The 127,699-nt window shown below is 52.6% G+C and overlaps 9 protein-coding genes across 14 annotated transcripts; 5 read left to right on the top strand and 4 right to left on the bottom strand.

Moving 5' to 3' along the window:
* The first annotated feature begins 27,925 nt into the window (after positions 1–27,925).
* Ctdsp2 (CTD small phosphatase 2) lies at positions 27,926–50,293 on the top strand. Its single transcript, XM_052753527.1, has 8 exons — positions 27,926–28,109; positions 40,797–40,942; positions 42,945–42,983; positions 43,340–43,441; positions 44,067–44,123; positions 46,154–46,246; positions 46,344–46,529; positions 46,640–50,293. The coding sequence occupies exons 1-8, from the start codon at positions 28,046–28,048 to the stop codon at positions 46,763–46,765; spliced, it is 813 nt and encodes a 270-aa protein (XP_052609487.1). The 5' UTR covers positions 27,926–28,045; the 3' UTR covers positions 46,766–50,293.
* Positions 41,965–80,748, bottom strand: Tsfm (Ts translation elongation factor, mitochondrial). 3 transcript variants are annotated; one of them, XM_052753524.1, is made up of 6 exons: positions 80,621–80,748; positions 80,230–80,406; positions 79,170–79,298; positions 78,062–78,184; positions 75,312–75,399; positions 41,965–42,354 (listed from the first exon to the last, which is right to left on the bottom strand). In XM_052753524.1, exons 1-6 carry the CDS (start codon positions 80,672–80,674, stop codon positions 42,281–42,283), a joined length of 645 nt encoding a protein of 214 aa, XP_052609484.1. In that variant the 5' UTR covers positions 80,675–80,748; the 3' UTR covers positions 41,965–42,280. The 3 variants fall into 3 exon arrangements, with proteins under 3 accessions (XP_052609484.1, XP_052609483.1, XP_052609482.1); XM_052753523.1 differs by lacking the exon at positions 41,965–42,354 and adding an exon at positions 58,559–58,883; XM_052753522.1 differs by lacking the exon at positions 41,965–42,354 and adding an exon at positions 72,813–73,402.
* Avil (advillin) lies at positions 53,569–72,690 on the top strand. The gene is made up of 19 exons (XM_052753529.1): positions 53,569–53,866; positions 55,240–55,314; positions 56,794–56,990; positions 57,902–58,010; positions 58,103–58,213; positions 58,447–58,649; positions 59,080–59,158; positions 59,281–59,379; positions 60,371–60,524; positions 60,622–60,722; positions 61,184–61,321; positions 61,406–61,564; positions 62,269–62,448; positions 65,088–65,233; positions 65,896–66,040; positions 67,122–67,310; positions 67,815–67,883; positions 69,280–69,405; positions 71,220–72,690. The coding sequence occupies exons 1-19, from the start codon at positions 53,801–53,803 to the stop codon at positions 71,331–71,333; spliced, it is 2,460 nt and encodes an 819-aa protein (XP_052609489.1). The 5' UTR covers positions 53,569–53,800; the 3' UTR covers positions 71,334–72,690.
* A 204-nt stretch (positions 80,749–80,952) lies between the features above and the next one.
* On the bottom strand, positions 80,953–91,592 carry Eef1akmt3 (EEF1A lysine methyltransferase 3). 2 transcript variants are annotated; one of them, XM_052753525.1, is made up of 4 exons: positions 91,095–91,592; positions 90,868–90,979; positions 84,060–84,194; positions 80,953–83,051 (listed from the first exon to the last, which is right to left on the bottom strand). In XM_052753525.1, the coding sequence occupies exons 1-4, from the start codon at positions 91,269–91,271 to the stop codon at positions 82,642–82,644; spliced, it is 834 nt and encodes a 277-aa protein (XP_052609485.1). In that variant the 5' UTR covers positions 91,272–91,592; the 3' UTR covers positions 80,953–82,641. The 2 variants fall into 2 exon arrangements, with proteins under 2 accessions (XP_052609485.1, XP_052609486.1); XM_052753526.1 differs by lacking the exon at positions 84,060–84,194.
* A 240-nt stretch (positions 91,593–91,832) lies between these two features.
* On the top strand, positions 91,833–96,248 carry Mettl1 (methyltransferase 1, tRNA methylguanosine). Its single transcript, XM_052753528.1, has 6 exons — positions 91,833–91,973; positions 92,830–92,993; positions 94,247–94,431; positions 94,534–94,647; positions 94,799–94,900; positions 95,060–96,248. Exons 1-6 carry the CDS (start codon positions 91,885–91,887, stop codon positions 95,213–95,215), a joined length of 810 nt encoding a protein of 269 aa, XP_052609488.1. The 5' UTR covers positions 91,833–91,884; the 3' UTR covers positions 95,216–96,248.
* A 109-nt stretch (positions 96,249–96,357) lies between these two features.
* LOC128119857 (25-hydroxyvitamin D-1 alpha hydroxylase, mitochondrial) lies at positions 96,358–102,131 on the top strand. Its single transcript, XM_052753521.1, has 9 exons — positions 96,358–97,847; positions 98,416–98,606; positions 99,048–99,250; positions 99,337–99,537; positions 99,653–99,825; positions 100,028–100,200; positions 100,382–100,460; positions 100,846–101,043; positions 101,534–102,131. The coding sequence occupies exons 1-9, from the start codon at positions 97,644–97,646 to the stop codon at positions 101,642–101,644; spliced, it is 1,533 nt and encodes a 510-aa protein (XP_052609481.1). The 5' UTR covers positions 96,358–97,643; the 3' UTR covers positions 101,645–102,131.
* A 3,343-nt stretch (positions 102,132–105,474) lies between these two features.
* Positions 105,475–108,841, bottom strand: Marchf9 (membrane associated ring-CH-type finger 9). Its single transcript, XM_052753534.1, has 4 exons — positions 108,469–108,841; positions 107,275–107,430; positions 106,567–106,759; positions 105,475–106,337 (listed from the first exon to the last, which is right to left on the bottom strand). The coding sequence occupies exons 1-4, from the start codon at positions 108,829–108,831 to the stop codon at positions 106,003–106,005; spliced, it is 1,047 nt and encodes a 348-aa protein (XP_052609494.1). The 5' UTR covers positions 108,832–108,841; the 3' UTR covers positions 105,475–106,002.
* A 4,877-nt stretch (positions 108,842–113,718) lies between these two features.
* Positions 113,719–117,343, top strand: Cdk4 (cyclin dependent kinase 4). Of its 2 annotated transcripts, none has more exons than XM_052753536.1 (8): positions 113,719–113,930; positions 114,396–114,632; positions 114,767–114,902; positions 115,016–115,183; positions 115,341–115,450; positions 116,143–116,193; positions 116,330–116,465; positions 116,990–117,343. In XM_052753536.1, exons 2-8 carry the CDS (start codon positions 114,412–114,414, stop codon positions 117,080–117,082), a joined length of 915 nt encoding a protein of 304 aa, XP_052609496.1. In that variant the 5' UTR covers positions 113,719–113,930; positions 114,396–114,411; the 3' UTR covers positions 117,083–117,343. The 2 variants fall into 2 exon arrangements, with proteins under 2 accessions (XP_052609496.1, XP_052609495.1); XM_052753535.1 differs by having other exon boundaries at positions 113,720–113,930; positions 114,393–114,632.
* Positions 117,338–120,339, bottom strand: Tspan31 (tetraspanin 31). Of its 2 annotated transcripts, none has more exons than XM_052753538.1 (6): positions 120,150–120,339; positions 119,428–119,595; positions 118,994–119,074; positions 118,579–118,710; positions 118,225–118,335; positions 117,338–118,144 (listed from the first exon to the last, which is right to left on the bottom strand). In XM_052753538.1, exons 1-6 carry the CDS (start codon positions 120,210–120,212, stop codon positions 118,070–118,072), a joined length of 630 nt encoding a protein of 209 aa, XP_052609498.1. In that variant the 5' UTR covers positions 120,213–120,339; the 3' UTR covers positions 117,338–118,069. The 2 variants fall into 2 exon arrangements, with proteins under 2 accessions (XP_052609498.1, XP_052609497.1); XM_052753537.1 differs by lacking the exon at positions 120,150–120,339 and adding an exon at positions 119,758–119,943.
* Positions 120,340–127,699: the final 7,360 nt, after the last annotated feature.

Here is a 127,699-nt window from a genome sequence, read left to right on the forward strand (position 1 = left end):
ATAGCAGTTTACTAACAGTAACAAGAAACAGCCAATCCAGTCCAACGGTCTCGGAGTGGCTGTTGCTACAGCCAGCAGGCAGAGGACCTGCATCCCAAGAAGTAAGAGAGGAGCCTGGGAGCCCGAGTGACCAGCTCTGATCAACCGCGGTCTCCCAGTTCCAGATGCAGGGCCTCACAGTCCTCCATCCTGACCCTTCTAACGGAGCCAGTTCCACTTTTAGGGCCCTAGCTCTATTCATGAACTAGTTTCTCTATCAGTTGGGAATATTTAGGCTAGAATAAACAAAACTCCAATTCAGCTGGCTTAAGCAATGCAAAACACTCACCACCTCATGTTTCTGTGGAGTAGAGGGGAAGAGGTGACTTCAAGCTTGATCGGAGAGCTCAGAGTGTGTCCCAAAAGACTCAGACCCTTCTTCCCTCCCCACACGGTCTCAATGGCTTCTTCACCAGTGCGGTGGTTCGAATAAGAATGTCCCCCATAGGTTCATATACTTGGATGCTTAGTCTTTAGTGAGTGGCACTACTTAAGGATTAGGAGGTGTGGCCTTGTTGGAGGAAGTGTGTCACTTAACACCAGACAAGGAGGCTATCTCAAGTGTCTTCCAGATAGGACCACATAAGCTGGGACGGATGAGCGGAAGCATTTAGAATGATTTCTGTGCTCCCGGCCTGGACAATAGAGGGATACTCAGTGTTTAGATCCTAGGATACACATGACAAGTCTTGTTGAGCCTATCTATAATTCCAGCACTTGAAAGACAGAGGCAGGAGGATGGTTGCAAATTTGAAGGTAGCCTGGCCTACATACTGAGTTCCGGTTCAGCCAGGGGCATGTAGGGAGTCCCCATCTCAAAACGAAACACTGTGAGAGTCCTGTATTCGCCGTCTTCACCCACCACTGAGCCACATGCAGCCGTAAGGCGGCCCACATCACCACTAGCACCACGCGGTCAGCAGCCCTCTTTCGTGGATGCCACACGACCAGACCGCAACCTTGGATATAGCCTGGGAAACCATCCAGCCTGCACACAGGACGATGTAGTCACAACTGTGCTCAGCATCGTCCTAAGAAATGGCGTAAGGAATCACAGGCTAGGCTCCCGAGCCTCCTGCTCTTCAGAATTAGCTGAGACGGTGCTTCCTCACAGTCCATCCAGCTAAGCCCCAGCTGCCCAGAACTCAGCGCCACAACCCTCCTGCTTGGCCCCCTGCCTGCTCACCCTTACACCCTCATGTGGCCGAGGGGGCGCTTCCGTGGTCACCTGTCCTTATCACAAGCCTCCGCAGCAAGATGGCAGAGAGGTGAGGCCTTTCCTCAAACTACAGAACCTCCGGCCTCCATCCGCCCCTGTTGACCCCTCTCCCTTAGACATCCTTTATTGACACAATACTTCCCTGGGTTTCCTCCCACATCCTGGCTACTATTTTCAGTTTCCTTTGTAAAATACAGTGGGTGGTACCGAAGCCGGGTGATGGGAACATAGGAGGCTGGAGCCATGCTCTATCCTTCTGTGTGTTTTAGACTTTCCAAAATAGTTTTTAAGAATAGCTTTTTGCACGGAGCAGCTCTTCCCTTCTCCGTCTACCTCGTGGCTCTCCAATGTACAGAGGCTTACATAATCACCACCCGGCGATCTTATTAAACTCCCTGCCCTGCTTGACCAGGTCCCTGCTATTTTTCTGACTTTATCTCCAACCACATTCCTTCGCTCTCACATTGCCCCGGCCACGCTGGCCTTCTTTTTCTTCCTTAAACGAACATGTTAGGAAGTCCCCTACACTTCTGTGACTTCCACTCTTGCACGGCAATGATTGACGCACGCCACGACGTGACCTCTGTTCACACGTCACCTCCCCGAACAGTCATTCCAATAACTTGCGCGTATGCACACACTCTGTCACACTGACCTGCTTCTTGCCTTCATATACTTCCCACTCTCTAAAAATATCTGGCTTATTTGTTTCCCTGGCTCTTGTCCCCTGGCTCCAAGTTGGCTAGCACTCACAGGAGGCGAACGCCTGTTTTCTCTATCCCCAACCCTGGCATATTCCTCAATCAAGATATGTTGGATGGAGAGATAAGTAAGTAGGTAGATAGGCAAATAGATAGGTAGATAGATAGATGATAAATGATAATAGGTGATGATAGATAAATAGATATATGACAGAAGATAGATAGATAGATAGATAGATAGATAGATAGATAGATAGATAGATAGACGATAGGTACATAGAAATGATGATGATAGATAAATAGAGATGATAGACAGATGAATAGATGATAGATTGATAGACAGACAGACAGACAGGATGATAGCACACAGGGTTCAGGAGAGAGCTAGGACTGAGGAGGAGGAACAGTTTCGTGGAGTGGTCTGCCCAGGGAGAGTGGGTAGCAGTGAGGAAGACTAGAACAGAATCCAAGAGCTCGTCACCGAGAGTCTCGGAAAGCAGACTGGGAAGGAAACCAGGAATGAGTGGACAGACAGCAGGACAAGTCCGGGAGGGAGAAGCGGCCGAGAAACAGGAGAGGTGAGTGTGTGAAAGCAGGGTGCCACGGGCAGGTCCAGCAAGGACAGAATTAGGCAGAGAAACACCCACTGGGTTCCTGTCACTCGGAAGCCACCAGTGAAGAGCCAGTTCCAGCAAACTGAGGTTTGGCAGGCACCCAGTGAAAGTCGTGGGGTAAATGTTCCACCTTCTGCCATTTGGAGGGACAATTCAGATGTCCCTGGGAGGAAATGACAAGATCCGAAGTCCGCCCTGTCTTGGTTTTCCCTCTGTCCTCCCTCGTTCTTTCCTATCCCCGTCCCCCGCTCTGTCTCCCCTGCTTCCTGGCTCTTTCCCATACAGAAGCTACGCATGACTCCTGTCTCAGACTTGACGGCCAGGAAATCGAAACATGATCAAAATATATTGTATGGGGGGAGGGGAGTTAAATTTAAAAGGAAAAAAATGGCTGACTATGTTTCTCATCTCTTACTCTTTTGTACTGGGGGGAGGAGGGGGAGGAGGAGGGGGCATTTAGGAAGCTTGCCCAGAGTTGGCTGGTATACCCAGATCTAATGTGATTACAGCCACAGGGGGGAAGAGTTATGAGTGGCTTAGAGGGTCAGGCTTCACCGCTGGGGTGAGGCTGCCGTCCACCGAAGGGAACATCCTGGGTGCCGACTCCACCCCCAAGGCCCATCATCACCAGGACTAAAGAGTGTAGGAGCTTCTGGCAAGAAGGGAATGTGTTTTTTTGGACTGAAGAGATGGCTCAGCAGTTAAGAGCACTGGCTGCTCTTGCAGAGGACCTGAGCGTGGTTCCTAGCACTCACATGGCAGCTCACAACCACCTTAACTCCCGTTCCAGGGGATTTGACTCCCTCTCCTGGCCTCTGCAGGTGCTGCACGCACATGCACGTACCCACATACAGACAAACACATCTACACATAATTAAAAAGAAAATTTCAACCCCATGCACATAACCATAAGGCTTAGGACACATACAGTTTGTATTTCCATCTATCTGGCACCACAAATGGGGCTGGAGCCTGGGCACAGAATGAAAGAATACGATATGCCTATCCTAAGCTGAAGGAGGCATCATCTAGGCACAGTGTTTTGTTTTGGTTTGGTTTGGGTTTTCTTGGTTTTTCAAGACAGAGTTTCTCTGTGTAGCTTTGCGCCTTTCCTGGAACTCCCTCTGTAATCCAGGCTGGCCTTGAACTCACAGAGATCCGCCTGCCTCTGCCTCCCAAGTGCTGGGATGAAAGGCGTGCACCACCACTGCCCGGCTAGGCACAGTTGATACCCATGTAAAAGAACAGAGGCTAGCCTGCTCTGTTCCAACTCCAAGGAAGACTTAGTTAAGACAGATTAGATTATGCTAGAGAAACAATGACCCAGATTGGTTTACCCCATGCAACCCAGCCTGCGCAGAGGCCCAGGAGGTCCGACTGGCACCCGTACTCCCTCCAGAACCCAGCCTGATGGAACCGTCTCTATCTGCACATGGCCCACCGCTGAGTCAGAGGAAAAGAGAGCTCGGAAGCATTTTTGAATTAGCAATTGAATTCCTGGCCCAGAAGCGATATGCATGTCTTCCACTTACAACCCACTGGTTAAAGCCGGCCAGATGGCTCCATCCAACAACAGAGGGCCAGAAAGACAGATCCTACCATATGTCAGAAAGCGAGGAAGCCGGGATGTTTGGTTAACAGTGCAAAACCTTCTGAGACCATCATGGAGGACTGACCTTTGACAAATATTTTAGTCTTCAATAGATGAGGTGAAGGGCCAGGAGGAGGGCCTACTGGACGGAACCGTGTGAGGGAAGAGTCACCAAGGCTTCACAATACCTGGCAAACCCAGCCAAAGTTTCTTCGCGAGGAGTTGGGGGCTGGGCTGGAGTTCGGAACCAGACAGGAAAGGTGAGCTTAGATGGGAAAGGACTTTGAATTACATAGGAAGCATTTTATACTCTAAATAGATTCCTGGCAACAGGAAAGCCACCGGAGGAGCTTGAAGCAGGAAAATAATATAATCTAACTTGTATTTTAGGAAGATAATTTTGGCAGCACAATGGGAAGGTTAGCAGGGGAGAGACCAAGGGCTGGGAGACGACAGCTGTTGTAGTAGTCCAGGCGAGCAGGGAGGAGACAGACAGGAGGGCCCTTCCCACCCGAAGAGGACTGCTCTCCCACACGCCTTTCCACCTTTGTGGAAATATTCGAACAGGAACAAGGGCAGAGAGATAGTTTAGCAAACCCCAGTATCACGGCAGCCAGCCTTGAGGCACATGTGACTAATACCGCCTCATCTGCGCGTCCGCTTACACCACCACCCCACGAGATCCTCACAAAGCACGTATCTGTCACCTCAGACTGTAGTTTCTTCAGTACGTGTCTAAATCATAAAGTGTCTACTATCATCTCACATTAAAAACTGACCCCAAGCCAGGCACACACCTCTGATCCCAGCACTGGGGAGACAGAGGCAGATGAATCTCTGAGCGTTTGAGAGGCCAGCCAGAGTTATCGAAAACATTCCATTAATATAAAATTCCCCGTGGTCTTTTTAATGGTCACAGTTGGTTTGTTGAACTAGCATGCACACAAATTTTCACATTTCGTTGCAGCCCCCAGGATTAGAGGTCATTTGTCCTATAGAATTCCCCAAATTCAAAATCTTACTGATTGAATCCCCTGGTATCAGTTAGCATGCTCACCTTCTTCCAATATTTTCTGTAAACTGGTAACCGGACCTAAGACTTCCCTCTTTAAAAAAAAAAGATTTATTTATTCATGTATTTTATTTGTATGAGTGCTCTGTCTTCATGCACAGCAGAAGAGGGAAACTGATCCCATTACAGATGGTTGTGAGCCATCATGTGGTTGCTAGGAATTGAACCTGGGTCCTCTGGAAGAACAGTCAAGTGTTCTTAACCACTGAGGCATCTCTCCAGCCCCCAAACTTCCCTCTTTAAAAAATAAAAATTCTACACCTGTTTTGTGTGTGTGGAAGGCAGGGGACAACCAACCTCAGCTGTTGTTCCTCAAGTGGCATCCACTTTATTTTTTGAAATTGCATCTCTCACTGGCCTGGAACTTACCAAGCAGGCTGGGCTGGCTGGCTAGTGAGTTCCAGGGACCTTCTTGTCTCTGCCTTCTCAGCTCTGGAATCACAAGTGCAGGCATGATTACTGCCAGAGATTCATACACACACACACACACACACACACACACACACACACACACACACACACACACACACACAGTGGAGACTGAACTCAAGGTTCTCAAGCTTTCCAGGCAAACACTTTACCAACTGATTCATCTTCCTAGCCCCTCAGGAACAATTATTTATAAATCTTTTTTTTTAATTTTCATTTGCTTATTATTACTGTGTATATGTGTACAAGCATTCCTCATTGCATGTACAGGGGCCGGAGGATGGACTTGGTTCCATCCCTCCACCTTTTTTTTCAATGTGTGTGTGTGTTTTGCTTGCATGCACGCACACCTGTGCATCATGCATTCTGTCATGCCTGGTGTCCTCAGAGGCCAGAAGAAGGCGTGGGATCCCTTAGAACTGGAATTACAGAGCAGCCATGTAGATGCTGGGAGCTGAACCCAGGTCCCCTGGAAGGGCAGCCTCTTAACCTCCGAGTCATCTCTCCAGCTCTCTGCTTAATTAAGACAGTGTCTCTTCTGAACCTAGAACTCACTGATCTGGCTGGAACTGGCTGGCCAGAGTTCCGGGGATCCCCAGTCTCTTCCTCCCAGAAGTGTGGTTAGCGCACACTCAGTTTTTCACATAGGTGCTGGAGACCTGAGCTCAGACCTCCATCCTTGTACAACACACGCTTTCTCCGGTGAGCCCTCCCATGCAGCCCTTCATGTGGGTTGTTTATAAACATTGATTCGATCCTCCCTACACCCTTCAAGGGAAGCATGTATCACAAATGAAGAAACTGAGGCTTGGTGATGTGACACAACCCACCCATCTCACAAAACCAAGAGACAACAGAGTGGAACCTGGTCTTTCTGAGGCCCTCCGCTGGTCCAGAACAAGTGCCACAGGAAGGAAGCCCTAGCTCTCCTGAGTTCCCGGATAACTTCAATTTTCATCATGATTTTATGTGTGTCATGTACCTCACACCTGACCTAAACAAGGGGCCTGCTACTGCCCTCCCTTTCAGGAGAGAACACCGAGGTCCAGAAAGGGAAAGCAGCCTGTCCCCACGCCCTGCGGCTGGTGAGCAGCGCCGCCGACCTCACTTGGACCCAGGTGACTCTAGCGGTGGAGCCCATGCTTTGCCCCACTGCCCTTGTGTAGCCCTTTCCCACGAATGGCACCAACCGCCAGCAGCCATAGATGGGGCGGCACAAGGAGATGGGAACCAGCAAGCTGTCTTTCCTCACTGGGGTACAGGAGAGAGCTTGCAACAGACCCAGGGTGGCCTACCCCTTTCTGCCATCTGGTCCAACCAAGCTCAACTCTTATCATACACACACACACACACACACACACACACACACACACACACACACACACGAGAGAGAGAGAGAGAGAGAGAGAGAGAGAGAGAGAGAGAGAGAGAGAGAGAGAGGAGAGACAGACAGAGACAGAGAGACAGAGAGACAGAGACAGAGACAGAGGCCATGAGGGGGTGGCATGTTCTCTCAGGAAGCCCCTTGTCCCCCTGCAGCAGTGTGACCAGCCTCCAGGAGCCCACTCAAAGGGGAGACAGAGGCAACTGCTCCCCATGAGCAAGCGGTTCCTCCCTAGAGCCGCAGGGACAATCGAGAGGAAAACGGGGACATTTTCCCCCACTGGGATGTCTTGTGTGCTCCGCGCTGGCTGCTGCGTCCCCTTCATCTAAAAAGCTCTAACATCTCAAATAAAAGAAGGGCGCAAAAAATGAAAGCAGCATCGGCGGCGGCGGCGGCGGCGGCGGCGGCGGCGGGGATAAATAAGCCACAGTGATCCGAGCCGCGGCCCCCCAAGCTTTATTCATAGCTTTTAGAAGAGCTCGCGCGACGCTCCTAGTAGCAGCTGCAAACACAAAGCTTCACACTTTAATTTCTGAGGCTTCCAGAAATAGGTCTGTCAGGCCCGAAATATCACCACATTCCATTACTCTTAACTGAGCATTACCATCATGCCTTCATTTACCAGCTGGGGGTTGGGGAGGGGGGTGGGACGGACCCTCCCCACACCCCACCCCCGGGGAGGGGAGCAGTCAACTGCCTGTGTGTCAGAAGCTTGTGAAGGACAGGGGGTTGAGATGGGGCTATAGCCTAGGAGGCCTAGTGGGCAGACTTAGTCGCCCTTGCAAGAGGCTGATGTCACCGACTGGCGTGCTGGGGTGGGTCACGACCACGGTCTTGCTCCACCAAGAACTAGGGCCCAAAGACTCGCTGGGGAGAGGGAGCCCAGGCCTAGCGCCTAGCAGCAGCCAGCAGCAGCCACTCCAAAGGCAAATCGGACCACGGAGCCCCCAGGAAATCACAGGGACAAAGCCGCGCGACTCCTGGAGGGAGGTCCCCGGCTCCTGGGTGGGAAGTTTGGGACCTGGAGCGATCTGCATGTTCGTAATAAAAAAAAAAAAAAAAAAAAAAAAAAAACTGGCGGGGAGGGCAGTCCTGAATAATGCAGCAGGCGCTGTGATGTCCTCGCACCGCGTGTCCCCGGGGTACAAAGGGAAACGGGGGGTGGGGGTGGGGGCTGGCTCATCATCATCCCGGGCCCGCGGCGGTTGCCCGGCGGGATGAAAGGGCGTGACAGATGGGCCGACGCTGGCCACCACCCAGTCACGCTTCGCGCGCTGATTGGCTTTCAAAGGAGGACAGGGTTTGTGAATGGGGCCAGCTTGTTGCTCGCCCGCCTTCAAATGGATGCTGCTGGTCTGTGGGGCCGGCCAGGCTCCCTCGTGAATGGGTTATCAGGAAGGGAGGGGGCTGGGGAGGGAGTGTCCTGCTGACCCTTCTCTCTGCTGGTGGCTTTAACCCCCCCACACACATACAACCTCATCCATTTCCCCCCCTGCTTTGATTTAGCTCTGCATCAGCTAGGATTAAGTTCTGATGTGCATAGTTTTGTTTTGTTTTGGTTTTTTGGTTTTTCGAGACAGGGTTTCTCTGTGTAGTTTTGGTGCTTGTCCTGGATCTCGCTCTGTAGCCCAGGCTGGCCTTGAACTCACAGAGATCCGCCTGGCTCTGCCTCCTGAATGCTGGGATTAAAGGCATGGGCCACGGCTACCTGGCCTGATGTGCATAAATTTTAAAACTTGAAATAAGATGGAATTTTTTCTGTCATGAAAAGAAGCCCAGAGGTTACCAGTACCTAACTGGTATACTAGCTGGTCACTCCCACCACCATCAGATACCTAGGCCACCTGCTGCTCCTCTGCCATTCTTAGTTCTGGGCGTTATTACCCTTGACCCAACATAGCTGCTAAAGCTCCAACATCGTATCTGCATTCCAGGCGTGGACACAGCCATTGAGATTTCCCCGAAGCTTCTGTGTAAGAAAAGGCTAAGAGGCGGTGGCTTAATTACGCCCCTACACCTAGCTGCAGTAAGGGTAGGGGAATGTGAGGTTGGTTCTCTACGACCGTATTTTTTTTTTGGGGGGGGAGACAATTTCCCATGGTTCTCTGCCATTCTTCCACCTCCTCCGAGTGTCTTTTGTTCCAGACGACCATTTCCAAGACATAACACATAGCAGGTCTTGAAATGTCTAAAGATGGCATCATGGGCCCGCTCACCTCCTCGACTCTCAGAGTCCCCGTGGAAATCCCATGATTTTCCCTGTCTACATCCAGGCTAGAGAAGGATACCGGATTCCGCTGACTCCTGCACCTCAACTGATCTAATTCATGCCTCCTCTTGATTCCCTGGGGCCAAACTATGCCTTTTTCTCCGTCTTCAACCCCAGTCACTCCCAGATGCCTCTTCCCTGGATGCGCCATCCCACCCCCTCCAGGATCTCAGGAACAAAAGCCAGGTTGCTTCTCCCTCACTACCCTGGGACCAACCCCCTTTGGAAGTGAAGGTAGGGCCCAGCGACCAGCCCAGTCTCTCCACAACTCATTTGCATACCCACTCAAGATGCTCTTCTGGGTGTTGGAGGAAGACCACGCCACCCATTCCGCTTCTCCTTCGGTCTCTTTTCTTCTCCAGGCAAGCAGAATTTTGAAATCACTAGACTCCTCCTTTCAGCCTCCCCTCCCCCCCCCCCCCGCCCCCAACCCATTCTCTAAGCTCTACCCTCTACATTCCCTGGTCTGTCCCCCACACCCAACCCTACTGCTCTGGCCCAGGTCACTCTGTTTCTTAGATTCCCATGCAGATGCCCACCAGCTGTCCCCAGCCTCCAGTCCACGACCCACAGGGCTTCCCAAAGAGCCAAGAATTCCATGGCTCGTGACCCTTGGTGGCTTCTGGCCGCCACTGACCATTGTTCTCTTAAAGACAGGACTGCAGCCGGGCGGTGGTGGCGCACACCTTTAATCCCGGCACTTGGAAAGGCAGAGGCAGGCGGATCTCTGTGAGTTCGAAGCCAGCCTGGTCTACAGAGTGAGTTCCAGGACGGGCACCAAAACTACATGGAGAAACTCTGTCTCGAACCGCCCCCCCCCAAAAAAGACAGGACTGCAGCTCTTCTCCCCACATCCCTGCTTCCCCCATGCAGTTCTCAAAGGCCCCTGCACCTTGCACCTGCTAATGATGCTGCCTGGGGTGGCTTTCTTTCCTGTCTCTCCAACAATCATTCTTTAAGTCCCAAGTCCAGCATGACTTCATCTGAGAAGCTGTCCCAGCCGCCCCTCACCGTCCCAGCCTCCGGCTCTGTCTCTGAGCTGTCTGCCACACATGTGCGTGCGTATACTGCATCCGCACATACATTCGCTCCGACAGGGCCCGTCCCACAAGGCACACACAATCATTCATTCTCATCACTTGTCACTGGCGCTGTGACGTGAGCTCCTGGAGAGCAGGGACCCTAGCTGTGTGCATCTTTGCGACGGACTGGACTGTCTTTCATTCATCTGTAGTTTCGAGGCTAACTCCCTGGGGAGCTGGGACCACCCAGAAACTGTCCCCCTGAGGCCCCGGGGTCAGAAGATGATCTCAGGACCAAGGAAAGGAGGAGCGAAGCTGAGAAGGTGTGGATGGGGGCTTGCCCCTCGTGGGGACCGAAGAAGGAACCAGGAGTCAGATGAAGCAGCACAGATGAACCGGGTCCAGGGAAAATGGCGGCAAGCTGGAACAGCGGCTCCGTCCTCTTTCAGGTGTGTATCTATTCGAAGGAAGGAGACAGGGAGACCCTGGGAACCTGGATTTGTACGAGGGGCTCTCAGAGCCAGCATCCTTTAATAGCACCAGCAGGAAATCCTGGGCTCGAGGTGTTTCCTAGGCCTCAGGACAGGGGAGCTCAGTCTGTGCCAATGACTCGGCTTCCTGCCTCATCCCCAGGGACAATGCCCCGCCACACAGGGAGAGTGGATTACACAGTGAAAGGCTTAGCTCCCTGAGGCAAGATGGTATCTCTGAAGGGATCCTGACACACGTGGACACGGATGGGCAAATGCGAAATCCAAATAAGATCTGCAGTTCGGCTAGGAGTGTGGTAGGTCGCTACATCAACGTTCTCCATTTCGACAAATGTACCACGGCTGCGTGGAGATGTTCACTTTGAGGAAACGGGCTTAAAAGCTTGCATGAAATCTGTATACGACCTTCGCTACACAAGCTAAAGGTTGTTCGTTGAAACGAGAGGTTTGGATATAGTTTTGTTGGCAGAGTGCTTGCTTAGCATGTACAGAGAGCCCTGTGTTTGATTCTTAGCACCACATAAGCCCAGGGTGGTGATCCAGGCCTATAATCCCAGTGCACAGACCAGAGAGGGTGGAAGCCCGAGGTGGTGATGCAGGCCTATAATCCCAGTGCACAGACCGGAGGGGGTGGAAGCAGAGGACCAACCAGAAGGTGAAGGTCATCCTCACCTCCATCGCCAGTCTGAAGCCCAGCCTAAGCTACATGACAGTATCTCAAAATAACAATAACAAAAATTAATCAATCATCTTTAAATAACACTTCAGGGGCTGGAGGGGGTTAAGAGCACTGGCTGCTCTCCCAGAGGACTCAGGTTTGATTCCCAGCACCCACGCGGAGGCTCACAACTGTTGGTTAACTCCAGTTCCAGGGGATCTGATGCCCTCTTCAGGTCTCCAGATGCACAGTGTGCAGGTAGTGGCATAGACATGCATGCAGGCAAAACACTCACACACACATAAAAATAAAAATAAAAATTTTTTAAAGAGTCATGACAAACTAGTGAGTTGTAGCTCACGTCTTTAATCCCAGCACTCAGGAGTTCAAGGCCAGCCTGGTCTACAGAGCGAGTTCCAGGACAGCCAAGGCTACACAAAGAAATCCTGTCTTGAAAAACCAAAAAAAAAAAAAAAAAAAAAAAATGGAGGCAGAGGCAGGCAGATCTCTGTGAGGCCAGCCTGGTCTACAGAGTGAGTTCCAGCACAGCCAGAGCTGTTACACAGAGAAACCCTGTCTCGAAAAAAAACCAAAATGAATCAATAAATAAATAATTAAAATAAAAGGTCACTGGGCAGTGGTGGCGCCCATCTTTAATCCCAGCACTCAGGAGGCAGAGGCGAGCCAATCTCTAAGTTCAAACCAGCTGGTCCACAGAGTAAAACAGAAAAACCTTGTCTCAAAAATAAATAAATAAATAAATAAACAAATAGGTAAATAAAAGGTCAAGAACAAGAAGGAGATTATAGACCTAATTCTTTTCCTTTTAAAATATTTATTTTTATTTCATATGCCTGCATGTCTGTATGTCTACCACATGCATGCCTGGTACCGATGGGGGCCAGAAGAGGGTGTCAGATCCCCTGGGACTGGAGTTACCAATGGCTGTGAACCAACATTGGGGTGCTGAGAACCAAACCTAGACCCTCGTAAGAGCAGCAACTGCTCTGAACCTCGGAGCCATCTCTCCAGCCCCAAGGGTTGCATTCTTACGAATCTGAAGATCCCTTTATAACCATTCATCCTCTCAACAGCTCCCTGTTGAACCCCGACTAGGTACCAAGCATTGTTTCCGGGGCCTTGGATACAGCAGTGACCCAGCCAAACAGTCTCCACTTTAACAGCTTATCTAACCCGGTTCCACCCCACAGACTCCACAGCCCGGCTTCTGGAGCTGAAAGTGGGGCCAGGAAGGGAAGCCGGAGGCTGGAGGGGGCTCCAGAACTTGCAAAGAGTGTGCCTCGGAGTTCCCAGGGCTCTGTGCGTCTGAGAGGGCTCATTGACAAAGAAAGCAACTAGAAGCCAACATTCTTCCAGAGATAGGCTGAAGTTCTGTGGACCTGAGAGCGTGCTCAAAGGACAACATGGTTGTAGTCATGTGACTGGAACGAACGGTTAGATTCGGAACCAAGGACTGAGCTGGCAGCCCCCCTTTGGCGTTACTACAAACCTTCCTCAGTTGTCTGTCAGAGAGGACTGGAGTCAAAAATTGAGACAAATACACATTCTGGGCTCACCCAGCACCCCAGTATGGGCGGGCTTTGGCCTGATAGTCAATTTAGAACAACTCCACAGTCAAGGTCAGGGTCAGACCCACACACCAACTGGTCTGGGCAGCCATCCTACCAAAGCCACAGGAAGGAGAGGATGTCATTTGTCCTCACCCCCCTACCCCCTACGGTCCCCCAAACACACAGGAACTCTGTGCCTAGAACACAGGCAGGCTTTGGCTGGGGAGGGCTGGGTGACTGCGCTCTCCTGCCCAAGCATCCTGAGAGAGGCCCAGCACAAGGCTCGCCTGGCCTCGGCCTAGAGCCTTGGGAGGGAAAGTTGCTCAACCTTGAGGAATGCGGAGTCAAAGCTGAGACCAGAGGAAGCCAGGGAGATGACAGGTAGGCCTCAGAAGGGACTGCTCAGAGGCAGGGGGCTCCAGACCTCCTCAGTTAATGGCAGTCAAGGGGGCACACGCAGAAGATGTACTGCTGCTGCCACCAGACCAGGACTTGGCTCCTGCTTCAGGCCCAGGAACCCAAGCAGGAACCTCCCTCCCACTGAGAACTCCAAGGCAGCAGAGATTGATATTGATCTCTCACACCTGGAGCGTTCTGAACATGGTAGGTGGCACCATAAACCTTTCTGAGTGACCTAATGGTTCTCGGCCTCAGTTTCTTCCTGTGTACAGGAAGGGTTTGATCTCTGGGCTCCTAGCAACTCTGAAATTATGGGATGCCGCGATTAAATTCATGTGTAAGGCTGTGGCTTTGCTTTCAGTTTTTCAGGGACATTTTTAGTGCTACCCTTTATGATATGCCAGGAGTGAATCTGACACCAGATGGCTTTTTTTTTTTTTTAAATAAGAAAGAAGACAAAGAGAGGGAGAAGAATATTTTCCAACTGGCAGCGCTGACAGCATTTTGGAAGAAAATCCAGAGAGGCAAAGAGGAGCTGTTTTAGCTTGGTTCTTCCTCTTCCTGCACGCTGCTTCCTTGGCCTTCACCAGAAAGATGATAGCTCACGCTGGAGCTTTTTATGGCTGAGGCCCAGGGAACTCCACCCCAACCATGTCCTCTGTGAGAGGCTGGCCTCCAAGTGCAGGGCCACGGATTCCAGCCACAGGCTGACTCTGCTGATCATCCCAACGACCAACACCAGGCGCTCTGACTGAGGAGCCTTCAAGGAAAGCAGCCCAAGCGGCAGTGTCTCTCCTGGAATTCCTCCCTCTCGAGGTGGGGAGCAGGGGTTGGTCCTTGCTCAAAATGGCCCCCAGCTCAGTTATTAATGTGTTGAAGCACAGAGAAGGGAAATTCCTGGAATAAGCCATTTGGCGTGTGCGCGGTGGACAGACAGGATGCAGCAGTCATTCCGCTCTGGTTCCATCTGATCTCGGCTCCGACACTTACTGGTTTGTTTGAGTAGGGCAAGAGTTTTTTTTTTTTTTTTTTTTAACCTCTACATGCCTGTCTGGGAGGGGGCGGTGCGGTGCAGGGGTTCTATTACTGTGATGAAACATCATGACCAAAAGCAAGTTGGGAAAGAAAGAGTTTGTTCTGCTGACAATTCCACATCACTTCATCACTGAAGGATGTCGGGGCAGGAATCTGACAGCAAGAGCGGATGCAGAGGCTGTGGGTGGGTGCCACTCACTGGCTTGTTTTACAGTTTCAGAGGGTTAGTCCCTATCACGGTGGGGAGCACGGTGACAGGCAGGCAGGCGTGGCGCGGGAGCAGCAGCTGAGAACTTACATCCCGGCAGCAGGCAGACAGAGCATGACCGGGCCTGGTGTGGGCTTCTGAAACCTCAAAGCCCACCCCCAGTGACTCACCTCCGCCATGTTCTTCCTAAACATACAGTCCACCAATTGAGAACCAAACATTCAAATATATGAACCCATGGGGTCCATCCTCATTCAAACCACCCCAGTTCCTTAGCTGCCTCAACTATAAACTGAAACAATTAAAAGATCCCACCACAGAACACTGGTATGTGAACCGAATGGGATAACACAAGTGTGGGTGCTCTCTACCTTCTGCGGGCCCAGCACAAGAAAGACACTCTTCCTGTCTGTTCAGCTACAGGAACATCCAAAATTTGGGCCTTGTGCTGGGAAGATCCTCAAACCGTGTGACTCTGATGAAGCCCACTGTGACACTATCACCTCTGAGGGAAAGAGTCCAGCCTGGTTGACTGGTCCCTCCCCATCCCTAGGAAACCAGAGGGAGGACACACAGGATGAGAGAAGTCACGTGCCAGGCTTTGCCATTCCACCAAAGGGATCTGGCCGAAGAAAGGAGTGGTGGGTGAGGAGGGAAGGGCTGTGGGCAGCTGGCTGGAAGGTTGTACCAATGCAGTAGACAGCAGACGTATACGATACGCAATGTGTGATGGCCACCCACGGTCTACAACTCTGCACAGGGTTTGTATACCCTCGGACATATGTAGATGGGGATAATCTTGAACTGCTGACTCTCCTGCCTCTGCCTCTTAAATGCTGGGATTACAGGTGGACACCAGCGCACAAGGGTGACAAACTTCTGTTCCTGGTGTAGTGTCTTAGGATCTTGAGTAGAAGGCTCATTTGTGTGTGTGTGTGTGTGTGTGTGTGTGTGTGTGTGTGTGTATACACGTGTGTGTGTGTGTGTGTGTGTACGTGTGTGATAGCATGTGGAAATCAGAGGACAACTTGCAGGGCTCAGTCCTCTATTTCTACCATGAGGGTCATGGGGAATGGAACTCAGGTCATCTGCCTTGGCCGAAGTCACCTCTACCCACTGAAGTCATCTCTCCAGCCCTACAAAGAGCCCTGAAGGCAGCTCTTGGCTCTGAGTCATGGTGCCTGCCCCACACAAACACCAGCAAAAGTAGAAACATTTCAGAAGCGCTGTGTGACCAGGTGGATGTGACGGTGAGGAGGACAGGGGGCAGCTGGGTGCTTGGGTCCCAGAGACACGGGTCATCTGCTAACCCCAAGGCTCCTCCTCCTCCTCCTCATATTCCATTCAGACTTTTCCAGCCTCCAGAAAGTTATTGACACTTGGGTCCCCAGCTTGACCTATGTCGGGGGGGGGGGGGGGTGATGTTTACGCAGGTCTGGGACTAGAGTTTCCAGTTGCTATCACCCCTGCCTGCAGGAGCCTCCATGGCAGACCCCCCTACATCTCTTCCCCGTCCTTGAACGACTGCTGGACTTCAACTGCCCTAGGCAGGACGGAGCCAGCGGCTTCCTGACATGTCTTTCTGCAGTCTTTGTGTGGTTCCTGGTGGGCTAGCGACTTCCATCTTTTGGGTCTCCTTAGAGGGGCTTTCACCAGATGAACCACCCAGGGCTGGGGCGATGGTTCTGTTGGTACAGCGCTTGCTTCGCCCTCAGGAAGCCCTGGGTTTGATCCCAACCACTGAATCAAGCTGGATGTGGTAGCTCGCGCCCATAATCCCAGCGCTCAGTGAGCAGAGGCAAAGGGAGCTACGTCACCCTAAAACGCACAGCAAGTTTGAGGCTGGCCGAGGCGATGGGAGACCCTGTTTCAAAAACAAGCTAGCAAATTAATGATACCATAACGTATGGGAAACTGAATCAGGACGGTCATGAGTTCAAGACCAGCCTGGGCTACATAGCCAAACCCTGTCTGAAATAAAATAGAATGGGAAGGGACGATAAGAAAGGAGAGGGAATAAATGAAGAAAGAGCCGCCTCCTAAAATCGCCTTCTGGTGTCTTCTCCTGTTTATTTCATGTTTACCGCTCCACCCGGGCCGAGCGTTCCTCATCGTCCACCACTGTGTCCTAGTCTACTTCAGGGTGTCCACACAGCGGTGTTTGCTTGCTGAGTGACACTTCCTTCTCCCTGGGTTAGTTGTCCCTTCTCTCTGGCCCTTTTCAGACCGTTCTCTTCCAGATGGGGTGACGCTCAAAGATGGGGAACTTCCTGAAGATCTGTTTAAAGAGTAGCTGGAGTGTCAGGAAACCCAGTCATATCCAGCACGATCGGGGGACCTCCTGTGTCCCTGTTCCCGGTCAATATTCATACAGGAGACAGGATGGGCGATCCGTCGGAGATGTGGAACCAGAGAAAAAGGAGTGGGACCAAAAACTGAAAGCCAGCATCCTGAACCAGACCGTCAGTCCCAGATACACACAATAAGCCTATCACTCACATCCCAGCCCTAGGACTCTGAGCAAGGGTATGCACGTGTTCGTGCGTGTGTGTGTGTGTGTGTGTGTGTGTGTGTGTGTGTGTGTGTGTGTTTCGGGATGAAACCCAGGGCCTTGAGCATGTTGGGTAGTGCTCTACCATCGATTCCCTAAGCAGGGCAGGATACTGACAGGTCTTCTGGGAAAAGCAACTGCACCAGAGAAATGACTACTGATAGGGCTTCCCAGGAAGAGGAGTCCTCAAGCACTGGGCTGTTGGGCCATGAACCTGCATGGGTCATTTCCACCTGGCTCTAGGTCTCCTCTCAGAGATTAACGGGCAGCAAAGAGGTACCCGACTGCTGGACTATCATGTCGTCCACATGATAGAAATCGGAGAAGCAGAAAACATGAAATCACAGGAAAGAGGAACACTGACCAAAGGAAAAAAATGTCAAAGTCATAGCCTCAGAGAGAGAGAGAGGAATGGATGTATCCAAAGAAAGTGAAACCATTTAAAAAAAAGAGAGAGAGGCCAGGCGGTGGTGGCGCACGCCTTTAATCCCAGCACTCGGGAGGCAGAGCCAGGCGGATCTCTGTGAGTTCGAGGCCAGCCTGGGCTACCAAGTGAGCTCCAGGAAAGGCACAAAGCTACACAGAGAAACCCTGTCTCGAAAAACCAAAATAAATAAATAAATAAATAAATAAATAAATAAATAGGATTTAAAAGTTAAGGAACGAACAGAGGAAAACAGTAATGGAGGTATTTAAATAAATAAGTTCTTGGGATCAAGGAGCATAAACCGTAGACTAGAGGGGCTTACATGTCAGTGTGGGTCAGGCGGGCTTATTGGAGCACAGATTGCAGAGGCCAAACGCTGGAGTTTCTTTCCAGTAGGTACGGGCTTTGGGCCAGAGTTTTGTTTTCACAAGCTGCATTAGGGGAGGGGTTTGGGGAAGCTCACATGTGGAGATCAGAGAATCTCCTTCTGCCCTGTGCGTCCCCGGCGACCAGCGCAGGTCATCAGGCCTTTGGTAGTAAGGGCCTCTACCTGCTGAGCCAGATCGGTGGCCCTAGAATCTGCATTTCTAACATGTTCCCACAGTCCATCTTGATGCTGCCGTCCTGAAAAGCACAGTTTGAGGCACAGTTTTGGATGGACGAAAGCCACCAAATGTCAAGACAGGTGAATGAAAAACTGGGCTGTGTCAATGACTTTTCAATATATTATAGATGAAAAGACAAAAATTCCCGTGTATGGGTATGGTGGCACATTCATATCTCAGCACTCAGAAGGCAGAGGCGGGTGGATCTCTATGAGTTTGAGGCCAGCCTGGTCTACCAAGCAGGTTCTAGGACAATCAGGGATACATAGTGAAATCCCGCCTCAATTTAAAAAAAAAAAAAAGAAATCTTAAAAGAAAGGGGGAATAAAAGTAAGGGAACAAGCTGGGTGGTGGCGGTGCACGCCTTTAATCCCAACACTTGGGAAGCAGAGGCAGCGGATATCTGTGAGTTCAAGACCAGCCTGATCTACAGAGCAAGATCCAGGACAGGCTCCAAAACTACACAGAGAAACCCTGTCTCGAAAAAAACAAAATAAATAAGTAAAAGGAGGAAAATTGATGAATTCAAAGTCTCAAAAATAAGGAAATAGCAAGAACTCAACTGCCAGAAGCTGAAAAAATAAAGGAACAATGTCTTCAAAATTCTGAAGGAAAGTAATTTTCAACTTAAAATTCCTTACCCAGCCAAAACTATCACTCAAGTACAAGAATGGAATTTTAAATATGCAAAAATAATATTTAAATATTTAAAATATTCAGAAGTCTTATTAAAAAAAATGTTACCTCTTAGGCAGTCTTTCTCAGGGAGCAGCTGGAGGATGTGTAAAACAAGAGAGTAAAACCAGCAAGAAGAAAACACGGAGTCCAAGAAAGGGGAAAAGAGATGCGTTTGTGAGGTCACTCGGCACAGCGAGGTGGCTCACATCAGCCTAGTATGTGTGAGGCCTTGCAGTCCGTCCACAGCAAGAGGAGGAGAGAACACGGAATTGTTCAGTCACGGCAATGAGAAGCCTAGAAAGACAGGTGAGCCACAGGCCTACTAAGCAAGCCTAGAATAAAATTGCCAGGATGCAGTGTCCCGGGACACATGTCTGTGAGGGGAGGAAAACACGGTAAAATTCTGACAGCTTTGGCCATATGTGGAATTGTACTGAGGGCGTGTTTTTTTTTTTTCAGAGCTGTTGAAGGGTGTGGGAAGACAGAGCCAGATAGTCAAAGAAACCAAGCAAAAACAAAATAAGACAACCGACTTAAAAAAAAAAATGAAAACAGTTGTAATGGGAAGGAGATGTAAACACGGCGGATAACTAAAAGTCACATTAGAAAGGGAAATGTAACGGGAACACTTGCATCGAGAGCTAACAATATTTAACAAAGTTGATGGAGCAATGCCCGGGAAGTCATAAAGGGGATGGACACAGAGAAGGAAGCCAGCAGAGAGCCAAAGCCCCCCCCACCACCACCACCCAAACAAGAAGGTAACAAATTAGAGGCGAATCCGGAGTGGCAGTACATAGAGTATTCAAAAACAGCGAGGGAAACAGCTCAGAAATGAAAGGGGTGGTCCCCGGGGACGAGGATCAGGGCTAGGAGAAACGCCAGGGGGATTTCTGATCCTGTCGGAAGCCTTTTGGCACTGTTTGATTTTTAAGCTGCGCGCATGCTATTTTGATAAGATAAATATTAATTTTGCAAAGCAGCTACAGTGCTGAAATCACAGTCCCCCTGCCGCATGCCTGCAGAATTCAGTGGAGCTGGGAGGGCGGGGATGTCCCTCTCATCCTCCAGGGCGGGCACCATTCCTCAACTTACCCTTCTCTCTCCAATGCCATTTTCCCATCTCCTCCCATTCCAGGGGTGGCCATCCGCTGCTGCCGCCGGCTGAACCATTTAAGTCCCCATGCCCCTGGGCTTCTTAAGAACCGCCTCCCTCTTTATCTTCCCCCATCCACTCTCACCCCAGCGGATGGGCTCTGGCTTCCCTTTCACGCCTCAGGTAACACTTCCTTCCCAACCATCGCCTTTTCCCCCCCAGTCTCCTCTTCTCTTCCCTGCCTCCAGCTGTGGCCTTTAGCAGACAGGATAATAATCGCCCTCGATTTCCATCTACCGCAGGACTCTGAAGTGCGAAGGGGCAAGATCCCTTAGAGGCCTGCTGCTCGGTGGAGTCCTGGATGAACGCATGTCTCCTTGTTTTTTTTTTTTTTTTTTTACTAAGGGCTCCATAAACATTCGAATGAGTGAATTAATGATTCTCGAAGAGACTACTCCCCTCTCCCCATGAGAGCCCTGGTTTCCCCTCCGCATTCCGCTGTCTACCCTCCCTCCTTCCTGCAAGGTCGTGCATCCCAGGCAAGCTGGCCGTAGGCTGTGGTCCACTCCCGAGCCATTCCTGTCTAGCCTCGAGCCCCCGAGAGGAAGCCGGGGCCCCTTCCCGCGACCGGGGTCAACTCCAGGGCAGGGTTTTTCTAAGTTTACATCCGAATCGGTGGCTTGGGAGTTAGCTGTCGGCCCATTCTGGAGGGAAACCGATCGATCCTCTCGGATTCCTCGGTCCCCCCGTCCCAAAAAGACAGCTTTCAGAAAACCTCCAACCAGACTTAAAAACAGACGGTACCGATTTAGACCTTGCTTGACAAGGACAGATCGTGGCCTCGGCTAAGCGGCGGGCTCTGTCCGGTGTTCTCACTTTCCCTGCCCATTTGGCAGGCCGAGGGCCTCGAGGCCAGCCCCTCCGGTGGGTGGGCGCACCCTCCTGACTCCCACCGAGGTCCTGGAACGGGAAAGGGACGCAGACCCCGAGGACCCGCCGCAGGCGCCAGGGAGGGTTAAAAACCCAATCTGCCTCCCTGGACGCGCCAGAGGCCAGACCGAAGCTGACCCCTGGGGAGGTCGGGGTGGGGTGTGGGGGGGTGATGGTGGTGAGGGACCAGATTCTGCATCACCGTGCGGCGTCAAGGCTGCCTGCCAGGTCAGGGGCGTCCTGCCTTCCCAACCCCACCCCACCCCACCCCATTGCACCACGTGGCCTCAAAGAGCCGCCGGCCGGAGCTTTGGAATGCAGCGACAGAGCAGTGTTCCCAGAGAGGCCAGCGAGCCGCAAGGAGGGAGGAGGGAGGGGGTGGGCGCAGAAGGGGCCCCTGCTATTCTTTACCCACTGGGCAAGCCCGGAGCCGCTAAGGAGAAGGAGGATTGGTCTGGACCGGGGAACCTGTAAATACTGGACTCCGGGAAACTTGATCTGCCATCTCTGGCTTCCTTATTTAGGATCAGGCTAGGTCCCCCATTGCTGGGGGCCCAGCTCACGTGGGCCTCCCAGAATCTGGGAGGGGAAGACAGATGAGCCTTTGCTTCCCGATGGGTGGATGGGTGCAGATCAGGGGAGGGGAGTTGGGTGCTGCCCCCCCACACACACACCACCACCACCACCCAAAAGTCCAGCATTTAGCTCACACTGACTCCCTCTGCCCCCATACTGAATGAAGTGTGCCAGGGTGGCATGTCTGTCCCGCCCTGGCTTTCCCCGGCCTACGTGCCCTTTCTGAATGCTTGGGCAAAGCCTCAGTTGGTTTGAGTCTAGATACAGAAATTCGATGTAGACCCGATTCTGGGGCCACTGGCACCTGCCTAGGTGGCAGGCAGGGTTGTTGTCGGCATGCTCAGATCTGGGGCTCTGGGTTCTTCTGGTCCCGGGTGGGAAAGCAGCCTCCCCGCCAGTCTGAAGGGAGCATAGGAAACAAGGTAGCTCTTGAGCTTCGGCTGCTGTGGGCCAGTACCTAAGTCACACAGCGACCTGCGAGGATTTGGAGGGCTGGCATTTGAACCTTATCTACAGTGAGCGGGTACCACGAAGAGACGAGGGCCTCCAGGCAGACAGACATTCCCTCGCTAAAGTATGGAGGCACAGGGTGCCCCAGGTCCCGGGTGCTTCCAGGAATGTAAGAAAGTGGAGGGGATGAGGTGGGGAAGCCACGTGGGTGAGGGGGGGGGCTCGTGTGCCAGGCCAAGCCTTTGAGCAGCTTCATCCCGGAAGCCTTGGGTGAACTGCTGCATCACTCCATGTAGACAGCATCAGATTTGCATCCGGGAGAGCAGGATGGATTTGGATTTGGGACTCGAGAGTGAAAACGGCTGATGAGGCACCTGCTGCCAGCCTCCCCTGACAGAAGAGCAGCTTGAAATGGAGGAGGAGGGGCCACCGGTGTTGGGGACTCACTGTAGGTGGATGTGAGCTGAGAGGGGCGGACTTGCTGTGAACTGGGTGACTTAGGTCTCCGGTGTGAGGGCCGATGAACAGGTTGATGAAGTGGTTTTATTTATTTTTGTTTTTGTTTTTGTTTTTCGAGACAGGGTTTCTCTGTGTAGCATTTGCGCCTTTTCGGGATCTCGCCCTGTAGCCCAGGCTGGCCTCGAACTCACAAAGATCCGCCTGGCTCTGCCTCCCGAGTGCTGGGATTAAGAAGTGGTTTTATTAGTGGTGTTTCAGCCCCCCCCCACACACACACACACACACTTCACCTGTTCTCTGACTAAATCCTCACAACCAGCCATGAGGGAGGCTGTGTTATCTTTCCTGGAATATGAGGAAAGGGGGAGGAGGGGCTGGGTGATGAGCCTCCAGCTTGGCGCAGAAGGCACCATCCAGAATCAGAAGGCCCTGGGCGCTTTCCCAGGCAGCACCGCAGGGGAGCCATGCTCTCTTCACCAGCCCCACCCCCCACCCCCCACCCCCTCCCGTGTGTCTGATTTCCCCGACCTCTGGTCTCCCTCCCTCTACCCCACTTTGGCACAAGCCTTAGGACTAGAGGACACAGGGCTGTGCATCCCTGGTGTTGAGGACTCACCAACAACACAAAACAGAATGGAGACTTGGGGACAATCAGATGACCCACACAACCACACACACACACACACACACACACACACACACACACACACACACACAAACCTAAACGAACAGCGAGCTCCGAGGACTGTGGACTGTTACTGTTGTTACCAGTCCTGGTGATCTTTAACCCCAGCACTAGGAGGCAGAGGCAGGTGGATCTTTGTGAGTTCCAGGTTGGCCAGGGCTACACAGTGAGACCTTGTCTCCAAAACAAACAAACAAACAAAAAACAAACAATAAAAATGAATAATAAGTAAATGAGCAAAATAACAAAAAAAAAAAAAATGGGGCTAAGGTATAGGTCAGTTGGTTAAGTGCTTGCCCAAGCATGGGCCAAGTCCTGGGTGTGATCCCTGGCAACACATAAACTGGCTGTGTTGGTATGCATTTGGAATTCCAGAATTCGGGAGATGGAAGAAGACTCAGGGTCATCCATGGCTGGAGAGATGGTAAAGGACCTACTGTACGAGTGTGAGGACCTGAGATCCTACCTCCAGTGTTCACAGACACGTTAGACGTGCTGTGCTGGCAGGGAGAAGGGGGGCAGAGGCAGGGTGACTCACCCTGGAGCTCAGTGGACGCCACCCTACCCGAACTGATTTGCTCCGCGTTCAATACTAGACAACAGCCCCACCCCCTCTCAAAAATAAGATGATTGAGTGATTGAGAAAGACACCTACCTGGGATTCTTTTTTCTGGTCTACACACACACACACACACACACACACACACACGAACAAAGTTCAAGGTCATCTTGAGCCACCCTTGTGAGTTTGAGGACAACCTGGATACATGAGAGACTGTCTCCTAATATAATATTTCTGGGCTAGATTGGACTGGGCTCAGCAGTTAAGAGCTCTTGGCTGCTCTTCCAGAGGTCCTGAGTTCAATTTCCAGCTCTTTAAAATAAGCAAATAAAACATTTCAGTGACTTCAGAGAGGGCCATGGAAGGCCTCTGTTGGCCTTCCTGCTCACGTTTTATAGAAGGGCATCATAAGCATGTAGGTCCGGAGGAAGCTCTCGGCCCCTTCCAGCTCTGCCTCCCTTGGTTCAGTCTTGGCCCAAGAACACCTACAGGATCTCAATCGCTTTAGGAGACAAGACAGCCGCTCCACCTAAGCCCCCCCCCCCCGCCCCCATCCCTCTGTTCCAGTACTGGGGGAAGTACCGCTGTTCCAAGCTGCTTCTCAACAACATGCGGGTTCCAGAGTCAGGGCAGGAAAATGGAGCAGGTAGGTGACCAGGGGAGAGTCCACAGGCCCCCTCTTGAGAGGGTATTTGGGGCTAGAGAGTCCAGCTTCACTTCTCACCGTGTGTGTGTGTGGGGGGGGGGGGGGTTGCCTGCATATATGTCTGTGCATCACTCGCATGCAGTGCCCCGGAGACCAGAAGAGGAGGCCATTGGAGCCCCTGGCTCTGGAGTTACGGATGGTTATGAACACCCCACATGTGCTGGGAATCAAACCCTGGTCCTCTGCAAGAACAAGGGCTCATACCGCTGAGCCATCTCTCCAGCCCCCACCCGTCACTCTTGAACTAAGTGAAAGTTATACCCTGGGCATCTGGTCCAGGATTTGAGGGCGGAGATTATTTGTAAGGCTGTTAAACAAAAACTAGAAAGCCCACGTGCCTCCCACCTCCCCCACCATGGTAATTGAGAAAAGAGGCCCGTCACTGAAACCCTGGAGGGCTTTCTGGAGTGGAAATATATGAACAGAAGGGTACCCAAACTTTCTCTGTCTGGGTTTGGGGGTTCCAGTGAGGCTACCACTACCTTTCTAGACTCATGGGCAGATGAGTCCCGACAGACAGGTCTCTCAGGGACCTTCCCTCATCCACCTCCTCCCTCCCTGCTCTGTGCACACTCTGTGCCTGCCCGGCTTTGTTTTGGTTCGTTTCACTAGTCATCCATGAACTTTCCTTAACTTCCGAGGAAGGAGTGCTCGAGGCCCCCTCCTCTGCTTCTTTCAGAGATGTCCAGACCTCAATACATAGAAGACACAGATCAGGGCCTCCATTTAGAGACCACCTCGAAAGAGGAAACAGAGGCCACGCACGGAGACATAGTTGTAATCCCACGATTCAGGGGGCCGAGGCAGGAGAATCAACGTAGGTTCAAGGCCAACGAGGGCCAACGGCCACACCCTACTTTAAAAAACAGAACTCAAAGAAATGGAAGAGAACACTCTCGATAGAAAACATCAGACTGTATTCACATGCCAAGGACGAGTCATCTCACATGCCTTTCTGGCTGGGGCACTGCACCCCTGGACAAAAGAACGCTGACTGACACTTGGCATCCACACATGTGAGGGAAACGTACCTCTTGTTCTGTCAGGGTTATACACAAGAGAGCCAATAACGAACCGGACAATTCCCAGTCTCTGGGGGCCTTTTAATTGGCAAGCAGTTCCTAAATAAGGTGTGTGGAAGGACTTGAACTCATGACACCCCTGTCCCCCCTGCCTCAGTTTCCCCAGGGCTGGGACTACTGGTGTATGCCACCACACCCCACTGTGACTGCTTCTTCATAAGCTGGGAGACCTCAGACGAATCAATTAACCTTTCCAGACCACGCTTCTTCTTCTGCTAACCTTGAAAAAAAAATCAAGTGAGTCAGATGATATATCTGGAAGTACTTTGTAAATACAAGAAGGGAGAGACTGTATCTATGGACGAGGAAATGAACAGGAGAGGTTTCATCCAACGTCACAGAAAAGCAGGTCTCCCCGAGCACTCAGTCCTGTCTGTACTGTTCCCTCTGCCACGGAACTACCTCGCAAGAGGACAGGGCCAAAGTCCAACAAGGTCCCTTAGCAACCCATTAAGATTCACCTTACCAATCCTATTGTTTTAACGGTGGGAGGCAAATATGTCAGAACTCCTCCGGCAAATATGTCAGAATTCTTTTCTGTTAATGAATTAGAGTCTACCCGAACCCAGACGTTTAGAGTTACATAAGCATCATTGAGAGCTTCTGTAACAGCGGCTTTCATTTTGGAAAAAACAGCATTTTCATTAAAATGGTGTTATGTAAAAAAGTATTTTTGTGTGTGTGTGTGTGTAGGAACAGGCAAGCATGCGCACTTAAGGAACATAGGTGTCTACGCATCATGATGATAGTACCTTGTAGGTTTTGACCTCCCTGGACAAGATTAAGAGAGACAAATGCCAGGCTATGAGAAGTAGGGTAGGGAGACCACACCAGCTGCACCCGTCCCCCACGAACTAAGGTCTTGGCCTTCCTTAGCAGGGTGAGTTCCACTGAAGTTCACAGGAAGTTACTTCAGTCATCCATTGTAATCTGACTGCGTTATCAGTCTCATCAGCCCCGACCTGGGCAGATCCCTTTCTCCCAAGGCACCTCATGGAGGGCAGATCACCAAAAAGCACCAGTAAGAGCGCTCCCCATGAAAGCCTCCATGAGTCTGACCTCCAGAGCCCACTGTGGAAGGTCTGGAAAGGCGTCCTCAGACCGCCTCCAGCGCAGTGGGGCGCGCACACAACACACAATCATTCTTAGAACAACCTGATCAGGAGTTGAAACCGCTCCTTTGGAGCTGCTCCCCCTAGAAGACAAGTGGAAACCGTTCCCGTGAAACCTGGAGCCATTTGAGAGTTCAAACCCAGGCCTGGGGCCTTCAAGACTGAGGAAGGGCTGTCTGGGTCCACTAGTCACCTCCATCCTCCTCACAATGAGGATGGAACTATGGGATGGTGGTGGGGAGCTGGGCTAGGATGATGGGACGGCAGGTTTGGGAGTGGCTGGCACCGAAGGTGGCCGGCCTTGCCCATAAAGTGTCCTTTTTAGTGTGGAGGTCACCCAGTCTCGAGGTCAATTCCATGTCTTGCACTCTGGAGTTCTGGTTTCGCCCCCTGCACACTTCCAAGATTCATGAGCTGTATTCTTATGTAAGGCCCTGGGTTCTATGCAGGAAAATACCGTAACTGACTCGAACCCAGGTCTGGCTGGCCGGCGTCTCCATTCGCCCAGGTTTCCTAGGGCGGAACCACTGAGCCTTTCCCCGAGCGGAGCCCGGAAGCGCCGACACCCCAGCACCGAACAGGGAAAGCGGAGCTCTGGAGCGGCCTTTTAAGTAGTTGGGAAGGGGGTGTGGCCGAGAGGACCGGGAGGCGGCGGCCCAGCCGGCGGGGCGGGGCCCGGGGGGCGGGGCCGCGGCGGCTGGAATGTTGTTGGGTCCTTGCACCGCATAGTAAGAAGGGGCCACGCCCCCTTTCTGCGGGGAGGACCAATCGGAGCGCCGGAGCGGTTTCAAGTCTCCCCCGCCAGCCTGCCCGCCCGCCACCCCACCCCCCTCGGGGATTCGCTTTTGCCGTAACAAAATAGCAAACCTCGGCGAGGTCCGCAGCCCCCGCCGCTCGCCCCGGGAGGGTCTCGGGGCCTAGGACGCGGGCCCGGAGCGGGACGCGCCGGCGGGCGGCGGAGAGGCCGGTTCCAGCGCGGGGAGGAGCGCGGGGGTGGGCGCCGCAGCCGCGGGTTGTTTATCTGGAGTACGGAGGGGAGGGGGGAGCCTGGAAACCGCCCCGTGTCCCATTTCCTCCTCTTGTTTTCGCTCCGGATTCTCCATGTTGGACCCAAACTGAGGAGCCCGGAGCTGCCACCGGGGGATCGGGGGCTGGGGGCACCGGGAGAGCCGCCGCCTGGGCCCGTCCGCCCTCCGTGCAGGCCTCCTCCCTTCCCGGCCCGGGGAGGAAACGCGAGGAGGAGGAGGAGGTGGTGGTGGTGGTGGTGGTGGTGGTGGGGGAGGGATGTGAACAGCTGCGGGAGCCGGGAGTCTTCGGGAGCCGGAGCCCGACGGGCCCCCGCCCAGGCCCCCCAGCCCTGCCCGCCTGCGCGCCCGCCCGTCCTCCCGCCCAGCCAGCCAGCCCGGGGCCCGCGGGATTGTTAGATGGAACACGGCTCCATCATCACCCAGGCGCGGAGGGAAGACGCCCTGGTGCTCACCAAGCAAGGTAGGGGCGCAACTTCCCAAAACTTTGCGTCGCCCCCCCCCTCCTCCACCCCGGGCGAGGAGGAGGAGGAGGAGGAGGGGAGGGGGCGGGAGAATCCGGCGGGACCCGGGGGTGGCGCGCGCGCGGTGGTGGTGATGGGGGGGGGTGGAGAAGGTCGGTCAGTCCTGGCGCACCCGTCCTCACTCCGACCCCCGTGGGGTGGGGGGGGGTCTCGAGCCAGGCCCCGGGGCTGCCAGCGCCCAGCGGGAGGGTGTCATCCGCGCAGCTGTCACCCGCCGGGCCACCCCTCCCCTCGGGAGAGGGGGGCGCGCAGCGCGCCAGGCCACCCGCGCCGCCCCCGCCCGCGCCGCGGAGATGGAGTGGTCACTTTTTCTCCTCTCCCCGCCCCCCCCAGCACCACCGCCACCACCACCGCTGCGCGCCCGTCCCGGGGCCCGCGGGGAGGAGGGGAGGACGGGGAGGGGGGGAGGTCCCGAGCTGCAACGCCGCCGCCGTCTGGACCGGAGTTCTTCCCACGCAGGCCCGCGCGAGCCCCCGGGGTGCCGGGGCGGCGGTGGCGCGCGGGGGGGGACTCGGGACGAAGTTCGCCGGCCCGAGGTGGGGGCGGCGGTGGGGGAGGGGCCGGGCGCGGGACTCTGGGGCGGTTCGGCGGGAGCAAACAAGCCCGACCGACCTTCCCCCCCACCCAGGCCCGGCCGGCCCGGAGCCCCTCCCTGCCCGGTGCGCTCCCCCGGGGGCCGCCGCTGCGCGCACACACACAAACACACACACACGCGCGCGCGCGCGCGCACACACAGCCGCGTTTGTTTAGCCCGGGAGCCGTGTCCCTGGTTACATAATTCGTCGGATGGCAGTCGGACCCGGCGTGGTCCCCCCCCCCCCCCCCCCCGAATCGCGCAGCGAAAAAAAGTGCGAGTTGTCTGTGGGCAGAGGCTGGCGACCCCCGCCTTCTTGGGGAGGTGGGAGGGAGAGAGGGTCGGGATGGAGAAAACAGGGGTGTCGCAGGCCCGCTCTCTCTCTCTCTCTCTGGGGTGCGCTTGGGGACCGGAGCGGAGGCCTCGGCCTCCCGCGGGGGCGGGGAGGAGGTTGGGGGCCGGGAAGATGGAATGGGGCCCGGTTATGATCGCAGTTGGGGGGGGGGGGGTCTCCTGAAACTATTCCCCTTCCCCTACGTTCATCTGGCCTGGAGGATTGTGTCCAAAATAGCCGGTAGAAATTTCCGCCGAGTGTGAGGACTAGCGTTGCTCCCCCCCCCCCCCCGCCCTTCCCCCTTCTAGAGAACTCTCAGGACTGCGGTCACTTGGCTCCGAGACTGAGGGAAGAGCACGCTCTTGGGACCACATCCCAGGCTGCTCTTCCTCTCCGACGGGGCATGAAAGGCCTGTGCCACAGTTGAGTAGACTGAGGCCTTGGTCCTGGAAGGCTGCCAGCTGTGGGGCCTGGGTATGTTGACTAATATTCATCAGCGGGTCACTTGTTCCTGGGGTCCACTTTTCCAGGGAGTCTACCCAACTTGCGTAGCCCAGGGGCAAAGCCGCCGCCGTGGTATCCCAGCCTCGCTGGCATTCCTTAGTAGGATGGTGGGGGGGGGGGGGCAGTTCGCGTTTCTTGGCCCTCTGAAGCGGCCGGCCCTGGAGGAGAGACGAAGCTCTGCTTGCTCAGATCTGAGCCCCAGGAAGGCCCCTCCTCCTTGCCAGGGCCCCTGTTCTCCACTGCGTCGTCGCTGACCCAGCTGTGCGATCCAGCAGCAACTTTACCGCCTCTGCTGGCCTCTGCTCTGCCGCGCCGCGGACTGCAAAGGGCGGCTGCCTGTGTTGATAATTTACGGCCAGAGCCCTCCAGCTCCCTTCACAACCCCATCCCAGGAGGAGGACCCAAGCTTCAGACAGGGGTGAAGAGATCAGGATGGACCAGGACATAAGAGGAGGGGGACATAGGGATGAACCGGGACCGGCGTGTGCTTCCTTCCACTCGGGGTCTCGTAGCCGTGGGTGTCCCGAGGCCTCGGCAGGGTAGGAGGAATCTGGACCATGCTGTGGCAGGCAGCAGCGCGGAGCAAATCAGAGCTGAAGTCTCATCCAGCAGGATGAGTGACAGGCCGCAGAGAGCGGAGCAGCTGGGTTCCTGACAGTGTCTGACAGTTGCTGAGTGCGGGCTGATCTTCTTGGAGTTACGTTTTTGTTTTCTTTTTCTTTTTTATTTTGTATGTGGTTTGTGTCCTTCAGACTTCTCCCTGGAGGAATCTGAATTCTCCAGCCAGCAGCAGCCTCCTGGTCATTCTCTCCCCTCCCCCATGTAATTTGATTGCATTCCAGGGGAAGGCATGCTTGCTTCTGGGCTGCTGGGGCACCCAGCCACCCAGCCAACTGAGTTGCACATCATTTACAAACAGAACTTGCATCTGAAAAGGCACAGGAGTGGGAGGGAGCAAATGTCCTCCTCCTCTCCTTTAGGAGTTCCCGGCCCCCCCCCCCCAACCCTCATCTACCTTTGGAAGAGTGAAGGGGGACTGTGGAACAACAGTTTATTAGTGAGTTGATTTCTGGACAGAAACAAGCTGCTTCTAGCTGGAGTGGCTTCCTCTTAGTGAAGTTGTTTACCATTGCGGGTTTTTTCTTTTCTTTTTTTTTTTTTTTCCACTCTGTTCCCTGAGCTTTAAGGCTGCCTGGTGTGTTGATGATTCAAAAGTAATTACAGGAGGGGAAGTAGAACCAAGTTGCTGGAATCATTGATGATAAAAGCATCAGAATTGGATCATCTTTCCAGGCGGATGGGAGAAATGGCTCCCCGGTACAGCAAGGGCTGGTTGTGATCCGTGTGGCGAGAATGGGCACCCATTCTCGGGCGAGGATGTCTCCCAGATCCGCGGAGGTCGTGCCCAGCTTTGGGCTTTGGTGGGGGAAGCCAAGGAAGCAGGGCTCCGCCCTGTGATAGGCCAGTGTGAGGTAGTGGGGTGGGGCCTCCTCACTTCAGTAACCTATCAGGACTTTGGGGAGGAGTCAGAAATGACTTTTTTTTGGGAGAGACCCTGTGCCCAGCCTTGGAAGAATGACCTAAGCTTTGGCTTGCTCTCCTCACATCTGGAACTGGGCGGGGTCTGGTAGCTAGTTATCCACAGGATTCTTCTCGAAGACTGCTGTCCCTAAAATGTGGAATGGTGACAAGCTTTTTATTAGATTTATTTTATGTATGTGAGTGTTTGGCCTGCGTGTATGTCTGTGTACCACGTGGGGGCTTGGTGCCCATAGAGGTCAGAAGAGGGCATCTGATCCCCTGAAACTGGATGGAGTTAGATAGTTGTGAACCACCATGTGGGTGCTGGGAATTGAACCCAGGTCCCCTGAAAGAGCTGCAAGTGCGCCAATCCTCTGAGCCATCTCTCCAGCCCATGGTGACAGATTTTTCTTCTTGCTCTCCACAGAGGGAGAAATTCTGCTCTTTTTCTTAAGAGGCCAAGCAAACACCTTCCCCTGTAGATGCAGTTAAGTCTTTAACAGGAAAAGTTGGCACCTCTGGTGGGTAGGGCCTGCCTCGGGGCCTGCAGGCTGGGAGGTGACAGCCTCAGTCCTGCTCCTGCCATTGTTGAGGGTCGCCTTGGACTTTGGACTTCCCCCATCCGGGTAGAACGAGGCTGGGTGGAACGAGGCTGTTTAAGCTGGTGTTTGCTTCCACTGGAAGAGCCCCAGGGTGGTTCCACTCCACAACAGACCCTGTAAATGTGCAGACCCTGAGGCTGGGCAGCCGACTTGGAGAGTCTGAGTGAAAAGTCCCTGGGGATAGAGAGGCTGTGAGTGAGTAGGCCTGTGTCCTTCCTCCCAGCTAGAGAAGGAGGGAAAGTTAAACAAGGTGGCCGCTAGCTCTCTGTGGGCCTTCCCAGTCAGTCTTTCAGTGAATTTTATTAAGAAGGGAAATACTAGCTAAGCGGTGGGGGCGCCTGCCTTTAATCCCAGCACTCGGGAGGCAGAGGCAGGTGGGTCTCTGTGAGTTTCAGGACAGCCAGGGTTGTCACAAGGAGAACCCTGTCTCAAGAAAAAAAAGGGGAGGGGGATACTAGACAAAGGAACAGTGATGCTCCCAAGCTTTCTGTGGAGAATGAATAGAAATGTTTTAAGTATAGGAAACCAGACACCATGGAAGTGAGAGTGGGGTGTGTAGTCTGTCAGAGCATGTCCTCTTTCACTGCCTTCTGCCGGCTCTGAGGACCTGTGGGATGTTACCTTTATTTCTATCTGGGATGTCTGATTCTTGGATTGGTGAAGAAGTGGGACCAGCGGTGATGTAGGGAGGTTAGTATTTGTTGTTAGTGTTGCAGCAGCAATACTGGTTGCTTCAGACTTGGGTTCAAATCCCTGCTCTTCTTATTTGCAGTGAGACTACCTGTTACTTTAGATCCTGGCAGTTTACTGGTGAAATGGGAAGAACACTACCCATGTCTAATGCAGACTTCGTCGATGAGTGGTAAATGTCCGTCTTTCCTGAATGCAGCTTGTCTGCTGTCTGTCCTCCCTCTCCATTCCCCCAAGGATGCACTGTACCCAGTCATGTGGGCTTTGCTGCAACAGACCAGTCAGTGCCCCAGGGTCAGAGGGGACACTGATGTGGAGGGGCTTGCGCCTCTGAGCCTTCCACAGCCGTCCCGTAGAGTGCTTCTTGGCCTGTGTGACTATCGGTGAGGCCTCAGCCATTCCAGCCAGTGCCTGAGCATCTGGGGTGGGGTTGGGGGGCTGGAATCCTGTGCCTCCTGAGTCTGAAGTCCTGCTGAACCTTGGAAGCAGTTTGGCTTCTTAGAAGTGGGACTAACAGTAGCCACTACTGTCTCCATTTGCCTTGGGAGTTAATGACCTCAGTGAGATTCGGACTTCTTTTAGGTACTCTTAAGAATGAGAAGGTAGGTTTTGTAGAGAAGTAGGTACTTGTCTTAGAACCTGCTCTGTAGACCAGGTTGGTCTTGAACTCACAGAGCTCCACCTGCCTCTGCCTCCTGGGTGCTGGTATTAAAGGCTTGCGCCACCACCCAGCAAGAAGTAGATGTTCTTTTTTCAATCCTGGTATGATCAGACACTGGACATCCTGGGAATTGAACCCGGTTCCTCTGGAACATCAGTCAGTTCTCTTAACCACTGAGCCATCTCATCTCTAAGAAGTAGATATTCCTAATCTTTGCCTTTATGGCTTTGGTCTGAGCGTAGAGCACGTTAAGAGCATTAAACTGCTTTTCATCGTGTCTAAAGCTGGCCGGCTCTGAGATGTCTGGAAATGTGTGGATGGGTCTCTGATTATGGGTTTCTGGCATGTTCAGCACTGAAAGCTGGTGCCCAGCTGGGATGTAGATGAACATGTAACAGGCAGATCTTAGGAAGAAACTAGTAGAGATCAAAGGGGAGACGTGGATCTCTTTGAAATGGAAGACTGGAAGACTCAGAATCAGAGGCTAAGTAGACTAGGTTCCCGGATGAGCATCCAGCCCTTCAGGTTAGAGTGAGCCTTCATGGACACCTCTTTCAGCAGGGCTCCTGTGGTCATCACAGCCTCCCTCTGGGCAGAAGAGGTGTATGTTCTCTTTTTTTGGTTAGTTTTCCTACCAGTTAGCCTTGAACTTGATCTGAGTGGACTTGACATTTCCTTTCCCTTCCAGTGGCTCTTAACATACACACACACCCCACGCTGTTTTTTCTTCATCCTTGGTGGTGGTGGTGGTGGTGGTGGTGGTGGTGGTGGTGGTGGTGGTGGTGGTGGTGGTGGTGAGCGTCTCCTCCTACCCATGCTGGGATCATAGGGAGGGCCACCACGTCCAGCCTGTTGTTTGCCCTTACCCACTTGCACTGTTCCCAGGGAGCAGACATGGCTCCGTTCAGTCTCCACAACAGTGGAAGGCGGCCCCTCCTCCCTAGTGGCTGAGAGGTGAGGGAGGCTGCGAGCTCAGATCTCTTGACTGGGGTTTGGTTTGGTTTTTTGTCCTTGGAGTAAAACAAGTGGCCTTAGAGGCAAACGACCGAGTCCAACTCCTCCCAGGCCAGGGTCTGAACCCGTCAGACGTGATGTGGAGAGGGACTGGTGGGGTTGGGGCTGAACTGCCTTCTAACCCTGGAAGGGGTTTAGAATTCTCTGGCTCTCAGCCAGGGACACACACATCAGAATCTCCTATGACACTTACTAAAAATACAGACCCCCACCCCCAACACACACACACCTGGGACCCACTGACTCAGAGCGCGGCAGGTGGGCCAGGCATGTGTGTTCCAAATGCTCCCCCTGATCCTGACAGGTGTCCTGGGAGAAGAGCCAGGAAGCTAGGCAGAGAAGCCAACTGCCTGCTCAGCCCCGAGCAGATTCCCCTCAGGGTCCAGATTCACTGTTAGGAAGCCTGCGGTTTTTCTAGGTGAACTTAGCGTTTTCTGAGTGAGTGGACAGAGTAATTGTCCTTGCTTACTCAGTAGTAGTCACAGCCAGTATTTACAGAACACCACTGTGGGCATGGTCTTGTGACTGGTTTTGTCTCAGCAACCTTAGGAGGGCTGAAGCCTCTTGCTTGGCCTGGGCTGTGGAAGCCACCCTTGCCCAGGCCCTGCTCTTGTTTATGGTGTCATTGAAGTGCTCTGAAGTCACTTTCTACTAAGAAGAACTGCTGCGGAACACAAGGGTGTGTTCTTGTTGGCTGAGTCCAGTAGGGGAAGCAGGGGTTCGTGGGGGAGGAGCAGGGGTCCTGGAAGTAAGCAGAACACGACTGTAGGGCCAGACCCTGAGGAAGGAGCAGGTTGGCCAGCCTCTGAGGATTTTGTGGAGTTCCAGGAAAGGCATTTCCCAGGCCTGTCCCTGTCCTGCTGGTTCTGCTGTGTGGCCTCTGAAGTAAATCTCAGTGGTGTCATGTGAACATCCTGAGACTGAGGTACAAGTATGAACGTGCTCTGTTCCTGATGCCTGGGAGCTGACAGGCAGCATCCACTACAACAGAACACTCTAAAGCCCTTAAAATCCTCACCCTCTGAGTTAGTCCTCTTCCCATTTTATAGATGGAAAAACTGAGGCTCCTGACCACATGTAGTTCTTGTGCCAAAGCCAGAATTACTTTGATTTTTGCTGGTGGAGATCTAACCCACTGAACTTCACCCCTGCCCTCAGAGCCAGTGGCCCCTTGGGTAACCACTGCTGATCCACGCAAGGGACCGCTTGCTCCATCCTGAGCCTCCGCCCAGTTTCTCCTTGCTCCCTGCTGTGTCTGTCAGCCTAAAACAGTGAAGGAGTGTGGGGGGGACGGGGACTGGGTTCTTCTTGGTTCTCTACAAAGCCCAGGAGTTCCAGAAGATGGGGCAGAGATCCCAGATTAGCCCTGAGCGACCGCTGAGGAGGTGTTTGTCCTGCTTGTCGGGTCTGTTAGCTAGCCTACCTCCCATGAGCCTGGTCTGCCCCTCAGGAGGAGGGAGCCAACATGGCTGCTCTCCGGTACCCGGCAGTGTCCTCCCTGCTCTAGCTGGCCCTGGGTGCAGCAAGGTGGGATCCAGCCCTTAGCATTTCTGTGAATGCCCTTTCAGATTTGTCCCTGCTGGCCCAGAACCTGCAACTTTTGGAGACCCCACTCCAGCATACCTTTAAACTTTTTACTAACTGATTTTTTTAATACTGAAGCTGCCTGTATTTCTTGCCCAATAATTCAATTAGAGGCCCCTCCTGAAATCAAGTTGCCTGGGAATCCTTGTTCCCAAAACCAAGATCTTCTTGAGGGAAGGTCCCTAAAATTGAGATCAGAGACCTGAGAGGACCAAGGCTGAGGCAGGGCTGTGAGGCGTGGTCGCAGAAGACCGACTCCTCCCTGAGACAGCCATAGGCTGAGTTTGAAGCTATAGTTTGAAGCTAGCCTGAGCTACATGCCTCAAATACATACACACAAAAGAAAGAAGAGAGGAGACTTCCTGCCCAGGGATGAGGAACAGAGCTGTTGGATGAAGGACTACCAGAGCCCAGCGTAGGCCATGCCAGTGTGAGCCAAGCCCTGTGACGTAACCTGCCCATGCAGTGAGATTCACACATCGGCTTTCTGCGCTGCCTGCCTTGTTAGCAGAAGAACACATCTGTAGTTGGGCAGCATGGGTCGAGAAGTGTGCCCTCCCGATGCCTGCGGCCTTCTCTGCTTGTGGGGCTGGCTGGGCATCTCCTACCCTCCTTTGTCTCCCTGCCCGCTCACCTGCTGGTCCAAGGGGTCCTTGCACACACCTGGCGCTTCAGAGCCTGTCCTTAGCCAAGGCACAGATGTCTCTTACTGACAACCTGGGAGGACTCCTCTCCACAGGGAGCTCCAGTCAGATGTGTCTTGGCTGCAGGGCCCAGGCAGCAGGCCAAGAAGGGCCGGAAATGCTCCAAATCTCTCCTTCCTCCGACAGCCAAGGGAGGGAGGCTGCCCAGAGAGGCCATTTTATAGTGAGAGCCAGCCCTGCCCCCTGCTCTGGGGGGGTACGTGGGGGTGTTGGAGAGAGTGGACCAAGAGAGCATCCTGTATGTGAATGGTCTTGTTAAATTCCCATAGCTCAAGGAGTTGCCTTCTGCCCAGTGCAGGGCTGTGTGGATTTCCTGTGAGGCGTTCCTTTACTGGGATACAGAACTGTGTTGTTGGCAACCGTGATATCTGAACCTGACCTTCAGAAGGTTAAAAATAATGTCATCCCGGTCAGGCCAGGGTTCATCTGTACGTGTGCACGCATGTGTGCAGACACATGCTTCTTACTGAGGCTGTGGGGTGCACAAGGACAATGTTCATGTCAGGTGTTGCTTGTCACGCTCAGGGTACCATTTAGGGGAGCTGGAGTGGGAATGAAATGTTTTGGTGGATTGGGGAGTAGGTGGGGGGAGGATTTCTCCCCGGCACTCATCCCTCATCTGACCTTGAACTTGAACCATAGGGTGGGAGTAGGAGGACCCTAAATCCCCTGTTGCTGGGATTCTGGAACGAGACCCATGTCATCCCTGATTAGTGATTCATCTTGAGACCTACAAACAAGGCCCAGGCTGTTGCCAGTTAGTGTAGCTGTTAGTTTTAGAGGCTGTCCAGGACCTTACTCATATATTTTGTTTATCCTGAGTGAGGTCTTGCTGCTGTCCCAACTTAGGGATAAGGAAACCAAGGCTGCATGGTTGACTCAGTAGCTGGCAGAACCTGGAGCCCAGCCTGTCCCAAGTGGAGGGACACCTCCCTGGCTGTTTCTCTCCAGAGTCTGCCTCAGTAGGAAGACGAGCTAGCCTGGAGTTGGAGGGGTGGTGGGCAGGAGCTGGCTTCTAGTCCCCTGCTCTTCCTTATACTTAGGACTGGCTCCCCCATTGTGCCTTTCTGGCCTTTGTGGACATCCAGAGGTTTGGGGCGTGTGGAGCAGGTGTGTATCAGCAGGCAGGATCCATAGAGAGGGTGTGGCTGGGGGAGGGAGGGGTGGGGTGGAGGAGGAGGGTGAGCAGCATTCCGTGGGACTCCACCTTCCTTGTCAGGGGTACTGTGCATTGTAAAATCCCTTCAGCCCTGAGCGTTCTTGTGCCTGCCCGTGTCCCTCTCCTGGGGAGGTGGACTGGTGTCCACCCCATGATGACCTGGTCGGGAGAATGGCCTGCGCCTGGCTGACAGGGATGTAGCCCAGAGTGTGGAGTATAAGGAGCCAACGAAAGATTCTCTGACACAAGTTTTCAGTCCAAGGATATGTGGTTGGGAGGGATCGGAATTGAGTCTCAGCCTAATGATTCCTTCTGCGTCTCCCTGACTGCCCAAGGACACTGAAGAGAGCAGGGGGTGGGCTCCAGACAGATCACTCACCATTTCATCCTGGGGCAGAAAAGCCTAGTAGTGCTGCAAGGACTGTTGGGAAATGCCTGAGAGCCTTGGCTCTGGGTTCAAATTCTGACTCTGCGGCCGCATCACCACGTGACACCACACCCCTAGCCCCCCCCCCCCCCCCCCCAGGGAAGCTGCAAACTGGGAGGCAGGACCTAACAAATGAATTCCTAGTGAGAATTCAGTGAGGTGGTGATGCATGGCTCTTGTGCTGTGTGCGCGTGGCTGTGGCCCGGAAAGCCTCCCTCGGTCCCTAGGCTCCTCTGGAACCACCTTCCTTGCCTCACAGGGAGGCACTCTGTCTCTAGTGCTCTGGGATATGACAGAAGAGTGTGGGCTTCTCCAGGACCCAGCTCTGTGGGAGCAGCAGGTCCTTGTAGTCAGTCAGTCGGTGGAATTAGTAAACACCTGCCAGGCGGGGGCCAAAGGCTGTGGACTGTAACAGGCGAGGCCTTTGTTAGTCCTGAGGGGAAGAGCCGTGTTGGGGGAAGCCGAATTCAGCCCCGATGACCCTCAAACTCGAGTAGTGCTTGCAAGAGTGAGGCTGCTGTGAACTGGGCCTGTGAGAGGGGCCGCTAGGCCAGCCTCACAGTGTGGGTGTGGGGCGTTTGCTCTGAGAGCCTGCTCTCAAGGTCAGTGTGTTTGTGACCTCCTGAAATGCAGAAGCTGTTGGTCACTCTGGAGAAGCCCCTCCTCTCCCCTGCGAAGTTCAAGGTCGTCCCTGCTTAGGCCTGGGAAGCTGGTGTCTGTTGGGCCTCTCTCTGGCCCCAGCCAGCTGCCTCTTTTACCCTCTCGGGATCACTCAGCCTTCACAGTCCCTGTCACCACACTAAGATGTGGAGCACATTTCTGATGTGGCCTCTCTTCAGGAAAGGCCTGGGTTGGGCGGCCTTTTAAGAAAGCCTCTGTGCCTGGGTTAAGCTTCCAATTGTGGTTGTGTGTGAAGAAACCATAACCAAAGGCTTTGTGTCTGCGTCGTCCTGAGTCCCTGAAAGTGGGATTTCATGTGGGCCAGCAGGCAGAGGTGGCTAAGAAGTGTCTGGAGGGTGGTCCTTTCCGAGGAATAAACTCCTTACCCCACCATCGTTAAGTACTGGGCCTCGCTTTGAATTTGGTCTTTGAGAAGGTTTTGGCAGAAGTACTTGACAGCAAAATGCCCCAAGAAACCTTGGTTCTTCCTAAGTAACCAAGAGGTTGGAAGTGATGCCAGAGGGGCCAGTCAGCAAGATGGTCCAGGGGCTGCTCGCTGTCCTGCAGGCCTGACCGCCTGGAGTCCACACGCAGGTGGGAGGAGCTCCATAAACATTTGTCCTCTAACGTCACAGTTTTTAAAAGTGATGCCCAGATTTCCAGGCCATTTCCTGGAAAGGCTCGGTTGCTTTCAGAGAGGTCCCCAGTGCCATAACCAGAAGGGGCGAGAACTCGCGTCCCCACTAGGGAGGCCCTGGCAGTCGGGTGAGAACAGCCCTCTGCTGCCGATGCCCACCTCACCGTAGCCTGTGGTCCAGGGAACCGCTTGGTTTTTCTCTCCTCTTCCCCGAGGTCTCAGGCAGCCAGGTCAGTCTCTGCCGTCACCTACTCCCTCAGGGACCTCCCGCAGGAGCCGAGGGAGCAGGAGGAGCCCATGGGTGGCCTGCGCCGCCATGTTTTCCCTCCCTAAGAACAGCATAGGGAAACTCTGGGGGTTCACAGTTTGTTGTGCTTTCCCTCACAGAGGCCCCAGGCTCTGGGACACTCAGGCGCCCAGGACCTGTGGCTGGGGACTATTCCATAACTGGTTGTACAGCGCCACCTCCTGGCCACGGTGCCCTGCACGGCGGCTCCTTGTTTGCATAACAGCAGAGCAGTTTCTGGAGTCAGGGAACTTGCAAAGGAAAAATCTGACGCCCATTTGGGTCCTGTATGCCCTTTGCTTTGTATCAGTTCGGTCTTTCTGGGGCTGCATTGGCAAGCTTCTCATTAAAGCGGCTTTGTATTTCCAAAGCCCAGATGGCCAAGGTAGGGCAGAACAGCTGTGGTCTGGGACTGAAGGTTGCAGGGTGTGCATGACCTAGGGTCTTAATCCTGTTTTCCAACCAGCTCCCTGGAGTGGGAGAGGAGAGTGGGTGGGCAGTGAAATATTAAGGAAAGGACTAAACAGATACAGACAACTAGCATGCCTTCTTCCTGAGCTTGGGGGAGGGAATTCTGTTGTTGTTGTTGTGTATGTGTGTGTGTGTGTGTGTGTGTGTGTGTGTGTGTGCGCGCGCGCGCGTGCGCACAGGCAAGCACCATGAGGACAACTTGCAGGTGTTCTTTCTTCCCAACGTGGCGTCGTCACTCAGGTTCTCAGGCTCCCGGGATAAGCACCTTACCCACTGGCATCTCAACCAACTCCTTTGGGGTAACTTCTGAGGTTCTAGGCAACTTGGGCTCAGATCTGTTGCCACTGATCAGGGTCTAAAGAAGCCAGCATGGAGCTGAATCACGGCGCCACCGACTCCCAGGGGACCAGGTTACTCTCTTTCCTAGGACTGGTAGTTTTCCTACAGGCTGGATTAGGAGAACTTAGGGCCTCAGGTTTGTTTGGGTGGCAGTGTGTTGCCTCTGAATCATGGAATACCCAGTCCATCTTGATACCCTTGAGACCCACCATAGTATGAAGATAAACCCTGTGCAGCTCAGGTCTCCCGTTCCCAAACAGTGGGGAGCACTACTGTCTCCTCATTAAAGGGAGGATGCTGGAAAGCACACATTTCATCGTTAGTGTATGTGGCTGTTGAGTGAGCAGTGTGCACTGTGCTCCAGCAGAGCCTGGACTTGAGGGTGTGTGGGCATTGGGCAGCTGCTGGCAGAGACTGGTGCCGCTGTAGCTGATGGCCTTGTCGCTTCTTCTTCTCTAGGCCTAGTCTCCAAGTCCTCTCCTAAGAAGCCACGTGGCCGGAACATCTTCAAGGCCCTTTTCTGCTGTTTTCAGACCCAGCATGTTGTCCAGTCAAGCTCTCCCACTGAGCTCACATACAAGGAGGAGACAAACACCATTGCTAAGGTAACGGGCTGGGATGGGCATTCTGGCCTGGTCTGGAGCCATGAAGATCCCTGGCCCAAAGGCCCTTCCTCTCTTCCCTTGGTAACCTGTCTCCTTTCTGATACTTCTCATCTGTGGGGTGAGCTGTCGAGATGTTGCAGATTCCAGGACCCCTGAAAGATGCCTTGCAGATATAGTAACTGAGGTCCATGGATGTACTAAGTGTACCCTATGTTAACCATGGATGTGGTGAGATTAGAACTAAGTCTCTGGCTCTGAAAACTGTCTTCTGAGTGGGTTTCTTTGTAGAAACCAAGGAATTAAAAAGGCTCATGCTCTTAGTAACCACGATAGCATCCAGCTCTCAGGAGGCAGAGACAGGTGGACCTGAGTTCAAAGCCAGCCTGATCTACATAGCAAGTTTCGGGCCAGTCTGAGCTACATAGTGAGACCCTTTCTCAACACAAAACAGCAACAAACAAACAAACCCTGCCAGCCCTGTGACCACTTGGAAACATGTGACTAATTTTTATCTCACATGACTAGAAGGCTAGCGTTCCAGCCCCAAGAAACAAGATAGGATTCTCCTCTAAATGCCAGTGATGGCACTGTACACATGAGCATCATGCAGAACTCTTTTGTTGAGTGGAGGAAGGGTTGAATAAATACAACCCAACAGTGTTACTAAGCAGTTAATTTTTATGGTGCATTCTTAGTAACAGTAAGATATACTGGGATGGGCCTGGAGAGATGGCTCAGCGGTTAAGAGCACTGGCTGGGGCCGGGCGGTGGTGGCGCACGCCTTTAATCCCAGCACTCGGAAGGCAGAGGCAGGCAGATCTCTGTGAGTTCAAGGCCAGCCTGGTCTCCAAAGCAGGTTCCAGGAAAGGTGCAAAGCTACACAGAGAAACCCTGTCTCGAAAAAAAACAAAACAAAACAAAAAAAAGAGCACTAACTGCTCTTCCAGAGGACCTGGATTCAATTCCCAGCACCCACGTGGCAGCTCACACAGACATACACACAGGCAAAACACCAATGCACATAAAATAAAAATAAATTATTTTTTAAGAAAAGAAGTACTGGGACTGGTGAGATGGCTCGGTTGTTAAGAGCACTGGCTGTTTTTCCAGAGGTCCTGAGTTCAGTTTCTAGCAATCACATGGTGGCTCACAACCATCTGTAAAGAGATCTGGCGCCCTCTTCTGGCACACAGGCAGAACACTGTATACATAATAAATAAATAAATCTAGAAAAAGAAAAAAATACTTATCTGGGGCTGGTGAGGTAGCTTAGTGGTCAAGAGCACTGGCTGTTCTTGCAGAGGTCCTGAGTTCAATTCCCAGCAACTACATGGTGGCTCACAGCCATCTATAATGGGATCTGATGCCCTCTTCCAGCCTGCAGGCATACATGCAGACAGAACACTGTATACCTAAAAAAAAATACATAAATAAAATTAAAGAAATGCTTACCTGCACAGTTAAATCAGAATGTAAAATCACATATTCCCATGGGGAATGCTAGCCTGTACTTGAAACATGGCAGACAATCTTAGGTTTTTCTAAGTTCAGAATTTTACTTTTTTTTTTCTCAAGATTTACATTAGGAACGCTTAGTACACTTTATAACATGTGTAATGCTGTCTCTGTGATCTCTCTCTATCGATCTCCCTTCATATTCTCAGGCAGCCCAGTAGTGCTTTATGCTGGTGCGCTCAGTATTTCAGCACCCCCCCATGACTTGTGCCCCACGGAGACAAGAGGAGACATACATTCTTAGCTAGAAGCTAGGTGTAAGGGACTAAGCGGAGGTCAACCGCACAGAGCAGTTCAGATGGAGTCCCTGCGGTTCTATTTTCACTTTGTGGAGAGGAGGCCTTCCCCTTTCCTGCCCAGCTCCCAGGAAAGGATCTTTGGGCGTGAGGAGCTGCTAGGTGGCTGGGTCTCGGAGAGGCCAGAGCAGTGGCTGGGTTGTAGCAGGTGGAGTTGACAGAGGGCACTAACCACCTTCTTTCTCCCCCAGTCGGATCTGCTGCAGTGTCTCCAGTACCAGTTTTATCAGGTATGTCAATCTGGCTGACCCTACAGGCAGGGTGGTCACCTCCCCACCCTGGGAAGCTGTGTGTGCTGAGTATCCGCCGAGGGCCCCAGAACGCTGTGGGGGAAGCTGCGTGTCCTCTTAGTGTTTCTGCTTTGTATCCCACACCAACCCTGACCGACACCAAACGCTCCCACTGCTTTAACAGTCTCCTAAGGCACACACCGACCCTGCTGCCTCTGTTTTCTGCCTTTAAGCAGGGCCTTCCTGGGGTGGTAATTCTGTCTCCAGACAGCCTGGTTCTTCCTAGCTTTCTGCTCAGGGGAATGATGGGCTTGCCTCTTGGTGGGCACGTCTCAGCAGCCGGCCTCTGGTTTTAGATCCCTGGGACCCGCCTGCTCCCAGAGGTGACAGAGCAAGATCAAGGAAGAATCTGCGTGGTCATCGACCTGGATGAAACCCTTGTGCATAGTTCCTTTAAGGTGAGTCCGCACGCGGCCCTCCTTCCCCAGGACTGTCTGTGAACTGCACAACAGGTGCTGTGAGGTGGTCTGCGGGGAAGGGGGAGCGGAAGTGACGGGGGAGGGAGCCAGGCCTGGAGTCAGATGTCCAGACGCCATACCAAAGAGTGTTAAGAACCTACCCCACACACACATGCACGCACACACGCAGCCGTCTCCCCGTAGCATGGAAAGAGTAGCGGATCGGTTCTGGCATGTCTGTTTTCCTCACCAGTATGTTTCTTAACTCGAGAGCCTTAAGTGGGGTATGGAGGCACTTCCACAGTCCCACTTGGGAAACTGAGGCAGGAATAATCTGAGCTGCAGAGTAAGAGGCTGTCTTGAAAAAAGCTAGGTAGGCATACAGTGGTGCATGCCTGTAAGTCCTTGGCTCATGGGAACATGAATTAGAGGCTAGCCTGGACTGTGTAGCAAGACCCTGTCTCAGATAGACCCCTGAACCTTATCTCTGCTGGAATTCGGCAGGTTGGACAGATGGGGCTACTTCATCCGGTGCTGGCTAGGACCTGCTTAGTGGGCTGGGGGGTGGAGGAGGTGGTCCTTCCTGTCAGCTGCCATCCTGACTCCGTTAACTTCTGCTTTCCAGCCAATCAGCAATGCTGACTTCATAGTACCTGTGGAGATTGAGGGAACCACTCACCAGGTGAGTTGTCTGCCAGACCACCCAGCCTTTGAGACCTGTTCCTTTCCTTTCCTTCAGCCTCTCCTGTTTCCTTAGTGGCTTGACACTCCGGTTCTCATCTGAACGCCCTCTAGCGATTCTACATTCCTCTTTCTCTGTGTAGTCAGGCTGTGAGAATGGTCTTTGAGACAGAGTCTCTTATTTAGTCCTGGCTGTCCTGGAACTTGCTGCATAGCCCAGGCTGGCCTCGACCTCACAGAGATCCACCTGCCACTACCTCCCAAGTGCTGGGATTAAAGGCATTCGCCACTGTTCGCAGCCTGTTTAAATTTTAAATAATAGTCATCATGGCCATCATTTCTTTTCTTAATTTTTTTTTTTTTTTTGTAATATGCATTAGTGTTTTGCCTTCTTATATATCTGTGTGAGGGTGTCAGATCCCCTGGAACTGAAGTGACAGACAGTTGTGACCTGCCATGTAGGTGCCAGGAATTGAACCCAAGTCCTCTGGAAGAGCAGCCAGTGCTCTAACCACCGAGCCATCTCTCCAGCCCGATGGCCGTCATTTCTTAATCCCCATCCCTGCCAGGTGGACAAAAGCCTCGTTTTTAAACAGCACTGTTAGGATTTACTCTTTAAATTCCTTGGTAACGGTGTCTCTGCCTGTAAGAGGCAGGGAACCAAGAGCTGCTCTTCCCTGCCTGGGAGGCTCCTCCATGCACCCACAGCCCAGGCCTCTCCGATGCTGCCTTCCCTAACCTCCTGCCCTCAGTACGCATCTGCCGAAGCCCAAGACCAGGCTCTAGCCGTGCATGCCCAGCTCTGTCTGGGGCGAAGGATCATGCAGCGTTGGTGGGGAGAGACCACATGCTCAGAACCATGGCCCAGACAGCTGACCTGACGATCAGGGACCATTGGTGATGTCATGGCAGGCATGACACCTGTTTTCACAGGCTGGTCACGTAGTTAGTTAGGCACAGGGACAGTACAGCTTGAGGCCTTCGTGCCGTCGTAATCCACCTCCCGTTGCAGGCTACTGGACCACGGCCACAAAGCTGGGTGCTCTGCTAAGCCCATCATCCCTTGCCGTCTAGTCAAGGAAGTAGAAATGTACAGACTTCATGGGACATGCCCTCAAATAGGCAGATCTGTGCAGGGCACTCCTGGTTAATAGAAGCGTGAATTAATGAGTGATGAAATTTAAGGGGAGGAGGGCAGCCTGCCCAGTGTGGGGCTGAGAAAAGAATGGGGAGGAGAGGCCATGTTGGATGAGTAACGGTTTGAGGACAGGGCTTGTTTGTGAAGTGGAGGGATAGCAGGGTGGTTAGAATAATTTGTGGCTGTATGAAGGGTTCCTGCTGCTAGACTGGGAGGGGTCTCCTGGTGAGTTGGTGGCTAATTCGGGCTGGGAGGAAATCAAGACAGCATACTGTACTGGGCTGTGTGTTGACAGAAGGACTTTAAGGACATGCACAGGAGGGCACTAATGGAGGCTGAAGCGGGAAGGGAAGGTTGTAGACGGGGGTGGGGTGGGGTATGTGTGTGAGTAGCTGAGGAGCTTGAAAGAGCCGTGCAAGCGAGGTCCTCAAAGGGGTGCCCTTCCTTCTGTGTGGTGTTCACAGAAGCCCTGGGAGGCATGTGTTCGAGGAAGTATTGGGGTCCTTGCCAGATGGGGATCTGCACAGGCTGTCCTGCTAGAATCCAGACCCGAAGCGGCTATGGAGGCTGTGGCTGGATTCAAGTAATCCAGGATAGGCTGTTTCCATCTGTGAGGCCTATTCTTGATTACTTGTTTCTGGAGGCAGCTAATGGTCCACCCGTGAGTGAAGATGGCTCCTGGGACACAGTGTGCTCTCCTGGCTGGCACTTTAGGATTGGGCCTGGTGAGCCAGCCCAAGTCTGGTTGGAACCATCCTTGGTGGGGCAGAGGTTCCCAGGGTCCTGGCATGAGCAGCCAGGCCTGATTGCGTCTCTGTGTCGGTGGGAAGGTAGATGGTGCTGCCTCCTCTGGCCTCGTGGGGCACCTCCAACCATCCTCTCTGCTTCTCCAGGTATATGTACTCAAGAGGCCTTATGTTGATGAGTTCCTGAGACGGATGGGGGAGCTCTTTGAATGCGTTCTCTTCACTGCCAGCCTGGCCAAGGTACCTGACGGCAGGATGGGGGAGAAAACAGGAGACCATGTGGTACCACAGGGGACCCAGCACCCCATCCACGCTAAGGCCTCTTTTCTTCTTCCAGTATGCCGACCCTGTGACAGACCTCCTGGACCGCTGTGGGGTGTTCCGGGCCCGGCTCTTCCGGGAGTCTTGTGTTTTCCACCAAGGCTGCTACGTCAAGGACCTCAGCCGCCTAGGCAGGGACCTGAGGAAAACCCTTATCCTGGACAACTCGCCCGCATCTTACATCTTCCACCCAGAGAATGCAGTGAGTGGTCCAGACCGGCCCCAAGGCCTCGGGCTGGGACGAGGGGCTTCTCCGAAGTGCACTGGCCAGGAAAGGAAAAGTCAGACTAACATCGCCTTTTCCCGTCCCAGGTGCCTGTGCAGTCCTGGTTTGATGACATGGCAGATACAGAGTTGCTGAACCTAATTCCCATCTTCGAGGAGCTGAGTGGAGCAGATGACGTCTACACCAGCCTCGGGCAGCTGCGGGCCCCCTAGCCTTCTTGCTTCCAAGAAACGGCCATCCCAGTAGGGGACTTTGCTACACTGTGCCTTTCTGATCAGCCTGACTGACCTAGCCGAGAAGCTGGAGCACTTGCCCAAAGGGTCTGGAAGTAGCTGGAAAGCGGTTGACGAGCTTTAGGACAGGTTAGGTGCAGAGCAGGCAAATCAGACCTATCCAGAGCTGTCTGCACCCTGTGTTTGGTTCCCAGGAGAGAGAGTGAGTGTGTGTGTGTGTGTGTGTGTATGCACGAGTGCGTGGGCCTGTGCCCATCCAGTGAACTATGGCCCAGGGTGCCCAGTGTTCCGTAGGGGAGAAGCTGGTCGGTCGTCTCCTTTACTGCTGACCATGAGCTGTTGGGCTTTACAGTGATGGAGACTCTTGCAGGCACTCTTGCCAAACCATGGCCTTCCTCAACTTCACAAGGCCCGTGCCAAGGAGAAAGGAGAAGCCAGAGGCTGTCTTGGATGCCCAAGGCACACACCTTTCTGAAAACATAAAATACTAGCCAGCAGCTGCAGACATACCCAGGAAGATGAGAGCGTGTTTGCAGAACCAGTACTCAGAATCACCAGGTCCTGTGGCCTCCAGGCTGCATCTGGCTCTCGAGTACCTGCATGGGCCTGCTGTCTCCCAGGCGCCAGCACCAAGGCAGCCTTCTCAGTCCCTAGCCATAGTCTGCCTCCCACGGGGAAGGAGGTCTTCTCCCTGCCCTGGAAGAGGACAGAGAGCTGATTGCTGTTCTTCTAACTCTTTAAAATTCTCTTTCTAAACATGGAGTGGTGGGCCTGGTTTGTATCCGGCCGAGCTGCAGTCCTGGGCCTCAGATGCATGTGGGAGGTGCTAGGGTATGGGGAAACACAAATGTCCAGAGCAGAGTGTGTGGCTCCTTGCTGGTAGATCCTGAAAGTCTGCTCTTCAGGGATGCTGTGCTGGTGCTGATGCAGACATTAGCTCCAGAGGATGGGGAGGGTTGCTAGGCTGCCCCCCGCCCTCCCGGTCCCTGGGCAGAGCTCTTTTGTATCGTATTGTGTCTTCCCTGGTATCCTGTCCTGGTTGTCGTGCTCATCTAGCCTTCACCCTTCCTGGATGTTTCTCTTCCTCCCCAGGGCTTTGGGAGAACTGCTTTCCTAGGACTGAGGGAAAAAGCAGGTCTTGCTGTCACTGGTTTGCCAAATGGGCAAATAGCTCCTGCCTCTGGTGGCTGTAGGACTGAGTGAGGTCCTCACAGACCTGCACTCTGGGGGTCTCTAAATTTTCAATCTTAAGTGCTGTAAAGTGAGACCAGAAAGGAAGTTCCCCAGAGTGCAGACAAAAGGGAAGTGCTGCAGTCGTTAGGAGCACAAGGCCCCTGAGGCGCCCACCTCAGCATTACTGCCTTAATTGAGTCCTGCCCCCAGGGCGGGGTCCGATTCTCCTCCCTCTCAGAGCTGGTTGGAGTTCTGAGCCCCATCTCTGCTTTCCCTGGAGGCAGGTGCCAGCATTTGTGAATTGTTTCAGGTGTGGTCACCGCCCACTCAGGAGTCATACAATAGTTTTTAGTTTCCACACACTAGGTCCTGCCTCAGGAGCTAACAGGTTTCAAGAAGCCTGGTGGTGGAGCTCGGTTGAGTGGGAGCTTCCTGTCTGGCATCCATCCAGCCTTGTGCAGTCTCCTTAGTCCCGGCTGTGGATCTTTAGCTTGGTGACACACAGAACAGGCTCCCCAGCTCAGGCCATTTCCCCAGCATTCTTTGCTGGCGCCTGTGGGGTTCTGCCAAGGTGATGGGATAGGGCTCCAGGTGCTAACCAGGAACACTGGAGCTTGGTTGTGGCTTCAAATGCAGGTCCTGGTCTCACTGCCCACCCTAATATTGCAGGAGGGGGGTCCTCGCAAGGCCTGCTCTGAGGACTAGTCCTGACTAAGCAATAAGAGCCTCGGAGTTGACTGTCAGGGTCCTTTTCTGCGTCTCCCACGTTTTACCTTGTAGAGGAAGAGCCTGTGCTCAGCCCTTGCTGGAGTCTGATCCATGACCAGAACCCAGTGTGGCTTCATGGAAGAGCCCTGCTGCTTCTACAGAAGCCGCAGCTTTCTGGGCCTGTCTGTCCCCAGAATCTCACCTGCCACCTGTACTTGCTACAGAGATGCCACCCCGCTCTTTCCAAACCTAAACAGGACCTGTCCTGCTTGCTAGTTCCATGTCTTAGGGGCAAGTGACGGTTGGGGGTGTCTCTCAGAGAGCTCAAGCAGGCATAGAGAAGGGCAAGGCTGGAGGGAGCCCGCTCATCCTGGAGTCTGTCACCGGGCTTGCCACCAGCCTTCCCACAGACGGGTCTTCAGGAATCAGTAGACCACCATGCCTCGTGCCAGCACCTGCTCAAGCCATGCCAGGAATCTGCCCACCTGCCAGGTTCAACTCCTTACGGTGCCTCTTCAGGGACACAGTGTGTCTCTCTGATTGGGCTTCTAAATCAAAAGCCTGATGTTCGTGTCCCTCTTATAGGGGGGAGCCTTGGACACAGGACCAGTTTGATAAAGGGCCAGGTAAGGGTTTCCACTCTGCACATTGTAGAGGGGACACTGTAGGCCCGGGGGTCCCCGAGTTAAAGAGTTGAGTGAAGTTGCCTTCATTTAACCGGGGACCTGTTTCACTCCCTCTTGCCTCCCAAAGATTTCTGTGTAAATGTGTAAACAGTGGCTCAGAAAAAGCTTTGTACTAAAAGCCTGGGGCTCTCCAGGCAGCAGTGCCTGGGAAATGGATCCCCTGCGATCCCACGCCCTGCCCTGTTCTGTTCCAGAGGCCTCTTAGCGGTGCAGCCTGATCATGGCTGTTGTGCATCCAGTATGTCAGCCTGGCTAAGTGTGTGAGAACGATTACCCTGTTTGTCCTTTGGGCTGCTTAACCACGGCTACTTTTCAGTTCTTGTTTTGTTTTTTGTTTTTTTTAAATACCTTAGTTTTGTCTTTTTTTCAGACAGGGTTTCATGAATGGCAGGTGTTTGAACTCACTGTTTAGCCAAGGATGATCTTGAACTTCTGATCTCCTGCCTCCACCTCCCGAGTGCTGGGATCACAGGTGTGACCACCATGCTGGCTCATGGGGGGCTGGTGACAACCCAGGGCTGCATGCATGCTAGGCCAGCACTGCCGACTGAGCTCCATCCCCAGCTCCCCTTTTCTCGTTTTAGCAAACACCGTTAGTAAATACCCAGGGAGAAGAGGTAACAAGTCTGGCTACCTGTCCTGCCACGCTCCTCTAGTGCAGGGTCAGCTCCTGGGACGGCCCCTCTCAGGCTGGTGATGTTCTTTGCCTGTAATTACCCCAGGTTTGCCTATTTACCCTTCTAAGATGCCATTTGGAGGGGGAGGGGTCCACATCCCACTGTGACTGGGCTATGGGATCCTTGACCACCTTGCTTCATGATTTGATACATTTGTTGTATTCAAAAAACTTGAAATGTAGGATGCCATTAAGAGTCTGTTTATATTTTTGGAATATTTGTATTACTTACAGTTAGTTAATAAAGGCTGGTTTTAAGACCTGTGCAGGAGTGGAGCTGTCTTTCTTCCTTGTCACTGCCCCTGCTGTTACCCCACGGCCACTGTCCTTCCCACATGACCCACAGAACACAATGGGTTTCTGATCAAGGTTACAGAGGTTGGACTACATTAGCTCTTCTCCAGCCCGATTTGGGGCTGACTCCGTCGTCCCTGAGTGCTTAGCAAGCATATGCTTGGTGTCCTGTTGACTGCTGGGCATAAACTAAAGCCCTAGGGGAATTGGAGACTTGGTGCTTCTGGGTTCACTCTTGATGCTGCCAAACCAGGAGCCCTGAGATTCAGAGCCCGCCATGGTTTGCTGGCACACAGTAGGATGACGAGCAAAGACTCCAAGAAACAAAACCTTTCTGACACTGCAGAACCCCTGAAAAACACCCAGAACCCCCTCGGGCGGGCCCCCCACCCTGGATGTCCAGGCACACAGTGTGACACTGCAGAACCCCTGAAAAACACCCAGAACCATCTCAGGGAGTCCTCCACCCTGGATGTCCAGGCACACGGTGTGTGACACTGAAGAATCTCTGAAAAACACCCAGAGCCCCCTCTGGCCCCCCACCCTGGATGTCCAGGCACACGGTGTGTGACACTGAAGAATCTCTGAAAAACACCCAGAGCCCTCTCTGGCCCCCCACCCTGGATGTCCAGGCACTGCGGCCAGCTCCAGCCAGTCTTCTGTATCAGCATAATGCATTCATATCTACAATATGGCAGATTTCATATCCTCCTCCTCTCGCTGAATTATTGATGGGCTGTGCACTTTTTAAAAAAAATCAATAGACCAGGGCGTGGAGCTTTAAGCTCGGCTCTTGTTGTTTCTGCTGTTTTGAATAGGAGCACATAGAACTTTCCCCTCTGGTTTGAATAAGTCAAGCCCAGGGCTAGGTTGGCTATGATTGGCCGGAGCTAGGAAAATGTGGTTATGATGCAAACACAAGCAAATATAACCCGGTGTCTGTGCAGCCATTGCTGAACGGAGGCTGCAGGACCCGAAGCCGCCTGCTTTGGGATAGCTCATCAGTACTTCACCTGCTGCTTTACCGGAAGACGGGACAGAAAGGGCAAGGTAGGGTCCGTTGTATGGATACTTTTAGTCCAGCGCTGAGTAGATGGGGCAGAAAGTGAAGGAGTCGTCGGACCTTGCTTTGTTTCTATCTTCTGGGATGAAGCTTTTGAAAGACTGAGCCAGGAGTTCGTGGCCAGCTTTGCAAACTTCTTATTGGGAGAAGAACCTGTAGAGCCCGCTGAGTAAGTTGAGCACGTTCTCAAGGCAGAGGAAGATGGGGTGGGGGCGAGGGGGAGAAAAGATACCCCCTCCCCCAGCTTGTTTCCTTCATGAGGCATGAGAGAAGTTTAAACACTAGCTTTTAACCTGGAATTCCCAAACCACGCCCTGTGCCCATGATCATCACAACCCTCTAAGGACCCTGAAGTGCTGATGATTAGGACTTGGGAAGACAGATCAAGGTTTGGGGGGCTTTGATATGGTGGGGTGGATTTGATTGGGCTTTCTGGGTGTGGCAGTTCCTGAATCTTGGGTCCCCAGTCAGCTCCTGGATTCTGAAGTTCGTGGCAGGAAATGGGACTGTACTGGGGGCTCTGAGACTCACCATGTTAATGCCAGTTGGTTAGGTGTTACCAGGTTAACCGGGAGTAGGTTGGCTCTGGTTCTTTTTCCTGAGTGGGTCCTGCATTAGACTTTAAAAGTCAAAACCTAGGGTCTGAAGAAAACCCGAGTATTTCCTGATGACTCTGAGCAGCACAGGGTGGGGCAGCGCAACTTATCAAATTAAATCCTCCAACCACTGGTCAGTTCCGCATCATGGCTGTGCTTGGGTCTACTGCCAGCTGCACACAAAGGGACCTGGTCTTTGGTGGTAATCGCACATCCTCTCCAAACCTGGTTTTTACCCATCAAGGCTCAAGAAAAGAATGGTCGAGACTTTTTTTCTTTTTTTAAGGTTTGGGGCTGTACTAGGGATAACAAATGGTCTACCATTTGAACCACACCCCGCCCCCAGACATGCTCGACTTAACCAGCCCAGTCGATCACCAAACAGCAAACATCCACACAATCCCCCAGGCGATTTTTCTTTTTCATCTTTCATAAACCCATCCATCCCATCTCTACTTTGAGTTTTAGGAGGAAAGCAGCCTCGCAGTCCTTTGGCATGCTATCAGAGCACAGTCTCCCCGAGAGTGGGACTGGAGAGGAGGCACATACACACTACCTACCGTAGGGCAACCCTGTGTGTTAGTAACCAAGCCACGTTCTGACTGTGGAAACGGTTCCCGTGGTCTTCATACCACTTGTTCCCCGCCCAGCCTTATTCAGCCCTGTGGGTGCTGAGCACAGTTCTGGAGAAGCTGGGCCCTGTGTGGTACGGGCGAAGGAGGCCACACCCACCTCCCGTTGGCACCCTGAGCCCTTTCTTTGTCCCAGGCTCTGCCCGGTCTACCTTCCCTTGTCCTCTGCAAGAGCAGCTAATGTTTTTGTCACGATAAAGGGATGTTAACTGTTCTAGGACAGTTTACAAAATTAAAAATAAAAGCTGAGAGCAGGTCCGGGGTGACAAGATCTTGCCAGGAAACCTGGGAAGAGGAGTTCAGAGATTAGAAGGGCATGGCTTCATTTGGAAATACTTTTTCTCACTGGATTTCCTCTCTCGGAGCCACTGAGCTTAGTTTGGGGGGAGGGTAGCAGGCATGAAAAGGTGGCTAAGACACAGGCTTTTAAGGTCAGATAGGAAAATAAAAGGTATGGAGCTGGTCTAGTGGTAGAAGCGCATAATCCCAGCAGTCAGGGGGGTGAAGCTGAAGGAGCCTGTGACCAGCCTGGGCTATGTAGATAGACCCTATTTTAATAAAATAAAACAACAAAAAAGCTCAGAAACGATTCTCATTCTAGTGTGTGCCCATAGACAAAGTATTTCATACCTCCTCAAACCTCATTGTCCTCCAAGGCGACAGGGCCCCCCCCGCCTGGGAATGAGACAGTGTGTGCAAAGTGAATCAACACAGGCTGACATCGCCTTCAGGAATCTGTGTTGCCCTGCTTCCAGCAGAGAGATGGCACACTGCCCTTCCCGAGAACCTGGCTCTGATTCCCAGCACCTGCTTCAGGTGGCTCACAATCCCCTGTCCCTCCAGCTTCGAGGAATCTGACACCCTCCGCCCTCCAAGGGGCACCCACAGTCCTACACACATACCCACCAAAACACATAATTTAAAAAAAAAAAAAAAAAGGAACATACCGGCCAGAGCTCTCAACTAGTGGAAACAAACCTTTGGGGTAGGGATGGCCCAGCCAGGTCACTGTGTGGACCTTGAACTGCTGGTGAGATGGTGTGGTGGTGGGGGGATAGACCAAAAGGGCACACCGTGCAATGGCTGATGAAACAGGAAGAGTCTTAGGAGAAGCGGTGGGTCCCTGTCCGCTGTGAGGGGCGTCCACCTCCCACTCTGTGATATTTCAGTTCCAGGAGGACAAACTATGTCTCTGAGCGGTGCCTTCAGGGCTGTGGGCAATGACCCTGGGATCATCACCTGGAGAATTGAGGTGAGTCCCTCCCACCCTGACTGCTGGGATCTGAGCCTGTGGCCACTGAGGGTCAGCAGCAAGGGCTGGTTTTCCCAGTCTTGTGCTCAGTGCAGGTCCCCACACAGAAACCAAGCTTGCCCTTCATCCAGCCCATCTGCTTGGTGAGTCTACACTTCCAGTAAACATCTCGGAAAGACGGGTCCGAGAAACGGAACATAATCATCACATAATCATCGTCAGAACACTGGTCCCTCCCTCCCAGCTCCTGGGGTGGGGGCATGCTGCACAAATGGCCATTGCCCATCCCTTTACCCCGTGGGCTTGGTCTCCTCTGGGTGGCTCTGAGCTCTGGTCTGGGTGCACCTACCAGATATCAGGACACACCCACCTCTACCCAGTCAGTGGCAGCAGCTTGACCACCACAAGTAACACTTCCCTTCGCTCTGCTCAACTCCAGAGTGTGAGTCACCGCTTTCTGGCAAGCCTCTAGAGGCTTGTGGGAAGCCCTGCCTACCTCCAGTGTTTCAGGCTCCCTATTTACTTAAAATGAATAAGGGCTGGCCAGGTGGCTCAGTGGACATAGGTATGTGCAGCCAAGCCTGGACCTGAGTATAAGCCCTGGGACCCACATGGAGAAAGAGAACCGACTCCCTCAGGTTTCTCTGACCCTCACATGTACGTGTGGCTCTTGGAACACCCGATAAATAAATGTGAGGAGAGAGAGAGAGAGAGAGAGAGAGAGAGAGAGAGAGAGAGAGAGAGAGAGAGAGAGGCACTAAACTGGACTCATAAAAAGTTATATATCTAATCTTTTTCATACTTAACGTCCAGATTTTATATGAAGCATACACAAGTATGGCTTGCCTTCCTTGGGAAGAGACAGTGCCATTTTCGTGTGAGGCTGTGCAAGTGGCCCTCGAGGATGAGCAAATCAGGACCCCAACACACAGCCTCAGTGGCCCATGCATGCCCCAGCACTCTGAGCTGTCAGCCTCCCTCCTGCCCAGCTCCCCAGACTCCCCTGGTGGCTCTAAGCGGTCAGTCAGGAGCAGAGGGCTGGACGCCCCTGTCAGGACTGCCCAGAGGAGGACTCTTCCTGGACAGTTGCCCCCAACTCTTTCCCCTTCCATCGGCTCCTGGGGGCTCACGGGTCCTTTCCGGAGGAACTGGGGACAAGACCAAGAGGGATGTGGGAGGACACAGGATGTCACCACAACAGATCCAGACCCAGATTAGGGGAGAGCTCCCAGAGGCAGAGCAGCGGACCTGTGCTGTGCTGGCGACCTACAGAGATGGCTCCTCCTCCACCTGGGCCCTGCCCAGTGTCAGGAGAGGGAGGCTGTGGGGAAGGCAGGAGGCAGTACAGCCGCATACTCTTCTAATCCTTCTAGAAAATGGAGCTGGTGCTGGTGCCTCTGAGTGCTCACGGCAACTTCTATGAGGGGGACTGCTACATCATCCTCTCGGTGAGCAATGTCTTCCTCGTCCACCACTCCTTCCTCAGCAGGCAGTGCCCAGGCTGTTGGAGGCTCTGACCATGAGAGAAGTGGGGTTCCCGGTATCTGTCTAGATTCTTCCTCCTGCCATGCAAAGCCTCAAGCTGACTGAGAATGGCCACCACCAGGCATGGGGTTGTGATTGTGCATCAGAGGGTAGGCATAAGCGCGCGCACACGCACACACACACACACACAGCGACTCCCCTTCCGGGGTCCAAGCAGCACACTACAGTGTTCTGAGGAAGGCTAGATAAATACGCAGTCTGCCTTTGGCCACAAAGTACTCACTGTAAACTAGGTAAGATAGTGTCTATTGCCGGGCGGTGGTGGGGCACGTCTTTAATCCCAGCACTCGGGAGGCAGAGCCAGGCAGATCTCTGTGAGTTTGAGGCCAGCCTGGTCTACAGAGTGAGTCCCAGGACAGCCAGGGCTACACAGAGAAACCCTGTCTGGCGGGGGGGGGGGGGGGGGGGGGGGGGGGGGGGGGAGATAGTGTTTATTGCTGTGATAAATACCCTGACCAAAAACAGCTTGGGAAGGGAAGAGTTTTATTTTATCATACAGCTTGTAGTCCACCACTGAGGGGAGCCAAGGCAGGAGCTCATGGCAGGAACCTAGAGGCAGGAACTGAAGCAGAGACACAGAGGAATGCAACTTACTGGCTTGCTTTCTTGTGCCTTTAACTTTTACATATCCCAGGACCACCTGCCCAGGGTTGGCACCACCCACAATGGGTTGGGCCCTCCCCCATCAATCATCAATCAAGAAAATGCCCTACAGACTGGCCTACAGGCAGTCTGATGGAGGCTTTTTCTCAATCAATGTTCTTCCCAGATAACTCCAGCTTGTGCCAAGTTGTCAAAGAATTAGACAGGATAGATGGTATGTGCCTATAATCATAGCACTTGGGAAGCTAAGGCAAGAGGACCACAATTGCAAGGTCAGCCTGGGCTACAGAGTGAGCTCTTGACTAGTCTGGGCTATGTGCAAACATCTGTCTCCAAAAACCAAAACAGTGGAGCATGATGGCCCAGTCCTATAATCCTAACACCTGGGGGGTGAAACCAGAAGATTGTGAGTTTAGGGCCAGCCTTGGAAAGTTTGGGCTAGCTTGGGCTACACGATAACCTGTTTTGTTTTGTTTTTTAAAATCTTTTTAAAAAGTGCTCATTCTAGTGGAGGAAATACTACCACACATGGACAGTGTGGGCAGCTGTAGTTTGGGTGCAGGGGACCTATAGACAACGGAAAAGAGTCCCCACTTTAGGAACAGGCTGTCGACGTCCCCAAATGTGGGCGAGCAGGCCTGTAAATGGGTGGGGCTGGTTCTAGCACCCGCTTACAGATCGAGAAGGGCTGCTTGTGTGAAGGCAGGCGTGCTGGGGTCTTCCCACACCGGGAAACAGGTGATCGTGGGCCTCCCTCACCTCCCTGGCTACCTCCTTAGACCCGGAAGGTGGGCAGCCTCCTCTCCCAGGACATTCACTTTTGGATCGGGAAGGACTCCTCCCAGGACGAGCAGAGCTGTGCAGCCATCTACACCACGCAGCTGGATGACTACCTGGGAGGCGGCCCCGTGCAGCACCGAGAGGTCCAGTACCACGAGTCCGACACCTTCCGCGGCTACTTCAAGCAGGGCATCATGTGAGTGGCCGCGCATGGGCGGAGCCCGGCACGGCTGTTTCCGAGGGAGGAAGCTCAAGGGTCAGGGGGGCCTTTGAAGAAGTAACCCGAGAGATGCAAAGCAGTCACGTGTGCCCAGCAGAGTCGGGTGGGGCCGAGTGCTGCGTGGACCTCACACCTGCTGCAGGGAGTGAGGAACCGCATGGCAGCGTTCAGGAGCGTAACCTGGGCTGTTGAAATGAACTCCCCGTTTCTCAGAGCTCTAAATCCCTCACACACCCAGGGCCCCGAGAGGGCCCATGATCCAGAGTGTTCCTGACAGTGTGTTAGTGTGTGTGTGTGTGTGTGTGTGTGTGTGTGTGTGTGTGTGTGTGTGTGTGTGTGTGTGTGTAGGCTGTGGTCAGTGCAGGCGTCCACCACGGGGAGAGAATGTGTATGCACATTCGGTGCAGATTGAGTACGCACTGAGCACGCACGAACAAAGACACAGGCTGAGATGGACCACAGAATACCAACTTTTTCTTTGTAAAAATCGCGCACACAGGCAGCGGGACACGTTTTACTAGAATGAAGAAGAGACATTAAACTGCCAGAGCAGGAGTCGCGGCAGGGAGAGGTCCAGGAGGTTTGCACGTGGGTGTGGGCGTGCACAGACTTAACATGAGGGGCGTGGCACACGTCTGTAACCCAAACTTGTGAGGGTTCCTGGCCCGTAGCACTGCTCTTGCGGTTCCTGGGACTCCTCGTTATTAATATCTCAGCGCAAATGTCCCTTCAGAAAAGACAGACCCCTGCGGCAGCAGGGGCATAGCTGCATTGACTTTGAACATGTTATCATAACCCACGTGCGTAGAGACTGACATCTGCATGTTATCACTCTATTTAATTCACAATAGTCTCCCCAACAAGTAACCGGGTTAATATTCCCTCAGTTATAAAAAGGGGGGAGTGGCCTCTGGGATGAAGCATGTGGAGACCAACGCCTATGACGTGAAGCGGCTGCTACACGTAAAGGGGAAAAGAAACATCAGGGCCACTGAGGTGAGTCCCACCCAGTGACTGTCTCGGGTCCGGTGCCCCTGCCCCGGCGCCTAAGACCACCCCTCTAAACGGCGCTGACCTCTCCCGTACAGGTGGAAATGAGCTGGGACAGTTTTAACCGAGGCGACGTCTTCCTGCTGGACCTGGGGCTGGTCATCATCCAGTGGAACGGCCCGGAGAGCAACAGCGGAGAGCGACTCAAGGTCTCGCTCTCTCTCACCGGCTCCGGGCCTTGAGCGGGGCTCTTTGGGCGCCTTCGCCCTCTGCCTCCGAGTGGCAGACCCTGTCTTGCAGACAGGCCAAGGGCGTGCCTCACCCTGGGGCTCCTCAGCAGCGGGGTGGCTTGTCTGCCATCCTGGTGGCTCCCACGGAAGGAAGCCATCTGGAAGGAAAGGGTACCCGGTGAGCTGAGCGCTTCCTTGGGCTTCTTTGGCAGGCTATGCTTCTGGCAAAGGACATTCGGGACAGGGAGCGGGGAGGCCGCGCTGAGATCGGAGTGATTGAGGGAGACAAGGAGGCAGCCAGCCCAGAGCTGATGACAGTCCTTCAGGACGCCCTTGGCCGACGCTCCACCATCAAGCCTGCAGTTCCTGATGAGATCATGGATCAGCAGCAGAAATCAAATATCATGTTGTATCAGTGAGTACTCAAACCTGGCTGTGGGCTGGAGGCTGCGGGTGGGGAGACATCCCCTGGAAGAGGCAGGCTCTCAGCTTGGGTGGAGGCGTCTACCTTTGCTCTTGGGCCATCCTTCTGAAGTGCGTCTCCTACAAGCAGCTCAGAAACGGCCCCTCTCGAGGAGGCCGCTGTCCTCAGTTCTTGTTAGCCTCCTGACCTCTGGGTGAGACTTCCTGTATTGTAGTGCATCCATCTCTAGGGATGTGGATGGGAGAGAGTTTGGGAGAGACTCACAATCACCTCCAGAGAACAAAGTATGTCTTCCTCTCTGTATTCAAGCTGTGTCTGCCTCAAAGAGTCAGACTCTGTGCAGAAATGCCGACTACGGCATTACCTTAGCTGTAGGATGCTCTACAGAGGGAAGGCACAGGCTAACCTCCTTCTTCACCAGGGTCTCGGATGCAGCTGGGCAGCTGGCGATCACAGAGGTGGCCACAAGGCCCCTGGTCCAGGACCTACTGAGCCATGACGTAAGTAGAACTGGAGGGGGCTTTGCTTGAGGAAGCCAGAAGTAACCTCAAAGGCAGACCCTGGGCAAAGCCCTCCCTCTGCCTCTCGGATCAGTAACCATGCTTTTCCCCGGCTGATTCAGGACTGCTACATCCTGGACCAAAGTGGAGCCAAGATCTACGTGTGGAAAGGCAAAGGAGCCACAAAGGTGGAGAAACAGGCAGCCATGTCCAAAGCCCTGGTAGGATCTGTCAACGTGCGATACCATCCAAGTATTCTGCCGGTGTCACCATGGACATGCACCATGGACATGTGCACAGAGCAGGGACACATACGAACTTCCAAGTACACAGACCAACTGGGGTACAAATGCAGGATTTACCTTTTCCAGTCGAGTGTTCTGGGCTTCAGTTCCCCATATCTAAAGGGGTAATCCCTGTCTCCCAGAACCACTGGAAGATAAAACCCATTCGTGCCAGGCAGTGGTGGCACATGCCTTTAATCCCAGCAGAGGCAGAGGCAGGTGGATCTCTGTGAGTTCGAGGCCAGCCTGGTCTACAGAGTGAGTTCCAGGACAGGCACCAAAACTACACAGAGAAACCCTGTCTCGAAAAACAAAACAAAATAAAAAATTGTAAATTACTCAGAACCTTACTTGGAACACAGAATCTACTTTTGGAAGGTGCTGTTCTCATTGAAAGGGATGTCACATGTTCAGATTAGGGGACCAGTCTTCAAGGGGCATTTACTAAATTCTGCAGACGTACCACATGACCCAGGTGCAATAAATGAACCAATAACTATGATACAAAATCAGGAGACTTGCCGGGCGGTGGTGGCGCACGCCTTTAATCCCAGCACTCGGGAGGCAGAGCCAGGCGGATCTCTGTGAGTTCGAGGCCAGCCTGGGCTACCAAGTGAGTTCCAGGAAAGGCGCAAAGCTACACAGAGAAACCCTGTCTTGAAAAACCAAAAAAAAAAAAAAAAAAAAATCAGGAGACTTACATGGTAGGTCTGCAAAGTCAATCCATAATGCTCAGAATCGTGGTAGTCTAAAGAAGAGACACCGACGTGTTCCCAGCTTTTGGCGGCAGGTTACTCGGAACCTTAGACAGAAGTGAGGTAGACACTGGCTATGATTCCCAGGGGCAGGGAGGAAGGAATTACGAGATGAGCAAAACACCCAGTATATGCCCTGGCTGACGGTCTTTTATCTGGGGGTGGGGTCATAGGACTTCATCAAGATGAAGGGTTACCCCAGCAGCACCAACGTGGAGACCGTCAACGATGGTGCCGAGTCAGCCATGTTCAAACAGCTGTTCCAGAAATGGTCAGTGAAGGACCAGACCACAGGCCTGGGGAAAATATTCAACATTGGTAAAATTGGTGAGATCTCCCTCGTGTGTGTTCTTCCACCCGGGACCCTAGACCGAGGCACGCGTGTGTCGTGCTCACTCGGCTTTTCCCACTCCTTTCTCTGCAGCTAAAGTTTTCCAGGACAAGTTTGATGTGACTCTCCTACACACCAAGCCCGAAGTGGCTGCCCAGGAGAGGATGGTGGATGATGGCAGTGGGAAAGTGGAGGTGAGTCTGGTGAGGGCAGCACCAGCCCCTGGGGTGTTCCTGCTGCAGGAGGGCAGCCTGTTCTGCGTGCTTCTCTCTCCCCACTCCACATTTCCGTGTTCTCTAAGAGGCGTGGAGGTGGCTGTTTCCCCATAACGCTTCAGGAAAGTGAGAGACACATTCCCCCAATGGGCTATCACCTGGAAGATATATTTAAGCCATCACTTAAGTCTACAAAGACCTAGGTTGTATGAAGGGAGGTACTGAATCAGTGTGACCTGTGACCCCATTCTAGGATTCAAATCATGTGATACGATGAGCCTTCAAGGCAGAGAGGACCCAGAGAGGGAGGGGGTATTTGGGATGGCTGTTAGCACTTCATCCCAACTTGGGTTCTGTCAAACACTGCCCAGTTGCGTTGAGGTGGAATTCTCTGAACAGGATGCCCCCTCTCTGGGTGACTTGTCTCCTCTTGTGCCCAGGTCTGGAGAATTGAGAACCTGGAGCTGGTTCCCGTGGAACAGGAGTGGTATGGCTTCTTCTACGGGGGAGACTGCTATCTGGTTTTCTACACGTATGAGGTGAACGGGAAGCCCCATTACATCCTGTACATCTGGCAGGTAGGCCGGGCAGCTCTCGGTGTTGGATCCAGATGCCCCCTGGGCACTGGGCCCAGGTCCACCACTCCCCTCTCACCACTGCAGGGCCGCCATGCCTCCCAGGATGAGCTGGCAGCCTCGGCTTACCAGGCGGTGGAGGTGGACCGGCAGTTTGACGGGGCCCCAGTGCAGGTTCGGGTGAGCATGGGGAAGGAGCCACGCCACTTCATGGCCATCTTCAGAGGAAAGCTGGTTATCTATGAGGTGAGGGCCTATGGACAAAACCATGCCTGTTCAGGGATGCTCAGGGCTGATGGGCCAGTGAAGAGCTACCCGACAGGCCAGGGCTGGTGTGTGTGTGTGTGTGTGTGTGTGTGTGTGGCGGGCGGGGATGAGATGGGGGCAGGGGACAACACAGGCTTAGCTTAGGCATTAGGACAAAAGAGGAGTTTAGCACGAGACATCCAGGGGACTCTCAAATGCCTACGGTTCTGAGCCCCGGCCCGTCTAGCCGGTGCTCCCGTCTTTCACAGTCCGAGCCACGCCGCCTGTACAGGTGTCCTAGCCTCAGTTACCCACCCTGCACCCTCCCAACACCACGCTGCCCCTCCTTACCCCCGGACGTGCCCCTCTTCAAGTCCAAGGCCCACTTTTTCCGTGGAGCCCGGGCGGAAGCATGGGCCGGCAACGCAGTCACCTGTTGGGTTCCACACGAGCCTGGCATCGGGTCCTTCCCTTGCCATGGATAAGTCAAGTTTCCCCAATCTCAGCGAACACGATGGAGAAGCATCTGCTTCACAGAGTTATTCTGAGATCAGCGAGTGGCGTAGGGTGACATTCTCACTTAGATCCTTTCCTGTCAGCCCAGGAGACCCTGAGGGGTAAAGATGGTATCCAGAACGTCTCCGTCCACAACAGCCAGTTCATGTGGTGCTCTGCAGATCTGGCCTCCACTTTTCTCTCCCTAGGGCGGGACTTCCAGGAAGGGAAATGCAGAGCCTGACCCTCCAGTAAGACTCTTCCAGATCCAAGGAAACGACAAATCCAATACCAAAGCAGTGGAAGTCTCGGCCTTCACCTCCTCGCTCAACTCCAACGACGTCTTTCTGCTGCGAACTCAGACAGAACACTACCTGTGGTATGGCAAGGTAACATGGCTGGTGGGTCCTGGCCCCCTGGAGCTTGCTCGTGCTTGCCCTGGCTCCACCCTGGGCCTGTCAGCGAGGTGAAAGGTACTAAAGAGTGGGCTGGTGCGGTCCTCAAGCGGTGGACCCTGTCCCGGGTCTTCAGAGGAAGCATCTACGTTCCCCATTAGTCAGACCTCCATTAGAACTCGGTGCCACCAGCCCCCCGAGACATGGCACGCACTCACGTGCACAGACGCTGGGTCAGTGTCCCCTGTGGTAGGTCAGGTGCCGACAAGGACAAAGCACATGGGATGTCATCGCTCCAAGTGCTTTAAAAGAGAATTCAAGGTCAAGTGTGGTGACGTGTGGCTGTGATCCCAGCCCTTGGGAGGCTGAGGCAGGAGGATCATGAGTCTGAAGCCAGACTGCCTGGGCCTAGTCAGACCCTATCTCAAAACACCAAAAGGCGGGGTGAGGGAAGTACCAGCGAGGTGGCTCCAGGGGTAGAGACACTTGTCAACAACGTGAGTTTGATCCCTGCGTCCCACGGTGGGAGGAGGGATCTAACTCCCAAGAGAGCCTCTCCGATGCCTCCATCCTAACAACACATCCCACAAGGAATTAGTCAATTAGTTAAATTTTAAAATCGGAGGGAATGACTGTGGTGACACAAACCTGCAATTCCAGCTACTTGGGAGGGTGATGTGGGAACATCTCAAGTTCAAGGACAGCCTGGCACAGTAAGACCTACGTCACCAAAAAACAAAACAAACCAAAAACAAAACCAATGGGTGGGGGAGGTGACTAAGAAAAGCGCCTGCTATCATTATTAGGACATCATCAGCGGACGCCACAGTGAGGCGTACACGCGTGCACTGGCTGACCACACACACACACACACACACACGCACACGCACCATATAAAAATGAGACGCAGGAACTTCCTCCACCGTTTGGAGGGCTGCAAAATGGGACGCATTTTAGAAAGCAGTTTGACAGTCTCCATAAAATGACACCCACCTTTACCACACGACCCAGCAACGCTCCTCCTGCGTATTTATTTATAGTAGGATAAACGCCATCTTTAGCGGCCGGGGAGATGGCGCCCTCAGTAAAGGGCTTCGCTCTACCAGCACAAGCATCCAGGTCCCGGCCCCAGCACCGTGAAAGGCTGAGATCTTATCCACAACCCGGCACTGGTGTGAGTGTGAAAACACATGTGTACACACACACACACAAAGAGGCATGCACACACATACATACACACACCCCAGCACCGTGAAAGGCTGAGAGCGGGAGTACTTATCCATAACCTGGCACTGGTACGAGTGTGAAAACACGTGTACACACACACACAGGCATGCACACACATACACGCACACGCACATACTAACACAAACATATACACGCATAAACACATACACACACACACACACACACACACACACACACGCAAACAAAAGATTCCACCTCTTTAGGGGCTGGAGAGATGGCTCAGCAGAGATGCCTCTTGCACAGGACCTGGGTTTAGTTCCCACATGTGGCTCACAACCACCTGTAACCCTTGTTCCTGGGGATCTAATGCCCTCTCTGACCTCCACAGGCACTGCGCACATTTGGTGCGCACACGCGCGCGCGCGCGCGCGCACGCACACACACACACACACATACACACACACAGACAAAACACTCATACACATAAAGTAAATCTTAAAATAAAAACCTCTGTACACAAAGAGTTGTACACACATGTGTACAGCACATTTATTCGCAGTCCTCTCAAATTAGAAGTAATCTGGAAAATGGGTAAACATAGGTATGTTCATACAATGGAATATTACTCAGCGGTAAAAACGAAGAACCACTCATGCACTCAGCGTGGAAGAGTCTCCAATTCATGCTAAGGGAAAGTGTGCAAACGCTGAGGTTGAATGTTGCCTGCTTCCACTTGAGACAGCCCAGAGACGGCAGAGTATTCCAATGGAGAACAGCTTGATGTAGCAGTAGTCAGGAGCACAGGACTCACTCCAGAGGGGCAGGAAATGGGAGACTAAGGAGATGTCACTGTAACTGCACTGTGGCAACAAGGTTCTGTTTTTAAGCCTTGTGGAGCCCAACACAGTCAATTTTACTGTAATTTTAAAAGGTATGAGGCCAGGTGGTGGTGGTGGCGGCGGCGGCGGCGCACGCCTTTAATTCCAGTACTTGGGAGGCAGAGGCAAGTGGATCTCTTTGAGTTTGAGGCCAGCCTGGTCTACAGAGTGAGTTCTAGGACGGCCAGGGCTACACAGAGAAACCCTATCTTGAAAATCCTCCCCTCCCCCGGAAAAGAAGAATGAAAATTACATGCTTGGCCTGGGGGACATAGTGTTTGCTCTAGAGGCAGAGCGTTTGCTACGACACATGTGCAAGACCCCAGTATTTACGAGGGAGAACTCGTGTGCTGAAATTCCAGGTGAAGGGGAACAGAGGTGACTTCTGTCTGGGACCACTGTGGGTTTCAGAGCAGGCCTACCCTTTGCCTGCAAGTCCTGTTTCCTCCCTCTCCCCCGTCCTGGGGCGCTGCAGCTCAGGGCTGACCCCGTTCAGTTTCAGAAGCCTGGTGCCCCCTCTCAAAGCGCCCCGGGTTTCTGACACCCATGCTCTCCTCACCCACTCAGGGGTCTAGTGGGGACGAGCGGGCAATGGCTAAGGAGCTAGTCGAGCTTCTCTGCGACGGCAACGCAGACGCTGTGGCTGAGGGCCAGGAGCCACCCGAGTTCTGGGACCTTCTGGGAGGAAAAACACCCTATGCTAATGACAAGAGGTACGTGAACACATCAGCCCTGTATCCGGGGCTCCTCTAGCCTCTAGGCTCATGGCCTGTACAAATCCTAAGATCCTTCACAGTTTTAAACATGGCTTCTGGGCTGGGGACACAGCAAAGTCCTTGGGGTGCAGCATGCGGACCTGAGCTCCATCCCTCGGAATGTACAAAACAGACCGGCAACACAGGCCTGCGACCTGCTGCTGGGAAGGCGGAGACAAGAGAACCCCTCAGACTTGATGGCCAGCTAGTCTAGCCGAATTGACACACTCCAGGCTCTGTGGAAGCTATGGAGGAAAACACCCAAAGTCCTCTGTGCTCATATGTACATATGCACACACGTACATGGGCACCCACACAACGTGATTCCCATGCCCTCTGTCCTCATATGTGCATACACGCGCATGCACACGGGCACCCACACATCATGATTCCTGTGCCCTCTGTGCTCATATGTCCATATACACACACGCACATGGGCACCCTCACAACGTGATTCCTACGCCCTCTGTGCTCATATGTACATACACGCGCACACACACGGGCACCCTCACGTGATTCCCACGCCCTCTGTGCTCATATGTGCATACACACGCACGCACACACGGGCACCCTCACAACGTGATTCCTACGCCCTCTGTCCTTTCGTATGACTACTGCAGGCTGCAGCAAGAAATTCTGGACGTCCAGGTCCGGCTCTTTGAATGTTCCAATAAGACTGGCCGGTTCCTTGTTACTGAGGTCACAGACTTCACCCAGGATGACCTGAACCCAGGTGACGTGATGCTCCTGGACACCTGGGACCAGGTAAGACACAGCTGCAAAGTTCAGGACGGCTGCAAAGGTCACCGTTTGGCCTGGTTTCCATGTGGCATCCCCACCCAGGGTGAGAGCTGGTGCTGGACCAACTCTCTAAGTGAAACATCTTCAGTAGTTACCAGAGAGACTGCTGTATGCCACAGAATAGAATGATGTTTAAAACTCACCAGGTAAGGCCAGGCGTGGTGGAACATGCCTTTAATCCCAGCACTCAGGAGGCAGGGGCAGCCTGATCTCTGAGATTGAGGCCAGCCTGGTCTACAGAGTGAGTTCCAGGATAGCCAGGGCTACACAGAGAAACCCTGCCTCAAAACAACAAAACTCACCAGCTGTATTAGTTAGGATTTCTATTGCTGTGAAGAGACACCATGACCACGGCAACTCTTACAAAAGAAAACATTTAACTGGGGTGGCTTACAGTTCAGAGGTTTAGCTTATTATCATCATGGCAAGAAGCAAGACAGCATGCAGGCGGACGTGTTAAGACAGAGCTAAGATACAGCCTAGGGATGACAGCTGAGAAGCAGCTGTGGACTATGGACCTGACCTGTCACATTGGAGAGCAGGATGGGGGCCAAGAAGGAGCTGCTGTTGGCTGCGTGAAGACAGTGAATAGGAAGAGAGGGGTTGTGACAGGCAGGACGGCTGCTCTGGTCAAGCTGGCGAGTCCGCTGACTCGCTGCAGATGGACTATAGACCTGACTGTCACGACGCTCTGGCCTAGGTGACTGTCTGGAAGGCTCAGGTGTACCAAGAATGGACATCCCGACAGGCCCTTAAATAAGAAGGGCTACGTTTGGCCATGCTGAGGTTTGAGGTACACGGAGACAGCAGGAGTGTTTTGTAGGCGGTTAACTCAGGAAGCGTAGGTCAGGGGGCGAAGACTTAGAAGATACACACAGCAATTAAAATCACAAAGTCAAGCTGCTTCTAGAACCTTCCTCTTCGGAGCACAAATGAGGCTGAGAGCATTTTCTGTGGCTCTCACTGGCTGAGGGGATGAGCAGCGGGCACAGCAGCCCTTAGTCCTTGGTGTGAACACACTGACAATATAAAACCGGCACCCCAGGTGTTCCTGTGGATCGGAGCCGAGGCCAACGCCACGGAGAAGGAGGGGGCCCTCTCAACTGCCCAGGAGTACCTGGTAACTCACCCCAGTGGTCGAGACCCTGACACACCGATCCTGATCATCAAGCAGGGATTTGAGCCTCCTACCTTCACAGGCTGGTTCCTGGCATGGGACCCTCACATTTGGAGCGTAAGAAATTGGGGATGCCGCTCTGACTGCCAAGGGGCTCGGAACCCAGATGGGGGAGGTGGGGTACTGACTCAAGAGCCAAGTAAAACCAGGCCTCACTCTCCCTCCCACTGAATCCCTTGCCTTGAGTCCTCCTCTTCGGCTTCACCCGCACGGCAGGGAGTCTAGTCAGATAGTTCCAAGTTGGTGGGCAGGAGGCCGTGAGGAACCGTGAGAGTACCTGTCTACACCGTATTCACATCCCCGACGGCCAGTGCAGTCACAGTGGGCTCGCAGGAAGAAGTTGGGCTCCTGACAGACAGACAGACAGACGCCTGCTGCTTCTTGCCACCAGAGATTGTTGATCATGTGTAAAAGACCTTTGGACCCTACGTGGACCTCGAGTACACCGAAATGCTTTATGATTCTACCACGTTTTGCTTTTCCTGAAAGTATACACCAGGCCTGCGATGCCTCTCCCCTGTTACCGGTGAATACCTCACCCTGTTGTTTCTCTCTTCACAGGCAGGAAAATCATATGAGCAGCTAAAGGAGGAGCTGGGAGACGCTGCTGCGATCGTGCGAATCACCGCCGTGAGTGGGGTGGACCCTTTGACAAGGCTCCCCAGGACCTTGTCTGAGACAGCAGGGGCTGCAGATGCCACAGGGCAAACCCTCCCAAGTCTTTAAGTACCCCACCCTCCCCACAGCTGTCTCCTTGGATGCAAAGGGGTTGTTTTGTTTTCTTTGAAGTGCAAGCTAATGAGGCGCTCTACCGCTGAATCACACCCATCCTTGGAGGTATTTTAAATCATTAGAAAAGCAGGGCTCAAGCACTTGAGAGGGAGAATCCTGAGTTCCAGGCCAACCTAGTCTACACGGCAAGACCTCCATCTCAAAAAAGTGGGGAGGAGTGAAGGGGGGAAGGAAAAAGCAGGTCTCGGAGCCAAGCTCATTTACTGCCTTCCAGAATATGGAGAGGGCATGGAGAGCCCAGCTCAGCGGTTAGAACACGTGCTGCTCGTCCAGATCCCCAGCACCTGTGTTGGGTGGCTCACAAGAGATTGTAGCTACATCTCCAGAAGTACATATTCCTCTGGACTCCAAGAGCATCTGAACTCGTGTGAACACATACCACCACCCCCCATATACATAATCTACAGAATAAATGAAAGAGTTTAAGGTCATCCTTGGCTACATACTGAGTGGAGGGCCAACCTAGGATACACAATACTCTGCCTCATAAACCAAACCGAAAGAGAGAGAGAGAGAGAGAGAGAGAGAGAGAAATCTAACTTTATTATTCAGCTTTTTCTGCCTCTCAGGAGAGATTAAGATTATTGTCAGTATTTCTCAGAGACAAACCTCTAATCCAAATGATATCTGAATAGTTTCCAACAATGTGTCCACAGCAGCTCAGGCCACTGACCCCTATTTTAACAGCTAAAAGAGGTGGACCTTGCAGCCAGCAGCCTGTCCTGTGTGCCACAGGATGCGTGGCACAGGGCGTTCCGACATTTCATGCTGTCCTTTGTGCTCTGCAAAGTCAGATCCCAGAGCTAACGGGCTGCAGTGAGTGTCTTTAAACCGTACTTAAGTGTGGCTTCAGTCTCAAGGCGTTTAGCAACTGGAAACATAGGACCTAAATAAAAATGCCAAGAAAAGGGATGGAGTCAGAATGTTCAGAAGACTTGCAGCTGGAGGTACAGCTCAGTGGCAGAGCCCCTGCCAAGCACACACGAGACTGGGTTCATATCCCAGCGCTACATAAAGACCTAAGTGCAGTGTGTACGCCCACCTGGCTCTAAACACTCACAGGAGGCCTGCTGAATCAGCTTTCCGAGGCCGTTCTGACATGCATCCAGGTTTGGGGACCACCGTCTGAAAGACGATTTACAAAGGGTGAAGCGGCGTAAGCCAAAATGTAAACCTTATACACACAGAGAACTGATATGCAAGACGTCAATCTTTGCCCATTCTTCTTACTTAGGACATGAAGAATGCAACCCTCTCCCTGAACTCTAATGAAAGTGGGCCAAAGTATTACCCTATAGAAGTTCTACTGAAAAGTCAGAACCAGGAGCTGCCTGAGGATGTGAACCCTGCCAAAAAGGAGGTACGCGACTGTGGAACTGCGTGTGTGTGGGGGGGGGGGGGGCTGTCCACATAGATTAAAGCGCCACGCTCAAGAAAGGGCTTAGGACAGTCTGGGCACACTGCAGGCACTCTGGGGGCATCTTCGCTACTGCGTCAACTGAAGCCTCCTCCGTGAATGTCTTCCTCTCTGTGGCCTTCACCTCTCTGCTGCTAGTCCAGGCCAGCCACCGTGCACTACTGTGAACTAATCTGTTTCCCCACTATTCCCCAAAGCATAATCCTCATTAACAGCCAGGGGTCGCTCAAAAGCAGACGATACCGCTCTATTTAAGACACCTCATGGGCTGGCGAGACCACTCAGAGGGTAAAGGCGTTTGCCATCAAACTTAACGACCCAGGCTCGGCACCCAGGACCCACACAGTGCGAGGAGATAACTGAGTCCCACAAGTTGTCCTCTATCTCTAAATGCATGCCCCTCACATACACACACTAAATAAATAAATGTAATAGAAAACTTTAAAACAAACACCTCCCACTGTACTTAGAGAAGACCCCAAAGGCCTCCACGGTCTGGCCCTGCCCCTTGGGGGGGGGGGTCTCACATACCCTCTTTACTCACCACCCTTCAGCCAGTGCCTGCTTTTCTAACCCTTGAACATGCTCACCCGGCCATGGGGTCTTTATGCTTACTGGTGTTCCTGTGAGAGTTCACTGCTCCTAAAACACCTCAGAGCCGGCCCCTTGCCATTCAGGGTTCAGCTCTGGTTGGCCTTCCTTGACGGCCAGTTTCCTGACGACCTTCCCCTGACCACTCCCTCCCTGTGGCACACACTCCCCTTGGACTCACTGTCCTGTCTTAGGTGTTAGTTAAATGAAGCAATACATTGAATGGACAGATGAATGAATGGGTTTTCCCCTTGAAAGAGCTGGTTAAAGGACTCAGGGTATTCTGTAACGTCTTGAGATGTTGAGATCAAGTCTTCAGCATCTAGACTCCAATGTTCTTAGAAGCAGAGGCCACAGGTCAGTTGGGCTTAGGGGCTCATGACTGTAATCCCAGCACTAGGGGGCCTGAGGCTGGGGAGTCACCATAGGTTCCAGGTCAGCATGGCCTATATAGTGAGTTCTAGGACAGCCTGGGCTATGGTGAGAGGTTGTTTCAGAAAATAATCTCCACATGATCGCCGAGCTGGGATGATCTATTCAACCTTGCACTTTAAGACTTCTTGGGGTTTAGGGATACAGGGCAGTGGTGGAACACATTCCCAGATTCCCCAGAGTTCCCCTGGGTTCACTCCCTCGCACCAAAAGTATTCAATAAGAATGGTAGTTAAGAGCATGAAGCAAAGAACACTCCATTCAATTCTCCATCCTTCCAAAATCAGATGTTTATAATTCATCCATAACATAAAAATCCATTCACTGCCTATGGGGCAAGGAACCAGGACTGAGTGGTAAGCTCGGCCAGCTTCTCCCACTGGCCCGGATGGGACTCCATAGCCAATGAACAACTTAGGTCTGTTACAGTCTTCCTGAACATCCAGGGCCTGCCTAAGCCACGTGTTTACTGTTTGTGGCTCTAGGGCTCAAAGCCAGGCAGGACCCTTTACGTGTAAGCAAGCCCAGAGCTACGTAGCTCCTCCACCAGCCCCAGGGCAGGTCCTCCACCAGCCCCAGGGCAGGTCCTCCACTGGCCCCAGGGCAGCTCCTCCACGGGCCCCAGGGCAGCTCCTCCACCGGCCCCAGGGCTCACTCCTGCCCACTCGCTTCCCCTATTGGCACTCATGAAATGCCCTGCCTGCCTTCTCACTAAAAGTTGTGTTTTCTCTTAGAATTACCTCTCGGAACAAGACTTTGTGTCCGTATTTGGCATCACAAGAGGGCAGTTTACTGCTCTGCCTGGCTGGAAACAGCTCCAGCTGAAGAAAGAAAGGGGGCTTTTCTAAAGCAAGGCATGTCTGTTGTCCGACCACAGGAGAGAGCAAGCTCATGGTGCCAACATCAGCAGAGGTGTCACACACCCACTGAGCCTGACATCCGGCAGCTTTAGCTACCACCCATCTGAAATCCCAGCACGCCCTTTTCCTCCTCATCAGCCTTGCATTCATTCCTTGGTCGTTCTACACGAAAATGTTGACTACTCACTTTTCGGCTTTCGTGGCCCAGAAAGCATGAACATAGACAAGTTGAGAGAGAGAACCAGAAGCTGAGCTTAAACTGTGTAATGCGTCAGGACCCACATTTGCTTTTAAACTACACCCTGTTACCCTCAGATCACTGGAATTACTTGCACACTCACTCAAAGGCCATACTCCAAATACCCAGGTCTATCACATGCCAGAGCATGTTCAACTTTTCAAATAAAGAGGCCACGTGAGCACATCGGCGTCCTTTCTAGTCTTCTGGGTTCCTTCTTATGGTGACTTCAGTTACTGTGGGAATGGCATTTCAGTGCTGAGAAAGTGCAGAGGCAATGCTGAAGCTGGGCCTGGTTCACAAACCTGTAATCGCAGCTACCAGCTCAGCCGGGACAGGCACATAGTGACGTCATGGCCTGCCTGGGCTACAGGGTGAATTCCAGGCCAAGCTGAGCAACTTACAAAGACTCGGTCTCAGAATTTTTTTAAAGTGCACAGTGTAGGGCAGGAAAGATGGCTCAGGAGTTGAGAGCACTTACTGCTCCTGCAGAGGACCCAGGTCCAGCTCCCAGCCCCCACATGGTGGTTCATAAACATCTATAACTCCAGTTCCAGGGGATCCAATCAGTGTCTTCTTCTGACCTCAAGCAGGCACCAGGCATGTACATGGTACATATGAATACATGCAGGCAAAACATTCATACACATAAAATAAAAATAGATCTTTAAAAAACGAAAAGTACACAGCAGTAAAATGCTCACCTCAGCAGCACGCCTGAGGTCCTAGAAAATTCCCAGCATCCAAAGCAAATCAATAAACGTCAACGTTGAGAGCCGTGTAGTTAACTGAACCACTGTCGTTCCTGTCCTGACACAAGAATGTCAAAACCTGCCTCACAGCTACGCAGGAATCCCCCAGCCCCAGCAGCCACACCCATTTCAGGGGCACACGCTAGTGTACGGACCACTTCAGAGGGCCTGCTGTAGGCATCAGGCAGTGAACCCACATCTTCCGGACAACTCCAGCGCACAGCAACGTATGAAGTCCTGATCTCAGGAGTAACAGTGCAGGACATGTTCCAGGAAGATGTCCAAGGTATCACAGCATGAAAGCAGAGTCACGGGAACAAGACAGAGCGTGTGAGAAACTTAGGGACCACGTAACAGGTTGACGATGGGGACTGAGGAGACGGCCTACTGGGTCAAAGTGCTTACGACACAAGCCTGGCGTGTGCGCACTCACACATTCACACAGTTTTTTAAAATTTCAAAAGTAGTTAAATCCAGTATTGTTTAAACGAGAAACTTCTACTTTATTACACCACTACTTAACAACTTCACCTGCGAGTCTATAATTTCATTATAAACTAAAAAGAAAAAAACAAATTCGAGGGTTGAAGAGGTTTTAGAAAATAACTTTTTATAAGGAAACCCAGATGTAAAAATAAATACTCCACCCAGGCCAAAAACCTATTCGGCCTCCGCTGCCTCTTCGGCTTCCCCACACTCAAAGCGAACGAAATCCACTACAGATATGCCCTGGGGCTGCACGTACTGTCCCAGTGTGATGGAAGGGTCCAGCAGGTACGGCTGGGACAGCATTCTGGTCTCAGTCTCTCCTCCAGGCTCATCATCCAGGGAGCCGACGGAGAGCGGGGCCATGCCCACCACATGCTGCCCCAAGCGGCGACCCACGTCCTGCAGGTTTTTGTTCTGCTCACAGGTCTCGCAGACGACCAGGGCCCCGTACTTCCCCAGCACCAGGTTGTGGAGCGAGGGACTCTGCAGTGCTCCGTGCACGTAGGAGCCAACATAGAACCCAGACGGCACCTTCACCCAGGCAGCTCGCTTAAGAATCATGTTCTCTCCCAGTTTCCCTATAAAAGAGCAAAGGACAAGAAACAACGACCACTGGGTTGCGATGGCCGCTGCGGCAGAAATGGGGCCCCGGCGTGCACGGCGACCTTTCTGTACGTGCAGTAGATCTGCAATGAGACACAGACCCCAGCCTCAGCCCGTATTTAAGGAGGAAGGGGAGGAGGGAGAAGAGCAGAGCACTCCAGTTAAGGCGAGGCTGGCTGCCACGGACTCACCTCCCGGTTCTGCCTCTTCCCGGCTCTGTGACCTGGGGCATTTATCATCTATACAATGGAAATGACACTACCTACCTGTCAGGGTTACTGCGAGAAATAAAGAAGGTGACATATACAAGAAGCATGTCTTGTGGTTCTCATGTATGGCGGGCACTCAGAACCTGGCTGTTCTCATCAGACTAAACTCAGACTGAGAACTCAAGTGATTCACCCACCTACCTATATGTGGCAGAGTTGGAATTACAACTCAAAGCGGACCCCAAAGTAATTAATGAATTTTCTCCCCACCAAGTCACTCTCTCGACACACAACCACAACAGACAGACACAACTCCCATCACCAACAGTATCTGGAAAGGTCTCTAACGAAAGCCCCAGGAGAGCCAAACCCCAGTCACCTGACAGTTTCAACTTCCGCTCACTCATCAAAAGTACAACGACAACATTCCCAAAACCTCACGAGAACCAAAAGCAGATCTCTTTTTCTCCTTCTCCCCCAGGATCCCCTCCCAAGAGAAGCCGAAATAAAGAACAGAAGGGACGGAGGCTGAACAGCGGGGTCTGAGAAGACGCAGGGTTAGCCACACTTACAGCCAGAGGTCATGAAGAGGAAGATCAAGAAATCGAGTAAATATGAAAACAGCACAGAGCTCTACCCAACAGTTAATTACCAGAAGCTGACAAGGCCAAAACTCCCATTTCTTCCAGGATTTCTTAACACAGCTGTTGGCCTGGCTGCTCACCCATGACTCACTAGATAGAACTATGCCTTCACTAGACACTGCAGAAGACTATTTGCTTCCCTCCCTCCATCTGGACATGTGGAAAGAGAGCAAGATCCTCCCTGAGGCCACCACAGTGACTGGAGCATGGTTCCCCGACGGTGGCTTCTACATATGTGCACCTCAAAAACTCACGATCTAATATGTGCACCTCAAAAACTCACGATCTAATTCCGAACACAGATGATCTTAAACTTCTTTAGAAAAAAGATTTACTTTTTTTATGTGTATGGTGTTTTGACTACGTGTATGTCTGTAAACCACATGAAGCCAGAACTCCTCGGGACTGGAGGGATTAGAGGTGGTTGCTAGCCACCATTTGCTGGGAATCGAACCAGGGTCCCCTGGACGAACAGCCAGGGTTCTTAACTGCTGAGCCACCTTTAAGTCCCTTAAATGTTCTTTTTCACCTTAGTGAACGTCTCTAAGTGGTCACCTGGAGCTGAGGAGCCATCGTCTCTGCCTTTGTTCAGTCAGCACAGTGATAAAATCATTTTAACCAGCTGTAAACCACTAAGAACCATGAGAGTTAGTTTATAAACCTAAACTCCTTTATGTAATTCAGGATTCTGACCGTACCGGAACTCCAGTTCCATCAATACACTAACAGGTTAGAGCTTGGGAATGGTGCCTCCTTTGGCTCTTCAGGGTGTCCACTGCTCCCCAGAAAGGCCAACCCATATTCACATACTCTTGCCCACAGACGCATATGAGCTTGTAATTCTTTTTTTTTTTTAATTATTACTGAGAATTTCATACATGTGTATGACATGTTTCCATCATATTCACTCCACCACCTGCCTCCAACGCCTGAACTAAGGTCACAATTACTGAATGACATTTGGAGGGACACCAAAAACAACAAGAAAACCAGATCTTAACGTCCACTTTCCAGAACCCTCGGACACTCACCAATTGCTAAGGCCAAGTGATCCTTGAGAGAGCCTTCTCGGTTGGGCCCGGCCGCAAGTTCAGAGAGCTCAGAGGAGTTCAGGAAGCCCTAAGTACAGGAGACAAGAGTGAGCTGGCTCTGCACCCCTGGAATCAGAGAACAGGCAGAAAGAGCCGACATCCAGGAAGACCGTTAAGACAACCACCTATAAATAGATGAAGCTTCCACGAAGCCAAGGATGTTAAAAATTGATAGCGTCATCACACTTATAAATCTTACTTTCTACTGCACCATCCCCCACTCCACTGGATTCTCCCTCATCCTTAGCTTACCTTCTTAGGATTTCCTGGAAACCGGGACCGGGATTTTACACAATCAGGAAGTATTGACACTAGCGGGTTTGGGGCGTGTGGCCAGGAATTCATGATGATGCCCAAGCAGGCAGGACAGAGCAGTGTCCAGCTGAGCACTCAGCTTTTGACTCTGTGGCTCTAGTGCTGAGGATGTGAGGACACATTTTCTGTTTTATTACTATTTTGGGGGGACAGAGTCACATTCTGTAGTCTTGAAAAGCTTGGAACTCACATTGTAGCCCAGGCTGACCCTAAACTCCTGGAAATCTTCCCGCCTCCGCCTCCCAAGTGCTGGGATTACAGATATGCATCACCACGACCAGCTTGATGAGTCTAAGTTTGTTTTTATTTTTCTTAATGCACATATACATGAGATTATTCATTGGGCAATTATTTCTAATCGTTGAATTTTGGCAACAGCCGAAATGCCCAAACACAGGAGACAGGCTGAATAATCCGTGGCACATCCACACAACAGAATACTATGCAGTTAGGAAAAAAGACAAAGAAACAGTGAATATGGCGGTGCATGCCTTAATCCCGGCACTTGGGAGGAGGAGGAGGCAGGAGGACAAGAAGCTCGTGGCTAGCCTGGGCTACACAGGGTGGCTAACGCTGGCCAAGCCTGCTCGAGACACCGTCTCAAACAAAGGACGATCTTTATGAACTGCTGTGAACCATTTCCACGACACACAACAAATGAAAAACCAAGTCTACATGTCACCATCTGTACCAGAAATCAGTGCACATTTACACTTACTTTTGCAACAAAAAATACTTAAAAGTAAAAGCATGATCCAATGAGCCTGCTGACCTACAGAAGTAGTTAAGAATAGGGGGTGAGGGAGGGGGGCTGGAGATGGGGGGGGAGCTGGAAAGAGGGCTCGATGGTTAAGAGCACTGGCTACTCTTCCAGAGGACCCTGGTTCAATTCCCAGCACTCACATGGTGCTAACTCCAGTTCCAGGGGACCCAGTGCCCTTCCTGGCCTCTGAGGGCACTGTACACATGTGGTGGGTTGTATAGTTAGAACACTCACACACATAAAATAAAAATAAATCTGCCGGGCGGTGGTGGCGCACGCCTTTAATCCCAGCACTCGGGAGGCAGAGCCAGGCGGATCTCTGTGAGTTCGAGGCCAGCCTGGACTACCAAGTGAGTTCCAGGAAAGGCGCAAAGCTACACAGAGAAACCCTGTCTCGAAAAACCAAAAAAAATAAAAAATAAAAAAAAAAATAAAAATAAAAATAAATCTTAAAAAAGGAAAGGAGAGGGCTGGAGAGATGCCTCAGAGGTTAAGAGCACTGGCTGTTCTTCCAGAGGTCCTGAGTTCAATTCCCAGCAACCACACGGTGGCTCACAACCCTCTGTAATGAGATCTGGTGCCCTCTTCTGGCCCGAAGGGACACATGCAGGCAGAACACTGTATACATAATAAATAAATAAATCTTTAAAAAAAAAAAAGGAAAGGAGAATGGGATTCAAGGCTGGAGAGGGAACTCAGGTTCAGAGCGCATAATGTTCTTCCGGAGGACCTGAGTTCAGTTCCCAGTACCCATATTGGGCGGCTCACAACCACCTGTGACTCCAGCTCCAGGATCTAACATCCTCTTCTGACCTTTGTGGGCACCCATGTGCATACAAACAAACATAAAATAAACTCTGTACAGGAAAAAATAACGAGCTTCAGGAGGGATGAGGAGGGGACCAGTGATGCGGCTCAGTGGGTAAAGGCGTGTACGGACAAGTAGACCACCTGAGCTGCACAGAACCACCATGGCTAAAGGACAGAGTCCTGTCAGGCTGACCTCTGACCTTCAGGCACCCATACACACACACACACACACACACACACACACACACACACACACACACACACCCACCAGTAAGTATATGGTAATAAGAATGTAATAAAAATATCTTTAAAGGGCTGGAGCGACGGCGCAGAGGTTAAGAGCACCGACTGTTCTTCCAGAGGTCCTGAGTTCAATTCCCCCAGCACCCACATGGTGGCTCACAACCATCTGCAATGAGATCTGGTGCCCTCGACCTGTAGTCATACATGCTGTATACAAAATAAATAAATAAGTATCTCTTTATCTTTTTTCTAAGAGTTCCTTTAAAGACTCTATTAGAGTCATTCACGGGATATTCTGATCAGCTGGGCTGAAGCATCAGCTTGTGACTAACAAGAGACCAGGACCACTGCTGTGAAAGCTCTGCTTTACAGGGACAATCGAGGCCGTCTGGCCGGGACTGAGGCGAAATCTTCTGCGAAGAGTTTCTTCAGGGTCACCAAGTAAGGCAGCGAGAGTTGGAACCCCCAGCACCCGCATAAAGAGATGGCCACCCCAAAAAGAACAGACCCCTAAGACGGGGAGTGAAAAATTCAGCCAGCAGGAGACCTTCAAACTCACTTTAGTGTACGTGGAGAGTTGATCCTTTAGGCTCTGACAGTGAGACATGGTTCCCAGGGCGACTTGCTGGACCAGCTCTTGAAATTTTAAATTTCTAGAGACAAAATCCGTCTCACAGTTTACCTGTGGGAACAAATGGATATTGCTGTGTAAGCTGTTGACTAAGTTTCTCAAGAGTGCCTGAAGGTTGGAGACCAAGCCGAGGCACGGACAGAACAAGCTGCAGACGCAAGAGAAACAAGTGACCTCGGGTTTCAAAGGGGCAGCTCCTTGTTCTGGGGAGGCAGAAACCAGGAAGTGACTGTTGCCATGGCAGCCAGTCGGCAACAACCTGCACCCCCAGGAGGACCCCAGAACGCCCTGAAGGGTTCACCACAAGTTCATCACTTGCCTGTACTAGACACCATAATCACTTTGTCCATTAACCTATTTGAGTTCCAAACCTTTTTTGTTTTGTAAAAGGGTCTCAGGCTGGCCTTGAACTCGGTAAGCAGCTGTGGATGACCCTGAACTGATCTTCCTGCCTCTACCTCCCAAGTGCTAGAATTACACCCATGCACCACCACGTCCACTCTCCAAAGCATCGTTAGTATCACTTGCTTATCTCATTCCTTTACTGGAGCCTCATCTGCATCTGCTTTTTCACCAGCCTCCTCTAAATCCACCACTTATCGGTCATCAATACACAGCAGTAAAGTTAATTACCGACTTTACAAATCTATTTTCTTTTCTTATCAGTTTTTTTTAGGGGTCAAAATTTCATATTGTAGCCTAGCTGCCCTCAAACTCACAGTAACCCTCCTGCCTCAGCCTCCCAAGTGTTGAACTTACAAGTGACGGCCACCACACCCTGATGCTAGTTTCTAAATCTACCTGCTCCAGGTAACAAAGCTGCACTGGATTCACACTTAGGAGAAATGATCTAGGTGGCTAGGCCATGTCCCATCAAGACACCTGTGCACTTCTACACTTAAACATAGGCCTTGAGAACTGAACTCCAAACGTCACTGTGGTCTCAAACAGGTTCCTTAAGCATGCAAAGGGTCTACCACAAACCTTACAGTCCAAGACACGGTTGTTTCACGTACACAGAACCCCAACAACTCACTTCTACTAAGACAGCCGCGTTTCCCTCCTGCAGCAGCCCGATCAAGCCGTCCTTGGTCTTCCTCCCGTGGAGCCTGGCCGCTTTGCTCCAACCCTCCTTCTGGGCCTGCTTGTGCAGCCAGGCCTCTGCCTACAAACGGAAGAGGAGAGCCAGTCACAGAAATTAGAAATGAATGGTCCTTTCAAACATATCCAAATCAGGGCTGGAGAGAGGGCGCCCTGGCTGCTCTTCCAGAGGTCTTGAGGTCCCAGCACCCACATGGTGGCTCACAACCATCTGTAATGAGGGCTGGTGACCTCTTCTGGCCTGCAGGGACACATGCAGGCAGAACAAGATACATAATAAATAAATAAATCTATTTAAAAAAATAAGATAAAATATATCCAAACCAGTCGGGCAGTGGTGGCGCACACCTTTAATCCCAGCACTCGGGAGGCAGAGGCGGGCGGATCTTGAAGCCAGCCTGGTCCATACAGTGAGCTCCAGGACAGCCAGGACAGTCAGGGCTACAAAGAGAAACCCTGCCTTGAAAAACAAAACAACAAACAAACAAATATATCCAAACCAACTGATTCTTTCCTCACTCCTGCATTCTATAACAGAAACCAGTCGACTACTAAATGCTCTACACTTGGCACTGTATGTAGCCAGTGTTTGTACAACTTTAATCTTCACAACCCCACTATGGGATAGACAGTAGTGTTTCCATTGTACAGACACAGTGACACAGCTCTAAAGGATTAATTGCAATGTATAAAGTTACGGGGTGTGTGCGCGCTTAACTTCAAAATTTACACCAACACTGACCTCCAAACAGCAGCAAACCCCACAGCCCTCTAACAAGGAGCACCGTTAGTTAACTCTGGGATTCTGGGTCAACTGCTCCCAGTGAAGTCGAAATCGAAGGGTAAAGCTATCGTTGAAGCCAAGTTCTTCTCTTTGGGCTCTGAAGTTCAGGACACTGGGCAGTAGGTCGCGTCTATGCCCCCCAGAACGGCGCCCGGAAGGAAAGTGCGAGGTCGAGCCGTAGCCCCGGGCCGAGCGGCACCTGCGCCCCCACCTGTTTGAGATCACCGTCGCAGGTCTCCAGAGCCTTCTTGCAGTTGACAAAGGAGTAGCCTGTCTTCCGCCGCAGCTTCATAAGGAGCTCCTTGCTGGAGGCGGACGAGGACACCGAGGGGCCCGCGTGACCACGCGAGTGCCACGGCTGGGACAGCTGCAGCAGGGCCGGCCTCGCCTGGAGGGAGCAAGGAGAGAGGGGTGAGCAGCCGGGAGCGGCCGGGGCTGGACAGCAGGCCAGGCAGGGCGCACGTCCGCAAGGGCGAGACCTCGCGGGGACCGCGGGCGAGCAGGGCGGAGAAGGGAGCGGAGCCCGCGTCGGGGGACCGGCAGGGCACGCTCACGGCACCCGGGAGCGCGCGCGGGTCAGCCCCGGGGCCAGCAGCCCTCACCGAGCGGCCGGTGCACACGACCGGGACGAGGCGCAGAGAGCGCAGCAGCGACATCCTCTCCGGCAGCCGGACACGCCGGGCTCCGCGGCGCGCAGGTGAGACGGCGGCGGCCTACGGCGTGGCGCGAGGGCCAAAACTCCTCCCGGAACGTGTCGCGCGGGGGTGCTGCCACCTGCAGGCTGGAGGAATATACTCGCCTCTTTTTTTTTTTTTTTTTTTTTTTTGCTTGGCTTTTTTTAAAAAACACATTTCACGAAAGACCCAGCCAGCCCTCAGTGGGTGACACGGAGAAGTGGCACGATAAAGTTGCCACAAAATAACAACACAAGACATGTAGGTAACAGTTTGTGTTTCTTTATTTCCAATTTTCATATTCAGTATTCATTTAGGACTCAGGACAAACGGGAGGTAGGTGGGTGGGCTCAGGAAACTCTCCAGGGTCACCTGGAGAGGTGAAGGAGTTCCTTCAACAAACCGAATAAATAATTCCTGAATTAGCAAAATATCTGCTGAACACCTGTGTGCCCGGAGCTGTACCACAGCCCTGTCCTCCGAGGTATCTATTGGCCAGGAAATGAGGAGCAGGTAAGACAAGATAAGGTCCCTAAACAGTTAAAAGATCTCCCAAGAAGGAAATCACATCCAAACAGAGGAGTCAGGAAAAGAAGGGTTTTTTTTGTTTGTTTGTTTTTGTTTTAGAAGCAAAGAGTGAGTTTTATCTGAAGCAGTGGCCCTTCCGGTAAAGAGTGGAGACGTAAGAGAATGCCGCCGTAGAGTTGGGGAGCAAAGAGTAGGGCTTTTGCAATTTGTCTAAAAGAGCAATACAAAAGGGATAGGAAATAGATACAAAGTTTGTGAGCCCGCGGGTGTAGCCTGAGTACCAAGCAGAGACGCTCCTTCTCGCAGCAAAAGCTAATCCAGCAGGGTCAGGAAAGGCTGCACGAATCTGAAGAGTAGTTTTGGAGGTTAAGAGAATGGCGGCGGCCACACCAGCGATAGCTGTGCGCCCAGACAGTAAGTGTGAAGAGCCCTACCCAGACTGCCCCAGAGGGCAGAGACGAGACGTGAAGGTAAAACAAATTAGGAAGGAAAAACCAGAGGTCAGAAGAACCCAGAACTCAATCCAGAGTTGGGTACAACATGATAGTCTGTGATCAGGTCCTGAACTTTGCAAAGGATGAAGGAGCTACAGCCCAAAGGGACAGCTCTGCTGCTCGTCCCCAGGCTCGGGTCTAGGAGAACTTGTCTTAGTGAGAGTCATATCACAGCAGACGAGAAGCGGGAGCTCGGAGGGGTCTTGGTACCAGCTCTCTCTCTCTCAATAGCTACATGTTCGGGGATGCACAAGAGGATCACTAATGCTCATTTTCCCCCTTAAAAAAATGTCAAAGATTGTTTTTTTTTTTGTTTTTGTTTTGTTTTCGAGACAGGGTCTCACTATATAGTTCTGGCTGGCCTCGAACTCCCCAGAGATCCACCTGCCTCTGCCTCTGGAGTGCTGGGGTTAAAGGCATATGCCACTACCCCCTGGCTAAGAATGTGCTTTTTAAGAAAGTTCATTCTGAGGCCGGGGCAGTGGTGGCGCACACCTTTGATCCCAGGACTCGGGAGGCTGAGGCAGGAGAATCTCTGATTTCGAGGCCAGCCTGGTCTACACAGTGAGTCAAGTCTACACAGAGAAACCCTGTCTCAAAAAACAAACAGAAGAGCCCATTCTGTTTAAAGAACTGGAGTGACCGGTGACAGTCTCTCGCAGCCACTATTCCTCACTTACCCTAAATATCCTGACTACCTTCTCCCCCTCCTCCTCTGGAGACAAGTGTTGGGCACCTTCTTTGGGCTTTAGACCCAATGCTTCTAGGACTCTGCTGTTTTTAACGGGCAGTCCCCCTCCTGCATCTTCCCAAGAATGCCTAGGGGAACAAATTGGAGGAGGGGAGAGAGAAGACAGGTAAGCCATCCTTTCCTTTTGTCCTGATGTTTACGGCTCTGGAGACAGGCCACTGAGACAGGGGCTGAGGTCAACAGGAAGGGTGATGTCGGGCAGGTCTCCCTCCCCTGTGCCTGGCTCTATAGATGTTAACATTCACATCCTCATCCCGCTGGGCCAGCTCCAGTTGGAAGTGCTGGGGTAGGAAGTGTTGAAAGAAGCTCTCTGTCCCATGTTCCTCTCTCATCTTGGAGGCCAGGTAGATGGTGCCATGGGGCCCACACAGGTGTTGGAGGGTCCCCAACAGCAGCGGGAAGGTAGGTTCCAGGTACACAATATCTGCCCCCAGCACCAAGTCATAGTTTCCAGGAAAGCCATGGTGGTCAATTCCCCAGGACAAGGCACACACCTTCGCCCGGCCTCCAGATGGCACGTTAGCGCGGACATTCTCCTGGATCTGCTCTAGGACCAGTGGTAAATCAGTGATGGTAACATCCCCCCCTGAGGGAGAGCAAGGAGGAGAAATCCAAGTCAGAGGGACCGTGACAAGGGCTCATGACTCCTGCCTGGAGGGTCCAGAGGCCTCAGGGCCTCACGTCTTGTCGACAGCCCGAAGTTCACTGGCTCTTAGTTGCCCTAACCTCAGCCTCACCCATACCACTCTCGTTACTCTACATTCTACAACATCAACATTCTCTCCGGGCTAATCTTCAACCTCTCTGGTCAACGCACAACAACCAGATGTCAGCAAAAGCCTGGGCAAGACTAAACTGGGGGTGAGCTGGGCACCCCCACCCATCTACCCACCCAAACTCAGAAGGCGTGACCTCAGCTGAGCCCTAAAGGACAAATCAGTCAGGTGAGGCTTTCCAAGCAGAGAATAGAGTACAAGCGCCTGGCAGAAAAGGGCACGGCATAGTTAAGAAAGGCTAGAGTCCAGAAGATGGGTTCTCAACCTGTGGGTCTCAACCCCCAAATGACCATCAGAAAACACAGATCTTTACATAACAATTCATAACAGTAGCAAAATTACAGTTATGAAGCAACAAAAAAAATTAACAGTTTTATGGTTGGGGGTCAGCACACCATGAGGAACTGTATTGAAGGGTCGAAGCGTTAGGAAGGTTGAGAACCACTGCTCTAAAATGTCAAGACCCAAAATGAGGACTTTGACATGTTAAAGAGAGTCAGGCTTGATAGAGTGTGTTCACATGCCAAGCAAGCACTCTGCCACGGAGCTACATTCCCAGTCCAAGAAATAGGTTTTAAGAGCAGAATTTGGGGTAAAGACGATCAGATCAGTACTACAGAATAGTCACACAATGAACATGTGTACTGAGTACTTGCTAAATGCTAGGGATACAACAGGAAGCAAAGCAAAGCTAACGGCGCCTCCCTAGTTTCATTCTAGACATGGAAACACTCACAATACCACAAAAGTAACCACTTAAGCGGAAGCATGATTAACAGTATAGAAAGCAGAAATAATAAGATCTCACTCATCCTCACCATGGGTCTGGATGCCAGGTGGTGTCTGGAATACCTCAGTGAGCAAGACAGGTAAGAATCCACCCCTCACGGAGTTTACAGAATAGTGCCAAGGGCTGAGCGTGATGGTAGCAGCACAGGCCTGGGACGTTAGCACTAGGGAAGCGGAGTCAGAACAGTCATCAGTTGGAGACCAGCTTGGGCTACGCAGCAAGACCCTGACTCAGAGAAACAGAAGAGGGCTGGAGAGACAGGTGAGTGGCTAAGAGCACTTGCTGCTCTTCTAGAGGACCCAGGTTCGGTTACCAGCACCTACATCAAGCGGCTCACAATGGTCCGAACTATAACTCCAGGGAATATGAGCCTCTGGCCTCTGATGGCACCCGCACTCATGGGCACAAACCTATATGCAGACATACACGCCTACAGAAAATTCAAAATTATAAAAATAATGTTTAGAAATAAATACATTTTAAAAAGGGAGCAGGCTGAGGTTGTAGCTCAGTTGGTAGAATACAAAAGGCCCTCGGTTTTATTCCACCAAATAAACAAATTAAGTAATTAATTGTTTAGAGTGGAAGTGTTAGTACATGCCTGTAATCCCAACACTAGAGAGGAACAGGCAGCCAGATCAGAAGTTCAAGGTCATCCTTGGCTACACAGTTAGAGGCCAGCCTATACTACATGATACCCTGTTTCAAAAAAAGGGGAATGGGGCAATAAGGTAACTCAGAAGATAAAGATGCTTGCCACTGCTGGGCAGTGGTGGCCCACGCCTTTAATTCCAGCAATCGGGAGGCAGAGGCAGGTAAATCTCTGTGAGTTCGAGGCCAGCCTGGTCTACAGAGTGAGTTCCAGGAAAGGATCCAAAGCTACACAGAGAAACCCTGTCTCAAAAACAAAACAAAAAACAAAAACAAAAACAAAACAAAAGATACTTGCCATCAAATCTGACAATCTGAGTTTCATCTCTGAATCCCACATAGTGGAAGAAGAGAACTGTTCACTCCCACAAAACATTCTTTTTGACCTCCATATGCACACCATGACAAATATACTCCTCTCGATAAACAAATGTAACTTTTTTCAATTAAAAAAAGAACAATGGTGCTGGGCAGTGATGGCGCACACCTTTAACCCCAGCACTCGGGAGGCAGAGACAGTGGATCTCTGAGTTCGAGGCCAGCCTGGTCTACAGAGTGAGTCCAGGATAGCCAAGGCTACAGAGAGAAACCCTGTCTCAAAAAACGACAAAAACGGGCAAGAAACGGTGACAGGACCAACGGAGATGACCCCGAGCACAGTGGCACCTGTTTGCAATCGGAGTATTTGGGACGCTGAGGCAGGAGGACTGTTAGTCCTAGACCATCTGGGGCTACGGGGCAAGACACACTGTCAACAAACCAAAAATAAACAGGGCCTGGTTGCTCACTCACACCTATAATCCCAGCACTTGGGAAGTAGAGGCCAGAAGATGAGGCATTTAAGGTCAACCAGGGTTACATCAGACCTTGTCTGAAAAAAACAAAGCCAAGAAAGAAATAAGACACACAATACATCAAATAGTATTATGTGCTACAGTGAGGCCGGAGCAGGGAAAGGTATGAATCCTTTTTTTTTTTTTTTTTTTTTTTTTTTTGGTTTTTCGAGACAGGGTTTCTCTGTGTAGCTTTGCGCCTTTCCTGGAACTCACTTGGTAGTCCAGGCTGGCCTCGAACTCACAGAGATCCGCCTGGCTCTGCCTCCCGAGTGCTGGGATTAAAGGCGTGCGCCACCACCGCCCGGCTGAATCCTTTGAGGGTGAGGGCACGGAGCACACCTTTCATGGGAAATCCTCCTTACGCATTATTAGGAAAGACCTGAAGGCAGGCAGGGACGGAGCTTTCCCTGGCTGAAGTCTACCAAACACCAGATCAGCGGCACACGGCACACGAGAGCTTGAGGCAGGACTCGGCCAGGCAAGGTATGGAGATCTAGCAGCAGGGCCACACAGCAGCAGGAGCAGAGTGAGAGGGGACAGAGGGGCCACACCCCGCGGTGAGGGAAGGTAGGGGAGCGTTTGAAGCAGAGGGACAGCCCACACTGACTCAGGGTTTACACTTCAGCACTTCGATGGCTGTGATTAAAAACACACAAACAACCTGGCCGCCGGAGAGATGGCTCAGCAGTTAAGAGCACTTGTTGCTCTTGCAGAGGACCCAAGTTTGACTCCCATCACGTGACCCACGTGGTGGCTCACAACCATCTGTAACTCCAGTTCCAGGGGATCCAGCGCCTTCTTCTGACCTCTTCAGGCACCAGGATCCCATATGGTACACACATGCAGGCAGAAAACACACACACACACACACACACACACACACACACACACACACACACACGAACAGAAAACAGCAGCAGGGCAAGAACAGAAACAGGAGGATTAGTCAGGAGGGGAAAGACGATGTTGGTTGGAAATCGGGCAGTGACAGTGACTGAGAAGTAGTCAAGTCCTGAACATATTCTGAAGCTGCTGTCAGTGTCGACAAACTGATTTCCTCTCTCTCTCTCTCTCTCTCTCTCTCTCTCTCTCTCTATCACACACACACACACACACACAGACAGAGAGACTTTATTTTGACTAAGGGTGTCTTTTGAACATCTGTCCTAACTCAGGCCAAGTTGCCCATTTATGTAAATGCAGAGGGCTTCGGAAGAGGCAGGCTTGGAAATGGGAGCATGATTTCATTGGTGAGCAAAGTTTGAAACGTCCATCAAACAAGCACATGAAAATATTAAAAAAGGCAGTGGGTTACGTAAACGAGTCTGGATATAGAGATGATGGAATCCTGGTCCTCACCATAAAAAGGACACTCAAAGCCACAAAATGATGTGACTTCTCAGGAGGGGGCACAGACAGAAAGAAATAAGGGGTCAGAAGGGCTACTCCTGAGCTCTGGGCACTCAAAGTTCTTGTTGTAAGCATGAAAAGGAATCAATAAAAAAAAAAAAAGAATGGAAAAGTGTGCCAGCGATGTAGGTGGAAGCCAGAAGTGTGTTGGCCCAGAAAGCAAAGGACTTTTCAAGGAGAGAAGAGTATCATTGTCAAATGCTAAGTCAACTGGAGTGGGCTAGAAACTGACTCCTGAGTTCAAACCATGGGGTTAGAAGTGAAGCTCAGAACCCCAGCAGGGACACAGAGGGAGTGAAAGTCCACCTGGAGTGGACTAAGAACAGAAAGGAGGAACCACAGTGACTTTTTATTTTATGTACACCAGTGCTCTGTCTGCATGTACACCTGCACACCAGAGGAGGGCATCTGATCTCACTACAGATGGTTGTGAGCTACCATATAGTTGCTGGGAATTGAACCCAGGTCCCCTGGAAGAGCAGCCAGTGCTCTTAACCACTGAGCCATCTCTCCAGCGCCTACAGTGACCTTAACATTTGGATGTGTTCTCTCCTGAGCAGAGAAATGGCTCAGGAGACGGAGGATCAGCCACTGCCCTCCCCCACAATAGGAATTTCAGCATAGTTATGTACATACATATCATATACACAGACATACAATGCCCCACATAGACACACTCTGCATATAGAATGTGTGTGTGTGTGTGTGTGTGTGTGTGTGTGTGTGTGTGTGTGTGTGTGTGTGTGTGTAGAGAGAGTGAGTCATCAGATAAGAGTGATAATGCAGAGGAGGCACTCACAGTTTGAAGAATAATAAGGTTAAGAAACAGAAATGTCGAGCCGGGCAGTGGTGGCACACGCCTTTAATCCCAGCACTCGGGAGGCAGAGGCAGGCAGATCTCTGTGAGTTCGAGGCCAGCCTGGTCTACAGAGAGAGATCCAGGATAGCCAGGGCTACACAGAGAAACCCTGTCTCAAAAAACAAAAAACAAAAAACAAAAAGCAAAAGAAAAGAAAAGAAACAGATGTCAGACTGGAGAGATGGCTCAGGGGTTAAGAGCACTGGTAGCTCTTCCAGAGGGCCTGAGTTCAAATCTCAGCAACCACAATGGTGACTCACAACCATCTGTAATGGGATCTGATGCTCTCTTCTGGCATGCAGGTTTACACACATAGAGCACTCATACCAGAGAGAGAGAGAGAGAGAGAGAGAGAGAGAGAGAGAGAGAGAGAGAGAGAGAGAGAATAGATGTCTAGGATCGTGGAAGAATGAATGGGCAAAGGAAATTTGACAAGCTAGCTGGGTAGCACAAGGACCCACCTGAGCTCAGTGAAATCAAGTTTAAAATGAGTCTAGTGAGTACAATTGTGTGGGCACTAAGAGGGCCTAACCCTGCCGGGCGGTGGTGGTGCACGCCTTTAATCCCAGCACTCGGGAGGCAGAGCCAGGCGGATCTCTGTGAGTTCGAGGCCAGCCTGGGCTACCAAGTGAGTTCCAGGAAAAGGCGCAAAGCTACACAGAGAAACCCTGTCTCGGAAAACCAAAAAAAAAAAGAGGGCCTAACCCAGCCTGGGCTGGGGGTGAGGGGAGGCAGGAAGCCTTCCTTCCCTTGGAAGGGTTGTTTGAGCCTAGCAATGAAGAATACATCTGCATTAACCAGGCAGTAAAACTGTTTCAAGCAGAAAGTTCAGCCCCTGTGCAGTCCCTAAGGAAGGAGACATGAAAGCAGGTTTGCAGAAGGGACAGAAGAGTAATGAGAGCACAAGGAGAAGAGGCCAGGGAGAGGCACAGAAAGAGGCAAGAGAGAGAGGCAGGATGTTGGTAGCCACGTTAAAGGGGTCACTTCCACCCTGAAAGAAGTCAGGACCAGTAGGCGATTTGGTGGGGTGTGATAATGATAGCTGCATTTTGAAAAAGCCATTCTGATTGTAGGGTGGTGTGAGCCAGGATCTAGGTGGGGGCCAGAAGCAAGAAGACCAACCAGTCTGACTACTTATTATAAGTCTGAGCAAGTGATGGTGGTGGTTCAGGTTGGGGAACCCGGAGTGGAGTCGAGAAAACACAAGAAAATCCAAGAAATTTGTAGGAGTTAAAACCCACAGGACATGAAAGGTTTGATGATGAAAAGCGGGGACATGACAGAGGTGATGTCTAGGTTCCACACTGGGTGGATGGTGGCTTCGTGATGGGAGAGCCTGAGGGAGAAACAGGTTTGATGGGGGGAAATCACAGAGTCAGTTTGGGAGTGCCAGCCTTTTCCCATCCAGAAGCATGAAGATACTTACGAAAATCAGGGCAAGAAGTAGTTAGTGTCCTAACTAAATACAGTGGGACAAGAAATAAACAGTTGTGCAAGTATTGAGAAGGCAGGGCCAGCTGATCTCTGGGATACAAAGCGAGAAAATAGGAGATGACACCCAGATTTTGGACTTGGACTTGGCAACTGAACAGGGCACAAAAAAGCAGCCGCTGGTCTACCAGTAATAAAGACAGGTGTTCTCTCTCTCTCTCTCTCTCTCTCTCTCTCTCTCTCTCTCTCTCTCTCTCTCACACACACACACACACACACACACACACACACACACACCACACACACAATTTCCTCCTTGCCTCCCTCTCTCCCTTCCTACCTGAGACAGGGTCTTACACTGTAGCCCAGGCTGGCCTTTGGCCTCAGCAGCCTTCCCATCTCTGCTGCCTGAGTGCTGGGATTACAGGCACAAACCCCAATCCTTGGCTTCTTTCCTTTTAACGTAACTTTCTGATTCTCATCCACCACCCACCCTCAACTCCTCCTCTGTCAGAGCTCTCCTGGGTGGACCTCCTTCAGGAGTGATAGCTCTGGCCACAGCACACCCATGCCACACATACCTCCCAATCGAGTATGTACCATAGCGTCTTCTCACACTGTCCCTCACTAGACTACAAGTTCCTTGGAGAGCGGAAATCCTTCTTATTCGATGTCAAATCCTCAGCCCCCAGCACATCTCTTGGCACACAAAGGACTTAGAATACATGTTGACTGAATGAACAGAAGAATAAATGTCTGCCTCTGCAAAGACTTCCCTTAATGTGACCCAGTTCTGTCCCTAGGAACAAGGACATCCTAGTTTGCATGACTTAGACCACAAGGTAAGGAACCTTTTTAGTTTCTGGCTCTTTACAAAACCGAAGCAGAATTTCCCTGACCCTTTCCTTTCCCAAGTCTCAGCTGATTAATTACCCCCTACACCTAAAATGAATATATACATAATCATCACACCCTAGCCCTCCAAAATTCATAACCTTGTTTGTTCTAGCAATAAAAATCTAAGGCCATATTCGGTACATAAGGCCATATGGTGGTACACACCTGTAATCCCAGCACTTGGAAAATTAAGGCATGAGGACCAGGAATTTAAGGCTAATCTCCTCTATATAATGAGTTTTAGGCCAGCCTGGGCAACAAGAGAACCTGTCTCGACCAGACCACACTCCACTGCACTCCTCCACAAAAAGAAAGGGGGAGGGGAGAAAGAAAGAGAGGAAGAGAGAGAGAAAAAAAGAAAGAAAGAAGGAAGGAAAGAAAGAAAGAAAGAAAGAAAGAAAGAAAGAAAGAAAGAAAGAAAGAAAGAAAGAAAGAAAAGAAAAGATAAAATTCAAGAGACTCTAACATAAGGAAGCTACAAAGCTTTGCGCCCCAGGTCTCTTCTCCCTTCAGAACACCCGCATTTTAACGGAAGAGTGTCTCCAGCATTTTTCATGGAATCCCTATCTGATTTGCTTTACCCACCCTGGAACCAACTATCCTGGATGTTCTGCCTCACAGAAAAGTAGGGGTTTGTTAAAACGGAAGAACTGAGCTGAGTTCAAAAGCCCTGCCCACCCCCAAGGAATCCACGTATTAACTTCTCCACACTCCAGCCCCCCCCATTCCTCCCGCAATGCCAGCTCACGCACCCTGCAGCGCCGCCAGGATTCCCACGATGCCCGTCCCAGCGCCCAATTCGATCACCTTCTTGCCTCGAAAATCCACATTCTGACTCTCGAAATAGCTACACAGGCTCAGAGCCTACGAGGGGAAGGAAAGGAAGAGAGAGGGACGCTGTCACGGCTCCATATGGGAGAGGCGGGGTCCGGGGACTGGACCTCTCAGGGACCCTCACTTAGGGCAGCCCCTTCCTCACCGCATCCCACACGCGTGCCGCCACCCCAAGGCGCGACCCAAAGTTTTGCGTGATGCTCAGCTCGTGCCCACAGAAGCAGAACCGGCTGCTCTCCGAGTAAAAGTCGGTGAAGAGCCGGACCTCGCGTGGGAACACGGATTCGGGCTCGGGTTCAGGATCTGGGCGGGAGCTGGCCATCCGGCAGAGAGAGCACCCCCGAGCACCTCGGCCAGCGCTGGGATCCGAGTCCCTCCCTGGCTGCGTTGAGGCTGGGGACTGCCAGCCATATGGGCTGCTCCCAGGCACCGGGCCCCGCCTCCCCAGTTCGCCCTCCTTCCTCCAGCTGGACTTCCTGGAGATGGACGGGGAACGACCCCCGAGCTCGGGTCCACTGGCGCACGCAGAACAGGACCCACGCAGCGCCACACGGGTCAGACCCGGCTGCCTTGGTTTGAGACCACCAGGAGAGAGAAGAAAGGATGCTTGGTGCGACTTGTCAGAGGCGGGTCCCTCCCAGCGCGCTCACCTGTGGGGCGCACAGGTGCCTGTGGGCACTGGGGAGCTCAGACTCAAGCAGAAGCACGCCAAAGAGGAAAGGCGGGGTGCCTGGAGCTGGCCTTCCCGCCAGCTGAGAGACGAGCAGCGCGCTTGCTCTCCATCCCCCGCGCCCGCTCCCTTCGGGGTCCTCCCATCGCCGGGGCAGCGGAATTGGTCCTCGGTGCTTTAAGGGGCGGGGCCTGCTGGCGGCCCGCGGGCCGCGTCATCAACCTGCGCCCGCGGCCCCGGCTCTCCACGTGGACTCCGTGGCATCATGGCGGGAGCCGAGGCCCCCCAGCCGCAGAAGCGCTATTACCGGCAGCGCGCGCACTCCAACCCCATGGCGGACCACACGCTGTGCTAGTGAGCGAGCCGGGCGGGGGCCGGGCGGGCGGGCGGGAGCCGCAGGCAGCCCGGGACGGCAGCGCGGGGGCTGGAGACGGACGGACCCGGGAGCATGGTCCGGATGACACGTCAGTTGAGGATGCGTTAGGGAGACTCGGCGGAAGGCGGAGTTGGCCGGCCCGGGAGGGGTCGTGGTGTTGTGGATCGAGTCTGGGTGAACTTGCCAACCAAGTCTGAGAAGAGAAAAAGGAAAGAAAATATTGCTGGAACTAAAATGAAGAAACAAGTTGTCATGTCCATCTTCCGACTTTTTTTTTATTTTTATTTTTATTTTTTTTTGAGACAGGGTTTCTCTTTTTAACAGCCCTGGCTGTCCTGGCACTCGCTCTGTAGACCAGACTGTCCTCGAATTCACAGAGATCCACCCGCCTCTGCCTCCTGAGTGCTGGGATTAAACGCGTGCGCCACCACTGCCGGGCTCCGATTTGCTTTTATTTATTTATAAAAAGATAAACATACACACACTCCTTGCTTCATCCTCTCCACAGAAAACACATAAACAGAGTAGTGTTCCAATGCCTTAGGCAGTCAGTCAGTCTCTGGGAAAAAGAACCTTGAGTCCCAGAAGGGAGAGCTCCCAGACACGTCAATACCCAGAAGTAGAGACCGGCACGTCAGCAATCGCAGCCTCGCGAAGGAACTGTGATTGACACCCTGGGAGCCAGGGGACTTTCCACTATGCCTTCTAGATACCACATGGCCCATGACTGTAGATTTTTTGCGAAATCTACCACCCCGCCTTCCATGCCTACAGAAGCACGTCTGCAATGGTGTGTCCAACAGTCTCATATGTCTCCTGTCTTCTTTCCAATAGCCCTGTGAAGCCAGAGGAGATGGACTGGTCTGAGCTTTACCCAGAGTTCTTTGCTCCGCTAACTCAAAATAAGAGCCATGATGATCCAAAGGATAAGAAAGACCAGCAGTCCGGGACCCAAGTGGAGTTTGCAGACATAGGCTGTGGCTATGGCGGTTTGTTAGGTAACTCGATGGCCCTTTCCCGGGGACAAGGAGAGGCCTGGGTTCTGCCGTCTCAGCAGGTTAGAGGCAGGGTTAATTGACCTTTCCTCCTGCCACCAGACAGCAATGACATCAGTGTGCAGGGCCTCCATCTCCCTTCTCCTCTGGGTCTGTGGCCTTCGCCCTGGAGAAGGGAGGGGGCCGCCTCAAATGTGTCTTAGAAGCTGGGTTGTTCTGTCTGGCTCCAGTCCCTGCATGAGCCGTATCACCTGCCCTGTGCTGGGTCAGTGAGCTGGTCAGCACAAGCGTCAGAGATCAGCTACTGTGGCCACTGATCCTGAACCGTCTTTCTCGGGGATTCCACCAGCTTCCCCCTCCTACCCCCGTCCTCACCAGAACATATTCTGCTCCGCTCTTTCATGTTTTGGGGTTCCTGTTATATTGTCTTTGTTTTCCAGAGCATGTATGCCAAACCACTCGCCCCGTAGACAGATAACAGTATAAGAGAGAGGAAGAGTGTGGTAGAGACTGGAAATGTTGCCTTATGTCCGAGCTTTCTCCTGCTTTAAATCTATGATCTTGAGCATTTCTGACCCTCAGTTTCCCAACCTTCACAGTCTACCAGAGAGTGTGAAAAGGATTAAATAAGACTTTGTCATGGAAACTCTAAAGCAGTGGTTCTCAACCTGTGGGTCATCACTCTTTGGGGGGTAACATATCAGACATTTACATTACGACTCATAACAGTAGCAAAATTACAGTTATGAAGTGGCAGTGAAGTATTTTTATGGTTGGGGGTCAACACCATGAGGAACCGTATTAAAGGGGCGCGGCATCGGGAAAGTTGAGGACCACTGCTCTAAAGCAAATGTAAACTGTAGCTTCTGCCCTTTTATTCTAGTCTATATGACAGATCTTTTTTTGTTGATTTTATTTTATTTTTTGAGACAAGGTCTCGCTATGTAGCCCTGTCTGGTCTGGAACTTGCTGTATAGAGCAGGCTGGCTTTGAACTCACAGAGATCCTGCCTGCCTCTGTCCCCCTTCCCCTATTTCCAAAGCTTAGGATTAAAGGCATGAGCCGCCACACCCTGCTCCCATGACAGCGTGACAGTTTTGTGTCTTCTCTGTTCTCTGCAGAGAACTCTAGGGAGTGGGCATCTCTGCCTTACTCCTAACTTAGACATCCACAGACAGAAACTGTCTTTCTTGGGTTAACCTCTTTGTACTTCCTTAAATCTGGCACCACGACCCCATCGCTGTCTCTGTCCTCAGTGGCGCTGTCACCGCTCTTCCCAAACACCCTGATCCTGGGTCTGGAGATCCGGGTAAAGGTGTCAGACTACGTGCAAGACAGGATTCGGGCTCTCCGTGCGAATCCCGGAGGTGGATTCCAGAACATCGCCTGTCTGCGCAGTAATGCCATGAAGCACCTTCCCAACTTCTTCCGAAAGGGCCAGGTGCGGCCTGAGGAGCTGCCCGGGTGGGGGTGGGGATGGGGGATGGTGGAACATGGCAACCAGGCGCTCACGAGCCCTCCTGTTGGTCGGTCGACCCCACAGCTGAAGAAGATGTTCTTCCTCTTCCCCGACCCGCATTTTAAGCGAACAAAGCATAAATGGCGAATCATCAGCACCACGCTCCTAGCGGAATATGCCTACGTGCTGCGAGTTGGGGTGAGCTGGGAGGGAAGATGGTGCCAGTGGCCTGCCCAGGGGATCTTCACCAAGAATTGATGGGGGGCACATTAGGCACTCATGCCATCACACTCATGCTCTGCTGCTCAGTCGTGTGCCGCCTGTATCTAGAACGATGTTGCCTACACAGGGCCTGGTGTACACCGTCACCGATGTGCTGGAACTGCACCAGTGGATGTGTGCCCATTTCGAAGAGCACCCACTGTTTGAGCGTGTGTCTCTGGAAGAGCTAGTAAGTGAGATGCCCCAGGGAAGTTGTAAGAATCCAGCCCTATTCAGAGTGGTCCCATAGTCCTTGACCTTAGCTTAGGGCCAGGAAAATGGGAGTCTAGAGACCCAGGACAGTGTGAAAGGTGGGCAGGGAGGGACATGCCGGACTCTCTTTCTGCAGAGTGAAGATCCCATCGTGGAACATCTAGGCACGTCAACTGAGGAAGGAAAGAAAGTTCTACGCAATGGAGGAAAGAATTTCCCAGCCATCTTCCGAAGAGTACAGGACCCCATCCTCCAGGGGGTGACCCCCAACCCCACGCTGCCTGACCACTGACTTCTTACCCTGCCTTAGCTGGACTCGCTCTACTAGTGACTGGAAGAAAGATCAGCTCCCCATTCCAGGCCTTCCGAGACTGGTGGGGCAGAGGCCACGATCTCTCTCTGAGACAGTGCAGCCTGCCTTCTTACCCGTCACTGACTTACTGCTTTCTTGCCCCTCCACTGTCAGAAGAAAGCAAAAGAAGCTGACTGAGAAGGTCAGAGGACCTTGGACCAGAGGGTATATTTGGAGGGGTGTGGGGATTTGTTCTCCCTCAGCAGCCGGAGTGAAGAGTGCAGTGACCCACTGCCTAAGCTCTGGGTTTGGCTCGGTTCCCCCCCCCCCAGTTATGTTTACTTTACAGTCATGGGGATAATGTGTGTGCCCACGTGCCCACGCTGCTCTTCCCAGGAAGGCGAGTGTGTATCACATGCCTCCTCCCATCTTCTCCCTGTGTACGATCTGACCTGGACCATCTGGGCTGCCACCATTGTACCTGACCCTGTAGTGCTGAGGGCAAGAGGGCAGACACCCTTGCCTTTACCATGTTGACCTTTGATTCCAGAATCTCCAAGCTGACTGACTGGCATAGTGCTTGATGGGGAAGGGGAGGGAGGGAGGAGGGGGAAAGGCAAAGGAGCAGGGAGCTAAACTGCAGTATTGTTTTTTAATTATTTTTATTTTATGAGTATTTGCCTCCGTATGGGTATGTGCTCCACACTCGTACCTGAGCCCTTGGAGGCCAGAAAAGGGAATTGGTTCCCTGGAACTGGAGTTACAGATGGTTGTGAGCTGCCATGTGGGTGCTGGGAACCAAACCCTGCTCCTCTGTAAGAGCAGCCAGTGCTCTTAACCACTGAGCCATCTCTCCAGCCCTTGAACTGGAGGATTCTGTGGCTCAAAGCAGTAAGTGGCTGCTGACCACAAAGGTACCCAAAAGAGGTTGAGTCAGCTTGGGGTTCAGAGTGTGTGCTTGACCTTCATTCTGTCCAAAGACAGAATCTCCAAACTTACATACTTTGCAAAAAAGTAAAAACAAAAAAACCTCCTTTGTATTATTATTATTATTATTATTATTATTATTATTATTATTATTATTATTGGTTTTTCCAGACAGGGTTTCTCTGTGTAGCCCTGGCTGTCCTGGAACTCTCTCTGTAGACCAGGTTGGCCTCAAACTCAGAGATCCGCCTGCCTCTGCCTCCCGAGTGCTGGGATTAAAGGTGTGCACAAGCATATCTATAATGGTAAGAGCACAATGTAATGGAGTCAGTTCTCATTTTTTACCTTGTCGGTCCCTGGGATCAAACTCAGATCATCAGGCTTGGTGTCAAGTACATTTACTTACTGAGCCATCTTGCTGGCCCTAAGACACTCTGAAAGGAAGGGGCTTGTTGAGCTAAGAAATTCCCTTTCCCAAAAAACAAAGATGGAGTCTGGAGAGATGGCTCAGTGGATAAGAGCACTCTTCAGAAGACCCGAAACGAATTCCCAGCACCCAAGGTGGGTGGCTCACAACTATTTGTAACTCCAGTTCCAGGAGACCTGTGTCCTCTCCTGGATTCTGGGCAGCTGCACTCTTGTGCACACATGCACTCGCACAAACACACCAACGTGCATGTGCATGGTTTAAAAATCTTTAAAAAAAGGCAGGGGTGGGGATTGGAGCTATGACTCAATGGTTAAGAGCACTTGTTGCTCTTGTAGAGAACCTGGGCTCAGTTCCCAGCACTCACCAGTTGGCTCACAACCATCCATAATTCCAGTTCCAGGGGATCCAACTCCCTCCTCTAACTTCCGCTGACCCCAGAAAGATGCTACACAAGCATACGGGCAAATCATGTACGTAAAAAAACATATAAAATACAAAAAAAAAAAATGATGAAGGTAGCTGGTACTGTTTTAACCCGTTCACCCACGTGTGGTCTTGCCTCTGCATGTTAGGCAAAGGAGGAGAGTTGTGTCCAGTGCTGGTAATCCCCACAACAGAGAAGGGGCAAGCCAAGGAGCCAAGAGTATGGGGACAGCTGAAACTACCTTCTACCTAGTTTCCATTCAGGGTATGATAGAGAATGGAGGACTGGACCTGAGGAGACTTAGCTCCCCAGAGAAGTGATGAGGATATGAGGTACTGCCTTCTGAAATCCATCCTAAGTAGCCTTTCCCAGAAGAGAACTTTAGGCTGCTGCCTCTGGACCAGACAAAGGAGCTCTGATAGGAATCATTACCACAGGAGACCCAAAAGCCAGGGAGTCAGCCCTAGCCCCGCCCACTGTTCGTGGGTGCCATACCCCATCCAGCACAGACCACCCGGCAAAAGGGATTGGCTGAAGAGCTGAAGAGAGGCAGGCGTCTTCACTTCCAGGGCCAAGGGTTATAAAGGGGTTCAGGCAAGTGCGAAAGATGCTCTGGAGAAGTGCCGCTGACTCCCCGAACATAAGACATGACCCAGGCAGTTAAGCTCGCCTCCAGGGTGCTCCATGGAGTCCACCGGCCTCCACAGCTGGATGCCGCCTCCTCCTCGCTGACCTCCAGAGGCTCTGACTCAGTTCTCCGGAGTTTGTCTGACATCCCTGGGCCCTCTATGCCTAGCTTCCTGGCAGAACTTTTCTGCAAAAGTGGGCTGTCCAGGCTACATGAACTGCAGGTAAGAGAGATAGTCCTCGCCATTGGTGGGACTGAGCTGGGAGGACTGGCAGAAAGGACCACAGTGAAGAACACAGAAAGGAGAGCCAGTGAGAATGGGTACCTGTGGGTAATGAACTAGAGACTGGTTTACTACCCCTGCATCCGGCAAAGGGATGCACTCTCACTTTATAGACAGGAAACCCTGCAGATCCAGGACAACAGTGCGGGAGGAGTGAGAGCATTGTGCTACCCTGCAGATCCGGCTTAAAGCTCCGTCCGTTCCTTTTCTTTTCCTGGAGGCTCGTCTTGAGGTGCAATCTAGCAGAGGAGCCTCGAAGAAACGGCTCCCCCTAGGCTAGAGCCAGATAACTAAAAGGAAGTCCTAAATGTCTGCTTTATGCAGAGCAAAATCTGTTTTGCTATTCCCGCTCAAACTTTCATGGGGTGGAAGGAAAAGTTTGCCGCATCTGGGCCGGCCCTGGAAAAGCTCCCTTTAACCAAGCCTAGCCACCGCCCTTGGCCTTGTCACAAGCCAAACTGAGAGCCACCCTCCCAGGTGTTCAGACGTCCTCTTCGCGGGTCCTCAGGTGCAGGGAGCTGCGCGCTACGGGCCAATATGGTCAGGCAGCTTCGGCGCACTTCGCACAGTGTATGTGGCCTCCCCTGCGCTCGTGGAGCAGCTGCTGCGGCAAGAGAGTCCCTGTCCAGAGCGCTGCAGCTTCTCATCTTGGGCAGAGCACCGCCGCCGCTACCAGCGGGCTCCAGGATTGCTAACAGCGTGAGTCGACCCCCTGACCTCCAGTCCTCCATCCATCCCTGCCCGACTCCTGTATCCAGCCAAGTTGGGCTTGGAGGGAGGTCGGCCGTTCCCACCAACCTTCTGGCATCTCCGGGTTCTCCAGTCTGTGCTATCCAAACTCAGGTAGAGCCGAGTCCTCGCCCGCTCGCCCCACCTTTGAGGCTAGAATCCTAAGAATCCGTGGGGTAGGTGAGGGTTAGTGGCATCTGGATGGCGTGTAAGCATCTGTGACTCCGCTTACCCTAGAACCCACTCCCACCCATGGGCAGGAAATGAGTAAAGAGGAAGGGAGATGGAAGATGGGCGAGGTCAGGGGCAGGTTCTTCCACCCCGAGGGAACAGGCGCAATACCCTCTGGTTACCCTGGCGTCCTCCACACACGCTCACCTCCCTGATGGCGCCCTCTCTGCACCCGGGCAGGGATGGGGAAGAGTGGCAGAGACTCCGAAGCCTTCTGGCCCCGCTACTCCTCCGGCCTCAAGCAGCCGCTGGCTACGCTGCAACTCTGGACAACGTGGTCCGTGACCTTGTGCGACGACTCAGGCGCCAGCGGGGACGTGGCTCTGGGCTGCCCACCCTCGTTCAGGACGTGGCGGGAGAGTTTTACAAATTTGGCTTAGAAGGTGAATCCTAAAACGGAGTTCGGGACAGGTGTGGGTGGCTCTGAGCCCGAGACGCCCGATGCCTGACTGCGCCCCCTTCCGGCCAGGCATAGGCGCGGTGCTGCTGGGTTCGCGTCTCGGCTGCTTGGAGGCCGAAGTACCTGCGGACACCGAGACCTTCATCCACGCGGTGGGCTCGGTGTTTGTGTCCACACTCTTGACCATGGCAATGCCCAACTGGATGCACCGCCTTGTACCCGGACCCTGGGCCCGCCTCTGCCGAGACTGGAACCAGATGTTTGCCTTTGGTAAGGCATAGAAGTGTGGGGGTGAGGGGTGAGGGGTAGGGGTGTGGAGGGGGCGGTGCTGGGGTATCCAAAGCTGCATCAGCATCGTGAGGCGTCGGTGTGCCTTCCTCCTCAGCCCAGAAGCACGTGGAGCAGCGAGAAAGCGAAGCAGACGTGAGGAAACAGGGGAAGACTGAGGAGGACGTGCCGTCTGGGCATCACTTAACCCACTTCCTGTTTCGGGAGAAGTTGTCTGTCCAGTCCATTGTGGGGAACGTGACAGAGCTACTGCTGGCCGGAGTGGACACGGTGAGGTTCTCTCTAGTCCCATTTCCAGAGTGTAGGTTCCCCTGGCTCTAGGGCCACTTTTCTGACTCAGGGGACCCACTCTGGGCATGCGTACAGGCTTGGCCTTGGTAGTTCTTCGGTCCCTGACCACCACCTCCCTACACTACTCCCTCACCAGGATTCCCACGTCTGACACCTCAGACGATCTCACCTGTCCCTCCAGGTATCCAATACGCTCTCCTGGGCGCTCTATGAGCTCTCCCGGCACCCCGATGTCCAGTCTGCGCTTCACTCTGAGATCACAGCTGCTGTGGACCCTGGCTCCCCTGCCCACCCCCAAGCCGCTGTTTTGTCCCAGCTTCGCCTGTTGAAGGCTGTGATCAAGGAGGTGTTAAGGTGAGGGGGAAGGGAAGACAAGTAGGAACTAGAGAAAACACTAGAGGAGAGCGGAGGAAGCTGACCGTGGATGGGAGCGGACAGTGAGAAGAGAGAAAACTGGCACTCTGCTCCCCGAGGAGGAGGAGCTGTGTCCCCCCAGCCTCACCTTGCTGAATCCATCTTTTGTTTGGTGACCTAGATTGTACCCTGTGGTGCCTGGGAATTCCCGTGTACCAGACAGAGACATCCGAGTAGGTGACTATATTATCCCCCAAAATGTGAGTAGATCCTTCTGCTAAGCCATTCCTTAACCCCCGTGGGCCCAAGCCATCCACAAACACTCCCCAAAGCCTTTCCAGACCCCCCCCCCCCCCCGATCAAGATACCTCTTTCTAAGATATAATGGAGTAGTAAAGAAAGTCCCTCACCACCAACCAGGGCCTAATTTTAAACTAGTCCACAGATCCTCTTCTTCATAGCCCCCCACTCCCGCATTCTCGGGCTCAAACTGATAACTGCTTTTGAGGGGAGGGGAGGGTATATAGCCGCTGTTGGCCTTGAACTGGCCTTCCTCCTGCTTCTGTTTCCTGAGGGCTAGCATTGCAAGTGTGGACACAAAACCTGGCCACTGAACTGACCAATCTGCATTTAACCCCCCACCAGACGCTGGTCTCACTCTGTCACTACGCCACTTCAAGGGACCCTGCGCAGTTCCCAGAGCCGAATTCTTTCAATCCAGCTCGCTGGCTAGGGAGAGGCCCAGCCCCCCACCCCTTTGCATCCCTTCCTTTTGGCTTTGGCAAACGCAGCTGCATCGGGCGCCGCCTGGCTGAGCTGGAGCTACAAATGGCCTTGGCCCAGGTCAGTAGTCCAGAACTTCTACCGTGCCCTGACTGGAAAGGCCCAGTCATCATGGGTGCTCTTGTCCTCTGCCAAACAGAGCAAAACATACACAACTTAGCAGACAGTCCCGCTGACAGAGGCCTGGAGTATAAGCAAAGATATTTGGACTACCGCTTTCCCTTCCATAACCTCCTGCCCTCCCTTGTTGATCAAGAAGGCTCTGTTTTTGTTTTGTTTTGTTTTGTTTTGTTTTGTTTTGTTTTGGAGACAGGGTTTCTCTGTGTAGTTTTGGTGCCTGTCCTGGAACTCACTCTGTAGACCAGGCTGGCCTCGAACTCACAGAGACCCGCCTGGCTCTGCCTCCCGAGTGCTGGGAGTAAAGGCATGCGCCACCACCACCCGGTTCAAGAAGGCCCGCACTGGCCACAGATGCCATCCCAACAGTTGTCATTCTGATGCTCACAACTCTAGACTCACCCATCATGATAACCTTCTTCTCCTGTTCTAGATCTTGATACATTTTGAGGTGCTGCCTGAGCCAGGTGCTCTCCCAATCAGACCCATGACCCGAACTGTCCTGGTACCCGAGAACATCAACCTACAGTTCGTAGACAGATAGTCCTACAGAAGGAAGCTGCTGTCATCCGCCCTCTCCTATGGGGACATTATTAGGCACAAGGGGCACACTTCCCCTTGAGGTCTGTCTGTCTGAACAAACTTCAGGAAGTAGGACCTGACCTATGTGTGAAGCATGTACTTGGCTTGACTCAGCGGGTCCTCACAGCACCGTGATCCTTTCTCCCGCTCAGTACTTCTCCTGGTCATTCCTCAAGGCCCAAAGCCATCAGATCTTAACACATCCTTAAAGGGCCTAATCAGATGTTAACTAATAACCCTGGGGGCCTCGGGAGGGATTCAGCCACCGGTCCTCCTGTGCTTACAGTGTTCACAGATGCCCTGTCTAAGCATTAACCTTAGCATGAGTTCTGTGATCGTGCATCTGGTGTGCGCCTGGTCGGGTCTCTTTCTAAGCGTGTGAGCTCTATGAGAAGAGTGGTGAAGCCTTCTCCGTCTGTTGGGATTTTCTCTTTCCTTTCCTTTTTTTTTTTTTTTTTGAGACAGAGTCTTGTTATATAGTTCTTGCTGTCCTTGAACTCACAACCCTCTTTACCTCACTTTCCCAAGTATTGGGGTTATAGACATGAACTACCACTTCCAGCTTTATCAGTCTTTATCCATCCCGTCAGGGTCTATCTCTGGCCATGCAGCACCACGTAGATTCTCGGATTGAATCTAGGCCTTGTGGAAGAAGGGAGAAGCCTCACCAGGCTCTGCCCACCCTTTTCTCTCTCTTCAGCTTGACCCTAGGAAAATGAATCTGCCCTAGCCTAGTTTACGGTATTTTTTTTAAGCTCCCCTTAGCTCTAAAGTGAGTCTGCTTCACGTCTTACTTCCCATCTTTTGGTTTTGCCCCATAACCCTAGCCTGTCTTCTTTTTTATATTGAAAAAACATTTATATTATTAAGTTTTAAAATAAAATGTCTACTCCTTGGCTTTGGGTTTACTTTTCTCCCACTCCTGGCAAGATCCTGACCCCCATCTCCCACCTTGGCTTCTCAGGTCCTGGAAATAACTCCCTTAACGGTGGGAGGTCTGGATCGTCCCTCTGGAAGAGTGTTTCATGACGAACCCAGACATGTTTCTATCTGTAATGGGAACCGCCAAGTCTAGTCTAGCTTCCTGGAAAGGATTAAGAGGTAGTGGTGAACAGTAAGGGTAGGAGCTCAGTTGTAACGTGGGTCTGGGTGCTAAGGGTTCTGCTGAGCTGGGTTAGAGGCGGCTTGACCCTTGGTGAGAAAAGAGCTTTTGGGACTCGGACTACCAGAATGGAAGGGCATCCTGGAATGTCCACTCTGCCCTCCTTCAAAGACAGGGACACAGGCAGGGAGATGGAGTCAGTCAGGCTGGATGAAAGCAGACGGTGAAGGGGCCAGGAGCCCTGGAGGACTGAGGCAGGAGAAGGGGGCCAGGAGCCCTGGAGGACTGAGGCAGGAGAAGGGGGCCAGGAGCCCTGGAGGATTGAGGCAGAAGGGGCCAGGCCAAGAGAACCTCTGTTTCCCTGAGTCAGCACTCTCTGGCCACCCTCATGGGCTGCACACAGTACTCCCCTTGTGATGTCTACAGATGAACTCATCCTCCGTCCCAATGAATCTCTCAGCACTGTGCACAGCTCCCCCTGTACCCCAGATTACCCTCCCCATGCTAGGGCTTGCCTCTCCCTCCTTCCCTCCCTCTCACTCCAATTAGCTCCTTCACACTTCCTTTGCCCCATCCAAGACATGGCTCCCTAACCACAGAAACTGTCAGCCAGCAGACTTCCCACAGAGACCCAATCATGCATGATTTAGAGAAGCAGGGCATGCATGCCTGGAAGCCGTGTGCAGAGACCGAGGTTTCTGTACATTCCTTACCGCCCCTCCCATCTCTCCTGTGCCCTCGGTATCTGCTTCTACTCACCCACCACCAAGTTTAACTTGAACGTAAAATACCCGCGATTTTGCAGATCGGAGCCAGATGGAGAGTATAGCCTAAGTTATGAGACCCATTTCCCTGGAGTCAAAAAGGAATCTACACCCCTGTGTTGCTCAGTGACTAGACAGAAATGCCACTTTGAAGAGACAGCAGTGCCTATGACCCCTTTCCTGGACAAGGGTCTGTGTAAATTCGGAGACAGGCAAGAGATACACATGGGCCCCATCCCAAGACCTCTGTTGGTGTTGAAGGAGAGAAGGAAGTGGGCCTCTGGGACTCAGAGAGCGCATGGATATATGTGTGTGTGTTCTTAAGTATGCCCAAGCTTCCATGAAGGGCCGCCGTGAGGAACAGGCTTGGCCCAGAAGCCCCATGTGTGTCTTATCTACCTGAGTCCTTTCTGCCAGGACAGATATTAGCAATCACTGATTTTCTGCTCCACATCCGATCACCACCAACTCTTCTGTTAACGACCAATCAATAAAGCCGAACCCCTCTGTCCCCTGGTGGGAGGAAATAGAGGGGTGAGTCTCTGGTAAAAATTTCCTGAGAGAGAGCTGGAGAGCTCTGCCTGGGTTCCCTCTTCACCCCGATCCTATCAGGACCTTCTCACTTGGAAGTCCGTCAGACCCCCGGCGCAGCCAAATGATGCCAGCACCACCAAATGATGCCAGCACCATGGACAGCAGCCAAAGGCCCTCCCACCCCACCTTTTTTTCTGGAGAGGCATGGAGCAAGGCTTTGGGGTAGGTGGGCTGTTAAAAGACAAGCATTTTTTTCCAACCTTTCCCAAGAGGGGGCAGAGCAGAACCTTCCATTAGAGGTCCAGTAATAAGAAAGGCCTCTGGATCTGACTTTAGCAATGTATGAAGGAATTTTTTAATTGCTCATGAATGGTTCACTTAAAAGACACCATCATCCATATAATACCCAGCCACCGGGCTTCAGGAGAAAGGGACCAAGCTTCAAGCTGACCACATAATTTTTCTGGTGGTATGGGAGTTACACCCAGGACCTCATGCACACCAGGCAAGCACTCTTATCACTGACCCACACCCCCAGCCCTCGGACCCACATTTCCCAAATCGCTTCTCTAATAAACAACAGCTCTCCTATGCTTCTACCTTCCAGAATTACCGCTAGCTGGGCACACCTGGATCAAACCTGTGACCCTGACCTGCCACAGTTTCAACAGGAATTAAAGACACAACACCGAGGGAGGAGTTTCCTTCCCTGTCACGCAAAATGAGTCCATGTCCATTGCACACCATTTTTTTTGGGGGGGGGGGGAGACACAGGACCTGGAAAGGACTGATAGAACACAGGTGTTCTTAGAGCAGGCTGAGTGGCTCCAGCGTCCCCCCACAACCAATGTTTGGAGGGTCAAAAGTGTTCTCATTCCTACAATAACCACTGTCCTGCACAGTTACTGTATCTATTTCCTCTTTTGTTTCAGTATCTATTTTGTCACTCAAAACGCTACTAAAGTTCTGTGCCGCTTCTGACAAAAACCAGACTTTGGGATCCGCTATCCCACCTATTGCTTGAGATAAGTGGACCAGCAACTAGTCCAGAACTCTTTTTATACCACGATCAATTTTCTTTGTAATAGCATTTAACCCGTCCCTCAATATCCTCTTTCCAAGTCTATGAGGTAGACAGGAAAAAAAAAAAAGAAAAAAAGCTCAGATTTTTTTTTTTCTAAATCATATAACTCACAGGTGGCAAGTCCACCGTCCTCAGCTCCCTCTGAGCACTGCCACCTAGCAGCCAATGTGAACTATTCACCAGCAAGCAGGAGCCCCTCCACCAGCTCCAAATGCGCTGCTACACTTGGGACTGTCACCTGTGCTGGGGAACCGCCCTGCACCCTCCAGCCCTTCAGAGAAGCCCCAGATGAGAAAGGAGTCTCCACGTGCATATAAATGATTCTTTATGCCCTCCCCCATGCAATGGGGGGTGGAGCAGGGGGGAAGTCCCCCGCCCTCATGCAGGGAACGGGAGGTCAATGTTTACGAGTCTTATTGCCAGACGCCCTGTGGCCATGGGGTGGGGAATGGGGGTCTACAGCCCCTGTTCTTCTGGCACTGGTCTCCCTTTACCAAGTCACCATGGTGGAGCCAGGGGACTGGAGGCCCTAGAGCTGAGGTAAAGATGGTTCTCTCCAAGAAGGCAAGCTGTTCTCCCCGCCTGCCTGCTGGCCATCCTCAGGATGAGTATGAGGTGGTGTCAGTGGGAGCTGGAATGTCATCCAGGTGTCTCTACCCTGTGGGCAGTAGAGGCCAGACAATGTCTCCAACCTTGAGGCTGTCTTGTCCACAGAGATCCTCAGTGGTGGGGCCACTGTGCCCCACACGCCTTGTCTAGGTCATCACCTCCAGCAGCCAGGAGAGCTCGTCTCCGGCTGACGCTCTGACTTGAGATCCCTGCCCCTGGAGTCCAGGTCAGACCGTGGTGACCCTCATGACAACCTCTCGACCAGAATGAGAGCTGGAACGGGCATCCGGTGGCCGTAGCTGTCCGAGGAGATGCAGGATTGTATAACCACAGCGCTGAGGCAAGAGCGTCCGCATGCGCTGGGCGGCTGGAGGCCGGCTGGGGGCCCCGGCAGGGGGGCTGGTCCGTGAGGTCCTGGGGCCTGGCTTCCCTGCCGTCCCTCCCCCTGCATCTCCTCCTGTGTCCTTGGTCTTGTCATAATTCAGGACCTTCCACTGCTGGTTCACTGCCTGCCAGCGCTTGAAGATGCGGTAGACGGAAGAGCCTTCGTGAACGATGAGGCCTGGACAACGGCGATGAGGAAACTGGGGTGAACTGCTGCCCGCACATAGGCCACAGGCCCTTGAGCATGCAGGACCGGGAACACAGGGCTGTGAAGGATGGGGCCCCAGGGTAGCCCTAACGGTCTCTAGCGGTGTAATTATGATCGTGAGACCGAAAGGCTGTGCAGGGGAGTTAGGTGAGTGATTAAAGGAAGATGTTAAACAGGTAGGGGAGAGGGGAGCCCTCACCTATGCAGACCACATCCATGAAGCCGTACATGCCGTAACAGATCTGGAAGAGAAGATCCTGGCGCTGCCACTTGGCTGAAGGGCTGAGTGAGGACCAGATGAGCCAGGAGATGCTGGCGACCAGGAACAGGGAGCCCAGAACGATGGCGGCAATCTGGACCTTCTCGATGACGGTCAGGGAGATGGCCTGCCACTGTTTGGGAGGATGATAGTCAGTGGGGTGGTGGGCAACCCTGAAGAGAAGACTCCAGAAGCCTTCCCTAAACTCTTCAGGCGGGACTGAAAATCTGCCTTCTCCATGCCCAGGGCTAACCTAAGATGAGACACTGACGCCACTTGTCTAGCTCATTCTAGAAAGGTAGGATTGGACAAGCGCTTTGAAACCCAAACACACCGCTTTGGAACTCCAATCTTAGTTCCATCTCTAACTAGTTGAGTAATTTTAGACAAGTATTTAATCTCTACGTGGGTCAGTGCCCTTATTTATAAAGACAGGCATAATAATGGCACCTAGTCAAAAGAGTTAACATACAACAAGCGACATTCGCTGTCATCATCAACACTGTTCTAAGTTCTCTAGACTAGCGCCAGAACGTTAAGCTGGTGTCTTGGAATGCCATCATGGTGGGAGGAGGTGGCTTTGGGAAAAACCGTAAAGAAGATGAAATAGGCCTTTGCCCCCTTCTGGGTCCTCTCCCGGCACCTCACCTGCAGTGGGTTCTTGGTGCTGATCGCCAGGACCTGGTACTTGAAGTAGCAGAGTTCACAGCTCCAGGAGCCCCTCTCACTGATCCAGCGGATGAGGCAGGGCTGGTGTGTGCAGCGCACTGAGCCGTCACAGCGGCAAGGGCTCAGGAGCTCCCCCTGGGGGCAGAGAGGGCAGGGCCCCTGTCAGCCCTCCTCACCCGGACCCCCGCGGCCGGCCGCACTCCTGGGGAGGAGAGCTCTTACACCACTACATTGAAAAAACTCGGGGCTTTTTCACCCAGACGCTAAGACTGCAGGACGAAAGTAAGAAGTCAGAGCTCGAGAGAAACTTCTGCAACCCGAGGGATGAGATCTGGGGTGGGAGGGAAGCCCGTGCGCTCGCTCCCTTTCCTCGACACTGCAAAGGTGATTGAGGCGGCCTGAAGAGGCGACCTCTCCCTAGGATCTGGAGGGAGGGGAGAGCCAGGGCGGCTGGGCTATGCCACCCTCACCCACCCCACAGTACTTCCAGTTATACAGATCCGGTGCCAACCGGGATGGATAAAACCCATCGTGGCGTCCACACTAAGAAGGGGAGACATTCTGGGGGCAAGGGCGGAACTCGGTCGCTCCCCTTTAGTCAAGCTGCACGGGGACTGCCCTCTGCCACTATCCCGGGACAACTTTACCTATAAAATTAAACAAAGGAGGCTCTTTAGAATGAAGCGGGAAGTTGCGGGCTGGGAGAAGACCAGAGGGCATGCTGCGTGAGGTGAGGCAGGGTCCTGGGGCCGGGCCCCTGCCGTCGAGGTGCGAGCCAATGGGAACTCTCCCCTCGGGCCCACCTCGGAAAAGAATGGGTTCCCTGGGCTAAGGGCGACGACCCCAAGGTGAGGGGGGCAGGTGCCAACAGCTGTCTCTGAGCCTGGGTGACCGAGATCCTGAGCCCTCCCCGGGGGACAGCCCCACCCCATCCTGGGAGCCACCCCCCGGACCCGACCCGACCCCTACGCCCCCTGCCCCAATCTCCAGGCGTCTCCAGCCAGGGCCAAACCTCACCCCGCTCCCACTCGGGGTCCCGGGTCTCGCCCAGCTCCCCCAGGTCCCGCCCCCCCCTGCTCCGGTCTCGGCGGACACCCCAGGTGCGAGCCACCGCCACCGCCACCCCCCACCCACCCCTCCCCTGCCCAGCCAGGTAGGTTGCTCGGGCCTGACCTGCTCCGGGCCTTGGAAGCAGATCCTGCACTGGGGGGTTCGGAGCCCGCTGTCCAGGCTGCTGCTGAGCGACAGGGCGTCCAGCGCGCCCGGGGGCGGCGGCGGCGGCGGCGCGGGCGGCGGCGGGGGTCCGGCCCGCGGTTCCTTGTCGCCGGCCAGGCCCCGGGCCCGCGGCTCCGCCGACCCGTAGTACTCCTCCTCGTCGCCGTCGCCGTCCCGGGCGGAGCAGCCGGCGAAGGGCGCCCAGCCGCAGCCGCCTCCCCCGCCCCCCCGGGGCTGCGGCTCGGCCCGGGGCCGCCCCCCGCCCGTCAGCACCAGCAGCTTCAGCTCGTTCAGGAACATGCGGAGCCGAGACTTGAGCATCGTCCGGGCGCCGGGTGTGTTGGGGAGGCGGGGGGGGGGGGGGCGACGGGGTGGGGAGGGGTGGGGGTCCCGGGCGCCGGGGGGGGGGGAGGGGCGAGGACGAGGCCGGGAAGGGGGCGCGGGCGGGCGGGCGCGCGCCGGAGCGCCGGGACCGGGGCCGGGGTCTCCGCGGCCTGCAAGCGCCGCCGTTCACTGCTGCCACCACCGCCGCCGGGGCTCCAGGGCCGTCAGCCCGGGGACGGCAGGGTGGGCAGGCATGGCCCGGGCAGGGGCAGGGGCAGGGGGGCGGGGAAGGGGCTCAGGGTGCCGCGCCCCGCGGGTCGGGGTCCGGAGCCGGCCGGGCGCCGGGGCTTACGCGCCCCGGTCCTCCTGCGGCGGGGCCGCCCCCCATCGCCGTCCTCCCGGGCCCCAGTCCCGCTCCGACTACCCGGATCCGGCTGGGCTCGGCCCGTGCGCCCGGCGGTGGCAAATGGCGGCTCCTTCCGGCGGCGGCGGCGGCGGCGGTGGCGGCGGCGGCGGCGGCGGCGGCAGCGGAGACCCCCCCGGAGCGGCGGGCGGGCGGGGCGGGAGCCGGGGAGCCGGTGAGGGATGGAGGGAGGGGTGGGGCGGGGAGGGGGAGCGGAGGAGAAGGGGCCGCGGCTGCGCATCCCCGCCCTGCCCAGCACGAGCAGGTGTCCCCAGGGGCGGGGCGAGTGTGCGAGACAAGGGAGGAGGGAGAGAGGGAGGGGAGGGGAGGAGTGGCCAGCGGAGGGGAGTGTGGACCCCAGTGGAGGAATAGGTGTGTACGCGCGCGGGTGGGAGTGAGGCTGGAAGGTGAGTCGTCGTCGGAGGCTGCAGGTGTAGCGAGGCGCAGGGGTGTGTGCACAATGGGAGCGTGCAGAGGAGGAGCAGCTCGGCCAGGGGCTGGAGGTGTGCGGGAGCGGAGTGGGCAAGAGATGCACCCCTAGTAACACACAAAAGGTTGTAGAGGGGGCCGCCGGGTGCGGGACTGGGAGGTGGGGGTGTGCAGGAATGGAATCGGGTTGTGGGGGAAACAAGCGACTGATTCTAACGTGGGAAGGTGGTGAGTGAGCAGAAAAAGGGACGCCAGGCGATGGGCGTGTCCTTCTCCATTCCCCCTGCCCCTCAGCTCCACGACTATGAAGTGAACACCACCCATCCACGCTTAAATCTTTGTTTCAAGTTGACCCCTAGAGCTACTACCAGCCTATCCAATTTTTTTCCCCCAGCCTTATATTTACACCCTCTCTCTCAGCCTCTTTGTGAAGCTGAGGGATAAAGGATTCCCGGGAAACCCACTGGGTCAAAGACACTGAGAAAAAAATTAATTAGTAAAAGAGTAATTAACAGAGAAGGGAAGGAGGGAGCCAGTCGAACCGGGGACAGATTGCCAAATGAAGACTCCTCAATGGGAAGGGGTAGCAAAGGCAGGGATGTTTCTGCAAGACACCCGAGTGCTTTGGGTGGACGGATGAGGGAAGCAGGGGGAAAGTCTGTGAGCTAGCAGACAAAGAAGGGTGCTCTTCCTGTGAGGCCGGCAAGCTGCAGTGTGCTCACATGAGAGGGAAGATGAGGCAGGTAATACCTGCATTGGGAAAACCAAACCAAACCAACCAACACACAAAAAAGCAAAAATAAATAAATAAAGCCGGTTAGTGATGGCCTTTAATCCCAGCACTCTGGATGCAGAGGCGGGCAATCTCTGTCTGCTCCAGGCCAACCTGGTCTACCAAGTTCCACAACAGCCAGGGCTAAACAGTGAGACCCTGTCTGGCGGGGAGGGACAAAACAAAACAAAAAAACTGTGTTGGGAGTTTAATAAGCTCACAGACACTTAGCCTTTCAGAAAGCTAAAAACCCCAAACAGCCCTAGGAATGCAGCCAATGAAACACCCACCTCTCCATCCCCTTAGCCAATTTGGGCCCTGAGCTTTTTCTTACAGTCTCCTTGGCAGCAAGAAGCATCAGAGTGGCAGAAGAGGAAATTGTCCTGATGAGCCTTCCATTTCGTCCTCGATTTACGTTAATCTTTGAGTCTATGCTGTTACATTGACATTCAAATGTATATACACATATACATAGTGTATATATATACATATATATGTGTGTGTATATATATGTATATGTGTGTGTATATATATATCCACTCCCCACCCCCTTCTCAGACAAAGTTTGGTTGTGTAGTCCTGGCTAGCCCGGAACTCACTAAACAGATCAGGCTGGCCATCCACCTGCCTCTGCCTCCCAATCCCCTCCTGAGATTAAAGACATATTCCACCATGCCCCATCACTGTTACATTCTCTACCAGAAAAGAAGTTAAAATGGAATACATGGGCTGGGCGGTGGTGGCGCACACCTTTAATCCCAGCACTCAGGAGGCAGAGGCAGACGGATCTCTGTGAGTTACAGGCCAGCCTGGGCTACAAAGTGAGTTCCAGGACAGGCTCCAAAGCTACACAGAGAAACCCTGTTTCAAAAAACAAACAAACAAACAAACAAATAAATAAATAAAATGGAATACATGGCAAACTGGGTAATAAAATGGTTTCAGGCTGGGTGTGGTGACTCAGGTCTGGAATCCAAGTGTTTGGACTTCAGAGAGTTTGAGGCTAGCCTGGGCTACATGGCAAGACTGTGGAAAAGAAGATGACCACGAGCCGGGCAGTGGTGGTTCACACCTTTAATCCCAGAGGCAGGTGGATATCTGTGAGTTCGAGGCCAGCCTGGGCTACAGGAAAGGCGCCAAAGCTACACAGAGAAACTCTGTCTCAAAAAATCAAAAACCAAAAAAAAAAAAAAGTCAAAATAATGTATTTTTTTAAAAAAAGAAAGAGGAAGAGGACGATGAAGAAGAAGAAAAAAAAGGAGTAAAAGAAAGAAAAGAAATTGAGGACGGTGCATGCCGCTCACCGTACGTAGTATTGGTGAAATGCCGCAGCAGGATCAAGCATTCAGACATTGGAGGCTAGCCTCGCCACTTGTCTGTTTCAAGACCAACCTGGACTATATGAGACCTTGCCTCATTAAAACAAAATTCCACAAAAAGATAAATCAGAGCCAGAGTCGTCGCTCGTGTCTGTAAACACAGCATTTAGGAGGCCGAGGCACAAAGATCGCTGTGAGTTTGAGGCCACCCTCAGCTATACTGTCTCAAAATGATTTCAGAGTTTGGCGTCTGGGAGTATAGCGCAGTGATTGAACACGTGCTTACCACATAAGAAAACACTGACTCCAATCCCTAGCGCCAAAAAACAATTTTATTTTGAGACAGGGTTCCTCTATGTAGCCTAAGCTGTCCTGGAACTCACTCTGTAGCCCAGGCTGGCCTCGAACTCACAGAGATCCTCCTGCCTCTGCCTCCCGAGTGCTGGAATGAAAGGCGTGCGCCGCCACCACTGCCCGCCTAAAAAACAATTTAAAAATAGCTCTAGATTTTAGGCAGTTTCTCACAAATGCGTACATGGACCTTTATTCCCAAAGAGGTGGGAGACAATAAAGGAGTTGGAGCCCCTGAGACAACAAATGTCAACTCTATCTCTGTCTACCTAGATTCCTGTGCGCAGAGAGCACCTGGGAAATACTGTTCAGGGCAGTATAGCCCCAAGAAAGCTGCCGGGTGGTGGTGGTGCACGCCTTTAATCCCAGCACTCTGGAGGCAGAGGCAGGAGGATCTCTGTGAGTTCGAGGCCAGCCTGGGCTACAGAGTGAGATCCAGAAAAGGTGCAAAGCTACACAGAGAAACCCTGTCAGTCGGAAAAGAAAAAGAAAGCTGCACTGAAAATAAAAAAGCATGTGACTCCAAAGAGGAGTCGCAGGTTTGCAGAGCGACACAAGACATTCGTGGGCATTGTGGTGGTCTGAAGCGGTGTTGGTGACCACCCTCGGACGCGCTCACCCCTTTGTTCGTACGCACCATCACGCACCTATGTAACAGAATGCTTTTTAAGATCAAGCACCCTATTCCCAATAACTCCTTGCTGCTTTTCACATTCCCGGGGAGGTTTACGGGTTGGAAGTGTATGGGGGGGGGGGGCATTACATTGCCGCTCTTGCCATTACAGTGGCTGGCTGTTAATCTTTTCTTCCGTCCATCCTCGAATCCTAGTTTCCTGCTCTGATAGAAACCGACTGCTCCTTGGGTCCTAAGACACCCGCCTGCATGTACCATATCCTCATCATGGCTTTAAAGGGCGAATGACTGAGTCACCCAAACAGAACACATCGCATAACCAACGGGGAGGAAAAGCCCTCAGTAGCAGCACTGTGTTGAATGAGTGAGTAAAAACAAAGACGCACACCCGCATGTCGCTCCCCCGTGGCGGCGGGAGTGAAACGGTGACAGTCCCATCCCGGGTCGGGGGGTGGTGGTGTGGGGGGGGGGGAGGACGAACCAGGATCATCTCCCCCCAGCACCCCGACCTCCCCGCCCACGTACGGACAGACGTGCAGCGAGAGAAGATGCGCTCGGGCTGGGCCTTGAGCCCACGGTGGAGAGCCGGCGGGCCCGGTTGCCATGGCACCGCCGGGCGCTCCACCCTCTCCCGCCCCCCCCCCCCACCTCGGCCGTCCGTCCGGGGAACGGCAGCCGGTCACGTGCCGCCGCGCGGCGTAGCCACGCCCCCGCTGCCCAGCGCCGAGCGGAGGGGGTCACGTGGGATAGCAACAGGTCACGTGGTCGCCCCGATTTTTTTTTTTTTTTCCCCTCTCCTCTCTCTCTCTTTCCCGCCCCCCGCCCCCACTACACCCCTCCCCGCCGAGCCGGGGGGCCCCGGGTCAGCCACTGCGCATGGATGGATGGATGGATAGATGGATGGATGGATGGATGGATGGATGGATGGATGGATGGCGGTCACGTGGCCCCGAACGTCCGGCGCTCGCCCCGCCCCCGCCCCGCCCCCCCGGTTTCCGCGCGCCTCCCTGGCAGCTGGTCACATGGTGAGGGTGGGGGTGAGGGGGCCTCTCTAGCTCGCGGCCTGTGTCTATGGTCGGGCCCGTAGCGTCCAGCTGCCCGGGACCGATCCCCGGTGTATGGCGCCGCAGGCACCGGCTCCCGGGCCCAGATAAAGGGTCACCTCCGCAGCTCTCGGCCGGGCGTGAGGTGAGTGCAAGCCCCGGTCCCGGGATGGGGGCCAGTCCCCTGCCGCCACCACCCCCTGGGTCCCCTCGGGTGCGCGTCGCCGGCGTGGTTATGGAAGGGGTGGCCCCGGGGCGGGAAGTGGGGCCTTTGTGGTCGCGGGCCAGGGTGTGATTTTTTTAAGAGAATGCAGTGTGGGATCCTCGATGCAAACCCCGGTGCCTTGCATTGTGCGATCTTCTTTGTGCCCGGCGCGATGCCCTCCGGGAGAAAGGCATTCCTTTCTTTCCTCCCGGACACTCATCACGTGGCTGGAGGGCTCGGTGGAGTCTTTTGTGTTACCTGAGGCGCGGGGCTCTGCGAGCGTGCAGGGGATGGGCCGCTGTGTTCGTGCGGTCTCGGGGCAGGAATTCCTTTGTTAGTGCTGGGGCACCCCCTCCTCCCTGGGAAAGAGAGTTCAGTGTTCGAAGCCCTCTGTGATTGTAGGAGATCTCCTGCTCCGAGCATGATGGCTACCTCTCGATATGAACCAGTGGCTGAAATCGGTGTCGGTGCCTATGGGACGGTGTACAAGGCCCGAGATCCCCACAGCGGCCACTTTGTGGCCCTCAAGAGTGTGAGAGTTCCTAACGGAGGAGGAGCTGGAGGGGGCCTTCCCATCAGCACAGTTCGTGAGGTGGCCTTACTGAGGAGGTTGGAGGCCTTTGAACATCCCAATGTTGTACGGTGAGAAGGTTGGACTGGGTTGGGAGTGGGGACGGAAAAAGAGAAAGGATCTGTAAGTCAGGGGTGTGGTCAGGAGCGGGGCCCTGAGAGATCCAGAGGAGGTTGACCAGCTGGTGACCATTTATTTTTGTCAGGCTGATGGATGTCTGTGCTACTTCCCGAACTGACCGAGACATCAAGGTGACCCTGGTGTTTGAGCACATAGACCAGGACCTAAGGACATACTTGGAGAAAGCACCCCCACCGGGCTTGCCAGTTGAGACCATCAAGGTGAGTGGGGCGGACATTCAGAGGTGGATTGGGATCTTTGTAGCAGAACTTGGTGGGATTTTTGAGCATGTTACTAGGTTTCCAGTGTTTTGTGCTTTCTCCTTCAAAACCAGGATCTGATGAGGCAGTTTCTAAGCGGCCTCGATTTTCTTCACGCAAACTGCATTGTTCACCGAGACCTGAAACCGGAGAACATTCTGGTGACCAGTAACGGGACAGTCAAGCTGGCTGACTTTGGCCTCGCCAGAATCTACAGCTACCAGATGGCCCTCACGCCTGTGGTCAGTAGAAAGATGGCAGCCCAGCCCAAATAGTTTGGGATTGTGGGTGGGATTTGATTTCCCATGGTGACTGAGGGGTCTTGTTCTTGATGTTTTCAAAGCCACACGGCTATGATTCATGAGAAGGACCCTCACTCCTTTCTCCTCTTCTGTTTAGGTTGTTACACTCTGGTACAGAGCTCCTGAGGTTCTTCTGCAGTCTACCTATGCAACACCTGTGGACATGTGGAGCGTGGGCTGTATTTTTGCAGAGATGTTTCGTCGAAAGTACGTGACTTGAAATGCTTTGGTTTTGAGACAGGGTTTCTCTCTGTAGCCCTAGCTATCCTGGGACTCTCTCTGTCCTGCCTCTCTGCTCCTTAGTGCTGGGATTAAAGGCGTGTGCCAACACCACCACCCAGCTCAGGTCTTGGAACTTTTTTTTTTTTTTTTTTTGTTTTTCGAGACAGGGTTTCTCTGTGTAGCTTTGCGCCTTTCCTGGAACTCGCTTGGTAGCCCAGGCTGGCCTCAAACTCACAGAGATCCGCCTGGCTCTGCCTCCTGAGTGCTGGGATTAAAGGCGTGCGCCACCACCGCCTGGCTAAGGGTCTTGGAACTCTTAAGTTGCTCACTTCCCACAAATCTTTTATTTATGGTGATAGAGGTTGGAATCAGAACTGCACGTACACTGGGCAAATGCCCTAAACTACCAAACTTCACTCCCCACCCGAGTCTTTTATAAGATGTACCTTTCTTGATCATTCTTCTTGTACATATGGCGCTCCACCCCCAACCTACACTCACATGTGTTAGGCATGTACCCTGCCACCCAGCCATACTCCAGGCAAATCTCCTGAAATGTCTTGCGATTAGGAACTTCGCATTCCTTTACCCTCCAGCCTCTCTAGTCTGAGCCACTTCATGGTTACTGTCCTCCTGTTTTTGAAATAACATATACTTGGAATATTTTTCTACCGCAGGCCCCTCTTCTGTGGAAACTCTGAAGCCGACCAGTTGGGCAAAATCTTTGAGTAAGTATCCAGTGAGGAGGGAGGAAACTTCCCGTTCTGAATCGTTTCTGCCCAACTCCAGATGGCAACTGGCTGTAGCCCTGGAAATGAGAACTAAGGAAAGGCCCCCCTGACCAGAGCTGTCCTGTCCCCACAGTCTCATTGGCTTGCCTCCAGAAGAAGACTGGCCTCGAGAGGTGTCTCTGCCCCGAGGAGCCTTTTCCGCCAGAGAGCCTCGGCCAGTGCAGGCAGTGGTGCCGGAGATGGAGGAATCTGGAGCGGAGCTGCTGCTGGTACTGGGCATGGGCACGGGCCAAGGATTGGGTTAAGAAACAGCATGGGCTGGAGAGGTGGCTCCGTGGGTAGAGCTCTTACAGCATGAGTGTGCGGACCCGAGTTCGGATCCCCAGAACCCATGCAAAAGCTGTGTGTGGCGGCAAGCTCCTGTAGTACCACTCTCAGGGCAAGATGGGAGGTGGAGACAGAATCCCACAGGCCAGATACCCTGGTAAATACAGCACCAACGGCTCCCAAACAAGCTGGAAGGGAAGGACTGACAGACTGTCCTGACCTCTGTGGGCACTGACGTACGTGTGCATGCCCACATTTTCGTACATGAGCATGCACACACAAAGACAAAACAGAACAGGTGTTCAAGGCCCAGTCCGTTGTGGGACCAAGCTCTGGTTGGTGGAGGCTGTAGTTCTTGATGCTGCTGTGAATGTCAGCAGAGTAGGCTAAAGGAAACACCCTCACAGCTGTGTCGGGGTGGGCCTCACCCTCCCCAGCTGCTGCTGACCTTTGCCTCTCCCCTTAGGAGATGCTGACTTTTAACCCACATAAGCGGATCTCTGCCTTCCGAGCCCTGCAGCACTCTTACCTACACAAGGAAGAGAGTGACCCAGAGTGAGAAGAGCCGCGGCCTTTCCTCGCCTCTGGACACTTCGAGTGGCCAACACCTCAACCTCTGCCTTCCTCTGGGGCCGTGGAGACTCCTCCACTTTTTTACAGAGAATATTTTAAGCCTTAATGACATTCCCCCTCCTCTTCGTGAGGCCTGCCCTCTTACCCTCCCCTTTCTCTACACTAAAGGGTGGGTACCTGTCTCCTTCCCTCCCTCATTTATATTGGGATCTTTTTTATACAGCAAAACAAGACAAAGAAAAACGGCCTTCTTTTTTCTTTAATGTTTTCCTGGTTGGCTTTGCCTTTGGGAGACTGAAAGCCTGCTTGGAAGGTTCCCTGCAACATCTGTAGACCCTCACACAGGACCTAGACAGGCAGTTCAGCTCTTTGGCTGACAGGATGGGGAAGGCCCTTTCAATTCCTTTCTGAGTACTCAGTTAAAATGGCTTGAGTTTTAAGGTTGCTGCTTCCTTCCAGGTCCTGCCTTGACAAGACTTCTGGGTGAGGCTGGGACTGTAGTTCAGTTTGTCCTTGGAGCCAGGCTAGGGTGTCAGTCAGAAGGAGGGGAAAGAGTTATGAAAGGCTTCCAGCCCCTGTCCATGCGTCTAGGAGTATATTCTATTCTCTCAGGGAGAGGTATAAGGCTCTTCTTTCTATATCTTGTTCCATCAAAATATGTAAAGACAAAAATCTAACCATCACTTACTTGATCAGTTTTGGGAAATGAGGCACGGGGCCCTTTTTCTTTAAAACAAAAACCTGTTTGGGGGGGGCGCACCCTAGGCTTTCAAGAATTTAGGGAATTATAAAAAGCTGGGAGAGCAAAACCAAGTCAGATGGATCCAGAGACTTGAGTGTGATGACACACACCTGTAATCACACCACTTGGAGGCGGTGGCAGGGGGATCCAGAACTCAAGGTCATCCTTGGCTACATAGCCAGTTGGAAACCAGCCTAGGATTCAAAGATCCTCTCTGGAAGATCAAAAGTCTCATAGAAAGGCACTGGGGTTTGCTCGGGGGTCTTTCTGATTCCGGAACCTCATTGCCAGCCAAACACCAAGGATCTACAGCAAAGACAGAGAGAAAGTTATTTTTGAGTCTTCAGGCTTATGGGTGTCCACATGCAAGAAATGGGAATAATTACCTCTGTGAAGCTAAAGAAAAGGCCAACACCACCTAAGATTTTCAGGGCTTTGTCCGAATGTTTAAGGAACTTCTCACCACACAACTGGCACACAGAACTGGTCTTGCACATCTGAGGATGAATGGAATACACAATGCAAAGCTGCTAGTCTGCCCCATCCAAGTAGCTACAGTGGATGTCCCCAGAAATTACTAAGTGAACAGTTCTGAGGCTAGAGTCCCATGTGGCTAAACTCTTGCAGCCCCTGTTTCCTTAGCACAGCCCAGTTCAAGAGCGACAGTTCACTAAGGCCACGTGTTTGGGCATGGCCCTTAACCCATTTCCTCTAGCTGTGTGCTCCACCTTTCAACTTACTGCATCGCAGGAAGTATTGTCCTGTAGGTATGGCGCTGTAAGGTTGAACAAGCCACAGCAGTCAAAACTTCTCTCCAATTCATGCTGGGTACTGTTGCTCATGACCCACCAGGACGCATTGATGACATCTATCTAGAGCATACAGGCAGAGGAACGTCAGTCTCCCTACATCTTGCTCTCAGTTCACATGCTTCAATGCCTCTATTCTAGCAAGGGCAATCAGCATCCCACAGAAACAGGATGGCATGTCATGATCACAGACAATGTCAGGTGTCTCAGATTCTGACGACACCTTGGGGAATTAACTGTACACATCAGAGGAAACACCTCTGAAGTAGTAGACCTAAGGATGAAGGTACGAAAGGGTCAGATTATAGAAGTTTAAAGGTACCTGGAAAGGGCATCATCGCCTTACCTGTTTGTTTCGGTTAATAGCCAGACAGGAGCAAGAGATTCCAAACTGGAAGATGAAGACCAAACCAAGGATGATCATGTACTGAGAAGTTATGGCAAAAAGACCTGGTTTCCATTTGAGATATCTCACCCAGGGAGACAGGCAGGCAGGTCTCAGTGTGTGGGCCAGCCTGCTGTGACTTCCAAGCTAGCCCGGATTATGTAGCATGATCCCATTTTTTTTTGTTTGTTCTTAAGATCTCACCCAGTGTAATTTATAACTGTATTGTGGCAGAGTTCAAGGCCCTTCTCTGTTCATAAAACTAGTTTTAACAAGTTGAGAACAAAAACATCAACTTCTGTGAGTTACAGAAGAAGAACAAAGGCATGTCTGAGGTCCCCTGCCCTTTTGGGAAAAGCCTGCCCAGGGACTCCAACCCCTCCAGGTCAGGATACAAAGAACAGCAGCACTTGGTGGTGGTTAACGGCCCCAACGAGCCCAGCCACCGCGATGAGGAGGAGGAAGACCCCCACGGCGATGACTCCTCCGATGATGTGAATGCTGGACACCAGACCCAGGCCCTTGCCCCAGGCGGCCACGCCAATAAGCAGTAAGCCCACAAGCTGCAAGAAAACACAAAGTAGGATACCCTTCAGCCCAATGTGGTTAACATCTGTAATTTCTGCAACGGCAGCACAGCGAAGCTCCAGACTAGCCTGGGCTAGCTACATAGACCTTGTCATCGCCAAAGAACTCTAGCACGCAGCACAGCCAAAGGCTATTACCCGGAGACGTGGACTAAATAGGGTAACCCACGGAGGTGTGCTTTCAGAACGAGTCATCCCTGAGCGCTCTTCCCAAGAAACTGGGAATAGCTGGACTAGTGGGCCCATAGCAGTAGCGTCTCAAGATACAAACTCGTAGGGTTGTCCAGCATCTCTACTGTGGAAAGAAACTACAGCCTAAGTGAAGACTGGCTACAGGCCTGCGGTCTTCGACCCACCCCTCCCCACCACCAAACGATCCCCCCATGTCACCGGAAGTCTCTCCTCTTCCACGGAAGAAGGTTCTGGGAAGCTTCCCGGAACCCCCAGTAAACCCCTCTCCCACCGGAAGTCCCCTAGAAATTCTCCCCATTCTTTCCGCCCCGGAGCTTTCCCCACCTCCAAAACCTCACCATATAAACCACGTTGAGAGCGCACAGCGCATTCTTGGAACAGGCAAATCCTCCGCAAACCATCTCCCCAGTTCTGGGGACCCAAATGGTCCCAAGGACTTGAGGGGAGGGTATCGGGGACCGTCTTGTAGGACTCCCAACAGCTTCTATCGCTTTAAATCCAAGCCAGTCAAACCAAGTCTCTGCGCCTGCACCGTCCCACCCCTGTCTCCGGATTGGCGAAACTCGTGGCTAATCCAGGACATCTAGTATTTCAGTGCCAATCAATCTGCATTACGTCACCAGCCCGCCTCCCAGCCCTTCCCTCAGTTTCTTCATTGGACAAAACTTAAAAAAAAACTGAAGACTGGGTTTCTAGACAGTTTTTTAGGGATCAGAGCCTAAACTTCAAAAGCCTGGATTCCTGTGCTCCGAGTTGCGACATCAGGAATCTGAGGAGAGACTCAGGGGACTCAGGTGAACAGACAAGAAAGGGCTTGTAGAGATGGGGGGAAGGGGCTCCGCCCCTCCAAGGATAACCCTTCCCCGCCGTTTTCCCCGTGTTTCACGATGATCTCACGATGATGCCATCCTTTTAATTGTTCGCGCGTCATACTCTGGAAAACCAAGAGGAGCCAAATACTGAACTGTGTAGCCCCGCTAAGGAGGATCCAAGTCAGGCATAGCAACAGCCGGCAGATCCTCACGCATCTGTTAAATGTGTCTACTAGTACGCATGTTCTGTTCTGCATTCTTTCCTCTGCAGTGTGAACATGCCAGAAAGTGCAAACAGTGACTGGAGGCCAGTGCATTCCTGTCTGAGACAAAGCCGCGGGCGCAGACACGGGTGTACTGCACATCTTTAGAACACACACGTGCCTGATCCTGGGCTGGCACAAAAGGACACGAGGTGTGGGGGCGGCACTGGAATATGAATAAATAAGAGTATCCATACTTTCTAAAATTTATTTATTTTTACTTTATGTGCATTGGCGTTTTGCCTGCATGTCTGTGCGAGGGAGTCGGATCCTCTGGAACTGGAGTTGCAGACAGTTAGTGTGAGCTGTCGTGTGGGTGCTGGGAATTGAACCCTGCTCGGTCCTCTGGAAGAGGGGTCAGTGCTCTTAACCACTGAGCCATCTCTCCTGCCCTGACTCTTCATACTTTCACTCCAAATGGGGGAAAATGGGTGGCTAGTCAATAACGGTATTGCGTAAGTGTTTGGATGCAGTGCCCTTTGAAAGGGAGTGAGAAATGGCACAATCCTTCCTCTCCTCCTGGACAAAGAAGTGGCCTCGGTAGGAACAAACCCAGAAGCCCACCCCCACACCCCCATCAAGTCCACACGGTGATTTGAGTCTATGTGTGCTCACATCTTGTAACTGCCCACAGTCTAGTTTTGCTCGTGGAGTCAAACTGCATGGGTTTTAACGTTGTGACTTACTATCTGTATGGACCAGGTAGCTAAACCCTCTGTACCTACTTCTTCATCCATAAAATGGGCATAGATGACAATGCATTTACCTCCAACAATACTTCGCTAACAACTTCTGTATTGTTGTGAGCACTGAATGAGCTAGACTATATAAAATGCTTGAGGGGTTGGGGATTTAGCTCAATGGTAGAGTGCTTGCCTAGTAAGCGCAAGGCCCTGGGTTCAATCCTCAGCTCAAAAAAAAAATAAATAAAAATAAATAAATAAATAAAAATAAAATGCTTGAGTCAATACCCAGTACCTAGCAAGACTCAGTTATTACTGTTTAGTCCATTTTGTATGGAGTCCAGTAATAATCCAAATTCAGCCCCTTTATCTCCAAATATAAAAATGTTCACAAAGTTACCCTTCATAAACCATCCTCAAGAAAATACGAATGAGAGTCTAGAGAGCTGGCCCTTGAGTTCAGTTCCCAGCACCCACATGGTGGCCCACAACCATCCATAGCTCCAGTTCCAGGGGACCCAATACCTTCTTCTTACCTGTGGAGGCACCAGGCATGCATGTGGCATGCATACATATGAGCAGACAAAACACTCATACACAGAAAATAAGTAAATTTTTAAAGAAAATAAATACTGGGGGCTGGAGAGATGGCTCAGAGGTTAAGAGCACTGGCTGCTCCTCCAGAGGTCCTGAGTTCAATTCCCAGCAACCACAGGGTGGCTCACAGCCATCTGTAATGAGATCTGGTGCCCTCTTCTGGCCTGCAGGCATACATGCAGACAGAACAAATAAATGTATACATAATAAATAAATTTTAAAAAAAAAGAAAGGAAGGAAGGAAGGAAGGAAGAAAATAAATACTGGCTGGTCCCTAATGGCACACACACCTTTAGTTCCAGCACTCGGGAGGCAGAGGCAGATGGATCTCTGTGAGTTCAAAGCCAGCCTGGTCTACAGAGCGAGTTTCAGGACAGCCAGGGCTGCATAGAAAAAACCTCTGTCTTTAAAAGCAATAAAATAAAAACAAATACTTCTAAAATAGTTTTTTTAAAGAAGCTATACAAAAGAAGATAATTTGGTATCTCCAGATAGGTTCAATCTGATTTGATACAAAACAATTAGGCCAAAGCTTGCAGAGACAAGGCTCAGGATAAAGTACTTGCTCTCCAAGTGTGAGGACCAGAATTTGGGCCCCAGAGTGTACATAAAGGCCAGGCAGGTGTGCTGCTGCCTGTAACCCTGGCACTCTGGAGGTGGAGACAGGAGGTCTGCATGGCAAGCTGGGTAGCTAGTTTAGCCTGTCAGAAATCTGGGCTTGCTGAGAGACCCTGCCTTGATGAGTAAACGTGGAAAGGAATCAAGGAAGACACACAATGTCAACTTTGGAGTAACCTCCACAAAGGCACAATGTCCACATGCACCCATACACACGTGCTGTGAAGGGTGGGTAGTTTTAACTGTCTTGACAGGCTCTCAATGAAAGGTTTTTGTCTACATGGGGTTGGCTTGTGGGCATGTCTCTGTAGGGGTGTCTAAATTAATTGATGTGAAAAGAACCCGTCTACTGTGGGTGGCCCCATTCCCTAGGCAGGAAGTCACGAACCGTATAAGAGTGGCGGTGGAGGCCTGAACACAAGGTGAGCATATGACGTTCCCACAGCAACAGGCTATAATGCAGAACTGTAAACTGAGATAATCCTTGTGTTGACTAAGTTGTTATTCTTGCCAGGGAATTATATCACAGTGAAAGAAACGAAGCCAGAGCACACAGGAGCACACACACCTCTGTGCATCATACACACATACACGTGACAAAAAAAGTAATAACTGAGCCAACTACCCCTTACCTACGACCTGCCCCCTCCAACTTAGTCTCCGTTTTCCCCTTGAAATCCTCATTCCTCTTCTCTATCAGGTCATGAATCAAGAGCAGAACCATGGTCCTGAGGGACTAGCTGGCAAGTACCTTTGCTGTGTGTGTATTAAATTAAAAGTACAATTAGGGGCTGGAGAGATGGCTCAGAGGTCAAGAGCGCGGACTGCTCTTCCAGAGGTCCTGAGTTCAATTCCCAGCAACCACATGATGGCTCACAACCATCTGTAATGAGATCTGGCGCCCTCTTCTGGCCCGCAGACATACATGCTGTATACATAATAAATAAATAAATCTTAAAAAAAAAAAGTACAATTAGCTCTTTGTTCACCTGTTATGGGCCTTTCTGAGCAACAATCTGCACTTCTGTATAATCATGGTACATTCTCCTACCCTTTGGGCTTGTCATTAATATATATGAGAGCGTATCGTCAATGATTAAGTGTTATACACATGCTAATTACCAGGATAGAAACGGAATTTGGAGCACATAGATTTATCCGGCTATAGGCTGTTTTCCTCCCCTATAACCCACTCTTCCCATAACTACTTGGGTCCTATAAACAGGAGATGGTTACAGCGAATAACAACTAAGGGAAGAGAGAGGGGCAACAAGTGGGACTTGAACTCTTGATGTTTAGAAGTATGAGCCTTAGCTTTAATGGCTGAGCTATTGCTGCAGTCCAAAGTAGCGAATAACCTCACACTAGCATGCAGGCCTCTGTGGGGACAGGCCAAGGGCAGGTGGATTTCTGTGTGTGATTCTAAGACAAATTTGCAAATCACCAAGAGTATGGGCTCCTGCCTGTGATCTCTGCTGGCCACATTCTCCCAGAACCAACACCCATCTTAATTAGCTACCTCCCACAGAGGCTGTGAGAACCCTTATTAAGGTCGCGCTCCCTTCACCTGCCAGGAATCATACCCGGGGCTGGCTGTCAGAGCTGTAGGACCAACGCTAGAGGGGGCAGGAGGTGTAAGAGGTAGTACCGTGTGGGTTGTGGGTTTGAAACTCACCAGCCAGGAAGTGAGGCCGACAGACGGAAGGGCGGGCAGGGTTGAGGAGTTCTGGGGCACAGCAAAAGAGGCCTTCTGGAGTTTGGGGGCTGCGGGGTCATGGGCTTCAGGGCCAGAGGTGGTTGTTAGTCTGGGAAGGCAGGTTTGTGCAACATGCATGCCCAGAGGCAGCTGGCTCTCGCCACAGTAAGAGCAGAAATCAGACGACATGAGGTGGCCAGGCAGGCTCTAAGCCGACTCAGGAAGCTGGCGGAGAGAGTGGGTGACCCTGATCTCCGAGACGGGATCCAGGCCTCGCTGGACAACATACGAGGTAAGAGCTGCATCGGTCCCTAACTTGGCTGTCTGGGGGACCAGCAGGGGACACAGAAAGGCTTAACTGTGTTGTAGCATAACTGCTTGCTGTTCAAGCAGCCACTTCCTAGTTCTTAAGATGGAACTGAGACCTGGGAAAAGGACATTGGGGAGGATGGAAAAAGACCTGGAGGGGGGTATTATTTTTTATTTCTCTTTCCCAAATCACCTCTGAACAGAATTCCAGTCACTGTGGAGCTGACCTTCTTGGCAGCAGAGAGTGGTTTAAGTGCTGGAAAGACAGAGCTTAACAGACCCATTAGATGTCCTGTTCCCTGTCTGGGGAGTCCAGAGCAGGAAGCAGTCAGGGGCAGAGGTTCTGGGACTTGATAATGTGTTCATTCCCAGGACCCACTAAAGATCAGTGACCTCTTGTTCTCCAGCTGAGAGAAACACACACACACACACACACACACACACACACACACACACACACACACACAGGAGGGGGCGTGATATGTCAGGTTCCCAAGCACACTAACCCTTACAACTCCATGCTTGCTTTGTATAGCTGCCCTGCAGCGAGGTCCCCAGGACTTGCCTCGGTCCCCACCCCTCCTGTGCTCCCCTTCTTGTCTTCCCCTCACCTCCTCAGTGCCTTCTTCCGTTCCACCTCCTCTTGGTGCCATTAGAGTAAGCGATGACAACACAGAGAGGAAGTGCTGCCATGGCAACACCATCCGCCACATCCTCCTGGCCCACTGTAGCCTTGGATCCTGTGGTGGGGCCCTGGCAAGCCTGTCCGTCATCCCCGAGGCCCACCACTGAGGAACTGGGAGACTTAGAGTTCATCCATCTGTGGATGCCCAAGAGACTCACAAAAGCAGGCTCCCTTGCTTGTAAAGTGTGTCAGGCAGAAGCCCGTCTTCCATCGCCCCCTGATCATTCCAGTTATCAGTCCTCTCCGCTCTTAGCTACTTCTCCAGGGAGGGAAATGTCAAAAAAAAAGAAAATTTTTCCATCAAGGGCTCCACCTGACACCAGGGCACGATTTGGAGGAAGGATTGGTTGGTTTAGGTTGTTAGTAGAACGGTCCCCAATCCCTTCCCATGCCCCCTCTCTTCTCCTTGCTCCTTCGAGGCTAGTTCTCTTGCAGTTCCCACACCCAACCCTTGGAGGGAAGAACTACAGCAGTGTCTTCTCTGATATCCTAAGTGATGAAAATGGGGACTTCGTAGGGAAGAACTCTAGATCCTACCATTGTCTGAGTAGAGTGGAGTTGGGACCAAGCAAAGACACCCCCCTTAGTTCTACAAACGGGAAGAGAGCTGGTGTGATGGGGCACGCCAGTAATCCTGTCACTCTAGCCCCACAACTCAGGAGAATGGAGCAGGGTTGAGAGTTCTGGGGCATCCTGGATCACATAGCAAGTCCTCAACCAGCCTCAGACTCAACTATATAATGAACAGGTATTTTTTAATAATAATTTAAAAAAAGATCTCAAAAAGGAGGGTAAAGAGAGAATGGTTGGAGGCAGGGTAGACCTTTTCTCCATATTTTTGTGTGTGGTGTGTGTTGCTAGAGATGTCGGAACCTGAGGCCTCCAAACCTCCTCCGTGTGTGCGGGCATGCTCTACTACCATTCACGCCTCAGCCCAATGCTGGTTTGTTGTTGTTGTTGCTGTTTTGAGACTGGGTTTGGAGCCTGCTGTCTATCTCAGGCTGGCCTTGAACTCACTGTGTAGCTCAGGCTGGCCTTGAACTTTCAGCAATCCTCCTGCCTCAGCTTCCTCAAAAAGGTGCACCACTGCACCTGGCAAAGCTCTACTCCAAGTAGTTTGTTGTACTCTGAGCGAGACAGAATTCTGCTCCCACTGAACACGAAGGAAAACTGAGACAGGCTCTCCGAATATTAAAGAGCTAACAATTCCCCCTTCTCCTTCATGATAGACTATAGAGTGTGTTTCCTGTCCTGATGTGTCATCCTAGTTCTGAAGGGCACTCCCTAAGAAACCACTGACCTCCAAGATAGGAGGATCTGGGAGAGAGTGGGTAGGGGCCTCTGGAAACAAAGACTCCCCGCATCCTGGTTCAGCCCCCAACCCTTACCCCCCACCGGGCCGAACACTCTGCTGGCTCCTGCCTCCAAGAGCCGCCCACGGCCCGCACTTATTATAGTCTCGGCTGCGTCAAGAGGGTGGAAAGCCGAATCAAAGGACCGCCGAGGCTCTCCAAATCCCGGGCAGGGGTCTCCAAGGCTTCAGGGAGACTGTCTTCCTTCCAGCCCACCGCCCCCCTCCATGGGGACTCAGCCTGTCTTCTGCAGGGACTTAACTGCTCATGTTTCTCTGCCCCTCTGGAGGACAAAGCCTTGAACTCCAGAGCCCCTAAAGGGGTGGGGACATGGCGCAAATACTGTCCATTCGCTCTTGCCTCCCCCTTTAACCTGCTCTGAGAGCCCAGCTACATAGACCTCAGGAGACTGAATGGACACACCTAAGAGGCCGGCTCCCGCTGCCTCAACTGAGGGGGTTCCTTGTGTCCAGGGAGCCAGATCCCCCGCAGGTGGGTAACCAGGTGTGAGAGTAGTGCCTTCACTAACCCAGCGTCCCCTGATTGGTCCCCCACCCATCCTACACACTGATCCCTCCTCTCCGCTTATCCCCGCCGCAGCTTCTGAGGCACTCTTGGAGCTACGGTTGCTATGGAGACTAGATGCATTTTGGAATAGGGGGGTGTCAATTGGTAGATGTTCCACCTTGAGCTGGGGCCTTTGACTCACGCTGCAGCTTGGGCTCAGGAGCTCTCTCCAGTCTCTCTCCTCTAGAGGCAACCCCCCCACCCCCACCCCCACCCCCACCCCTACTAAGTTCCTTGTTTGTCCCCATCCCTGGGGAACAATTTCCAAGTTCACTTTGGGACAATCAGTCCCAGTCGCAGGGCTGC

This window comes from Peromyscus californicus, unplaced genomic scaffold, assembly GCF_007827085.1.
Source record: "Peromyscus californicus insignis strain IS unplaced genomic scaffold, ASM782708v3 Scaffold_24__1_contigs__length_46423439, whole genome shotgun sequence".
In the NCBI taxonomy this organism is placed as follows: domain Eukaryota; kingdom Metazoa; phylum Chordata; class Mammalia; order Rodentia; family Cricetidae; genus Peromyscus; species Peromyscus californicus.

Coding starts and splice junctions, on each gene's coding strand:
- Cdk4 (XM_052753536.1), top strand. CDS start 114,412: ATGATGGCTACCTCTCGATATGAACCAGTGGCTGAAATCGGTGTCGGT. Junction 115,184..115,340: donor AGATGGCCCTCACGCCTGTG/GTCAGTAGAAAG, acceptor TCTTCTGTTTAG/GTTGTTACACTCTGGTACAG. Junction 115,451..116,142: donor GCAGAGATGTTTCGTCGAAA/GTACGTGACTTG, acceptor TTTCTACCGCAG/GCCCCTCTTCTGTGGAAACT.
- LOC128119857 (XM_052753521.1), top strand. CDS start 97,644: ATGACCCAGGCAGTTAAGCTCGCCTCCAGGGTGCTCCATGGAGTCCAC. Junction 99,538..99,652: donor GAACCAGATGTTTGCCTTTG/GTAAGGCATAGA, acceptor CTTCCTCCTCAG/CCCAGAAGCACGTGGAGCAG. Junction 100,201..100,381: donor GTGATCAAGGAGGTGTTAAG/GTGAGGGGGAAG, acceptor TTGGTGACCTAG/ATTGTACCCTGTGGTGCCTG.
- Avil (XM_052753529.1), top strand. CDS start 53,801: ATGTCTCTGAGCGGTGCCTTCAGGGCTGTGGGCAATGACCCTGGGATC. Junction 59,159..59,280: donor AGGACCTACTGAGCCATGAC/GTAAGTAGAACT, acceptor CGGCTGATTCAG/GACTGCTACATCCTGGACCA. Junction 60,525..60,621: donor ATTCAACATTGGTAAAATTG/GTGAGATCTCCC, acceptor CTTTCTCTGCAG/CTAAAGTTTTCCAGGACAAG.
- Tsfm (XM_052753522.1), bottom strand. CDS start 80,674: ATGTCGCTGCTGCGCTCTCTGCGCCTCGTCCCGGTCGTGTGCACCGGC. Junction 78,185..79,169: donor ACGCGGCTGTCTTAGTAGAA/GTGAGTTGTTGG, acceptor TTGTTCCCACAG/GTAAACTGTGAGACGGATTT. Junction 73,403..75,311: donor TCACTTGGCCTTAGCAATTG/GTGAGTGTCCGA, acceptor GCTCTTTTATAG/GGAAACTGGGAGAGAACATG.
- Eef1akmt3 (XM_052753525.1), bottom strand. CDS start 91,271: ATGGCCAGCTCCCGCCCAGATCCTGAACCCGAGCCCGAATCCGTGTTC. Junction 90,980..91,094: donor CGGCACGCGTGTGGGATGCG/GTGAGGAAGGGG, acceptor TTCCCCTCGTAG/GCTCTGAGCCTGTGTAGCTA. Junction 84,195..90,867: donor AATCCTGGCGGCGCTGCAGG/GTGCGTGAGCTG, acceptor CCGCTTCCCTAG/TGCTAACGTCCCAGGCCTGT.
- Ctdsp2 (XM_052753527.1), top strand. CDS start 28,046: ATGGAACACGGCTCCATCATCACCCAGGCGCGGAGGGAAGACGCCCTG. Junction 44,124..46,153: donor TTGAGGGAACCACTCACCAG/GTGAGTTGTCTG, acceptor CTGCTTCTCCAG/GTATATGTACTCAAGAGGCC. Junction 46,247..46,343: donor TCACTGCCAGCCTGGCCAAG/GTACCTGACGGC, acceptor TTCTTCTTCCAG/TATGCCGACCCTGTGACAGA.
- Tspan31 (XM_052753537.1), bottom strand. CDS start 119,865: ATGGGCCCACTAGTCCAGCTATTCCCAGTTTCTTGGGAAGAGCGCTCA. Junction 119,075..119,427: donor ACCAAGTGCTGCTGTTCTTT/GTATCCTGACCT, acceptor ATAACTTCTCAG/TACATGATCATCCTTGGTTT. Junction 118,145..118,224: donor TTTTCTTTAGCTTCACAGAG/GTAATTATTCCC, acceptor TCTTTGCTGTAG/ATCCTTGGTGTTTGGCTGGC.
- Mettl1 (XM_052753528.1), top strand. CDS start 91,885: ATGGCGGGAGCCGAGGCCCCCCAGCCGCAGAAGCGCTATTACCGGCAG. Junction 91,974..92,829: donor GCGGACCACACGCTGTGCTA/GTGAGCGAGCCG, acceptor TCTTTCCAATAG/CCCTGTGAAGCCAGAGGAGA. Junction 94,432..94,533: donor ACTTCTTCCGAAAGGGCCAG/GTGCGGCCTGAG, acceptor TCGACCCCACAG/CTGAAGAAGATGTTCTTCCT.
- Marchf9 (XM_052753534.1), bottom strand. CDS start 108,831: ATGCTCAAGTCTCGGCTCCGCATGTTCCTGAACGAGCTGAAGCTGCTG. Junction 107,431..108,468: donor GCTTCCAAGGCCCGGAGCAG/GTCAGGCCCGAG, acceptor CTCTGCCCCCAG/GGGGAGCTCCTGAGCCCTTG. Junction 106,760..107,274: donor GCACCAAGAACCCACTGCAG/GTGAGGTGCCGG, acceptor CCTCCCAAACAG/TGGCAGGCCATCTCCCTGAC.